Here is a 132,043-nt window from a genome sequence, read left to right as displayed (position 1 = left end):
ATAATACCCTCCAGTTCCATCCACATAGTTGCAAATGGCAAGATTTCATTCATTTTGCTTGCTGAGTAATACTCCATTGTATATATACCACATCTTTATCCATTCATCCATCGATGGACATTTGGGCTCTTTCCATACTTTGGCTATTGTCAATAGTGCTGCTATAAACATGGGGGTGCATGTGTCCCTTCGAAACAGCACACCTGTACCCCATGGATAAATGCCTAGTAGTGCAATTGCCAGGTCATAGGATAGTTCTATTTTTAGTTTTTTTGGGGAACCTCCATACTGTTTTCCAGAGTGGCTGCACTGGCTTGCATTCCCACCAACGATGCAAAAGAGATCCTGTTTCTCCGCATCCTCGTCAACATCTGTTGTTGCCTGAGTTGTTAATGTTAGCCATTCTGACAGGTGTGAGGTGGTATCTCATTGTGGGTTTGATTTGTATTTCCCGGGTGATGAGTGATGTTGAGCATTTTTTCATATGTCTGTTCGCCATCTGGATGTCTTCTTTGGAGAAGTGTCTATTCATGTCTTTTCCCCATTTCTTCACCGGATTATTTGTTTTTTGGGTGTTGAGCTAGGTAAGTTATAGATTTTGGATAGTAACCCTTTATCTGATAGGTCATTTGCAAATATCTTCTCCGATTCCCCATCAGGTGCCTTTTAGTTTTGCCGAGGGAGACACAGAATTTAAAGCAGACTCCAGGCTCTGAGCTGTCAGCACAGAGCCCGACGGAGGGCTCGAACTCTTGAACCGCGAGATCATGAGCTGAGCCGAAGTCAGACGTTTAACCAACTGAGCCACCAGGCGCCCCAATAACTTTTATTTTATTTTTCCCAGGCTTTTTCCTCTAGTCTTATTAATATAATTGACATACAACATTGTATTAGCTTAAGGTGTACAACATAATGATTTGATATATGTATAAATACATAACTTTTATAATCAGAAAAAATTAAGATATAATATACATATATCAAATGTATAATTAAAATGTATAATGTATATATACATTAAAAATTATTATACTTTAAATAAAACAAATAAAATTATTGTATCTTTTGGTTAGATAATGGAGTAAAGCTTTCTCATAGACTCTGTTTCTGCCAATACCTAAGAAAGTTAAAATTTCATCCACAGCAAAGGGCCACAACTCAGTATCTTAAATGCCAACAAGTGGCAGTCAAGGAAAGAAATAGAAAATTATGGTCTGGAGTATGCCAAGGCTTCCAACCCTGCCTCCATTCCATCAAAATTCATACTGTTAGGTTCTCAAAATCCTGAGAATTAATACATCCGTATGCACATATATTCCAAGAGAAAAGAGAACTACCTGGTTTCCTTATCTTTTATCTCTTCTCTCTGGAAAAGTGAAAATGGCCACTGGGGAGAAGGTGAAGTGAGGAGTGGAGAATGGGCTAGGTCTTTTAGGTGGCTGTGAAGAGTTCAAGAAAGCATAGTAAATTGGGGGAAGTTCCAAACATTGAGGCTCTTTCGTATAGGAATGGGATACAACAACCCCTATTAGAGTGAAGTCTGAAATAGACTCTTAAAACTTCAGAAGACCCTGAGGAATGCAGTATTCTAACAAAGGCTGCATACCTCCTCCCCTGAGTTCTGCCCTCCTCTCTTTCAGATAAGCTTATAAATCATAGAAAATGTGCATACAACACAAAATAACAGCCTTCAAGCTGCAGTTCATTAGGAAAAACAAATCAGTTTCAGATAAAGTGGGAAGGAATTTGGGAGGCAAGTAGAGAAATAGAAAAAATTCACCCCAAGTGATTCGAGCTCTAGAATAACCTAACAAGGAAATGAGCTCAGGGCCACCTGAGTTGCTCAGTCAGTTAAGCATCTGACTCTTGATTTGGGGTCAGGTCATGATCTTATGGTTCATGGGTTTGAACCCTGCATCGGGTTCTGTGCTGATGGCTTTGAGCCTGCTTTGAATTCTGTGTCTCCCTTTCTCCCTGCCCCTCTCCTGCTGTCTCTGTCTCTGTCTCTTTCTCTCAAAAATAAACGTTAAAAAAAAAAAAAAAAGGAGGGGGGTTGGTGCCTGGGTGGCTCAGTCGGTTAAGCGTCTGAGTTTGGCTCAGGTCATGATTTTGCAGTTCATGGTTTCGAGCCCCACATCAGGCTCTGTGCTGACAGCTTGGAGCCTGGAGCCTGCTTTAGATTCTGTCTCCCTCTCTCTCTGCCCCTCTCCCACTGTGCTCTGTCTCTGTTTCTCTCACTCAAAAATAAATAAAAACATTTTTAAAAAATTAAAAATAAAGAAAATGAGCTCAATAGTGTAAGAACTCAAAAATGAGACAATAAAACGACTGAAAGAGATGAATAGGGAAATTGCACATCTGATAACACAAAAACCAAAACAATATCATTATAGAGCTAATAAACACATCAAAATAGCATGGAGTAGAATAGACAAGGCTGGGAATGGAATTATTCATGTGGAAAGAAGACTTGAAATAATCACAATAAAGGCAAATGAAAACCACAAAGAGATTAAAACCATCATCACCCCCCCCCCAAAGCATTTTTTAATCAAATAGTTCAAACTATCCATGTGGAGAAGTACCAACAGAGTTCTCACTTCCTCTGGATTGGTTTTAAGAGGAACCATGTAGTAAAAGACAAGTAAAGTTCTTTCCATTTAAGTCAATTCCTGTGGGACCCAAGGAATTTAACAAAAATCCCCTACCCCTGGACAAGCAGAGCAAGACTAACTCCATTTTGTGCTACACCCACCATCTCATGTATAACCCCCACCCTAGTCAAGCCGGTGAGCACCCCCTTACTGGAAACCGACTCATAAAGGAATGCGGAACGCCTAACCGCCAAAGGATGTAAACCCCCGCCTTTTGCCCGCCAAACTCGCGCGCCAATTCTGACCAGAGTGATAGGCTATTTCAAACAGTTACTATAGGGTAACTCAATTGGCCACCTGCGTGTGGCCTGACACAACTATGCGACTTTCTGTGTGTGTTACAATCTCATTGGCCACTGGCCCCTATAAAACTGCTACGCCTCTTAACCTAGGGGTCCAAGTCCCTGCTCCGCGCTGTGTCGGGTATACTTGGGCCCAAGCTCGAGTTTGCAAATAAACCCTCGTGCGTTTGCATCGGTATCGGCTCCTTGGTGGTCTCTCGGATTCGAAATCGGGGACATTACAATTCCAGGTTGTTATTTTAATAAACAGCCTCTGAGACTTATTAATATTGTAACAGGAAGTGAGAACTTGTAAAGCCTCAATTTCAGTGGACTTAAAAGAGTACTGAAAGTTGGTACGATACATATCTATTCCCCAGAATAGACAAGGAACAGTGGGAACATAGAGTAGTATCTGAATGCTCATAGGTTTCAGTTGTGTGTGTGTGTGTGTGTGTGTGTGTGTTTGTTTGTTTATTTCACAAGAAACTGCTTTATATAAATTAAAATTTCTTAATTAAGTTGCTTGCTATTAAAAACACAGCATGCGTATTAATAATCAAGATCCAGATACCTACTGGCTTTTCAATAAAATGAACAGGGATTTTGACCACATATAGCAAATACTCTCAGAATGAGAAACAATCTATTTCCGTTATCTGAGCCATGAAAAGACCATGATACCATTAGCTGGTGGCAGCAGTAGATAAAGGTAATACCAAGATTTCTTGGTTTGGGGACACTTGGTGGCTCAGTCAATACAGCATGTGACTCTTGATCTTGGGGTTGTGAGTTCGAGCCCCACGTTTGCAGTAGATATTACTTAAAAATAAAATTTCAAAACAAATTTCTTGGTTTGTTAACTGTGGGAGCTACAAAAATTATTCACAAAAATGATAAAGTTGTATTAGACATGCCATCTACATTAAAAAACTTTTTGAGAAAATGCTTTATTCTTGCCCAACGGAAAAGATAATCTCTTTTTTTTTTTTGTAACATTGAGACAACTTGAAAATTTATTTATTTTTGAGAGGCAGGGGGAGGAGCAGAGAGAGAGAGAGAGAGAGAGAGAGAATCCTAAGCAGGCTCCATGCTTTCAGCTCAGAGCCCAATGTGGGACTGATACCACAAACTGTGAAATCATGACCTGAACCAAAATCGAGAGTTGGAACGCTTAACTGACTGAGCCACCCAGCGCCCCAAGTTTTTGACATTTTTAATCATATATAGACACGTACATACACACAATGTTTAAATTCTAAGGACATGAAAAAGAAATAAGGTCTCTCTTCTCATTTCTCACTAAGTCTCACTTCCTAGAGGCAATTCTGTTAACATTTTCCACTTTTCGTTTTCCTGATATTTATCATGATTTCTTCAATCAGTATAATTATTTATTAGTTTATTGATTTTAAACTGTATCTTTCCACAGCAAAAGATAAAGAAATTAACAAAATTTCCCTTCTTTCCAGCTTTATCCACCTCTAAATTAAAAAAAAAATTTTTTTAACGTTTATTTATTTTTGAGACAGAGAGAGACAGAGCATGAATGGGGGAGGGTCAGAGAGAGAGGGAGACACAGAATCTGAAACAGGCTCCAGGCTCTGAGCTGTCAGCACAGAGCCCAATGCAGGGCTCGAACTCCTCGACCACGAGATCATGGCCTGAGCCGAAGTCGGACGCTCAACTGACTGAGCCACCCAGGCGCCCCCCCACCTCTAAATTTTTAATTTTAAAAATTAATTTGTATACAGATTGACTAAAAATTAAAAACCAAAACCTAATACCTACCATATTATAATTCTACAAATATTAACTGTAGAATCAAGTAGTATGATTAGACCTTTAGCAATGAAAATATATTCCTATGTCAGGACACCTGGGTGGTTCAGTCTGTTAAGTGTCTGACTCTTAATTCCAGCTCAGATCTGCATCTCAAGGTCATGAGTTCAAGCCCTGTGTTGGGCTCCTGCCTACTTAAAAAGAAAAAGAAAAAGAAAGGGTGCCTGGGTGGCTCAGTCAGTTAAGCATCAGACTTCAGCTCAGGTCATGATCTTGCGGTTCATGGGATCGAGCCCCATGTTGGGCTCTGTGCTGACAACTCAGAGCCTGGAGCCTACTTTGGATTCTGTGTCTCCCTTGCTTTCTGCCCCTCCCCCACTCATGCTCTGTCTTTGTCTCTCTCTCAAAAATAAACATTAAAAAAAAACTAAAAAAAAAGAAAGACAGAAAATATAGTTCTATGTCATTAATATAGCAGGATTCTCACACAAAGAGTAGTGATACTGAGGCATTTTTTTTCCAGGAAGCAACTTTATTCATGCTGGCACTGCTCAGTTGGGTTTGCATGTGAAGAACTGAGCCCCGAACATCATGTGGCATACTTTTTTATACATTTTCTATTTCTCCGTCTCCCGTATATGGTAACACACAAACATGGAGTCTGATTAAGTGGTCTCATGTTACAAGGTTGTGAGGGATTTTGTCACATACTTATGTACTTACGCACATAGCCATGTTGCCTTGAGTTTTTTTGTTTTCTCTTTTTTCTCTCCTTAGAGAGGGGACCCTACCACATTAAAACTTTACAACTCAAAAGGGAGCCTTCCACATATCAGGGCCTCATAGATCTTTTAATTTTTCCCAAGCTTTTTTAACTTTGTCCGGTCTTATACCTCTATTACTTAAATCCCATATGGTCCTCTTTGTTAGATTCTATTTTCATTTCATTTCACTCTATTTCATTTCATTCATATCTATGAGTAATTTTTTCACATAGGATATGTGATATTAAACATTCTGAGTTCCCACACGTTTCTTGTTTTCTCTCATACTCAATTGGCAGTTTGGCTAGGTATAGAATTCTGTTTCTTTGTAGCAGGATTCTTGCACAGAGTTGTGACACTGAGGCCTTATTCTTCTTTTTTTTTTTTAACGTTTATTTATTTTTGAGACAGAGAGAGACAAGAGCATGAACGGGGGAGGGGCAGAGAAAGAGGGAGACACAGAATCGGAAGCTGACTGCAGGCTCTGAGCCATCAGCCCAGAGCCCGACGCAGGGCTTGAACTCACGGACCGCGAGATCATGACCTGAGCCGATGTCGGACACTTAACCAACTGAGCCACCCAGGTGCCCCATTCTTACCACATTCTTTACGGAGAGGACTCTACCACACTGTCCTTGACCGGACTTTAGGCAGACTCCTTTGAGCCCTGTTTTTGATTATGCCTCATTCTTGGGCTCTGTCCTCAGCCTGCCTAGTCCAGTTTCACCAAGAATCCTGCTAAGTTAGGGGCACCTGGGTGGCTCAGTTGGTTAAGTGTCCAACTCTCTCTCTGCCCCTCCCCAACTTCCACTCTGTCTCTCTCAAAAATAAATAAACATTAAAAAAATAAAAATAAATAAAGAGAATCCTGCTAAGTTAGTTTAGCAAGTATTCCATTGATACCTGATTACCATTGATATCTAATTAAGTTCCTCATTCCATACACTTGATGTCTAAATCCTTGGCCTAATTTTAGCAAGAATCTCATTAGACAAGTTCATCAGGAATCCCCCTACCCTTGAAGTCTCCTCTTAGTAATTTTCCATCCTCCAACCCCCTCACTCTGCTCCTTGCATATAAATGCCCAGCCATCTTTGCTGTATGTGGAGTTGAGCTCAGTTTTACCGAAGCCTCTCTGCCCTATTGCAATAGTACTGAATAAAATCTGTCTTTGATGTCTTTGACTAGTGTCTGGCTCTATTTCTGCTTAACAATTCTGGGTTCCAATAATTTTTCCCTCACAACTTTGAAGACATTCAGTGCTAATGATGACAAGTCTCATTCCTTTATAGAGAACTTGCTTTGTTTGCTTTTTTTTTTTCTTTTTGGGTGCCCCGTTGCCTATTCATATTCCTACAGAGTTAGCCCAAGTTTCCTCTGCATGTGTGTTTTTTCAATAGACCTATCCCTTAACTTGAATTCTATGTGAACAGAAGGTGTGTATCATATCAACAGGCAGGCTTATCTGTAGGGTGCGTGTAGGCAGGCAGTCCAGTGACCTCTATGACTGACTCCATTAAGAGGGTGGAGTACAGTCCATGAATCATCCCTGAATAAAGCAATCGTTCCCCCACTCACTCTACCTTTTAGGCAGATCTGATCTGTTTTTTGTCAGACTAAGTATTTTCCCCAGGAGCCTGCTCCAGGCAAATCCTCACTGTCTTCAGAAAGCATCTATGCTGTGATTAGCAGACAAACATTTAAAAGAAAGCAATTGGAAAGAAATCCCTTCTTTCGTGGATTGTCTTCCTTTGCTAGATGGTCTGTTGGAAATTCATCCCCTTCTATACTCCCCCATATCACAAGGACTGGAAATTTGGGAGCTACATTTTCCAAAACCCCTTACCGGTGGTGTTCAGGTTAGTGCCAGCTGATGAAAGGCATTCAGAAGAGATAGGGAGAGAAAATGAGAAGCAGAAGCCATGCATTATTATTCCTCAGGCAGCTGCAGGAAGATAAGAGGCTTTGCAGTGGCCTCTCAGTATTTTCCCACAGATTGCCCACATAAAAATTTTGATTCTGAAATTTAGTGGCAAGGCTGAGAGCAAAGGATAACTTTCCCTTAATTTCGATCCTCCAGCTATTCTGATGGTTTGGTAAAACAGCTACTTTCCTGAAATAAATTCCTCTCTGCTTGAAATATCTAGAGTAGTTTCTGTTTCCTTGACTGATCCCCAACTGACACAGTGACAAAGACAAGGAGAGCTGGGGAGAGAAACATGGGATGAAAAATGCCTGGAAAAAGTCTCATGTGAAGACAGGAGCTGGTAGCTCTGAGAAGAGAGAAGAGCTGAATCACTGGAGCTCACAAAAGAACAAAGGGCCAACAGCCCTTCAAGGAAGAGGTGACCGGGAGGGTGGGGGCTATTGGACTGTGAGGACACAATCTTCTTTGTTTGCTACTGTGTCCTTAGCACATGGCACATGCTTGACGCAAAACTGGTGTATGATAAACATGTTTAATAAGTGAATAACCCAGAAGAGCACCGTGCCTTTCTTTGTGCTTCAGTTGGGATGCTTTCCGGTTGCAAGTAATGGAAAATCCAACTTGAGCTAGCTTAAGCTAAAAGGGAATTTATTATTCCACGTATCTGAAAAATTTTTAGAGCTATGCTGAAACTTGATATTTGAACTTCAGGCAAGGTTATCTCCAACAGCTCAACAAGGATCTGATTTCATTTCACCCACTAGTCTCTGCCTTCTAAAATGTTGGCTTCATCAAAACTGACTGCTTTTGGAGGTGCCTGGCTGGCTAAGTCAGTAGAGCGTGCGACGCTTGATCTCATGAGTTCGAGCCCCTCATTGGGTATAGAGAATATTTAAAAAATAAAAAGTAAATATCTTAAAAAAAAAAAAAAACAAAACCTGGGGAGCCTGGCTGGCTCAGTTGGTGGAATGTGTGACTCTTGATCTCAAGGTTATGGGTTCAAGGTCTGTGCTGCGTGTACAGATTACTTAAAAATAAAATCTTTAAAAAAAAAAAACTTAAAAAAAAAAAAAACCAACCCTCACTTCTTTTGTTATCCCAAAAGTGATGCCCATACTTCCAGGGTTACACCCTTTCTCTTTCACATCGTATAGAAAACAGGGAGTCTGGTCTAGCATTCCCAAAAAGGATCTGATTGGATTGTATTAGATCACATGTCCACCCCTGGACCTATCCGTGTGGCCAAATACGTACTGATAATGCTCCACCCCTGAGTCAGTCAGCTTCCTTGGGCAAAATAAATGCTATGAGGGGGGACAAAAAAAGTTTTCTATTCTTAGTATCTCTTCTACTGTATTGACAACTCTTTGGGAGACCCTCATCTCTGTATCGCTGGGACTGGGCACAGGAACTACTCTGCACTGGGATTCACTGGATAAACGTAGACTCCACAACAAATGACTCCACTTAGTGGGAGAAAATCCTATCTGTCTCAACAACAAGCCCCAGCCATTTTCCAGGCAAAGATGTTCATTCTCTGGAACCAGTGTCAATAAGGAAGAGAGTATGCCTGTATCTAGGACCCAACCCACAAGAGGCAAGGCCTGCGGTCTTAAGAACTTACTATAGCTACTGAAATGAATGATCTAACATTCTAGATCCTACTTCTCCTATCTACTCCATGACTTAGCTCGTTAATTTATTCCTTCCCACTAGTCCATCATCAGAATGTCCCTCCCTACTTGATTGTTGCCCTGAGGTGTACAAATATGCTGTAATTTCTCCTATCTAAAAAATATACCTCGTTTGGGGAGCCTGGATGGCTTAGTTGGTTAAGCTTCCAAATCTTGATTTCGTCTCAGGTCATCGTCTCATTATCTGAACCATGATCTCATGGTTCAAGAGTTCAAGTCCTGTGTCCAACTCAAGGCTGACGGTGTGGAGCCTGCTTGGATTCTCTCTACCTCTTGCCCCTCCCCACCCCATAAATAAATAAATAAATAAATAAACATTTTAAAAATGTACCTCCTTTAAACTTTGCACCTTCCTCTGGTTATTATCTTGTTTTCCAGCTCCTCTTTACAGAAAAAAAAAAAAAAAAACTCTTGTAAAGTTGTATCTACTTGAAGTCTCTATTGCCTCTCCTCTCATTTTCTCCTGAATAGATTTTAATCAAGCTCCTATGCTTATAACTCCACTAAACTGTTCTCATAAAGGTCACTGATAATCATCACTTTGCTAAATCCAAGGGTTATTTTTCAGTCCGCATCTCTCTCGGCTTCTCAATAGCATTTGACACAATTGATCACACCCTCCTTCTTGAGACCCATTTTTCACTTGGCTTCCAAGACACCATGCTCCCCACGTTTCCTGCATCTTGCCTGCGGCTCCTTCTCAGTCCCCTTGGCTCATTCCTCCTAACCTCTAAATTTTTTTCAAAAAATTTTAATGTTTACTCATTTTTGAGAGAGAGAGTGCAAACAGGGGAGGGGCAGAGAGAGAGGGAGACACAGAAACCAAAGCAGGCTCCAGGCTCTGAGCTGTCAGCACAGAGCCCAGCGTGGGACTTGAACTCATGAACTGGGAGACATAACCTGAGCTGAGTCAGGCTCTTAACCAACTGAACCACCCCAGACGCCCCTCGAAAATTTTTTTTAATGTTTATTTCTGAGAGAGACAGAGAGAGAGAGAGACAGAGTGCAAGTGGGAGAGGGGCAGAGAGAGAGGGAGACACAGAATCTGAAGCAGGCTCCAGGCTCTGAGCTGTCAGCACAGAGCCTAACATGGAGCTCAAACTCACAACCTCCAAGATCATGACCTGAGCTGAAGTTGGACGCTCAACCGACTGAGCCACCCAGGCGCCCCTCATTCCTCCTAACCTCTAAAGGTGGAGGGTCATGAATCAGTCCTGAGACATTTTCTCTATTTATATACATTCCCTGGGTAATATCATTTGGCCCCATGACTCTATTTATTTTTTATTTCTATTTTTTAATTAATTATTTATTTTTTCACACAGTGAGGCATTTTTTTTAAAAAGTCTATTTATTTTGAGAGACACAGCATGAGACGGGGACCGGTAGAGAGGGAATGAGAGAGAGAATCCCAAGCAGGCTCCGCAATGTCAGTGCAGAACCAGATGCCGGGCTCAAACCCATGAACCATGAGATCACGACCTAAGCCAAAGCCAGAAGCTCAACCTACTGAGCCACCTAGGCACCCTGGCTCCATGACTTTAAGCACAGTCTATTGCATCCTGAAGTATTTACAGGGAGAACTTTAAATATCCAGAATTTGCTTCAAAATACTTCAGCCCAGAAAGGAATGAGGAGGAGACTAACAGAATATTCATCATTGAAAAAGCTAGGTGATAGGTACACAGATATTCATCATATTATTCTCTCTACTTTTGTATATGCTTAAAAATTTTTCCATAATAAAAATGAATGAATAAACACAATCTGTATACTGAACACTTCTATATTCATGCTTCCAGGCCTTTTCTCCTAAACTCCAAACATATATTTTCTACCACCCACTCAACATTTCTACTTGACTGCTCAACAATCATCACAGGGGCATCTGGGTGGCTCAGTTGGTTAAGCATCAGACTTTGGCTCGAGTCGTGATCTCGCGGTTCATGGGTTAGAGCCCTGTGTCGGGCTCTGTGCTGACAGCTCAGAGCCTGGAACCTGCTTCAGACTCTGTGTCTCCTTCTCTCTCTGTCCCTCCCTTACTTGCACTCTGTCTCTCTCTGTCTCAAAAATAAATAAACATAGAAAAAAAATGTGCATCAGAACATGTTTCGCCTTCTCCTCAATTTCCCGGCAAGGTCCCATCATACTTGGCATACCTTTTGGTGGCCTGCAACACTTTGTTATCTGTTCCCCAGCCTCCAGCCTCACATCCGGGGCTGCAGCTCTCCCAGCTCTCTCTATCTTCACTGGGATCCAGCACACTGGCCTCCTGCTATTCCATGAGTCCATGAAAAAGACTTCCACCTCCAGAGATCTGCCATTCCTTCTACCCAGAATGCTGCCCCCCCTCCCCCACCCCCCCACCCCCCCCACCCCCCGCCAAGCATTTGCCTGGCTTAAACTCTCACTTCATTCCAAACACCATTCAATCATTACCTAGGTAGAGCTTTCCCCAAATGACATGTGTAGAACAAAGGCTGCTTTCACTCTGTCTCCTTTCCTGCTTAATTTCCCACCTATTGTTTTATATATCCATTTGTTTGTTACCTGCTTTGTCAGCAACATGAGAACAAGCACTTTGTCTTGTTTGCTGCTATATCCCTAACACCCCAAACAATCCATAGCATAAATAGTATAGGTAGAGAGTATTTGGAGGGGAAATGAATGATTGGATGAATGGGTCTCAGAGAAGGGTAGAAGATAGCTCTTCATTTGAATGTTCCAGGATGAGGGGACGTGACTCTTTCCTTCCCCACTTCAAGCTTCTCTGGGGTTCACCTGAACTCTGTGCCTTTAGCATCCAAAAGATTTTTTTCCTAGGGTAGAACCAACTAAGTGGGTAGAACCTTCGATCTACTGTCCTTTTAGGCGGCAGGCAAGGAGGACCACTCTGCAGCCCTTGTGAAAGCACCAACTTGCCCAAGTGCATTAATCACCTGATCCAATAATGGGATTGTGAATGCTGCTAAGGAGTTCCTCATCTCCTCCTATTTTTCCCAGCAAGCCCAACTTTTCTGACACCACCTTCTGCTCATCTCTAAAACGGTTGTCAGCATCTACAATTCTGCTCTGCTCCAAGATCTCAGGTGCCTGGATACACAGCTCATAGCCTCAAAAACCTAGCAAAATGTCTAGGCTTCTCTGGAGACCTCAAGACCGGCCACCCTCTAAAGATGGGCAGAGGGTAAATGCAAGCGCTTCATCGTGACCTCGAAAGCCCTACAGATTCTGCGCCCACCTATCTCTTCAAACTCATCCTGAACCATTTTTCTTCTTGCTCATAAAGTTCTAGCCAAAATGATTTTTCTGTTTCTCAAATACTCCAAGCTCGTTCTCGCTTCATGGCATTTGCTCTTGCCTCTCCCTTCTCCCGGAACATTCTATCCCCAGATCTTTGCATGACTGGCTCCTTACTTTTATTAGTTTTCAGCTCAAATGTCAGCTCTTCAGAGATGCTTTCCCGAAGAACATCCATCTGTACGGCATCATTTTCTTTTATTTTCTTCAGAGTAATTTTTACTCTTGTCCATTTTTGTTTACTTGCTTATTGTCAGACTCCTCTCTCTAAAATAGTGCTGACCAATAGAACTTTCTGCAGTGAAGGAAATGGTCTTTTTTAATGTTTATTTGTTTATTTTTGAGAGAGTGCAAGCAGGGGAGGGGCAGAGAGAGAGGGAGACACAGAATCCCAAGCAGGCTCTGCACTGTCAGCACAGAGCCTAATGCAGGGCTCACACTCACAAACTGCAAGATCATGACCTGAGCCAAAATCAAGGGTTGGAAACTTAACTGACTGAGTCACCCAGGTGCCCCAGTGTAGGAAATGTTTTTATATCTGTGCTGTCTACTATAGTGGCCACTAGTTGCCATATGAGTCTTCAGCCGTTGAAATGTGGCTGGTGCAACCAAAAAAATAAATTTTAAATTTTATTGTGTTTTAACTAATTTAAATTTAAATAGCCTCATGTAGCCAGAGGCAATGAAGTTCTAGAATATAAACTCTTAGAGAATAGGGACTTTTGTTCATCTTATGTTTTGCCCTACCCCCAGAAATGAGAACAATTAAGTAGTCCTAACCAAGATATTCTCTAGAGGATGAATTCTTGCCAAGGCCTAAGGTTTGGGTTGGATATAGATAGCACTAAACCCTCAACTGATTTGACTTTCGTCTTAGGAACATTAAGGTGAAGGTCAGGATCCCCTTTCTTAATAACAAAATGTTGTTGAAAAGTCAGCACAACAACATTGAAAAAAATCTTAACCAAGTAATTTTATAATTCTCCCAGAAAACATTGCAACTATTTTCATTTTTGCATACCACCTTCCAGAGTCTGTCCACAGGCAGATGTCTTTTCAACCTCTCGCAAACATGGAAGACACCATCATAATTCTGTCCGTGGGGAACGACTCCAAGGCCAACGTCTGCAGCTCAGATGGAGGAGCCTGATTCTAGAGTCATTTGCCTATGGCTCCCCCCAGGCAGGAGGCTTGACTTCCCACAGGCACTGGGAAAGCCCTGTGAGTGGAGACATAGGGCTTGGCCCTGGGTATGCAGCAACTGATGATCGTTTGGGGCCAGAAATTGACTATGGCAGGGGTTCTGCTGGTTTATCCATTCATCCAGTAACCACCATACTCTGATATAGAATCTCGTAAATATTTTCTTTGATTCTACAGGCTCTACGTTTTTTCCTTTTTGTGGCTGGGTGGTAGACATACCACAATTTATTAAACCTATTATATATTCATTTTTGGACCTTACAGAATTCTGCAATTGACTTTTCCTACATGGAGCTTTTTACTTTCATTGTATCATTACCTTATAGTGTAGTAGTTAAGAGTGCAGGTTCTGGAAAGATTACCTTATAGTGTAGTAGTTAAGAGTGCAGGTTCTGGAAAGAGAATGTCTCTTTTTAAAAAAAAAATTTTTTTTAATGTTTATTCATTTTTGAGACAGAGAGAGACAGAGCATGAGCAGGGGAGGGGCAGAGAGAGAGGGAGACACAGAATCTGAAGCAGGCTCCGGGCTCTGAGCTGTCAGCACAGAGCCCGACGCGGGGCTCGAACTCACGGACCGCGAGATCATGACCTGAGCCAAAGTCGGACGCTAAATCTACTGAGCCACCCAGGAGCCCCTAAATACAGTTTCCTTTATTTGAGAAGGGTCAGATGGACTCCTAAATATGCTTTCTTTGGAATTTTTTTTTCCTGATTACTAGCAAGGAAGAATATTATTACATGTATTATTTACCACTTGTTCCTCTTCTTCAAACTCTTTGCCCACTTAATTACTGCAGTGGAATCCCTTTTTAACAATCTATCCCTTAATACATCTAATTCAGTTGCAGGAGTGGGTTGGTCTCTAACAGGGTGAGCTTCAAAAAGGCCCATTGCCTCTCTGCAGAGGACTCGTCAGTGTTCCACTAGATCCACTTTCCTCATTAACTAAGGATCTTCCCATTAACTAGAACTTTTCCCAGCATGGTCTTTCTGTCATGAAGTACCTGTGGCATTTTATCTGGGGCATGGACCCCAAAGACAGAACAAGAAAATTATTTGAATACAGGCTCCTTTCTTCTTGATCTTGGCAACTGCTGATTGGGGCTGGGAATTCTGCCAAGGCAAACACGTCCTGTATTTCAGACAAGTGCAAGGTTCTCAACGATCTTGGAGGGGCCTACTCAGATGACAATTCCACAGGATGGCTTTGGGTTGAGAAGACCCTCAGTTTAGAGACAATAAAACTCCAACTGGAGAAAAACCATCACTATCTTTTCCTAGAAGGGTACTGTTTATTAAAACGTATGGAATGTTGGGGGTGCCTGGAAGGTTCAGTTGGTTAAGTGTCCGACTTCGGCTCAGGTCATGATCTCTTTGTTCATGAGTTGGAGCCCCGCGTCGGGCTCTGTGCTGACAGCTCAGAGCCTGGAGCCTGCTTCAGATTCTGCGTCTCCCTCTCTCTCTGTCCCTCCCCCACTCACACTTTGTCTCACTCTCTCCGAAATAAATAAACATTAAAAAAAATAAAATATGTGGAATATTGTAATTGTTAATGGTTGCATCTAAATAAACTGAGGACAACGTGCAGAGAAGTTGGTAACATGCCCAAATAGAGGCCTCCTGGTCCAGAGTCTGAACTCTGTCAGTGTACCAAAGACCATCAGGATCAGAGAGTTGACTCACAATAACCAAGTTCACAAGAGTCTGAGTCTTCATCAAGGAATTCTGAAAGTTCGGTTTGTGATAGTCATGCCCTGAGAGGTGAGAAAGGGAGTACAGGTGTTTGTTTATGTGGGAAAGGGGGATGGTTCAGTGGCAGAGAAGACTGGAAACCCTCTGAGGGGACTGGGTGCTTTGGGGGTGGACTCTTGCTGGTGCGTCCTGCTTGTTCAGAGGATATCCAGAGACCATAGAGGACTCAGTGACTTTATTCTTCCTAAAAATTGCCCAGGAGGGGTGCCTGGGTGGCTCAGTCAGTTGAGCGTCCAACTCTTGATTTAGGACTCTTGATTTAGGCTCAGGTCATGATCTCACTCTCAGGTTTGTGAATTTCAGCCCCACATCAGTCTCCATGCTGACAGTGCACAGAGCCTGCTTGGGATTCTCTCTTCCCTCTCTCTCTCTCTCTGCCCCTCCCATGCCTGCTCTCTCTCTCTCTCTCTCTCAAAAATAAATAAATAAAGCAAGCCCAGGAATACCAGGAATAGTCTGTAGTTCAGGGGGGGCCACTGGCAATAGTCCTGGTCACCCCCATCTTGAGGGAGAACAATGTTGGAAGAAGCATGAGCAATCAGGCAGAATGAAGTTATTGCCTTTGTCTACTGGTACCCAATACATAAGGGCCCTTCCCCCTCTTATTAATAGCCTCATGTTAGATCCATTCAATTGTCTCTTGTGGGTGAATTAGAAAGAACTGGAAGTTCTTCTATCCTTTATTCTCCCGGCTCAGTCGGGAGTAATTTAGCACAATACAAATGCCAATTTATTAATAAATATTCTCTTTGATGAGACGCTCTTGTCGGCTGAGAAGCAAAATAAAAGGCTGGCCATTTAGCCCTGAAAAGCATTGGGATGCTTAAGGCTCTGTTTTATTGGAGATCAGCCAGAAACACGAGGTCATCAGAGTAAACAGAGCCTACTGAAGTGGATACAGTTCTTTTCTTAGAACAAATAAAAATCCTTATTTCTAAGTGAAATAGAAAACGCATGCAAGATTAACACCTCAGGCAACAACTGATGTTGGTGAGGATGTGGAGAAAGAGGAACGCTTTTGCACTGCTGGTGGGAACGCAAACTGGTGCAGCCACTCTGGAAAACGATATGGAGGTTCCTCAAAAAAATCAAAAATAGAACCACCCTGCGACCCAGCAATTGCACTTAGGCATTTATCCAAGGGATACAGGTGTGCTGTTTCGAAGGGGCACATGCACCCCCACATTTGTAGCAGCACTATCAACAATAGCGAAAGTATGGAAACAGCCCAAATGTCCATCGATGGATGAATGGATAAAGAAGATGTGGTATATATCTACAACGGAGTATTACTCGGCAATCAAAAAGAATGAAATCTTGCCATTTGCAACTAAGTGGATGGAACCAGAGGGTATCATGCTAAGTGAAATTAGCCAGTCAGAGAAAGGCAAATATCATATGACTTCACTCATAGGAGGAATTTAAGATACAAAACGGAAGGGAAGCAAAAATAATATAAAAACAGGGAGGGGGACAAAACATAAGAGACTCTCAAATACAAAGGACAAACTGAGGGTTGCTGGAGGGGTAGGGAGTGAGGGGATGGGCCAGAAGGACAAGGGGCAGTAAGGAAAACACTTGTTGGCACGAGCACTGGGTGTTATACCTAGGGGATGAATCACAGGAATCTCCTCCTGAGATCCTTATTGCACTCCATGCTAACCAACTAGGACGTAAATTAAAAATAAATAAATTAATTAAATAAATACATAAATAAGAAAATGCACACCAGATGATTTCACCATAAGAGAAGTTAATCCAAATCTGCAGACTACACAAGGTAATTAAACTCTGCAGAGGTCAGCAGCCCCCAATGGCTTGCTAGTTGCCCTCAGAGGCATCACAGTAGGAAACTTGGAGAATGTAGCTTGTCTCAAGTACACCTTTTATTTGGGACTCACTCTTTTTGAGGTCACCTTTGCCAGCCGATCGGAAGCTCAGCCTGCTAGGATTTTACCAGAGAACACAAGCTTCGACTCTGTGCTGCCAACACCCGTTACAAGTCTGCTATAATCAATCAGCGTAAAGCATAATTTTCAACCACAAAACTATGTTTGAAAATATTAAAGGCTAACGAAAAGGAGTTATACCTATGGATGATTGCATGAGGGGTATTCCGCTTCAAAACTTGGTTTTTGGATTCCTACCATATGCCAGGCACTATGCTGGGTCCTGGGGATACAGAGGTGAGCAAAAAGGTGTAGTAGGCCTTGTCCTCCTGGGACCTGCAATTTAGCAGGGAAGTAGATACAAATGGAGTAACTATGTAAAAAAAAATTAGAAAATTACACTTCTGGGGGCGCCTGGGTAGCTCAGTCAGTTAAGCATCCGACTCTTGATCGGCTCAGGTCATGATCTCACTGTTTGTGATTTCGAGCCCCTCATCAGGTTCTGCGCTGACAATGTGAAGCCTGCTTGGGATGCTCTCTCTCTCCCTCGCTCTCTGCCCTTCCCCCGCCCATGCTCGCTCTCAAAAATAAATAAATAAACGTTAAAAAAAAAAATCACACCTCTGGTCAGTTCTATAAAGAAAAGGTGTAAGGGGCGCCTGGGTGGCCCAGTCGGTTGAGCGTCCGACTTCAGCTCAGGTCATGATCTCGAGGTTTGTGAGTTTAAGCCCCGTGTCGGGCTCTGTGCTGACAGGTCAGGACCTGCAGCCTGCTTCGGATTCTGTGTCTCCCTCTCTCTCTGCTCCTCCCCTATTCATGTCCTCTCTGTCTCTCTCTCAAAAACAAATAAACATAAAAAAAGAAGAAAGAAAGAGAGAAAGAAGAAAGAGAAGAAAAAAAAAAGAAAAGAAAAGAAAAGAAAAGGAAAGGTGTAGGAAGGGGATTTGACCTAGACTGGGAGGTCAGTGAACATTGTTTTACGGAAGACACCTTTGGGCTGTGATCTGAAAAGTATATTTACTTTGCAAAACTTGAGCTGGAGATGAACAGGGCAGCATTTTAGGCAGAAGGAGGTCCTGTGGAAGGAGGAAGTATAGAATCTGCCCCTCATGCTGGTATTCTTTTTTTTTTTTTTATTTTTTTTTTTTGTAATGTTTATTTATTTTTGAGACAGAGAGAGACAGAGCATGAACGGGGGAGGGTCAGAGAGAGGGAGACACAGAGTCCGAAACAGGCTCCAGGCTCTGAGACGTCAGCACAGAGCCCGACGTGGGGCTCGAACTCATGGACCGTGAGATCATGACCTGAGCCGAAGTGGACCGCTTAACTGACTGAGCCACCCAGGCGCCCCGTCATGCTGGTATTCTTAACACCATCTATAGATCACGTCAAAGCCACCAGAAGGCTATATATATATTTTTTAAGTTTATTTATTTATTTTAGAGAGAGACATAGAGAGGGCACAAGTTGGGGAGAGGCAGAGAGAGAGAGGTAGACACAGGATCCAGGCTCTGAGCTGTCAGCACAGAGCCCTGCATGGGGCTTGAACCCAAGAACTATGAGATCATGACCTGAGTCAAAGTTGGACACTTAATTGTACCACCCAGGTGCCCCAGTTATATATTATTTATTCACAACCATACCCTTCCTGGAGACCCAGGGGGAAGACAGAGCCCAGCGATTATCATTAACATTTATTGAGCATTTACTGTAAGCCAGGAACTTTGTTAGACGTTGTAAACGAAAATCTACTTTTCTCTGTGTCTTTCTCCTTTACTCTCACACGACAACTACCACACTTCACTTCACTTCTGACAGCAGATGTGTGGGTTTTCCACATATTAAGCAACTGTCTGACACCAGCTGGGTGACCTACGATTTAACTCAATTCTGACCCGGTAGCATTAGATCCCACAAGTTAAGGGCTCAGTCCCACAAGACTGTCCCCCACTTTCAGATACTAATCACAAATTTCAGGTTGTCGCCTGTATGTCTGACCAACCGACTATAAATCTAGGTCCTTGCGACCCCCTCCTCGGGTTCAATAATTTGCTACAATGACTCACAGAACTCAGGGAAACACTTATGTTTAATGGTTGATTATAAAGGTTCATTATAAAGGTTATATAATAAAGAATGACCAGCCAGATAAAGAGACATAGGGTGAGGTACATGGTTTTGGGGTGCACCACTGTCCTGGCTTACAAACATGTTCACTAACCCAGAATCTCCCTGAACCCCGTACGTTTAGGATTTATACGTATGGAGGCTTCATTGCATAGACATGATTGATCATTAACTCAATCTCCAGCCCCTTTCCTCTTCCCAATGGAGAAGGGCGGGGCTGAAAGTTCCAAGTACCTAATCACGGCTTGGTTTTTCTGGTGACCAGCCCCATCCTGAAGCTATCCAGGAGTCCACCATAAGTTACTCAAAAGACATTCCTATTGCCAGGGGAAATTCTGAGAGATTTAGGAGCTCTGTGTAAGGAATCAGAATTGGAGATTATCTAATTTAAGCCAACAACAACCTTATGAAGTGAGCTCAATCGTCCCCGATTTGCAGATGAAGAAACTGAGGCATGAAGTTAAGGCCAAGGTGGGACAGCAAGCAAGAAATAGAATTTGAAGCCACCAGTTCTGACTCCAGAGTCCAAGTAACCAACCTCACTGCCACCTACGACTTGCAAGTTCTCATGAGACTTAAGGACTCACGGGGCACAGTGACATCCTGGAGTTACAGTTCTGAGGAATCAACTTTTACGAAGACTTTTGTATGATCTAGGTCTGCACGTGCTAAACCATTTCCTGCAGTCCGGCGCTCATCCTCCCTCACCATCAAGCCCTGTAAACCAGTAACATATAAACAGTGGTGGGTGGAGTTTTTTGACCAGAAGACATAGAAAGGAGAAGCTATATGACCCAGATAAAGAGATGTTTTCCTGGGGAGGTATTGGGTTCTTGGCTGCCTTGATCTTCTTGCGGCATCTTGGAATGTTGCAACATATAACACCTTCCCATAAGCGTTGGTAAATGTCTCACACGTAACCCCTGAGAATGCCTGATACCTTCCAAACAAGGCTATTCCTTCCCCAGTGTCTAGCAATACATCAAGAGAAGATAAACTCTGAGAACATTCCCTAACCTTTCTCCATAAGCCAAAGGAGATTGCAAAATGCACTATTGAAAGAGAAACAAAGAAACAAAAGAGAAACAAAAAAACAAAGAAAACAAAGGAAAAATCAGGTCAGGGAATCCAAGAGCTGCAGGTCCCTGCACCCAAAGCTCTGGGTGCTTGGTCTTCTCAGGGAATATGGTCTCCCTCTCACTTTCTAGTTTATTGCCTGTGTTCTTGCTGTGAGTTGCTTCAAACATTTTTATTTTTAAATTTTTTTTTAACGTTTATTTATTTTTGAGACTGACAGAGACAGAGCATGAATGGGGGAGGGTCAGAGAGAGGGAGACACAGAATCTGAAACAGGCTCCAGGCTCTGAGCTGTCAGCACAGAGCCTGACGCGGGGCTCGAACTCAGGGACCGCGAGATCATGACCTGAGCCAAAGTCGGACGCTTAACCGACTGAGCCACCCAGGCGCCCCCAAACATTTTTATTTTTTATGAGTTTGGACACAAATAATCTGTTCAATAAGCCGTTCGTTGTTGACACAGAAAGTTCTTTTTCAACAAAAGAGCAAGAGCGGGAGCCAGGTCATTCTAGAACATCTCTTACCAGAATGTTTCACTTATAAAACTGGGAGTGGGGAATGATGGACTAATCTCTCTTTTAATTGTTTCAACTGCAAGACTCTGTGCTTCGATGGTATCAGATTTATCAGGAAAACTTAATTTAATAGTTTCCTGTTTATTTTTTTAAGGCGTACCAATAAAGAGGAGAGCAAAAAAACCTAAAACATGGGGTGCTTGGGTGGCTCAGTCAGTTAAGTGTCTGACTTCTGCTCAGGTCAAGTCTCATGGTTTGTGAGTTCGAGCCCTGCATAAGGCTTTGTGCTGACAGCATGGAGCCTGCTTCAGATTCTCTGTCTCCCTCTCTCTCAGCCCTTCCCTGCTCTCTCTCTCTAAATAAATTAATTAACATTAAAAAAAAATAAAAACATCTCTAAGGATTCAAATAGAATTCTGTTTTAGGCAACATCTCCGTATTTAGAAACTGAAAGTAAGATACTCTTAAATATCCGTTCAAAACAATACAGACCTATGAAGCTAGGTTATTAACTATGAGCCATGTACTAAGCAAAACAGTAGAATAAAATAATCTTAAATATTTTAAAATACCCATGCTAGAGACCAATATTTAACACAGTTTTTACATTTTTTAACCCCTTTCAATGTAACCTATACACTTGTTAATTACCTGAGTAATCAACTCATCAACTTTGCACATATGATAACAAAGAGGTTTTAGTAATATGTTTAGTAAAACATATTTTATTTTAGGTAACCATATTTCTAAATATGTTATTACAAAGTTCATTTTTTTTATGTTTATTTATTTTTGAGAGAGAGAGAGAGAGCACACAAGCAGGGGAGGGGCAGAGAGAGAGGGAAACAGATGATCCGAAGGAAGTTCCTGTGCTGTCAGCAGAGGGCCCGATGTGGGGCTCGAACCCACGAACCGCGGGATCGTGACCTGGGCTGAAGTCAGACATTTAACTGCAGAGTTCTTTGTTTTTTTAAGTTTATTTATTTTGAGAGAAAGAAAGAGAGAGAGCAGTACTCGCTCATATCATCCAGGAAAAAGGCACGTGCTCAGTCATTTTTGTGCTTTAGATAACATTGTTGGTTTTTGTCTACTCAGACATGATTGTGGACCAGTCTTGTTTTGTCTGCCTCTGTCATAGTCAGATAAACATATCTGAAGTTTATGTTCTGCGAAATGTTGTTTCGCTCCCAGCTGTGCTAAGGCCCAGGCGTGAGTACCAGGCCAGCTCCAGATGAAAACGGCTGCTTTTCTCTTTCCCATGATATTAAGAATGTGTATGAGGGGCGCCTGGGTGGCTCAGTCGGTTAAGCGTCCGACTTCAGCTCAGGTCATGATCTCGCGGTCCTGAGTTCCAGCCCCGCATCGGGCTCTGGGCTGATGGCTCAGAGCCTGGAGCCTGCTTCCGATTCTGTGTCTCCCTCTCTCCCTGCCCCTCTCCCGTTCATGCTCTGTCTCTCTCTGTCTCAAAAATAAATAAACGTTAAAAAAAATTAAAAAAAAAAAAAAAAGAATGCGTATGATATGGGGGCGCCAGTCTGGCTCAGTCAGAAAAGCATGCCACTCTTGATCTGGGGGTCATGAGTTGAAGCCCCACATTGGATGTAGAGATTGCCTTAAAAAAAAAAGTTGGGGCACCTACATGGCTGTCAGTTAAGCATCCAACTCTTGATCTTGGCTCAGGTCATGATCTCGCGGTTTGCGAATTGAGACCTGACTCACACTGACAGCACAGAGCCTGCTTGGGATTCTCTCTCCCTTTCTCTGCTCCTCCCCCTGCTCACTCTCTCCCTGTCTCTCTCAAAATAAATAAATACATTTTTTTAAATTTTTTTTAACGCTTATTTATTTTTGAGACAGAGAGAGACAGAGCATGAACAGGGGAGGGTCAGAGAGAGAGGGAGACACAGAATCTGAAACAGGCTCCAGGCTCTGAGCTGTCAGCACAGAGCCCGACGCGGGGCTCGAACCCACGGACCGTGAGATCATGACCTGAGCCGAAGTCGGACGCTTAACCGACCGAGCCACCCAGGCGCCCCTAAATACATTTTTTAAAAAAAGGGACATAAAATTTTTAAAAAGAATGTATATGGTATGAATATATCATGTATAAAAGTTAAAAAGCTGATAATTCGGGGCGGGGGCTGTGTGGCTCAGTTGGTTGAGCGTCTGATTCTTGATTTGGGCTCAGGTCATGATCTCACAGTGAGTGAGATCCAGCCGCTCATCGGGCTCAGCCCTGATGGCATGGAACCTGCTTGGGATTCTCTCTCTCTCTCTCTCTCTCTCTCTGCCCCTCTCCTGCACTTTCTCCCTCTCAAAAATAATAATAAATATAACTTCCAAAAAGAAAAAGAAAAAAAGAAAAAGCTGACAATTCAGTTAAGTAATTCAATGAAAATTGAGAGAGGTATATTGAAAATTTTAAGTACCGTGGTAAAAATAGAGCAGGATAAGAGACAATGTTATAGAGGGAGAATTGTACTGTTAAATGATCCAAATTGTGTAGAATTTTAAGTTTTATTTAAATTATAATGTGTATTAGACTAAGATAACAATAATGAGGTGAGGGTGAAATTAAACTTGTCACTCTGAAAGGCTTCCATTCAGTCTGCAAAATGGTTAATGTTTCCTTTGTTTTGAGCTATTTGACACCCAATAGTCATGGAGCATAATAATACAAATGCAGCCTCAGGTCCTAAATCCTTCAAATTATCCTTCAAGAAAAGAAACCAGGGTTCTTGGAGGGCAGCCAGTGCCAAATCTCCAGGCAGAGAAACTCCCGGTACGTCTTGTTACTGACAGGAAATAGCAATTCTTTGGGGATTTCATGTATGGCGTTGGAGGAGGCAAACAGGCCAATTTGAGAAGAAAATGTTCACATTCAGGGACAGTTGTGCCACCACAAGCTGAATATTGAAATCAATGACTGTAATCAACTGGAACAAGTTTTTGTTGTTGTTTTTTTTCTTTTAAGTGGGTTCTACACCCAATGTGGGGCTTGAACTCACGCCACTGAAATCAAGAGTCGCTTGCTCCACTGACTGAGCCAGCCAGGCGCCCCCATGAAACAAGTTAAATCTATAAAAAATGCCTCGAATCCAGGATAATACGAAGAAAAGAGGTATTAACATGAAGTACGTTTAAAATATAATTTCAGTGTAGAGGTAAATGATCAATGTATATTTATAACATTCAGAAATATTATTTACTGATCAAGCCAAATCATGAGAAGTTCATCTTAAAGCTGTGGTCATGACTTGAGTAAATGATCACAAATCATTACCCAACAAGGCAGCACTGCCCAATAGAAATAAATTGTAAGCCCCATATGTAACTTTAAATTTTCTAGAAGCCACATTTATTTTTTTTTATTTTTTTTAACATTTATTTTTTGAGACAGGGAGAGACAGAGCATGAACGGGGGAGGGTCAGAGAGAGGGAGACACAGAATCCGAAACAGGCTCCAGGCTCTGAGCCGTCAGCACAGAGCCCGACGCGGGGCTCGAACTCACGGACCGTGGGATCATGACCCGAGCCGAAGTCGGACGCTTAACCGACTGAGCCACCCAGGCACCCCAACAAGCCACATTTAAAAAGTAAAAAGAAACAGGTGAAATTAATTGAAATAATATATTTATTTAATCCAATTATTCAAAATATTATAATTTACACATGTGATCGATGTAAAATTATTAACGAGACTTTTCTCATCCTTTTTTTCATACTAAGACTTTGAAATGTGGTGTGTATTTTATTTTTTAGATTTTTTAAAAGCTTTTTTTTCATGTTTATTTTTGAGAGAGAGAGAGAGAGAGTGGGGTAGGAGCAGAGAGAGAAGGGGACGAGGATCTGAAGCAGGCTCTGCACTGACAGCACAGAGCCCAATGTAGGGCTCAAACTCACGAACCATGAGATCAGGACCTGAGCCGAAGTCCTATGCTTAAACAACTGAGCGACCCAGGCACCCCAGATTTTTCTTTTTAAGTAGGCTCCACATCCAATGTGAGGCTTAAACTCACAACCCTAAGATCAAGAATCACACGCTCTACCCACTGAGCCAGCCAGGCACTCCTGGTGTGTATTTTATAATGAGAGTTTATCACAATCTGGACCAGCCACAGTTCAAGTGTTCAATAGCCATATATGTCCACAGGCTCCCATGTTAGACAACATAGCCAAAGGCCTCAGAAATGAATTGCTTGGCTGAAGGATAACTGTGAAAAAAACACAATGCTTTTACAGTAACAAATTCCTCATAGGTCCAAGTTGCAAAGAGAGGCAAGATGTACCTAATAAAGAGGTGGGCATCATAGGAAATCACAAAAACATCTGTTTATAATGATAATCAACATTTATTTAGCATTTTCCATGTACCAGACTCCGTACTAAGAGCTTCACAAGGGTTATTTCATTTACCTTAATCCTCACAACGCCTAATAAGGTAATAATAATGGCTGACATTGATGTAACATATTTCTAAATATTTGCATCTATTAATGCATTTGATCTTATCTAACCCCACGATGTGGTTTCTGTTAATATTCCATTTTAAAGATCTAAGACAAAGAGATTAAGAGCCTTACCTAGTAAGTGCAGAACTAGAAGCTGGGCAAGCCTATTTGTAAAATATACATTATTTATTATTTTCTTCGCAGAAAGAGAAGGGTCATGGTGAATGGTTTTGTTTCAAATGCATTGCTGGCAGAAATTAAGCTGAGATCATTTATTTTAAAGTTTATTTATTTTGAGAGAGAGAGAGAGAGAGAGAATGTGCTTGCTTGAGCAGGAGAGGGGAAGAGAGAGAGTGGGAGAGAAAGCATCCCAAACCGGTTCCATGCTGTCAGGGAGAGCCCACCCAACGTGGGGCTCCATCTCATGAACCCAGAGATCACGACTTGAGCCAAAGTCAAGAGTCAGATGCTTAACCGACTGAGCCACCCAGGTGTCCCAAATCCGAGATCCTTTTATTTTATTTATTTTTATTTTTTAAAGTTTATGTATTTATTTGAGAGAGAGAGAGAGCATGGGCAGGGAGGGGAAGAGAGAGAGGGAGAATCTCAAGAAGGCTCCACACTGTCAGCACTGAGCCTGATTTGGGGCTCAAACTCATGAACTGTGAGATCATGTCCTGAGCCAAAATCAAGAATTGGATGCTAAACCGACTGAGCCACCCAGGCGCCCCTCTGAGACCCTTTTATACTGCTAAGTGATACCAGGCCATAAAAGATGTGATTTTGTAGTATTTGTAAATTTTTTTCTTCAGAGGTAAGATTAAGCAATCCTATCAAGAACCACTAAATTCCTCATACCTCTGAAAAGGCCTTTGAAACAAACAAACCAATGAGAGATAAACTTTCTTTTCTGTTGTAATAACCTTGGGGAAATGTGCACCCAGGGTGTTACTGAGCCTACTTTCTTACTGGTAGAAACCAAGGAAAGGAGATCTCATAAAATGCTGTCCCAGGCTTTTCGACTATCTCCGTACAGGGATCCAGTACCATTAAGACAGGTCTCAAAAGGGTCCCTAATTTCACTACCATTTTTTTTAAGATTTTATTTTTAAGTAATCTCTATACCCAACGTGGGGCTCAAACCCTGAGATCAAGAGTCACATGCTCTACTGACCGAGACAGCCAGGCACCCCAGTTCATGACCATTTTAGGGAGGACTTCGAAGTATAAGAATGTGTACCATTTCCTTCTATTGAAAAATTTTTTTTAACTTATTTGGTTTTATAGAAAAATCCATCCTAAAACTCATATCAAATCTCAAGGGACCCCAAGTAGCCCAAACCATCTTAAAAAGAACTATATTGTTCTTGATTTCAAAACCTAATCCAAAACTACGGTAGTCAAAACAGTTTGGTACTAGCATAAATGCGGACATAGACCAAAGGAAAAGAATAGAGCGTCTGGGAAAAAACCCTCATATATACAATCCAATTACTTTTTTAACCTTTGTTTTAATTAAAGTATAATTGACACACAATTTTATATTGGCTTCAGGTATACAACATGATGAGTCCACATTTATATACATTACCAATAATAAGTATAGTTACCACTTGTCACCACACAAAGTTGTTACAATATTATTGACTATAGTCTCTGTGCTATACTCTCATCCCCATGACATACTTATTTTGTAACTGGAAGCTTGTACTTCTTAACCCCTTCACCTATTTTGCCCATCTCCCCAACCCCTTCCCCGCTGGCAACCACCCATCTGTCCTCTGTATTTCTGAGTCTATTTCTGTTTCTTTAATTTGTTCATTCGTTGTGTTTTTCAGATGCCCCATATATTTTTTAAATGTTTATTTATTTATTTTTATTTATTTATTTAAAAAAAATTTTTTTAACGTTTATTTATTTTTGAGACAGAAAGAGACAAAGCATGAACGGGGGAGGGTCAGAGAGAGGGAGACACAGAATCCGAAACAGGCTCCAGGCTCTGAGCTGTCAGCACAGAGCCCGACGCGGGGCTCGAACTCACGGACTGTGAGATCATGACCTGAGCCGAAGTCGGCCGCTTAACCGACTGAGCCACCCAGGCACCCCAATGTTTATTTATTTTTGAGAGAGAGAGAGAGAGCAGGGGAGGGGCAGAGAGAAAGGGAGAATCCGAAGCAGGCTCCAGGCTCTGAGCTGTCAGCACAGAACCTGATGTGGGGCTTGAACTCACAAACTGCGATATCATGACCTGAGCTGAAGTCAGATGCTTAAATGACTGAGCTACCCGGGTGCCCCTAGATGCCCCATATTCTTGCAGGCCCTTTCAGTAGGACTAGAAAATAGTATATCAGCTAGGAAATATACTTATGGATACACATCCACACACAAAAATAGATATCATGCACCTTCTAAGATGTTGGGCTGGAGTCAGTTCATACGGACTTGAAAAAGCTCAATGTTGAATATTCAGGAATTCTTTGAGCAGCTGTTAAACTGATGGTAGTTTGAAATCAACCATAGTGGGGCGCCTGGGTGGCTCAGTCGGTTAAGCATCCGACTTCAGCTCAGGTCACGATCTCGCGGTCCGTGAGTTCGAGCCCCGCGTCGGGCTCTGGGCTGATGGCTCAGAGCCTGGAGCCTGCTTCCGATTCTGTGTCTCCCTCTCTCTCTGCCCCTCCCCCATTCATGCTCTGTCTCTCTCTGTCTCAAAAATAAATAAATGTTAAAAAAAAAAAAAGAAATCAACCATAGTAGGAGTATTTATACCACAGAAGTCAGTAAATGCTACATATCAGTGTGGGCTTTTTAAATGTTTACCTATTATTTTTGAGAGAGAGAGCATGGGGGAGGGGCAGAGAGAAAGGGAGACAGAGGACCTGAAGTGGGCTCTCGGCTGAGAGCAGAGAGCCTGATGCAGAGCTCGAACTCATGTGAAATCATGACCTGAGCCGAAGTCAGATGCTCAACCAACTGAGCCACCCAGGTGCCCTATCAGTGTGTTTTGGTTTTATTTTAATTTTTTTTTTAACGTTTATTTATTTTTGAGACAGAGAGAGACAGAGCATGAACAGGGGAGGGTCAGAGAGAGGGAGACACAGAATCCGAAACAGGGTCCAGGCTCCAGGCTCCGAGCTGTCAGCACAGAGTCCGACGCGGGGCTCGAACTCACGGACCGCGAGATCATGACCTGAGCCGAAGTCGGCCGCTCAACCGACTGAGCCACCCAGGCGCCCCTCAGTGTGTTTTTTAAATCAGAAAGCCATTTACCAGTACAACCACATATATATCACACACATATATCTACTCTTCTCTATATATACGATAGTTAATACTATCTCTATCTCTTATACATACAGACATGCACATATATGCATCTATATACACCATGGGCTCACGCTTCTACCTTTAATTCTATTTCAACATGTTTGGTCTACTCTTTTCCATTTCCATATTTGTAGCTGTCTTCTCCAACAGTAACTCGGCTCCCATTATTCTCCATATATTCACTTATTTACTCAATCTCCTGACCACAGGAGCCATCTGCTTGGCCCCATCCCCATAGACTCTGCCGGAGAGCACAGCCTCCTCTGCCCTGAGGGCCTACCAATCCTGACCTTTCAAACCACACTTCAGCCCTAGCCCTGGCCGCCCAGACCACCGGAGTTGCCTTCTTGGCCTGGGCCCCATCAGCTCTAAACTCATCAGCCAAATCTTAACTTTAGTCTTCACATTTCCCATGAAACAAGCCTGTTACCCTATTGTTTATGAGCTCATGGTTTTGAGTGGCTAATTTAATTCATTCATATGGATTGCCAGATGAAATACAGGAAGCCGGTTCAGTTTGAACCCGGGAAAATACTTAGGCCAAAAAAGTATTTGTTATTTATCTGAATTAGAAATTGAACTAGATGTGCTGCATTTTAATTTGCCGAATCTGGCAATCCTAGTTAGAACTACAAACAAGCTTCCTTTAATCCTCAACAGTCCCTGGGTCATTTGAAACGTGGGCTGTAACTCCAGACTTCTGGCACACATTGGGCTCCTAGCTCTTCCTGCACTGAGTCCTATCCACCTCCTACCTCTGCTTGGAAGGCACAGGTAAGTGCCCCGCCCCAGTCTCACTTTCTATACATCTTTTCTCCGTCCTTGTTCTGCACACACAGCTTTTGCTCTCCACCAAACAACTATCAGAGTTATAGACAGTAGTACACAGTCTAGTATACAGCTAGAGATTTTGGTTTACTAATTAGTTTGTGTGTTTTTATCCTTGAATACTCATAAAGGAGAGGAGGCAGCCTCATCAATCCTCTGGGGAGCTTTACCTAGTTAGCCAGTCGTCCGTAGTATTTGCACAGAACCCACTGTATTCTTTTCATTCCTCCACCATGATTTTTACCTCCTTACATTGACAATGATCTGCGGCCCTCCCTGTCTGTCAGCCCGTGGACTTGTCAGGGAGCTGACGGCCAAACATCAGGGTCACATGGGGGCCAGACTGCGATGCACTCTGAGGGGAGGGGCCTCCTACTTGCACTTAACCTGATAGTTCTAGGTCCCCGGGGGCTGACATTTGTCTCCTGTTTGTGAAGCTCAGGGGTCTCGAGTCTGGGCTGCACCAGGCTAGGAGAAAAATTAAAGATTTGTTGTTTTTTTTTTATTAAAAAAAATTTTTTTTTGGTTTACATTTATTTTTGAGAAACAGAGTGAGACAAAGCGTGAACAGGGGAGAGGCAGAGAGAGAAGGAGACACAGAATCTGAAGCAGGCTCCAGGCTCTAAGCAAGCAGTAAGCACAGAGCCTGATGCGGGGCTCGAACCCACAAACTGTGAGATCATGACCTGAGCCGAAGTCGGATGCTTAACTGACTGACCCACCCAGGTGCCCCAAGGATTGGATTTTTCTAAAGAATTAGCTCTATTGGGGCGCCTGGGTGGCTCAGTCGGTTGAGCGTCCGACTTCGGCTCAGGTCATGATCTCGCAGTCTGTGGGTTCGAGCCCCGCGTTGGGCTCTGTGCTGACAGCTCAGAGCCCGGAGCCTGTTTCGGATTCTGTGTCTCCCTCTCTCTCTGACCCTCCCCCGTTCATGCTCGGTCTCTCTGTGTCTCAAAAATAAATAAATGTTAAAAAAAAAAAAGAATTAGCTCTATTGAGATGGAATTAGCATACAATAAAATACCCACATAAATGTACAATTCAGTGAACTTTGACAAATGTATATACACATGTAACAGGAACCACAATCAAGATATAGAACATTTCTCACCCCAAAAGTTTCTGTTTGCCCCTTCTCAATCAATTTCTATTCCCAACTCCTGGCCACTGACAACCACTTAATAATTATATTACACTTATTAATGGATCTTAATATATATTTAACTACACACACTTAAATAACAGAACGTCTGCGTTTTCTTATTAAACCAAAAAGCAAAAGACTGCCTACAAAAAAGTACATGGTTTGACCATGTTCTTGTTTTACCCATTTTTTTCCAATTCTCCCCTTTTTTAGAGAATAAATTTGTCATTTGGCAAAAGAAAGAAAAGTGGAAAGCCTGCCTAATTTTCAAGAACAATAGTGGCAGTTGCCATTTATTGAGTAGCTACTGTGTACCAGGCACCATATTCACACTTTACATGAATCCATTTTCTCATTTGATCCTCACAACATCCCTGAAAGGTGGGTATTTATTATTATCTTCATTTAATGTGTGACTCAGAAACACCCTGACCCCACCTAAGCATGGTTAACACAAATGTACCGAACAGTATCATTAACCCAAACTTCTGGAGTGCCTGGATGGCTCAGTCGGTTAAGCGTCCACTACTGATTTTGGCTCAGGTCAGGATCTCAGTGTGTGGGAGTGAGACCTGTGTTGGGCTCTCCCCTGACAGTGCAGAGCCTGCTTGGATTCTCTCTCCCTCCCTCTCTCTCTGTCCCTCTCCTGCTCACGCTCTCTCTCAAAATAAAATAAACATTAAAAAAATAAACCAAATTTCTAAACTTTAAGCAACCCACCAAGAGCTTAAGTGATAGCAAATCCAGTCTTTCAATCAGGTCCCCTCCCCAGTTCTCAAAAATAACTAGACTTACCATTGTTACTCTGCAGCTCAAGGATTGCTGCCCTCTTCCAGGCCACTGGACTTTCCATCTGTGGCACACCATCTATGCTGGGCCCAACTCCGGCAAAGCTGTGCTGGGGCCCCTCCTCTCTTTCCAGGGCGTCAGAGTAGCTGGCAAAGATCTTCAGACATTCCTGGGATTCTGAAAACACTATCCCAGAAACAAAGGCCCTCTAGGGGGCAGTGTAGATTAACACGTTGGCCCAACCTAACAACCTACCTCTGCCCACGTTAAAATTCTGTTAACACATGAAAGTGAAAGCTTGAGGCTCAGAGAAGTTAAATAATGTGGTCACGATTGCCCGCTAGTCAATTGCAAGAATGGGATTCAATTTCAGTCTGTCTGACTTCAGAACAGTAACCACTTTTCACTCTGTTGGGCTATCTTTCTTGACCATTCATTAGACTGAAGGGAAAAGGTCATAACAAAAAGCAAATAAATAAATATATGTGGAGCAATTACTCTGTGCCAGGCCCCAATTATGATGTGAACAAAAGAGGAAAGATAGCACTTGAGGGAAGAAGTGTTCTTTGGGGAGATTCATGTGTAAGTTAAAGCAGAGAAGAGTTTGAGAAGAGAGGTGGTTTTGCTAATAACAGAGCATGCATTATAACCCAGACGGTCACTCAGGCGTCCAACAAATATTCATGCTTATGATAGCCTCTGTGTGAGGCACTGAAATAGAGTGGGGAACTTATGATCTAGTGAGGTGTTAGTAGGAGATATCAAATGAATAAATGCATACTTAAATGTGTCATTACAGGTTGTGGTAAGTGCTATGAAAGAAACAAAGAACAGGCTGGGAGAAGAGAGAAAAGCAAGGGACCCACTTCAAGAGAAGAACTCTGAAGATTGAGAAGGAGCTGGAGATGTAAAGAACATTCCAGACAGAGAGCACAGCAAGTACAAAAAGCCCTTGAGGTAAGAAAAAGATTAGGGTTTGCGGGGCTGAAGGAAGGGCCAGTCTACCATGACAGGATGATACTGTATTTTCATACCGTTTAATATCAATGGCAAGGAGTTCCAAGAAAAGGTGACGAATTGAGCAAAGACACAAAAGTAGGAAAACTGTGTATAAGGGGGGTGGTGACATGTTTGGAGAGCTAGCAAACAACTCTGTGCTCTTAGGAATAGCAAGTAGTTAAGTGGTTGGATTTAAAACCCAGGCTGAGGATTTTGATTCTATTTGAAGCAAGATGGGGCTGAACATTTTTAAGCAGTGGAGGTGAATTTAGGAAGATGAATTTCAGAGAGCAAGTGGGATGGTCTAGAAGCAGGGATAACTGTTGGGACACTTTTGCAATAGTCCAAGCAAGAGAGAAGTAGGACATGTCTAATGGTGGTGGTACAGGGAAGGAATCAGTCCTTCCATAAATCCAACAAATGTAAAATCCCTGAAAAGGAAGAGCAAAGAATAGTTCTCCAGGGGGAATCTCTGGCAGGGAGGAAGACTGCAACAGCATCTGTGGGGGTTTTTGAGTTTCCATCTCCTTTGAGGGTTCTCTGCCTTGGGACCACCGACCCTTCATCAAAACACAGTAGCAAAGTCTCCCAGGAAGGAACACTAGACTCCTGGGATCCCAAGGACATAATGAGTCCAAGGGAGAGAGACTGGGAGGTTGTGGTGACAGTCATGGGGGCTAAGCATTCAAAGGAAGTTCTGGAATATAGACATTGGTCCCTCACCTTGCAGCTACTCTCACCCTCCCTGCTCTTCTGTGACCTTTAGAGGACATCATGCTGTGTTCTGTATATGTTCCCATTTGCTGGGCGAGGGTAAATGGAAATGGGTCAGAGGAAAGACAGACGGAAGAAGGTTTCCTGAGGACAAATGGATTGGATTTGGAATCTAACCTGATTAGATCTTGAGGAAAGGAAAGAGAAAAACAGAAAGTCATTATGAATAAGGCTGGGTATGGAAGGGGGTGATTTAAAATCTTCTATCTCCCTTTACACAGATCCTACCCTCCCTAAGCAACCTTCCGATGCTAATTTCGTTTCCAAAGTTGACTTTTCTATAGGGATGCCATTATATTTCTTAGGGTGAATTAGTAAGTTGGGCTCTTGTGACTTAATCACCACCTAGATGAAATGATAGAGTGAGTCAGTCCACAATGTTTTTTGAATCTGAATAGATGAATCTGCACAATGAAACTACCCTAAATCATCACTTATAAATGTGTCGCTGATGGTGTATTGAGAAATATCCAGCTTCATCAAGGAGAACCAGGAGTATCTGTAGAACTAGAGTATGACTAAGGAAAGTTGCAAATAAGTTAACTATATTATAATTTCTGGGAAAAAATACAAAAGTAGGGACATCTTTTATTTATGAGATATATATATATATTTATTAAAACATTTTTTCAGTTTATTTATTTTGAGAGAGAGAGTGCACAAGCAGGGGAGAGGCAGAAAAAGAGAGAGAGAGAGAGTCCCAGACAGGCTCCGAGCTGTCAGTGCAAAGCCTGATACACGGCTTCATCTCAAGAACCATGAGATCATGACCTGAGCTGAAATCAAGAGTTGGACGCTTAATTGACTGAGCCATTCCACGCCTGTATTTGTGACATATTTCTGGCCTTAGGACAGTACCTGAAACATAGCAGACCATCAATGAATATTTGTTAAACAAATGAAGAATGCCACTCAACACTGCCCTTCAATTTTCCTGCACACATTTAGTAAGTATTCTTTCCTGTCTCACTCTGAAACAATTCTTTTTTTTTTAATTTTTTAATTTTTTAAAATTTACATCCAAATTAGTTAGCATACAGTGCAACAATGATTTCAGGAATAGATTCCTTAGTGCCCCTTACCCATTTAGCCCATCCCGCCTCCCACAACCCCTCCTGTAACCCTCAGTTCGTTCTCCATATTTATGAGTCTCTTCTGTTTTGTCTCCCTCCTTGTTTTTATTTTTGTTTCCCTTCCCTTATGTTCATCTGTTTTGTCTCTTAAAGTCCTCGTATGAGTGAAGTCATATGATTTTTGTCTTTCTCTGACTGGCTAATTTCACTTAGCATAATACCCTCCAGTTCCATCCACATAGTTGCAAATGGCAAGATTTCATTCGTTTTGATTGCCGAGTAATACTCCATTGTAGATATATACCACGTCTTCTGTATCCATTCATCCATCGATGGACATTTGGGCTCTTTCCGTACTTTGGCTATTGTTGATAGTGCTGCTATAAACATTGGGATGCATGTGTCCCTTCAAAACAGCATACCTGTATCCCTTGGATAAAAACCTAAGTGCAGTTGCTGGGTCGTAGGGTAGTTCTATTTTTAGTTTTTTGAGGAACCTCTGTACTGTTTTCCAGAGTGGCTGTACCAGCTTGCATTCCCAGAGAGCACATTTTCAATCAAGAGCTTAGAATAGATATGGAATGTGAGAGAGAGAGAATGGAGATGAGCACGACTCCAAATCTTTGGCTTAAGCAGCCAAATGAACCCACTGTCATTTACTGACAAAGGAAAGGCTTTGGATAAGTTTTGTGTGAGCTGCCTGCTAGATATGTAGAGGAGACAGTTAGGAGGCAGAGTCTGGACATCAGTACAGTGTAATGGTTAGCAGGTTCACTCTTAGTATTTGCAGGGTCAGGACCAAGAGCACAAATGGTGGTCCATATACCACATGTCTAACTATATAAAGTTATAACTAACTTAACATCACACTGTTAGATAAAACATGTTCTGTCCTTCTGTCTTGATAAATATACCTTTACAACAATAAAACCTAAAAGGACACATAATGAAATTGTGGTTTTTGTGGCCAAATTTTGGCTAAATATCACAAAAAAACCTGAATTTAATTACTATCATGCCTGACTGTTCCATTGATGGATCAGGGATGTTTAGACAAATTATAAAATACGTGATAGGGGCGCCTGGGTGGCGCAGTCGGTTAAGCGTCCGACTTCAGCCAGGTCACGATCTCGCGGTCTGTGAGTTCGAGCCCCGCGTGGGGCTCTGGGCTGATGGCTCAGAGCCTGGAGCCTGTTTCCGATTCTGTGTCTCCCTCTCTCTGCCCCCCACCCCCCGTTCATGCTCTGTCTGTCTCTCTCTGTCCCAAAAATAAATAAAAAACGTTGAAAAAAAAATTTTAAAAAAAAATTAAAAAAAATACGTGATAAATGATTACATATTTATTCCATACAATTAACTTTTCTTGCCTTAGCAAAATCACTAATCATATTGTTATAATAAAATTTTTCACATAGTTTGTATCTGTGGGAATAATGAGCTAAAAAAGGATTGAGAATAAAAGATAATTGTATTCAAAATGTACAAAGTGTAAATATATTTTGATAAGTTTAAAATGAAACTGTTGGGGCGCCTCACTGGCACAGTCAGTAGAGCATCTGACTCTTTTTTTTTTTCTTAATTAAAAAAAATTTTTTTTAAATGTTTACTTATTTTTGAGACAGAGACAGAATGCGAATGGGTTGGGGCAGAGAGAGAGGGCGGCACAGAATCCGAAGCAGGTTCCAGGCTCCGAGCTGTCAGCACAGAGCCTGATGCGGGGCTCGAACCCACAAGCTGTGAGATCATGACCCGAGCTGAAGTCGGACGCTCAACCGACTAAGCCACCCAGGTGCCCCTTCTTAATTTTTTAAAATGTTTATTTATTTTTGAGAGAGAGAGTGACAGAGCACCAGCAGGGGAGGGACAAAGAGGGAGACACAGAATCCAAAGGAGGCTCCAGGCTCTGAGCTGTCAGCACAGATAGCTGGGATCAAACCCAGGAACCATGAGTTCGTGACCTGATTTGAAATCAGATGCTTAACTGACTGAACCACCCAGGCGCCCCTAGAGCATCTGACTCTTGATCTCAGGGTCGTGACTTCAAGCCCCACGTTGGGTGTGGAGCTTATTTTTAAAAATAAATAAATAAATGAAAAATAAAATCTTTAAAAAAAGGAAAAGAAGAAAATAGAAACTGTCAAAAATTGCTTTTTGTGTTTTAAATGTTATTTTTGCTTTAAAACATTCAGATTATTAAAATTCAAAATAACAAAGTACAAAAACATCAGAATTTTATTATATTAAAAAAAGGTTTTTTTAAACATTTATTTATTATTGAGAGACACAGAGAGACAGAGCATGAGCACGGGAGGGGCAGAGAGAGGAGTAGACACAGAATCTGAAGCAGGCTCCAGGCTCTGAGCTGTTAGCACAGAGCCCAACGCAGGTCTCGAACTCAGAAACCATGAGATCATGGCCTCAGCCAAAGTCAGACGGTTAACCGACTGAGCCACCCAGGCACTCCCCAAAATATCAGAATTTTAAATCAAAATTGTAGAAACAATGCAGGAAATACAAAGTTAGCCTTTAAAAACCAAATTGTCTTATTAAATATTTTTATACAAATAAAGTTATTCCCAATGCATTCCCAATTCATTGAGTATTGACAATGTAAAGAACCAGTTTTTCCATTCATTACACCTAGACAAATACACACATGATATAAAATTTCACGGTCAAAAGAATTGTTTAGCATTGCGGAATTTTTTTTCGGCCACTATGGGAAATTGTACTAAATCACCAATTGTTTCCACACCTTGAATCGGAACAGGTAAAGAGGCAATTAAAAAAAAAAAACCAAAAACATTCCTGCATGGTGCACCTGGGTGGCTCAGTTGGTTAAGTGTTTGACTCTTGATTTTGGCTCAGGTCAGGATCTCAGGGTTCATGCAGTTGGGCTCTGTGCGGACAGCACGGACCCTGCTTGGGATTCTCTCTCCCCTTCCCTCTGCCACTCCCTCTCCTTTTCTCTCCCGCTCAAAGTAAGTAAATAAACTTTAACAACAACAACAACAACAACAACAACAACAACAGTAAAAAGGAACATTCACTACTACTGGGAAATAATACTTGGTTATGCAAGAATATGTTGCACCTGTGCTAAAGAACTGAGCCACCCAGGTACCCCAAAACTCAGTAAGTATGTAATACTAACTCCCCGTTCTCCTTTGCCTCAACCCCTTGCAACAGCTCTTCTACTTTTTGTCTCTGATTTTAAATCCTTTAGGTACCTCAGATAGGTGGTATCACACAGTATTTATCTCTGTGATTTATGTATTTCAGTTAGTATAATGTCTTTGAGGCTTATCTATTGTGTAGCATGTGTCAGATTTTCCTTCCTTTTTAAGACTGAGCAATATTCCATTGTATGTATATGCCACATTTTGTTTGTCCATCCATCCTTCAATGAATGCTTGGGTTTTTCCCATCTCTTGGTGATTATGAATAATATTGCTGTGACTATGCGTATGCAAATATCTGCTCAAATCCTTGCTTTCAATTTTTTTGGTGCCTTTCCATTTGAGGACACAGAGCAAAAGATATGGAGTTTGAATAATGCTAGTTATAAAAGTAAATAGAGTTGTACTTAAAAATTTTTTTTAATGTTTTATTTTATTTTTGAGACAGAGAGAGACAAAGCATGAGCGGGGGAAGGTTAGAGAGAGAGGGAGACACAGAATCCGAAGCAGGCTCCAGGCTCTGAGCTGTCAGCACGGAGCCCGACGCGGGGCTCGAACTCGCAGACGGTAAGATCATGACCTGAGCCGAAGTCGGAAGCTCAACCGACTGAGCCACCCAGGCGCCCCAGGGTTGTACTTTTTTAAAGTTTATTTATTTATTCTATTTATTCTATTTAGAGAGAGAGAGCGAGCAAGCAGGGAAGGAGCAGAGAGAGAGGGAGAATCCCAAGCAGACTCCTCACCGTCAGCACAGAGCATGACAAGACACGAACCCACAAACTGCAAGATCATGACCTGAGCTGAAATCAAGAGTTGAATGCTCAATCAACTGAGCCACACAGGCACCCCTAGGGTTGTACTCTGTGATGAGGGCTGGATCTTGAAAGATAGAGAAATCTATGTGTTCTTTAATATATATATAGTGTGTGTGTGTGTGTGTGTGTGTGTGTGTGTGTGTGTGTAAAGAGAGAGAGAGAGAGAGAGAGAGAGAGAGATTTTCGCCAGGGCAGGACCCTTCTTGGATGGTTTTAATGGGCCTAAATATGTAAATGGTATTAGAACTGGGTGGGTACAGGGGCGCCTGGGTGGTTCAGTCCGTTGAACGTCTGACTTTGGCTCAGGTCATGATCTCACCGTCTGTGAGTTCGAGCCCTGTGTTGGGCTCTGTGCTGATAGCTCAGAGCCTGGAGCCTGCTTCTGATTCTGTGTCTCCCTCTTTCTCTGTCCCTCCCCTGCTCATGCTCTGTCTCTGTCTGTCAAAGATAAATAAACGTTAAAAAAAAAAAAGAACTGGATGGGTACAGCAATGAGTGTAGATAGAAAAGAGGTTGAAGGGCTGTGCCTGGGACAGCTAGAAATCGGAAAGAGAAGGGAGAGCAAGAAAAGAAACCACGAAGAAACACCAGGAAAGTATGGAGACTTGGAAGCCAAGTGAAATCCAATACCGGGGAATGATCAACAAGGCCAAATACTGCCAAGGGACTAAATAAAGGACTGAGAATTTGCCACTTGAGACAACAAAAGTAGAAATTACTGGTAACATTAAAAAAAAAAAAAGGCAGTTTCAGCGAGGACTGGGGATGAAAGCCTGGCTGTAAAGGGTTCAAGAGAGAATGAGAAGAAAGGGCAAATAGAGGATTTGGCCAGCTCTTTACAAGAGTTTTTCTACAAAAGAGAGCAGAGATGTGGGACGGAAACTAGGGGAGGATGTGGTGGAGTGAAAGAAGTCTTGTGGTTTTTGTCTGTTGTTGTCTTGTAACAGTGGCATGACCACTGATGGTTCTGCATCTCCAACCCTGCCCACAGACATATATCCAAGCGCATCCATTTGGATGTCTCATAGGGAAATTAAAATTAACCCGTCCCAAACAGAACTTTCGGTTCTCTCTCCCTCTTTTCCCAATCTGTTTCTTTCCTTAGTCTCCATCTTTCTCAGTAAGCATCTTTGCCAACCATTCAAACTGAAGGCCATTCCAGATTCCTCTCTTTCCCTCACTCCTCATAAACAAAGCATCGCCCTGTTGGTTCTGCTTCCAAAATGTATCCTTAATCTGTTCACCTTTACTACTGGGACTGCTGCAATAGCTTCTCTGTCTTCCTTCTTGCCTCCCACCACCTTTTCTCTACGTGGTGGCAGCAGGAGTGTAAATCAGATGATATCATATGACCACTTAACGCTTTTCGGTGGTTACCTGTCACACTTTAAATCCCCACTGTTTGCCTTGAGCTATAAAGTCCTATATTATCTGGCCCTTTTCTCCTTCTCCAACCTCATCTCCACCACCTGCCCTGCCTTGCACCACATTACAGAAACACTGACCTTCTTCCCACCCCACTGCATCCTGCCTTTTTTTTTAGGCCTAATTATTTTGTATGCCAAAGATACAAAAAAGTACAGAGAATTTTATAGAAAACCATGTGCCTATTACCTACATCTAACACATTAATGTTTAGCCACATCTGTCCATTAAAATATGTTGTTCTCTGAATCACTGTTAGCTGGGAAAGTGCCCAGCACATAATAGGTGCTAATCAATCAATGTTGATGTATGCAGCTTACTATGCTGATGTATGAAGTTTTAATTCATTCATTTACTGGCTGTATATTTTTTGTGTGTGAATATACCGTAATTTGTTTATCCATCTTTCTACTGTTGAACGTTTAGGCTGTTTCTGATATTTTATCATTATAATAGTGTTGCAATGAACATTGGCAACATAGTGTTTAAGAGGTCAGATTTGGTGGCTCGGGTGGGTTAAGCGTCTGACTTCAGCTCAGGTCTTGATCTCACCGTTTGTGAGTTCGAGCCTTGCGTCGGGCTCTGTGCTGACAGCTCAGAGCCTGGAGCCTGTTTCGGATTCTGTATCTCCCTCTCTCTCTCTGTTGCTCCCCTGCTTGTGCTCTGTCACTCAAAAATAAATAAACATTAACAAATTTTTTTAAGAGGTCAGATTCTATGGTAGTTTTTAAGTTTATTTATTTATTTTGAGAGAGAGCACTCAAGCTTGGGCGGGAGAGGGGCAGAGACAGAATCCCAAGCAGTCTCTATGCTGTCAGTGCAGAGCCCAATGCAGAATCCAACTCCTGGCAATCTCATGAACCATGAGATCATGACCTGAGCCAAAATCAAGAGCCAGTTGCTTAACCAGCTGAGCCACCCAGGCACCTCTAAGAGATCCGTTTCTGGAGCAGACTACTTGGGATTGAATTCCGGGCACCATAATTTCCAAGTTGTGTCACTTTGGTCAAGTTACTTAAAGTCTCCATGTCTGTTTCCTGAATTATAAAATGAGGGTAAAAATAGTAACTTTTCATGGTATTGTTAGTAGGATTAAATGGGTTAAAATATATAAAAAACCTTATCTCAATGAATATCAACTATTATTATTGTGAGGAATTGCTGAGTCACAGGACATGTGTATATTCAATTTTATTAAGTGATTACCAATTAATGCCTCCACCAGCAATATATAAGTTCCATATTTCTAAATCCTAAAACATGGTACTAATGGGTATAAAATTATGTGTGTGTATATATATATTATATATAGCATATATATTATATATGCATATATAATATATGTGCATATATGTGCAATATATAATATATATGCATATATGTGCATATATGCACATATAATATATATGCATATATAATATATATGCATATATAATATATATGTTATATGTAATATGTATATAATATATATATAAGTTTATTTAATCTCTACACCCAATATGGGGCTGGAACTCATGACCCTGAGATCAAAAGTCAAATGCTCTTCTGACTCATCCAGCCAGGTGCCCCATATATTGTTTTAACTTGTACCTTGCACAGTGAAGTTAAACATCTTTTCACGGGTTTATTGGCCATTCTTATTGATGTTTTGGTGAACTAGCTCTGTATATCCTTTATTTACTTTCCTACTGGATTGTTTGCTTTTTTTCCTTTTGATTTGGGTAACTTTTCGGATATTAATCTTTTGGCGGTTTTATATATTTGAATACCATCTAGTTTTTGGCTTGTCTTTTTGTTGCATCTTCTTAAACTTCTGTTGTTACAGAATTAACTAATTTTAATGCAGTCAAATCTAACAATATTTTCTCACACGGTTTGTGCTTTCTGAGTCTTATTTAAGAAATTCGTCCCTATTTTGATATCCTAAAGAAACATTTCCTGAAAAATATTTCGGGGCCTGTAATCCACCTGGGATTTATTTTTGGATATGGTTTAAAGTAGAAATCTAAATCTTTTTTCCTATTGAAAAAGTTGCCTCAGCCCCATTTCCTGTAGAGGTCATCCTTTCCCTACTGACTTGTAGTGCCCATTCTTATAAACCACCTTCCCACGGACCTGGTCTTCATAATCTTTGCTTATTTTCTTTCCACCGGGGGATCTTTATTCTCTCTTCCTTCCGATCGCAGCTTAAGCGTCAGGCCGCTCCTATCTAGGTTATGTCTACATGTATGTCCGGCTCGGTGACCCCGTGACTCCAGAGAGTCTGGAAAGGCTGAGAGAAGTAGGTGTTTGGCCAGCTGCCGCCAGGCTGTTGCCAGGGCGGCTGTCGGTGAGGCCGCCGAGAGGAGGAGCACCCAGAAACCCAGTGACGGAATCCGGCCCGCGCCCGCGTCGCCAAGGAGTGCGTCACCACGTGTGGTCGAACGGGGGCGGGGCCAGGGCTGAATCACGTGGCTTGGTTGCCTACGCGCTGCTGGGCCGTGGGAAGATGGCGGACGGAAAGGGAGAAGCCGCCGCCGCCGCCGGGGCCGGGGCTGAGGCTCCGGCAGGAGCCGGAGCCGGGGACGGAACCGAGACTGAGTCCATGGCTCGGGGTCATCGCCCTGCATCTCCGGCTCTGGGAGCCCCGGGACTGCGACCGTGTCTGTGGCAGCTGGAGACAGAGCTGAGGGAGCAGGAGGTGTCGGAGGTCTCATCTTTGAACTACTGCCGGAGCTTCTGCCAGGTGAGGGGCTGACTGGCTGGCTGAAGGCGGCGGGGTGGGGAGGCCAGGGGAAGAGGCCTCGGATCGGTTGCCGCAGCCGGGGCTGGACTGAGAGGCGCCACCTCCGTGTCTCGCCGCGCCCCCAGGCCGGGAAGGCCCAGCTCGGGAAGCTCGACCGCTGGCCCCCCTTCACCACTGCCCGACTTTGGTCACCGCCAGGGCGGGTTGCGCTGGGCCAGACTGAGAGCCCGGAGGGCGCCGGCGGCTCCCTGGAAGGGCCGTGCCCTGTCGCCGTTGCCTGTCCCCCTGCCGGGTGGTTGGTTGGAGCGCCATTGCCTCCGGAGAGATTGATTGCTCGTTCCTGCTGGGAGATCCTTTTTTGAGTGCAGATCTCCAAACTGGAAAACCTGAGTTTTCCTGAATAATCCGGAGATATGTGTTGGGGCCAGAGACTTCTCTTTGGAGTCAACGTCATCTGGGCCCCTAAAAGGTCTGACAGTTGGCTTTGAAAGGCGTCTTGGGCTTTCTCATTAGTGATTGCGGAGCCCATTGGTTGGTTGTGTTTTTTTTTTTTTTTTTTCTTATTTTTATTTATTTTTGAGAGGCGGGGTGGGGAGACTTTTAAGCTGTTCTTTCTCTTCTTCTGGATTCCTTTGAGGATTGTGCTATCAGCAGTGAGGCTAGTGAGCTAGTGGTGGCTATTTAGGGTCTTTGAGTGGAAGAGGATTGAGAAAGATGTGGAGTGTGGTGTCTTGGCAGTGGTATGACCATTTCTGTGCTATAGTGGGTCCTAACCTGTGGTTACGTACATATTTATTGGTATGTTTATAGTCTCCATGGTCACTTCCAGATTTTTGTCTATAAATTTAAAGATATGCCATTATTATTTCTACTTCTGCTATTCTATCGGGTTTCAGGACCAACCCTCTGCTCCTCACCTGGTGTATCTGAGAGAAGGCAAAATAATGGTAGTATGTTGGTACTTGGACTCTTGATGAGTAGTTGAGTGTGCCGAATACATTGCGCTGTTGCAAAGTTGTAATTGGGGGGAACAATTTGCTCTCTTAGTCCAGTGGAAAATAAAAAATTGGCTTGCTTTCTTGCTTTTCTCCTTCCTCTTTGCTGAGCAAGAGACACCTCATCTCTTTGAATGGAATTTTGTCCATGCTCATCTTTTCTATACATTGTATCAATTAGCAGTTTTTATGTCTACAACCTGCAGCATTTGTCTGCACTAGGAAGTGTCCTGGTGTAATTCTTCTTTGCTTCTATGCTAGTAATGAGCATTGGTGCTTAATACATTTATTCTGCGAACTTTTACTGACTGCATTGGATGATGCCAGGCACTTCCTCGAGTGCTGAGGAAACGTAAGACAGCACTTACCCTTGATGAGCTTACAGTTGGAAGGAGGTGGTAGACGTAACAGTATTTCCAGAACAGTTTTGGTAATGATGGAAAAGGAGGTGTTGTAGAGACAGTGGTAAGGGGATAGCCATCATGGCACATCCTAATGGAATGGAATGACAATTAACTAGTAAAAACAAATTGAAAGTTTGACTGTGGACCGTACTGTGTACTTAGAAGTAACTGGGAGAGGCCTCTTTAGATAGGGTGGTCCAGGAAGGCCCTAAGGCTGAAAGGTAAAAAATGAGTCTTGGGACTGTTGGGGGAGGGGAAGGGAGCATTTGAATGCCAAAGGTAGAGATGAGAAGGAAAATTGAAGCTTTGGGAGAATGGGAAGCTGATTGGACAGGAGTAGTGGGGAGGACGACAGGAGAAGAAATCTGGGTTTGGGGAAGTCTTCTAAGCTTGTGGTATTATCTTAGAAAGATAACAAGAATGGATGTAACTACTTAAGTTGAAGCTTGTCAGAGGATACCATGTATATATCTACATATCTATATATTTTGCTTTATGCCTAGTGCTTGCAGCCCTCATCTCATTTTAACTGAATGTTTTAATGTCTTGAGTCTTGGTGACACCTAGAAATGTAAGGGCACAGAGGAATTTAAAAAGCAAAGTACTTCTGTAATTTGTCTTTTCTGTGAAGATTTCCTTTGGCCTGAGGTTTTTCCCCAAACACTTTTTTGGACGAATAAATGTAATAAGATGTTCCTGTAATCATGATGTGTTATAATAGGAAGCACATTGGATTGGGAGCTAGTTGGGTCCCATTTGTGACTCTACCGCTTATTAGTTAATAACCTTGGACACACTGTGCCTATGGAATTTATTTTGTTTCCTGGCCTTTATCTCCTTATAATGCTTTATACAAACAGTAGAAGAGAAAGTTTATATACAACTCTTCACGATATTTGTCAGAATATTTTGGTCACATTTTTTCCCAGTAGTCCAGATAAAATCAACTCATGGTGCCCTTGTTCACCAAATACAGAAAAAAAATTCAACATTTTATGATGAAGGAGGAACAATTTCACCATTCAGATTTGGTTGGATAGCTCTTGGTTTCACATTTGAAAGGCAGAATAAGATTTATTCATCCACTCTTTGTGGTGTGCCTGACATTGCACTAAGTGCTGGATATAGGAACATGCCCTCTAGGAGCACTTAATGTGTAAAGATAGGTAGTAGCATCATAAAGGCTTGATTTGTGCTCTCCGGGATACTTAACTGCCACAAAAGTATTTTCATCAGGTATTTAGTTTAGAAATCTAGAGATTTAGATGTACCAAGCACATCCCTCCTGCAACAGGCTGGGACCATATTCTCTCCAGCTCTTGCAGTACTTAAAAGAAATGGGTCTATCTTTGGAATTGCACCAAATCAAGAAATAAACCAACATATGAAAGGATAGAGTAGCTTGTCTCATTCTGGGCATGTTTTCAATTTTCAGAAGTTTGTGAAGATGATAAAAATGAAACTTGAAAAGTAATAGTTACTAAGAAAATGATACTTAGATCAACTTGTGTTCAGTGAGCATTTGTATTCAATGACAATGGGATGTGGCTTTTCCCTCTTTTCCCTCAATTTCTTTTCTGAAAACACTGTCTGCCAAACAGTGTGGATGAGATTAACTCCAGAAAATAGTCTTTCTTTGTTTTGTTGAAAAATTGATGGCTATCCTCTCAAGTTTTTGCTATATTTGGGGAATCAAGATTCCTAAAGTTTTACAACTGGTAGTTCTATTTGTAATACAAATTTTGAAAGCTTTTTAAGTAACATTAACAGACTTGAAATTATTGGGTGAATGATTATACTTTGAGAATACCAGGCAAAGTAGTTTTATGAATAAATCTTGTTGATATGAAACTTTTAGGTTCTAGACTAATAGTGACTTTATAGATTTTTAAGTGTTAAAGTAAGTAAGTACTGCATATATTTCAGTTTCTCCTGGATTTGTGATTGAATGCAAAGGGTCTGCTGGCTTCACCATTTAAACTAGCTATGTGACCTTGGGTACGTTATTTTCTTTAACCCTTAGTTTTCTCATTGGTAAATGGAACAATAATAGTACTTACTATTATCTATGTAAACATATTGTTTATGGACTAAATAAGACAATCTAAAAAACAGTGTTCCCGGAATTGTCCTAGTTTTCCAGATTTCTTAGCCTTCGAATAGAAAGTCTTCACCCCCTTACCTCCAGTTTACTTTTCAGCTCTTACCTAGCCAATCCCATCACCATAATCCTACTCTTATTCAGAGGTATTTTACTTGGAGTCCTTGGACCAAAATTTCTCCAAGTGCATTATTTTGGGAAAGCTGACTTTAATTTTCATTTGATGCCTCAAGATCCAAGGTACATATTAGGCTTCGGTAAATATTTACCAATTGATTGATCTCCAAAAGGATACTTTAGCAAGATCTCAGGTCAGGTAGTCTGCCTTTGCCTTTCATTGTGCTGTTCTCTCCTTTTTTCTCTCATTTTCTTTATGGCGAATTTTCCTTGTTTAGGGCCCAGTGCAAACACCGTCTCCTCTGTGAAGCTTTCTCTAATTTCTCTAGACTTCCTCTTAGATGTTTGTCTTCTTTTGATGCTTTGTACATACTTTTAACTCTTGCTTTTCTTGCTGTCACTGGCTTAGTCCAGGTTTCATAAATAATGTCCTGTTGCAACAATCTCTTCACCAAGCTCCCTTGCTTTCTGACTGACTTTATCTACACTCCATTCTGGTATTCTTTCTAAATTGTAAATATAATCTCATTAGTCACTTTGTTCCCTGAAATTCTTCAATGGTTTCTTACCCCAAAGACAAGATAGAATTCAGACTTACCAGCCTCACCTGGCAGACAAAGCCTTTTAGAATTTGGACACTGCCCCCACTCCCCTTCCCCAGCTCCCACCTTTCCAACCTTTTTTCTTTTTTTTTTTAAATACCTTTACTACAGTATCCATCTCTAAGTCTGCCTGATTAACCTAGGGTCCTCCCTTCTCCATCTGCTTATTTATCCTTTAAGACCAGCTCAAACATTAAGTCTTTGAGAAGTGTTTTATGATTGCAGCAGACAGAATGAGGTGATTCTTCGTGTACTCCAGTAGCATCTTGTACATAATTGTGGTACCTGAATAGTTGTTTCCATGTTTGTCTCTTGTATTGGCTAGCAAACCAACAAGAGTAGAGGTCTTAGTCTTTTTTTGTATACTTGGCACCTAGCAGTTAATACAATGCCTGGCACACAAAGCTAATTTGTTGAATGAGTTATATTGTAGAACTTCATGATATACTGAAGAGGTTAGTACTTCAAAAGAAACACTTGATGTAAAATCTGATGTAAAAAGCAACTTTATCATAAGAAACAGGATAAAGGAACAGGATAGACACTCTTTGCTCATTTCTTGGAGGCGTACTTGTGAACTTAGCCTACATTCATACAATGTACACATTTATATGTGTGGAATGAGGAGTAGTGTTGTTGGAGGGAGAAAATTAGAGGCATTATAGCATTGAAGAAGAGTTAGCAGCCTAATAAGGCAACAGTTTGGAAATGTTGAGATGGGGAGGATCAGTTAATTCCTTGAGATTGGTGACCATGAAAACTCTTGAGATTTACTTCTTATTTTAAAGGATTTTTAATACATTACCTTTCTTTTTGTGCATTCTAAATAGAAACTAGATGACAGGTGGTTATAATGGCATAAACTAGCTTTGTACTGCATATGACCAAAACATAATTATAAATGTGACTATGAAGCAGTGGGAATTTTGGATGCTGTCATTTACTTGGTACCACCCAGTCTCTTTCATACTAGTGATTTTTGTGTCTACCTGTGCTTCATGCTCTTCTGAACAATTTTAATAAAAAATCTAAGTAGAAAGCACCACTTATTTCAAGCCTGCAAAGGCATTGGTCAACTAAAGTGTGCTTTGTTTTCACTTAGTTCTAGACACCTGTCACCTCTCCCAGAGGCCTTCCTTGACTGACTTGTCTAAAACAACACTTCCCCATCATCTTCAACTCCTGAACACTGCTTTATATTTCTCTAAATCACCGACTGCTATCTGATGTCTATGACAAATATGTCTATTTATCTGTCTCTGCACCTGGAATGTAAGCATCAAGAGGGTGTTGACTGTTTTGTTTACCCAGTGCCTAGAATTGTCCCTGGCGCTTAATGGGTACTCAGTCAATATTTGTTGATCTTTTATCTCCTTCCTTCCTTAAATCTCTGACTAGACTTCTTAAGAGTAACAAGTCTTACCTTTCTTTATTAAGAAATAGGGACATGTTTTGGTCAGCCAGTTTATGCTGCTTCCGAACAGGGATCAGGTCTTACTGTTCTTTGTATCCTAATTACTAAAGAGTAGAACTAACTTTTATTTATGGTTTCTTTTTTTTTTTTTAATGTTTATTTTTGAGAGGGGGAGGGGCAGAGAGAGAAGGAGACAGAGAATCTGAAACAGGCTCCAGGCTCTGAGCTGTCAGCACAGAGCCTGACATGGGGCACGAATTATGGACAGGACATTATGCCCTGAGCTGAAGTCGGAGCTTACTGAGCCACCCAGGTGCCCCTTATTTATGTTTTCTAAGAATTTCCCATGGTTGCTTGTATTCCACAAATATTTAAAGAGATTTTCAACAGGGTTTGCTTAGCCAGGTTGAAACATTTATTTTGGATATGGTTGATATCATACTGGGAAATTTGAACGTAGATAAGGGATTGAGCAAGATTGTATACAAAAAAATAGATTCCTAAAACTTTTGTTGATCCCTAAAGCCAACATATAAACCATTACATGAAAAATTAGAGGGGTTATTTATTTATCTGTCAATCTTTCTATCTATCTATCAACTAATCAATCATCTTTTATGTGCCAAGCACTCAGGTAGATGGTGTTGTTTTTTATTTTCATTTTACAGATAGAAAACTGAGGCTCAGGGAAATAAACTTTCCCGGGGTCACACAGCGAGTAAGCTGTGACAGAGTCTTCAGATTCCAAAGTCCATGCTCTTTTTCCTATATCAGCATTTCCTAAACTGTTTTGTTCCATGAGTTATATGTATTAGTAAGTACTTACTGAATTAAGGATTCTGTGTTCATGTAAGTTAGGATAATGTTGGGATAAATATTTTTTTATGTGTCATATATGTTAAGATGCATTGTGAACCTCCTAGAGAGACATCGTTATACAGCATTTGCCAAACTTAGCAGGTCTGGGACATTTAATATTTTGCTGTGTTCTAAACCTGATATCATCCCCAAATTACATGTTTTTCTTTCATTATAGTAAAGCAAAACACTATGTGGAAGAGTGGATTGCTTTATGTTTCTATATACCACTGAATTTTGATTCCCTACTTTCAGCCTAAAACATGACTGTGAGCTTTTTATGAAAAAAATTTCCCTCCAAGTTTTTGCAGGTTTTGAATTATACTTATTGTCACATATGAAAAGTATTTCAATGTATTATAACTTTTGTAAATTGGAAATGAATACTATTTAGACATATCTTGAGGTCAAGGTTATTCATCTGGGTTTACCTTTATCTCTGCAGCATAGCTAGCTTGGGAACTAATGTATTTGTCTATTTCTTCTCGCTTTTGTGCTATGTCTGAATTCTTTAATTTTTTTTTTTTAAATGCCTTTCTTGTCCTTTTTGGGAGGGATCTATTAGTTCAGCATGCTGACATTTGATTTCATAGTATTTTTACTCCGAAGGAAATAGTCGGAGTGTGTCACATTAGCCAGCACAATAATGCTTTATTAATATGGACACGTGTTAAGAATTATTACTGGGTATATTGGAATGAATGGCCTAGCTTGGGAATTGCATTTTTGTGATACATGGTTATATAAAATAGGTGTATTTTTATTCATAATTTCATTTACTTTAATTTGCTTTTTTAACATATATGCTTAGAATACATAAAGTATCTTAAAATAATAAAACTGAATATATATATGTATATATAGATAGATATATATTTAAAGTTTTGTGACTCCTGCCTAGTATGTGCTCATTCTAAAAGCTTAAGACAAGATGTCTAAGTGCAGAAAGTGAAACCGCCATGTAATCTCACTGTGAATAGCTTGATGTATTGTTCTGATTTTTGGGAAAATATGTATATAGTATACGTGTATATATAAGGATTAAACCTAAAAAAACTATTTGAGTATAGTTGACACACAGTGTTACATTAGTTTCAGATGTACAACATAGTAATTCAGCTTCTCTATATGTTATGCTATGCTTACTCCAAGTGTAGCTACCATCTGTCACCATACAATGCTATTATAGTGTCACTGAGTATATTCCCTTTACTGTGCCTTTTATTCTCATGACTTATTCATTCTATAACTGGAAGTCTGTATCTCCCATCCCCTCACCCTTTTTTTCCTTTGCCCTACCTCCCTTCCCCCTGGCAACCATCTATTTGTTCTTTGTATTTATAGGTCCAGTTCTGCTTTTTGTTTGTTCATTTGTTTTGTTTTTTAGAATCCACATATGAGTGAAATCATAAGTTAGTTTTCTTTCTCAATCTGCCCTATTTTAATTAACATAATACCCTCTAGGTCTGTCCATGTTGCACATAGCAAGGTCTTATCCTTTTTTATGGCTGTGTAGTATTCCATTGTATGTATATGCATTTGTCTGTTAATGGCCACTTAAGTTGCTTCTATATCTTTTTTTTTAAATATTTATTTTTGAGAGAGAGACAGAGCATGAACAGGGGAGGGGCAGAGAGAGAGGGAGACACAAAATGTGAAGCAAGCTCTAGGCTCTGAGCTGTCAGCACAGGGCCTGATGTGGGGCTCAGACCCACGAACTGTGAGATCAAGACCTGAGCCCAAGTCGGTTGCTAAATCGACTGAGCTACCCAGGCATCCCTGTGTCTTGGTTATTGTAAATAATGCTGCAGTAAACTTAGGAGTGTCTATCTTTTTGAGTTAATGTTTTTTCCTTAGGTAAATACCCAGAAGTGGAATTATTGGATCAAATGGTATGTCATTTTTTTTAAGATTTTTTTTTTTAAGTTTATTTATCTTTGCGGCGGGGGGGGGGGGGTTGAGGGAAAGAGAGGGAATTCCATGAGAGATCATGAGCTGAGCTGAAATCAAGAGTCAGATGCTTAACCAACTGAGCCACCCAGGTGCCCACTGCATCAAATGGTACTTCTAATTTTAGTTTTTGAGGAGCCTCCATACTGTTTTCCACAGCGGCTCTACCAATTTACATTCCCATGGTGTACAAGGGTTCCTTTTTCTCCAGCATTTATTATATCTTGTCTTTTTGGTTCTAGCCAATCTGACAGATGTAAGGTGATATCTCATTGTGGTTTTGATTAGCATTTCCCTGATGATTAGAGATGTTGAGCAATTTTTCATGTGTCTGTTGACCATCTGTAGGTTTTCTTTGGAGAAATGTCTGTTCGGGTCCTCTACCCATTTTTTATTTGGATTTGTTTGTTTTTTGGTGTTGAATTGTATAAGTTGTTTATATATTTGAGATATTAACCCCTTATCAGATATGTCATTTGCAAATATCTTCTCCCATTCAGTAGGTTGCCTCTTTGTTTTGTTGACTTATTCCTTCGAAATGCAAAAGGATGTAGTCCCAGGAGTTTACTTTTGCTTTTGTTTCCCTTGCCTTAGGAGATATATCTAGAAAAATGTTGGTGGGGCTGACGTTAGAGAAATTAATGTCTGTATTCTTTTCTAGGATTCTAGGATATTTAGGTCCTTAATCCATTTTGAGTTTATTTTTGTGTATGTTAGAGAGTGGTCCAGTTTCATTCTTTTGCATGTAGTTGTCCAGTTTTCCCAGCACCATTTACTGAAGAGACTGTCTTTTCTCCGTTGCATATTCTTGCCTCCTTTGTTATAGATTAATTGACCATATAAGCGTGCATGTATTTCTGGACTCTTTATATTGTTCCGTTGATCTGTGTGTCTGTATTTATGCCAGTATCATACTGTTTTGATCACTTCAGCTTTGTAGTATATGTTGAAATCTGGAATTATGATACCTCCACCTTTGTTTTTCTTTCTCAAGATTGCTTAAATATTGGATTTTTTAATTGTCCAAGAAATGCATGTAAAAAAAATTAGAATAATGTAAAAGAAGAGAGTAAAGGATGAAAACTGTCACATACACCCTAATACTTCAGTACTACATTTTTCTAGGTTAATAGTTTTCTTAGGTTAACAGTTTGGGAATATATACTTAGAGAATTTTTCTATATATGTATATATTTTTAGAAAAATAATGTTGAGCTTATATATTAAAACTTAATATATTGATATTGTAGATAATCTGTCTTGTGGAATACACACGTTTGTTACTTTAAAAAATTGTATAATATTTTACTGTAAACTGCCTTGATTTTAAATATTTTTAAAAATGTTTTTCATGTTTATTTTTAAGAGAGAGAGACAGTGTGAGTAGGGAAGGGTCAGGGAGAGGGAGACACAGAATCTGAAGCAGGCTCCAGGCTCTGAGCCAACAGCACAGAGTCTGACGCGGGGTTCGAATTCTCGGACCGCGAGATCATGACCTGAGCCGAAGTTGGACGCTTAACTGACTGAGCCACTCAGGTGCCCCGAAAACTGCCTTGATTTTAAATTCTGCAGGTAGCAAAACCTTCAACACTCTTAATTGAAAAAAAATTTTTTTTTACCTAGAAAAATACATATTGCTACAGAAAGGAAAAAATAAAAGCCCTTTTCTGCCTTCAGTCCCTCCAGTCACTCCCCAAAAGAGTTAAGTCTCTTGTGTATTCTTAAAATCTCAAATACTCTTCTGTGATTTATATTTTAATTTAATGAGAACAATTTTCTATATTGACACACATTGAGCATGTACCATAATTAAACCATTGTGTTCTTTTTTATTGTTATCATAAGTAAGGTTGCAGTGAATATCCTTAAACATCAAACACTAGTTATTTATACCTATAGCATAAATTCTTGGAATTGAAATTACTGTATTAAAGAGAATGTTTATTTTAAATTTTGGTGGATACTAGCCTACAAAAAGTTGAGTAGCATTTGTATGTTTTTCATGTGTATTAGATATTTGAATTTTTTTTTCTGTGAGGTTTGTCTTTACTATTTTTTACATAACTGTATTTTAAAGTATTCCCGGCTAAAAGTCATTAAAATTTGATTGTGTTTAATCATTGAGTATGATCCTGTAATCTTAAGATCCCATGCTGCTTTGAGGTTCTCAAGAATCTGAAGCCATTGGAATGTATGATACAAATTAGTGATTGTTGCTGTGAGAAATTTGTCGGTCTACTCATTTCCAACAGACATTTATTGATGTTTATATATCAATGCTATTAAACTCTAGGAAGACTTAAGTCATAGCTGAATAACTGGAAAGGCCCTAGTGCTTTCCATTAGCTAAATTTTTCTTATATTGTTATTTTTATGTTACCAAATAAGGTGTCACTGAATGTATGTATGACCTTGGGCCAAATCAGTTTGTTTTGGGGACTTCAGATTGCTGCTCAAATCAGATGATCTTTAAGGTTTGATTCTCCTTAGAAATTATATAATTCGTTTGAAAAATGTTTGCTAAGGATTATTTTCTAAGTCATCTCCGACTTTGGTCTTATGTATCCTTATTGAAATAAATGAATAATGTTTTATTTATGCAGTACCTATATGTTATAAGCAACCACAGAAAAACATAAAAGTGGTAAGATTTTTGAAAGTCATTTAAATAAGTGTTAGTATTATGTTTCTGCCCCCAATGGGTTATTACTTCTCTCTGTAGGGTAAATGCCTATCCCAGTGGAAACCACTCTACTGATTTGAACTGAAGTTATTTGTTTACATTAGTTATGTTTACTATCCTTATTTGGCTTCTTTCTTCAAAGTGAAATCTTGATTATAGTCTTTAAGGGTCTTGGAAAATGAAAATGTTAAATCTAGAACAAATGATCCCATAAAGTTCTAACAGTAAGTGTGGATACGACATCAAATTTGGGCAGTCTTAATGTTTTACTATCTTATGACATGAAGAACATATCTAATAGAAAGTAGATTTGAAGTTAGGAGATTTCATTCTAACAATCTTGTGACTTTAAACTTTGCCTTGGAGCTCTATTCTTGTCTCTAAAATTGGGGGTAATAGAAAGCTCCCTGATAGGTGGTTGTGAATATCAGGTGGGACAGTATAACACTGCTCTTAGCATAACTTTTGGTAGCAGATAGGTACCTAGTGTATCAATTTCTTTATATCCATTTCATCACGAATAATGTTTTAAAGAAATATTTCATGTAGAGCAGCTTTCCACCATTTTCCTGTCAATGTACAGCCCATTGGGGAAAAAAAAAAGGTTTCCTAGATGTTTATAGAGCATTTGCTAATATAGTTTTAGAGAGCCTATGATGAGCTTTGTAGATTGGAAGTGTAATTTACAGTAAATTTCTTTTATGTTGAAACAATATGGATGTCCTTTGGGATCCACATATAGTGGATATAATGGATTTGACCTGTTGTAACTAACAAATCATTCTATATAAAAATTTCTTTGATTCATTTGACTACTGGTTTTAACTTGGCTTATTATTTGCCATTTAAATTATGTATTTCATTTTATTGAAATCTGTGCATATCAAAAGTGATTTGAGGGGTGCCTGGGTAGCTCCTCAGTTGGTTAAGCATCCAGCTCTTGATTTGGGCTCAGGTTGTGATCTCATGATTCTTGAGATAGAGCCCCAGGTCAGGCTCTGCACTGGCAGCACGGAACGTGCTTGGAATTCTCTCTCTCCCTCTGCCCCCTGCCCCCACTCGCAATCCCTCTGTGTCTGTCTGTCTGTTTCTCTCTTTCAAAATAAATAATTAAACTTTTTTAAAAAGTGATTTGAATTTATAACACGTTGGATTTGAGTCCCTGAAAAAAGGTGGCCATGTTTTTATAAACATGTTTGAGGGAAGAATAGAAGTTATTTAGTTCAGTCCCCTTTCAGCTTAAAACTTTTAAGGGGGAAACTCCCTCTCAGTGTAGGATGTTAGCTGGGGATAAGAATAGGTGATAATATCAATAAAATTCTGAATGTTGACATATCTATTTACCACCAAACAAAATTCATGACTAGTGTGTCATTAATCTGATGTGAACACCCTTGTAAAAAATAAGGTTTAAGCATTTTCTTTTATTTATTTATTTATTTATTTATTTATTTATTTATTTATAAGCATTTTCTTTTAAAAACTCCCAGAAGTGCAGTTTGGTCAACATTATGCTGCTCTCCTCCTTTACAAGGATTTGAATGAAGCAGTAAGAATTTGGAACCAAATCTACTTAGTTGAATCTGTTTTGTTTTGTTTTGTTTTTTTAATTTTTTTTTAATGTTTATTTTTGAGAGAGAGAGAGAGACAGAGCATGAGCAGGAGAGGGAAAGAGAAAGAGGGAGACACAGAATCCGAAGCAGGCTCCAGGCTCTGAGCTGTCAGCACAGAGCCAGACGCAGGGCTTGAACTCATGAACTATGAGATCATAACCTGAGCAGAAGTTGGACACTCAACCAACTGAGCCACCCAGGTACCCCAAATCTGTTTTAATGTACAATTGTTTCACTCTCTTCAAAGATATGTATCTGAGAAACTATCTTAATCAAACTTCAAAAATAATTTAGCATATCCTTTAATAATAGTGCGAAGCCTCAAAAGCAAGTAATTATAAGAATACTTGCTATATACTACTCAGTATGCTGGATTCTGATCTGCACTGATGACAAAACAGATGTGGTTCTTGCCCTCTGGGTTTATTATCTAGTGGAGAAGATAAACGTTAAACAATTTTTGTATTATGTTTGCTTATTGATACAGTAGAGCAGTAGTCAGTGTTTGATCATATATATTTATCCACCTTCCAATTAGTTTGTCCTTAGGTAAGAGGAACATAAGTGAAACAGGAACTGTTATTATTGCATAATAATTTTGAGGTCTAATATAAGTGGTTTTAAATATTTGAACATTGAATATTTGAATATTGAACATGATTTCTCTTTTCCAATTAGTATAGATTATAAAGAAACAATTTTTCATGCCACTTTTCTATAATCAGTTTCATTGATCTTGGTTGCCAAATTGAAAATTTGAAGCAAGTATATTTTTAAGAAGGGAAGACCTGGGGCGCCTGGGTGGCTCAGTTGGTTGAGCGTCTGACTTCGGCTCAGGTCATGATCTCACAGTTCGTGGGTTCGAGCCCCGCATCAGGCTCTGTGCTGACCGCTTGCTCAGAGCCTGAAGCTTGCTTCAGATTCTGTGTCTCCTACTCTCCCTGCCCCTCCCCCGTTCACGCTTTGTCTCACTCTGTTTCTCAAAAATAAATGTAAAAAAAAAAAATTAAAAAAAGAAGGGAAGACCTTACTAATTTAAGGGGGAATAGAATGCCAGAAATCTTTTTTATTTTAGGTTTGGAAATGCCAAAAAATAAATACCCTTTGAACGTCCCAAAACCATAAGACATCTGAGCCCAGGAGATTATTATAAAGAATTAGAAAGCTTTTGTTTATGTTTATAAAGCATTTGTACCAAATTATTTATAGGGGTTATTTGGATGTGGGGAATGGGAGTAAAATTAGATGGAATACAGTTGTGATTTTTCACTTCTTTATTGCGTACAAAATTTTAATGTGGTGGGATTGTAGGTGAATTCTACCTTTTTGCTGTATTTCAGTATTTTTTCAAATAAAATTTAAACAGATGATAAGGTAGTGCTATATGTATTGATAGGAAAGGATACCCAAGATGTTCTTTTTTTAAAGAAAAGAAAATTATCTCGTTATATAAAGCAGTGGTATATAGAAAAAGTTTTGAATTACTAAAATGTTATGTGTTGCATTTCAGTCAAGATTTAGTGGAACATCCATTTTTCTTGTGTTTTTATACAGTTTTTACTTAACCTGTTACCCTTTTATATCATTTTCAAAATATTTTTTAAATGTGTATTTATTCTGAGAGAGAGAGAGCACGAGCACATGAGCAGGGTAGGGACCGAGAGAGAGGGAGAGAGAATTCCAAGCCACTTCCATGCTGTCAGCATAGACCCCAGTGCGGGGCACAATCCCACAATCCTGGGATCATGGACTGAGCTGAAACCAAGAGTTGGGTGCTTAACCAACTGAGCTGCCCAGGTGCCCCTCTAAAATATTTTAATTTTAAGCAATTTTTACATCCAACTTGGGACCCAAACTTAACCTGGAGATCAGCTCACCAACTGAGCCAGCCAGGTGCCCCTATCTGTTACCCTTTCAAATTAATTTTCATTTTATCCTCTGTTGTTGTTGTTGTTGTTGTTGTTTGTTGTTGTTTTTGTTTTGTGTGTGTGTGTGTGTGTGTGTGTGTGTGTGTGTGTGTGTGTTTTAAGTATTTGTCTTTGTTTCTCTCCCTTCTGTTTCCTAGCCCTTGTGTCTTTTTCTTGTTTTACTCGCTTGCTTTGGATCTGAAGGAATACCACCCTCTGGTAGCTTTCTGAGATCTCTCCTATCTCTTGTTTGTGTTAGACTGGGTGTAGGAATCTAGGTTGAAAATCAGTTTTGCTCAGAATTTTGCAGCATATGTTAAAAACAAAATATCTCCAACATACAAAGTAGTAAAGAGTATATTAAAATGAACATGACCTAAGAAATAAAATGATAGAGACTACCTATGTACCCTTTCATAGATTCATTTGCCTCCTACCACCATCCTGATTTTGGTATTTAATCATTGTCCTGAATCTCTTTACTTAGTATTTGTGCATCTTAACACATTTATGTGTTTTCTGCTTTACTTAAATGGTGTACTATATTCTGAAGCTTTTCTTTCTTTCTTTTTTTCTTTCTTTCTTTCTTTCTTTCTTTCCTTCTTTCCTTCTTTCGAGAGAGAAAGAAAAAGAGAGAGGGCACAAGTGAGTGAGGGCAGAAAGAGAGAAGTGGGGCTCACCCAAAGTGGGGCTCTAGTTCACCTGAAGCAGGACTCAAACTCATGAACCGTGAGACCCAGGCCGAAGTCAGGTGCTTAACCAACTAAGCCACCCAGGTACCCTCTTCTGAAGCTTTTTAAATTCAACATAATGGAAAAATAAAATACATGTAAGAGAATGTTTCTAAGATATATCTGTATTGGCATGGATAGCTTTGGTACCTTCATTTTTCAGTGATGTATAGTATTTTATTATATAAATATAACTCATTTGTCCATTCTTTTATTAATGGACTTAGAGGCATTTGTTTTTATTTATTTATTTTTATTTTTTAATGCCTTTTTTTTTTTTGAGAGAGAGAGAGAGCGAGCGAGCAAGCATGATTGGGGGAGGGGCAGAGAGAGAGGGAGACACAGAATCCAAGGCAGGCTCCAGGCTCTGAGCTGTCAGCACAGAGCTCAGCATAGTGCTGGAACTCAACAAACTGTGAGATCATGACCTGAGCCAAAGTTGGACACTTAACCAACTGAGCCACCCAGGCACCCTGAGGCATTTGTTTACATTGACTGTTGGGGTTGACATTTTCCCAATGTATCTTGATACATTGGTACAAGAATTTCTTTAGGGTATATGCTTAAAGTAGAGTTGCTGAGTTCATATATAGACCTGCCTTCAACTATAATACTGCCAAGTTATTCTCTAAAGTATTTGTAGCAATTTATGCCAGTTATTCATGTATGAAAGTTAACATTGCCCCACATTCTTGCCAGTAATTGGTGTAGTTCGTTTAATTTTAGCCATTCTGGTGGGTGGACTGTGGTATCTCATTGTGGTTTTAATTTGTTTCTTTTTTCTGTTTACTTGTAAGGAGTTACCTGTTTAGTTATATTTATTGCTATTCATATTTCCTCTTCTGTGAATTGCCTTTTCTTGTTTTTTGCTCATTTTTTAGTTGCGTTATTTGCCTTAAAAATTTTTTTTAATGTTTATTTTTGACAGAGACAGAGACAGAGACAGAGCCTGAGTAGGGGAGGGGCAGAGAGTGAGGGAGACACAGAATCTGAAGCATGCTCCAGGCTCCAAACTGACAGCACATAGCCGGAGGCGGGGCTCAAACCCACGAACAAGGGAGACCACGACCTGAGCCAAAAAATTTTTTTAAGATTTTATATTTAAGTAATCTCCACACCCAATATGGGGCTCAAACTCACAACCCCAAGATCAAGAGTCACATGCTCTACCGACTGAGCTGACTGTCTTTTACTTTATAGTTTTTATGAAATTTTGTATTATGAAATATGAATCTTTTGCTGGCCATATACCTTGGAATTATCTTCTCTCCAATTTATCTTTTCATTTTTTTTATATTTATGCACAGAGGTTTTACATTTTTTACAGTAAAAATTATAAATCTGACAACTGAAACGTAAAATTTATTTAAATTATTTTTATGATTTTGTGTACTTCTTGGCCCATGTCTTTTTTTTAAATTTATTTTATTTTTGGGGTGCCTAGGTGGCTCAGTTGGTTAAGCATCCAGCTCTTTTTTTTAATGTTTAGTGCGCATGCTAAACACACACACACACACACACACACACACACACACACACACAGTGGGAGAGGGGCAGAGAGAGAGGGAGACACAGAATCTGAAGCAGGCTCCAGGCTCTAGGCTCCAAGCTCCTGAGTTGTCAGCACAGAGCCTGATGTTGGGCTTGAACCCACAAACTGTGAGATCATGATCTAAGCTGAAGTGTTGATGCTTAACTGACAGAGCCGCCCAGGTGCCCTAGCATCCAGCTCTTGAGTTTGGCTCAGGTTATGAGCTCACAGTTGTGAGATCAAGCCCCATGTTGGGCTCTGCACTGAGTGTGGAGCCTGCTTAAGATTCTCTCTCTCCCTCTGCCCTTCTCCCCTGCTTGCACTGTCTCTCTCAAAGAAATAAAAATAAGTTTTAAAAAAGATTTTTAAGTACTCTCTACACCCAACATGGGACTTGAACTCACAAACCTGAGATCAAGAGTTACATGCTCCACCGATTGAGCCAGCCAGATGCCTCCTGGGCCATATGTCTTTTTAAAAACAACTTTATTGAGGGGCACCTGGATGGCTCAGTTGGGTAAGCATCTGACTTTTTTTTTTTTTAATGTTTTTATTTATTTTTGAGACAGAGAGAGACAGAGCATGAGCAGGAGAGGGGCAGAGAAAGAGGGAGACACAGAATCTGAAGCAGGCTCCAGGCTCTGTGCTGTCAGCACAGAGCCCGATGTGGGGCTTGAACTCACGGACCATGAGATCATGACCTGAGCTGAAGTTGGACGCCCAACCAACTGAGCCACCCAGGCGCCCGCATCTGACTCTTAATTTGGGGTCAGGTCATGATCTCATAGTTTGTGGGTTCGAGCCTCATGTTGGTCTCCATGCTATTAACGCAGAGCACACTTGGGATTCTTTTCTCCCTGTCTCTCTGCCCATTCCCTACTCACGCTCTTTCTCTCCCTCTCAAAAATAAATAAACTTAAGAAAAACTACAATCTTTATTGAGATATAATTGATATACAGTAAATTGCTTGTTTTTAAAATGTGCAGTTTTATAAGCTTTGCCATATCTAATGACAAAACACTGGTGAAACCATTACTGTAATCAAGATAATATATCCATCACCCCTAGAAGTTCCTTCCCACCCCGTTGCATTTGTCTGTCTTTTCCTACTATCTTTCATCTTCACCCAACGATTGATCTGCCTTCTCTAGAGATTAGATTCCATTTTTAAGAATTTTATATCATTATTTTATAAACTATGCTGTGCCTTTGGCTTCTTTTACACAATAATTATTTTGAAATTCATGTTGTATGGAATTAATATATTGTATTGCTGGGTATTCATTGTATGGTTCTATTATGCTTTGCTCATTCACCTGTTGATAGACATTTAGCATGTTTCTACTTTTTGGCTGTTACAAATAAAGTTGCTGTGAACATTTGTATTTATAAGTCTTTGTGTGGACAAATGCTTTCTCTTTCGACTCTTAAAAAATGAGAACAAACTGAGGGCTGATGGGGGATGGGAGGGAGGGGAGGGTGGGTGATGGGTATTGAAGAGGGCATCTTTTGGGATGAGCACTGGGTGTTGTATGGAAACCAATTTGACAATAAATTTCATATATTTAAAAAAAACAAACGCTTTCTCTTTTCTCTTAGGTAAATATGTAGGTGGAATGGTTGTATCACATGACAAGTTTTTCAGAGTAGTTGTATCATTTTACATTCCCACCAACAATGTATGAGAGTTCTAGCTTTCTATCTCCTGATCAACATTTGGTGTGATCAGTCTTTTTAATTTTAGCCATTCTAAAATTAGTGGTGCTCTCTGTGGTTCTAATTTACATTTCCCTAATGACTTATTATGTTGAGTATCTTTTCATGTGCTTATTTGCCATTCTTATATCTTTCTTGGTGAAATAGTTTTTCAAATCTTTTGCCCATTAAAAAAAGTGGATTGTTTTTTATTGTTGAGTTTTGAGAAGGGTGTGTGTGTGTGTGTGTGTGTGTGTGTGTCTGTCTGTCTGTCTTTTTTCTGGACATAAACCCTTCATGAAATTATTTTTCTTCTTTTTTTAAATGTTTATTTTTGAGAGAGAGAGTGGGGAGGGGCATAGAGGGGGGACAGAGGATCCAAAGTGTAGACTGTGCTGAGAGCAGAGAGCCCAATGTGGGGCTCGAACTTAACAACTGCGAGATCATGACCTGTACTGAAGTCAGACACTTAACCGACCGAGCCCCTCAGGCACCCCTATTCTTTATTTTAATGTTGAAGCTTAGATGGCAGAGAGTGGGCAGAATGGGAGTGGTGATTTTCACTTCCAAGGTATACACATTCAGACCCTGGATCACTTGGGACTCTCTGGAGGGAACATCCTTGGCCATGACACAGATTCCATTGTGGTAATGTGGCCATGGGGAAAGCCTAAGGTACTGTCTACCTGCTTATAGGGAGCAAATCACAAGGATGAACTAAGGCAGAACAGCATCGTGGATGTCACACATTCTGGAATAACTGTTGAACTCATGTGAGATACCATCAAGAATTACTAGGATACTGGGTAAGACAGGAATGAGAAGTCCTACATAACTAATGGTGGGCACACAAGCCAGCCAAGCCATGGTTAATTTCTATTAAGTTGAACCCTTCTATAAACACACAGGCTTTTTTTCTTAGGCTTTTCCTTTTATTCTCTTACCAGTATCTCTTGAAGAACACACATTCTTAATTTTGATAAAGTTCAGTTTGTTAACTTTCTCTTTTATCTTTTAACATGCTTTTCATGTTACATACAAAGATTTTCCCTATGTTGTCTTCTGTAAGTTTATTTTAGGTTTTACATTTAGATCTATGATCCATTTGTAGCTTATTTTTATATATCCTATGATGGGTGGATGGAAGTTTTTTGTGTTTTTAAATGAATATCTGAATGTTCCGTATTGTTAGTTGAAAAGACTGCTTTCTCTGGGGTGCCTGGGTGGCTCACTTGGTTAAGTGTCTAACTTTGGCTTAGGTTATGATCTCATGTTTTATGAGTTCAAGCCCCATATCAGCCTCTGCACTCACAGCATGGAACCTGCTTGGGATTCTCTGTCTCCTCTCTCTGCCCCTCCCCTGCTTGCAAGCGTGCATACATGCTCTCCTTCTCTCTGAAAAAAATTTTTTTTTTTTTTTGGGGGACCCAGAGAGACAGAGCATGAACGGGGGAGGGGCAGAGAGAGAGGGAGACACAGAATCGGAAACAGGCTCCAGGCTCTGAGCCATCGGCCCAGAGCCTGACGCGGGGCTCGAACTCACGGACCGCGAGATCGTGACCTGGCTGAAGTCGGACGCTCAACCGACTGCGCCACCCAGGCGCCCCTGAAAATTTAATATATAAACTTCAGAAAAAGAAAAGACTCCTTTCTCATTGAATTAAAAAATTGCCTTTGCACCTTGTTGAAAATCATTTAGCCATATGTATATAGGTGTATTTCTGGACTGTGTTCTGTTCATTGATCTATTTGTCTACCCTAATGCCATTATTATTATTATCTTGTGTTGCTTTTTCAAACAGAAAATAGAATATGAAAGCAATATTGCACATAGAGACAGGAAGTAGGTGGTTGTCAGGGGGCTGAAGGGAGGTAGTAATAATGGGGAGTTATTTAATGGGTTCAGTTTCAGTTTTGCAATGTGAAAAGTGTTCGATGCATGGATGTTGGTGATGGTTGCACAATACCATAAATATACTTAATGCCACAGAACTGTATTTTTTTAAATGGCTGAGATGATAAATTTTTTTTATCATCTAATGGCTAAGATTTTTTTTTTTTTTTTTTTTTTTGGCCATGATTTATTACAAGCTATATTGCACAGTGTCTGGGGCAGAATGAATACTCAGTTTCAGTTGACTGATTTAAAAAAAAAAAAAAAAAAAAAAAAGACCCAAAGAGGTTAGCTAGCAAATGTTGAGGGTAAGAAGTTTGAATCCACAGCCAAAAGACATATTATTTCATTCTATTACATAGCTACATCTGAATTGTAATACTTTTCCCCAACATGATAAAGCTTGGATTTTAAAATCTCCAGACTTAACTAGGTATTCTAGGTCAATGCTTGTATCAGTAATGACTCACTAAAGTAGAAATGGAGGATATGTGAGTTTATCCTCTTCTTTCTCCCTGTCTTCCTGTTGCATTTATGTTTCTTGAAAGTTGCTAATCTAAAATCTCAAGACATAAAGTTGGCTCTCTTTTTTGGTATTTTTTAAATTGTAGTGAAGTATGCATCATATAAAATTTACCATTTTAACCATTTTTAAGTATGCATTCAGTGGCATTAAGTATATTCCATTGATCTAAAACCATCACCATGATTTGTCTTCAGAATATTTTCATCTTCCCAAACCAAAACTCTGAACCCTTTAGACACTAACTCCCCATTTCTCCCTCTCCCTAGCCTCTAACCACCACCCTTCTATTTTCTGTCTCTAAGAATTTGACTATGGTACCATGTATGAGTGGAAACATACATTATTTTCTCTTTGTGATTTGCTTATTTCACTTAGCATAATGGCTTCAAAATTTATCCATGTTGTGGCATGTGTCAAATTCCCTTACTTTTTAAGGCTGAATAATCTTCCACTATGTGTTCATACTACAATTTGTTTATTCATTCATCACTTGATGGGTTTGGCTTTTATAAATATGCTGTTATGAACATGGGCACAAATACCTTGTCAAGTCCTTGCTTTTGACTCCTTTGGGTATATATCTAGAAGTGGAACACTGGGTCATATGATAGTTGTTTATTTTTAAAATAATTATTTATTTTGGGGAGCCTGGGTGGCTTACTTGGTTAAGTGTCCGACTTTGGCTCATGTCATGATCTCATGGTTCGTAAGTTCAAGCCCTGCGTCGAGGTCTGTGCTGACAGCTCAGAGCCTGGAGCCTGCTTCAGATTCTATGTCTCCTGCTCTCTGTGCCCTTCTCCAACTCACACTCTCTCTCTCTTTTGAAAATAAACAGACATTTTAAAAAGTTAAAAATAAAATAATTATTTTGAGAGAAAGAAAGAGTGAGAGTGAGAGCCTGCATGTGGGTGCAGTAGGGAGGAGGGGCACAGAGAGAAAGGAGAGAGAATTCCAAGTAGGCTCTGCACTGTCAGCACAGAGCCTGATGTCAGGGACTTGATCCCACAAATCATGAGATCATGATCTGAGCCGAAATCAGGAGTCACATGCTTAACCGCCTGAACCACTCAAGTGCCCCAGGTAGCTGTTTAATTTTTGAGGGACCACCATGCCATTTTCCACAGTGGCTGCACCATTTACATTCCCAGCAGCAACGCACAGGGGGTCCAAATTCTCCATATCCTTGTCAACACTTGGTATTTTCTGGTTTGGTTTGGTTTGGTAATAGCCATCCTAATGGGAATGAAGTGGTTATGTCATTGTGATTTTGATTTACATTTCTTAATTAGTGATGTTAAGCATCTTTTAATGTGCTTTTTGGCCATCTGTGTATCTTTGGAGAAATGCCTGTTCAAGTCCTTTGCCCATTTTTAATTAGGTTGTTTGGGTTTCGTTGTTGAATTAAAAAAAATTTTTTTTTAATGTTTATTCATTTTTGAGAGAGACAAAGTGTGAGTGGGGGAGGGGCAGAGAGAGAGGGAGACACAGGATCTAAAGCAGGCTTCAGGCTCTGAGCTGTCAGCACAGAGCCCAGTGTGGGGCTTGAACCCACCAACTGTGAGATCATGACCTGAGCCAAAGTTGGACACTTAACCTACTGAGCCACCTAGGTGCCCTTTGTTGTTGAATTTTAAGGCTTCTTTATATATTCTGTATATCAGTCTTAACAGATATATGATGTGCAAATATTTTCTCCTGTTCTGTGAGTTGCCTTTTTACCATACTGGTAGTGTCTTTTGGTGTACAAAAGTTTTAAATTTTGATATACTCCAATTTGTCTGTTTTTACTTTTGTTACCTGTGCTTTTGGTATCATATTCAAGAAATCATCTTAGATCTGTATTGAGTTCATTTTTGGATATGGTATAGGGTGAGTCTAATTCTTTTGTATATGGTTACCTAATTTTCCCAACACTGTTAAGAAGACTGCCCTTTCCCCCATTGAATGGTCTTGGCACCCTTGTGGAAACTCATTGACCGGATATGTATAGTGTTTATTTCTGGGCTTTCTGTCTCATTGGTCTGTATATCTTGTTTTCATGCCAATATACACTGCTTTGATTACTGTAACTTTGTAGTAAATTTTGAAATCAGGAAATGTGAGATTTGCAACTTTATTCTTTTCAAGATTGTTTTGGCAATTCTTGGTCCCTTGAGATTCCATAATTTTAGTATGGATTCTTCTATTTCTGGGAAAAAAAAGTAATTGGGATTTTGATAGGGATTGCATAGAATCTGTAGATTGCTTTGGGTAGTATTGATATCTTAACAATAGTAAGTCATCCAATTTATGAACGTTTCCATGTTATGTCTTTCCATTTATTTGTGTCTTCTGTCATTTCTTTCAGCAGAGTTTTATAATTTTCAGTGTGCTTGTCTTTCCCTTCCTTGGTTAAGTTTATTCCTATTTCTTTGATGTTATTGTAAATGGACTAGTTAACTTCTTTTTCAGATATGTCATTGTTAGTGTATAAAATCAACTGATTTTTGTGTGTTGATTTTGTATCCTGCAAGTTTGCTCAATTTGATTATTCAAATTTATTATTATTTTTTTAATGTGGAATCTTTAGCACTTTCTACATGTACAATCATGTTGTTTACGAAACATTGAAACTTTTACTTTCTCTCCAATTTGGTTGCTTTTTGTTTCTTTTTCTTGCCTAATTGCTCTTACTAGGACTTCCAGTACTATGTTGAATAGAAGTGGTGACAATAGGCATCTTTTTTTCCTGATCTTAAAGGAAACGCTTTCAGTCTTTCACCATTGAGTATAATGTTAGCTGTGGGTTTTCTTTTTTTTTTTTTTTAATTTTTTTTAACGTTTATTTATTTTTGAGACAGAGAGAGACACAGCATGAACGGGGGAGGGGCAGAGAGAGAGGGAGACACAGAATCGGAAGCAAGCTCCAGGCTCTGAGCCATCAGCCCAGAGCCCGACGGGGGCTCGAACTCGCGGACCGCGAGATCGTGACCTGAGCTGAAGTCGGACGCTTAACCGACTGAGCCACCCAGGCGCCCCAATGTGGGTTTTCATCTATTATTGGTGTATATTATGTTGAGATAGTTTTTTCTTTTTTATTCAAACATTTTTTTAATGTTTACTTATTTTTGAGAGAGAGACAGAGTGTGAATGGGGGAGGAGCAGAGAGAGGGGGAGATACAGAATTCAAAGCAGGCTCCAGGCTCCAAGCTTTCAGCCCAGAGACCAATGCGGGGCTTGAATTCATGAACCTTGAGTTCATGACCTGAGCTGAAGTCAGATGTTCAACTGACTGAGCCAGCCAGGCGCACCGAGATAGTTTTCTTCTGTTCCTTGTTGATTATTTTTTATCATGAAAAGTTCTTGAATTTTTCAAACACCTTTCTGCATTAGTTGAAATGATCTTGTGAAGTTTTTTCCCCTTTATTCTATTAATGTAGTTTTTACATTGATTGATTTTCATATGCTGAACCATCCTTGCATTCCAGGAATAAATCCCATTTGGTCATGGTATCTAATCCATTTTAATATGCCATTGAATTTATATTGGTAGTATTTCGCTGATTTTTTTTTTTTTTTTTTTTTTTTTTTTTTTATAATTTAAGAGAGAGCCTGCACGCAAGGGTAGGAGAGGGGCAGAGAGATAGAATCCCAAGCAGGATCCACACAGTCAGCTCAGAGCCTGACATGGGGTTCAATCTCATGACCCTGGGTTCATGACAAGAGTCGGACACTTAACCAACTGAGCCACCCTGGTGCCCCAATGAATTTTTTATCAGTGCTTATAAGGGATATTGATCTGTAGTTTTCCTACTTGTAGTCTTTCTTTGGCTTTGGTATCAGAATAGTGCTGGCCATATAGAATGAGTTAGAAGTATTTTGTCCTCTTTGATTTTTTGAAAGATTGAAGTTAACTGTTGGAGCTATTCCCATCCAAGCTCACTTCCTTACTGTTATTGATAATTCAGATGAAGATACCTTATAAGATGCTGTAGTAACTTAAGATTACCTCATAAAAGAAACATATGAAAATTTTATTCAACTTCACCAGTAATGAAAGGATTGTTAAATTGAATAAACAAAATAATTGTATTTCCCCTATCCAGTTGACCCTCAAAAAATCATATTTAGATTGTAATATACAATAATTGTGACAGCTCCCAATCTGTCACTGTCTAACACTAATAATAGGAATGTAAATTGGAACAAATTTTCTGGAGCAGAATTTGGCACAATGTAAAGCTTTAAAAATTATGTGTCTTTTGACCTAGCAATTCCATTTATAGGATATTATCCTAAGAAAATTGTCATGAAGAATACATGCAAGAAGTTAGAGGAATGCCTTCAACATTATGTGTAACAATACAAAGTTAAAAACTATAATGTCCAGAAAAAGAGAATTGGGTAATAAATTGTGATACATACACAAGCCTGTGCAACTATAACATACTGATGTTGGAGAAAATGTCACAAAATAATGTATAGTATGATTCCATTAAAATGTTTCTATTTAGGCATTAAAACCCCCTCAGATTTAATATTACTTGTTAACAGTGGTCTGTTTCTGGGTGGTGGTAGTGTGGATTCTTGATATTATTTCTACTTCTCCATCTCTCTATTTTTTAAACAGTAAATGATACTAGTTTTAGGACAACACAGGAAAAGGTATTCTGTTACAATTGAAAATGGTGCTTGCCTCAGCAGCACATACACACTACAATTGAAAATGAAATGAAGCAAGAAACCATAGTTAAATCTTATGACAGAATCGGTATCTAAAAATAATCTGGGTAGGCTGGGATGATGGACTGAATCCAATGAAATTTAATCAGCATGGATGAATTAGGTAGATAAGATAGAGTAATAAGTAAGTCATATTTCTGGGTTTAAAAAACCAACTATACTCAATATGGAAAGTGTGAAGTGGAGCCTGATAGCAACGTACGTAAAAGACTTAAAGGTTTTAGTTGACTCTGCCCACTTTTTCTGTGTGAGCAGCCAGCCATTTTCCTCCCCTTCCATTTCATCTCACACCCAGCTTAGTCTCTTCGTGGGAAACCTCCAGTGTTTCCTCACCAAGTGACGTTAAGTCTTGTCACCATTTGCCCCCATCTGTTCTAGTCATCTTTTCTGACTGTTCAAGTTGCTGTCTATTTGGAGTCCTCCTGTTCCTCTCCCTTTTGCTTTTTCAAACTTGAGCCATACTTCAGAAATCAGACTTAGTCTTGTTGGAAGCCTGTCTGTCATAGTGCGATCACATTTTACTCAAATTTATTTTAATTCTGGGAATTTCATATATTGAGAAATTAAAATCAATAAGGTTTCTCGCTTTATATGCAAAATTTGAAATAATGCAAATCTCTTCTGTTAAAAGTGACATAATTTCCTTTTGCCTTGGGACATGCAGCCTTAACAGTAAATACCTTTTTTCATTTCTTTGTGAGCCACCAGCATTCTAAAGTGTGGGGCATTAATTAGCATCACTGCCTCAAAACCTTCCCAGAAGCAGTCACTTTAATGATACTACAAAATATTAAAGACAGTGCTTAGGGGAAAAAAGGAATTTAAAAGCAACTTAAAGGGGCACCTGGGTGGCTCAGTTGGCTAATAAGCATTTGACTCTTGGTTTGGGCTCAGTTTATGATCTCACGGTTCATGAGTTTGAGCTCCAGATCATGCTCTGTGCCCACAGCACATAACCTGCTTGGGATTCCCTCCCTCTCTCCCTCCCTGTCTTTCTCAAAAATAAATAAACTTAAAAAAATAAAAGCACACTTAAAATAGTTGTAGAATTGTGCATTCTGAGAAGACGTGCAGCAAAGTGATGAAGTGTGGGCTCTGGAGCCAGGTACCTCTGAATTCAAATTTAAATTCTGAATCCTGCACTTAGCTAGTGGGTGACTTTGGGCAAACAACTTAATCTGTGTCTCTGCTTTCTTATGTGTGTATGTACATACGTTTATTTATTCGTTTTGAGAGAGAGAGACTGAGCGAGCAGAGGAGGAACAGGCAGAAAGAGGGAATGAGAGAATCCCAAGCAGGCTCCACACTGTCAGCGCAGAGCCTGATGCGGGGCTCAGACCCATAAACAAGATCATGACCTGAGCCGAAATCAAGAGTCAGATGCTTAACTGACTGAGCCACCCAGGTGCCCCTCTTTGTTTCCTCACTTTAAAAAAAAAAAAAAAAAAAAAAAAAAAAGGAAAAGATTTTATTTTTAAGTAATCTCTATACCCATTGTGGGGCTCAGACTTAACAGCCCTGAGATCAGGACTTGCATGCTCTATCAACTGAGTCAACAAGGCACCCTTTTGTTTCTTCAGTTTTAAAATGGGCTGGGGACACCTGGGTGGCTCAGTTGGTTAAGCATCTGACTTTGGCTCAGGTCATGATCTTGCAGTTCATGAGTTTGAGCCCCACATCAGGCTCTCTGCTGTCAGCACAGATCCTCTGTCCCCCACTCTCTCTACCCCAACCCCATGTGCACACGCTGTCAATAAATAAATAAAAATAAAAATAAAATAAAGCTTAAAAAAGAATAAATAAAATGGGCTGATGATAGGGGCACCTGGGGGACTAAGTCGTTTAAGTGTCTGACTTTGGCTCAGGTCATGATCTCATGGTTCATGAGTTTGAGCCCCGCATCAAGTTCTGCACTGGTGGTGCAGAGCCTGCTTGCAGTTCTCTCTCCTCCCTCTCTCTCTCTCTCTCTGCCTCTTCCCCACTTGCATGTGTGCTGTCTCTCTCCTCTCTCTCTCTCTCTCTCTCTCTCTCAAAAGGAATAAACTTAAAAAAAAAAAAAAAAGGGCTGTTGTAAATTGTGTTAGTAGCATGGAAAGCTCCTAGGAGAATACATAACTAATACTGTGTGCTCAAAAATACTATGAGAATTCCATTGGGAATATTTCTATTAAAGAAAATAGTCTTAAACCACTTGAGTTTTAAATTGCAGTACATCCCTGCATAAAATATGACCATTTTGTAAGAAATGCTCCCTCTTTGGGGCATCTGACTGGCTTAATTGCAAGAGCATGTGACTCTTGATCTCGGGGTCGTGGATTTGAGCATGTTGGGCGTAGAGATTACTTTAAATAAATAAACTTGAGAAAATGCTCCCTTTTAGATAGTTTCTCGGAAAATAGGATGTGCCAGTCTCTTTGAAACCATGTAGTGAGGAATGTAGATAGAATTCAGATGAAGGGAGATTTCTTCCCCCTTCACTGTAAGCATAATAATTGTTCACTAAAGAAAATTTGAGCGTGGCTGGGTGACTCGGTTGAGCATCCAACTCTTGATTTCACCTTAGGTCATGATCCCAGAGTCATGGGATCAAGCCCCAGTCAGGCTTTGTGCTGAGCATGGAGCCTTCTTGAGATTCTCCTTTTCTCTGTCTTCCCTCTCCCCTGCTTGTGTCTGCACTCTTTCCAAAATAAAAATTAAAAAAAAGTTAAAAAAAAAAGAAACTTGGGGGTGCCTGTGTGGTTCAGTTGGTTAAGCATCCCACTCTTGGTTTTGACTCAGGTCATGATCTCCCAGCTTTGTGGGTTTGAGCCCCTCATCCCTCGTAGAATTCTCTCTCTCCCTCTTTCTCTGCCCACCCCCAATTTGTACTGTGTCTCTCAAAATAAATAAATAAACTTTAAAAATAAAATAAAATAATTTTAAAAAGAAATTTGGGAAGTTCAGAAAAATATGAAAACAAAAAAATTGTTCATAATGCTACTACTGTCCCAGTGCTAACCATATTAGCATTTTAGTTAAGTTCCTTCTAAGTTTTCCCCTGTGCGTTATTATTTTTTTTTAATATACATATATGTTGTGATTATAGCATACAGAACTGGAGGGTATTTAGCCTGGAGAAGTAAACTATTGTAGAAGTCCAGATGAGTCCATAGTAAACTATGTTGGGGGCCTGGTTAGGGTCACTAGCTATAGAAGTAAAGCATAGGGGTAGGAAACAAAAGTATTTCTGAGGTTGAATCAACAAACTGTGGGGTGGTGATTTAGTTTTTTAGCTGTGGCTCCTGAAAAGAGGCAGATGGAACATAGGAGGAAGAGCATATCTGCTGGGGAAGATGTTTGTTTTGGACATGTTGAGTTTGAGATTTGAGTAGGACATTCAGATGGAAATGTCTAATAGGCAGTTGAGGTTTTTAACAGACTTGAGAGGTAATCTGCCTGGGATATGCATGAGAGCACCCCAGTAGGAGTGTTTAAAATCATCAAAGATGGCGCCTATAGAGATGCACTTGTATCTGACCTCTCAGTATACCTTTCTATTTAAGGGCAGGAGTAGAATTTCCATCCTTACTACTCAGCACAGTATTACCACATAGTAGGTGTTTGTGGAATAAATGAGTTTATTGAAACAGAGAGGGGACATTAATTTGGTCTCTGTAGAATCCTAATGAGCTTGAGGAAGTGATATTTATTATTTATCTTCCCTTTCTCTTTCAGTTTTCTTGGTGTCTAAAATTTAAATTTCTAAGGAGAAATGAGACCTATTTTTCTTTACTGCTTCTGATGGAATTTTGTTTACATGAGATACTTAAATATTATTTGGATGGCTGTAATTCAGCTTAATCTTGAATTTTTTTTAAAAGGTGATTGTGAGAAAGATTGTTTCAGTGAATCTTCAAATGCTTGGAGTATGTCATAGTGCATATGTTAAGAAGATCTATTTAATTGGACTAACACATAAGGATGAAAAGATTTAGGAATATAAAAATATATAGATCAGTATAGGGCAAGCTATAAACATAAATATCCATGGGGTATTGAATCTTTGAAATTGTGTAGCTTGTGGAAGTCTTCATGAAATGTGTCAGAAGATACTAGATTGGTGGCAGGAGCATTCTTAGTGGGAAGGTGGACTGGAAAGACCCACCTCATCTGTATGCATTCAACCTTTCCCTTTGTATACTTTAGGCAGCAGTTGGTTAATTTGCATGTGTGGTTTCAACTGTCACACTGTTGACTCATTCTGAAAGCTCCATGAGGATAGGCCCCCATGTCTTTTTCCCCCAGTACCTAACAGTGTAGGTTAGAGTAAGCTATCAGTAAATATTTGTCCAGTGAATAAAATGATGAATGGATTAGCAAACATTTAGTGAGACTTGAGAATGTTCTATGGGGGTGGGAGTGGGTGGAGAATTGTTAGTCCTGTAAAGATTGAAAACACATAATATCTGACCTCAGGGAGCATAAAATCTGGTATTGAGTATAAATTTATCAAGCTCTCTGGTTTAACCAACGCAGACAATTAAGTAATTTGCTGACCTGAAACAGTTTATAACATAGATTTTAATAAATTTCTTAAGAGAGATTATGGGAATTTTTATTTATATAACAGATAATCACATAATCTCCATTCCTTTTGTGTACTCATTTAGCTGCAAAAAGGGTTGTTGTGGGCTCAGTTTTATGAACCTTTGATATTATGAAGTTTTTATTTTATTAAAATTTGGGATTTCTTTTAAATATATATTTTTAATGTTTATTTATTTTTGAGAGACAGAGAGTAAACAGGGGAGAGGTGGAGAGAGAGGGAGACACCGAATCCGAAGCAGGCTCCAGGCTCCAGGCTCCGGGCTGTCACCACACAGCCTGATGCAGGGCTCGAACCCATGAACTGTGAGATCATGACCTGAGCTGAAGTTGGACGCTCAGGTGACTGACCCACCCAGGCGCCCCTAAAATTTGGGATTTGATTAAATGAGGACATAATGCTCCTCTGAAAATACAGAAGGAGCTCATATCTAAACTGTGATAAAGAAGCAAGATACCTAATTGAATTGGTATACTAAAACAACTGGCTTGATCACTCAAGTATGCAAAGACCAGATAATCCAATGTGTTAGCTAAGAGTTTTACTATATATGGTATAATTGTTTATGATGTATTTCCTTGTAAGTTTTTTTTTTTTTTTAAGCAATCAAGACTAGTCAGTTCTTGGGGCGCCTGGGTGGCTCAGTCGGTTAAGCGTCCGACTTCGGCTCAGGTCACGATCTCACGGTCTGTGAGTTCGAGCCCCGCGTCGGGCTCTGTGCTGATGGCTCAGAGCCTGGAGCCTGTTTCGGATTCTGTGTCTCCCTCTCTCTCTGACCCTCCCCTGTTCATACTCTGTCTCTCTCTGTCTCAAAAATAAATAAACATTAAAAAAAAAAAAAAAGACTAGTCAGTTCTTAATTATCAGAACTGATATAAGGCCTTTTTGGAAACTAAAACTGCAAAAAATCCAGTGGAATCCTGTAGTGCTACTATAACTATTTGTGGTTCTTCACACAGAAAAATTAAAGTGAAGACAAGAAGTTAGGACTTTTTGAAGAAATTATACTGGGGGTAATGAATTCAAATCATATGTAATTCACTCAAGATAAAGCTACCCTTTGAAAATAAGACACTGGTCCAGTCAGAATGTGTATTCTGAGGGAAAAAACTTGTATGCTGCCTATGCATAATTCAAGTGGTAACCTAACTAGATATATCAGTTGAGCATAAGCAAAACCTAAGCAGTTGTTGGAAGGAAGATATATATTAATAGAAGAGAGCACAACCCTGTGGAACTTAGAGTCCCCAAGCAAGAATTTTGCAGTGATTTTCTAGCATTGTCCAGAGAGAACATAAGCCAGCTTTCCACCATCATTTTAACAAATTCTTAGTGTTGGACACATGTAATTTATTAGGCTTGATTGTAGTTCCATTTTCCTTTGTTTTAGATTTCATACTCACCAGATACACCCTCTTAGGTAACCACGCTATGGGTAAGGTATTACTCTGGGTGGTAATATGACTGTCTCCTATTATAAACAAATAAATCGGCATTTGGCCTATATGTGAATTTTTAAAAAATAAACTTCATTGAAAATAAAAATATAACATCATTCTTTCATAAATTGGTTGGTGTAAATTAAGCCTAATCAGTTCTATGTGTGCAGAGAAAAATGGATTTTATAGAGCTATAGAGCTGAGGGCCATACTCAGGAATAAAATGTCTTCTTGTAGAAGGCAGGAACCATAGTCCTATTCTCATATACCCAGTGCTTACTACTGGCTGGTGCTCAATTTAATCTATTAATGAAACTCATTATTGAATCTCAGAGATCATAACTCCAGACTTCTAGTGAGAACAACTATAGAGATTTTATGGCTCTACCTTTAGATTTATTCTCATGTCAAAAGAGCAGTTCTGGCTTTTCTTTAATTCAGCAAAAACAATTCATTAAATGATGAAAATAGAGTCTTCTCGGGGTGCCTGGGTGGCTCAGTCAGTTGAACATCCAACTCTTGATTTTAGCTCAGGTCATGACCTCACAGTTCATGGGATCGAGCCCTGCATCATGCACTTTGTTGACAGTGCGGAGCCTGTTTGGGATTCTCTTTCTCCCTTTCTGTCTGCCCCTTCCTTGCTCATGCTCTGTTTCTCTCAGAGTAAGTAAGCAAACATTAAAAAAAAAGAGAGAGAATAGAATCCTGTAAACAAATGAGAGGCTAAAAAGGCAAATAAAAGGTGTGTGCATTTGTTAGAAAAAAGGGGAGTGACAGTATTTGAGAACAAAGACAGTCTCTTTGTTTCATTGTTTTTATTTCTTAAATAATTAATACTCTAATTTTATTTTTTAGACCTTATTGCAGTACGCAAGCAACAAGAATGCCTCAGAACATATGGTGTATCTTCTGGAGGTATATCGACTTGCCATCCAAAGCTTTGCCAGTGCACGCCCATATTTAACTACTGAATGTGAAGATGTCCTGTTAGTGCTTGGCAGATTAGTACTGTAAGTTTAAGTACTTGAGTCACTGTTAAATTGAGTACTTCTGGTTGTAATGTTTGCTTGACTTTTCTTTACTATGAAATCACATTATTCAGAGCACCATTAAAGCCATACCTTTGAATGAAATTTCCTTTGCTCTGAGCCTTCATACTCTGGTTCCCAGGAAATAAAGTGCAAGCAAAGCTCCAGCCAAACAACGTAATCTTTAAATGCCTCCAGAGTCTCTTCTACTCAGGCTTAGCATCCAAGAATAATACATTTTCTCTCTGTTCTTAGGTATAGATCAATTTAAGTGACAGTATCTGGAAACTGTAGTGGTCTTTGAGGATCACTTTGTGGAGAAATACTCTGAAATTCTACAATTCAATTACATTATTTGAACTAAGAATAATTTTATTAGCAGACAATATCAGGATATAGTATAAGATTACTACCCTGAGTCCATGATAATTTAGCTGTTGTTTTAATATTTGGCTGTTGTAGTAACAGATAAAATTACACCTTTAATGTAATTTTCATCTGCAAATTGAAAAGGTACAACTATTCAGTTTTTAGATTGGTTTAGCTTACAGATTGTTTGGGAGGATTCTAGTCTGGGTAGTCTTGATTTGTTAAAGACAAAGAATTGGCCTTGTCAATATTTCTGCTTCCTCTGCAAGTGACAAGAATCTATATAGATGACAGTTACAATATTTATCTCTTTATCAGCTGCATTGGCAATATTTTGCTCCTATTTTTGTCTTCAGGAATCAGAATGGTTCCTATTTGTGTGCCCTCCCCACACCCTAGTAAAACTAAATAAAACTGTTTGCAATATGGTTTCTAAAAGGAATATATTATTAGCGACTTCTAAAGCCACAATGTAATTATAAAGATGCCTGGTTTTTATTCTCTTTTTTAAAGTTGAAAAGCCAATATAACAGTGTTGAAGAAAATTTTGAAGAGTAAGAAACAAATTTCAAATAATCTAAACAAATGTAAAATGTATATTCAGTATCACTGTTGTACTGTATTTGATTATGCTTATAACTACTATAACCACCTTTGTATATTGACTTCATTATTTTATATTATAGGAGTTGTTTTGAATTATTGCTTTCAGTGTCTGAAAGTGAACTGCCATGTGAAGTCTGGGTACTCTTCCTTGAGTCTCTACAGGTGAGTTGATTTGGGCTCAAAAAAGTTCTCTGTTTAGATATCCAAGACACTTAGTTAATTCCTCCCAGCAAATAAAATTGAAAACTTGGAAGAAAAACAAGCATACTGTATATTAATTTCATTAAATTTTGAGAAAGATGCCTTCCAAATGAAGGGGGTGTGTTAAAAATTGTTTTATTCTTTCATTTGGTTTTGTTAGCCATTATATAGCTTAGGAATCAACATAGAAGTTTTCATTATTCAAAAACAAAGTTTTAGACAGAAAAAAAGCTATTAAAAATGTAAAGTTGTATATGGTTGGTTATAAGGTAGCAGTATTTGGATAATTCTTCGTACACTTATCTAGTAATTTCCCTCTAACATTAGGGATTATGTCTAGCAGTATAAGTCTCTCAAACAGCCAAAATAGTCATCATAGATTCTATTCATGCATTTTGTTTGCAGAAGAGCTCCATTGGCTCTCATATTGGCTTGATTATCCACTTTCGTAAAAGGTGAGCACATCAGAAAGTAACGAGTTGTGGAGGAGGTAATAGGATAGGAGGAAAAGCAAGTAAAATGCCAGTAACAGGAGGCAAATTTGCCTGTTACTGACAGAGACAGAAAAACTATTTAAAAAAAAATAGTTTGTTATCACTATGTACTAAATACTGCTCTACATTGTTTTGTGTGTTTTGTGTCTTTTAATGTGTTTTGTGTCTTTTAATCAAATTACAAGCCTATAATGTAATGATCATTTGAATCCCCATTTACAAATAGGAAGACTAGGCATGGAGAGTGTTGATTAGCTTACCCAAAGTTACACCCAGATTTATATCCAGAGCTTGTTTTGCTAACTGCTTCCTCGAGGACATAACTCTGTAGTAGCCCAGACCTGTTTCATGTAGGCACAAGTAAATATTTAGATGTTAACAGACACACTTCTTTATCTGGCAGTTTCTTTCTTCTGGGGTGTGTAACTCAAAATGAAATGATGACAGTGTTAATCTTTTTCTTTTTGGGGAAAAGAGGATTTTTTTTTCTCATGTCTTTGGCCTGTTTTAATCCCTATAACATGGTCCTAATTCCTCAAATATTCATATGGGTGCTAAAATCATCTCTCATACATAACACACTGATTTTGTTATGCTGTGTTTTGAGGCTTGCCAGTAGTTTTGTCCTGGCATACGACAGTCTAGAAGGGCAACTCTCCCTATTCTTGTTAAGGCTATTACTATTATTTACATTAGTATCCTTTGCAGAGAGAATACTGTCCTGTTTCTTCATTCTTTTCTTAGATTGTATGCCTGCACAAAATATTTGCCTTTCCCCTACACCTGTGTAACTTTTTCCAGTATTTATCATACAGGATATATTTTTGAATATGTGTTCAATAAAATAAATGTAGTAGATGTACAGATAAATGTAAGACGTGGTCCCTGTTGAACACTAAAAGGTAAAACCCTGAAGTTTTCTTATTTTAGTGATAACTGAACAAGGCAGTAGATGGTTTTGAGGAAACTTTTGGTAAGAGAACAGTTGTTATCAGAGCAGGCCACAAATAGAACATGCTCATTCCCTATTTTCAGCTTGTGTAACCCTTCCACGTCTTTTGCCTATGAATATGAAAATACATCCTAAAATGAATTTTCTAATAAAACCGCAATCCTGTTTTTTGCAACTTTTTTTTTTTTTAAGTTTATTTATTTTGAGGGAGAGAATGAGCAGGGGAGGGGCAGAGATGAAGGGAGACAATGAATAAGAGCAAACACATTAAAATTTCAGAATATGGGAACAACCAATAATCCTCACTAGTAATAGTGGACATTGGAGACATATACTTAATCATTTATGTCAAGTTAAATTTCTGACTCCTTTCTCCTGACCCTTTGTGTACATAAATATTTTAAAGAACAAACTATTGGCAATTATATTTTGTTTTCCGAGGAGATAGAATGATAGCTGATAACCTAGACTTTCCATGACATTTTATATAGAGCCACTTTTCATTTAAAAAGTCTTTTGATAGGGGCGCCTGGGTGGCTCAGTCGGTTAAGCGTCCGACTTCGGCTCAGGTCATGATCTCACAGTCCATGGGTTCGAGCCCCACTTCGGGCTCTGTGCTGACAGCTCAGAGCCTGGAGCCTGCTTCAGATTCTGTCTCTCTGCCCCTCCCCCATTCATGCTCTGTCTCTCTCTGTCTCAAAAATAAATAAACATTAAAAATAATAATAATAAATAAAGTCTTTTGATAGAAGAATTTAAACAATGAAAAAAATTTATCAGCATCATTAAATTAATATTTCTATTAGAAGGAATACATTGCCTTTTGAATACCATGGAATCCTTTGTTTATTAAAGTTTTTTTTAATGTTTACTTTTGAGAGAGAGAGTGTGCAAGGCAGGGCAGGGGCAGGAAGAGAGGGAGATAGAGGATCTGAAGCAGGCTGTTTGCTGACAGAAGAGAATCCGATTGTGGGGCTCGAATTCACAAACCACGAGATCATGACCTGAGCTGAAGTCTGACGCTTAACCAACTGAGCCATCAAAGTGCCTTGTGAATACTGTGGAATCCTTTAAAAGAAAGCTATATAAATAGCCTTAAAATAATTTAGTAATTGGACAATTGGGTGGCTCAGTCTGTTAAGCCTCCAACTTCAGGTCATGATCTCATGGTTCATGAGTCTCATAGTTTGTGAGTTCAAGCCCTGCATCAGGCTCTGTGCTGAAAGCTCAGCCTGCTTCAGATTCTGTGTCTCCCTCTCTCTTTGCCCCTTCCTGGCTCCCGCTTGTCTGTCTCTCTCTCAAAAATAAATAAACATTAAAAAAAAAAATTTAAATAAAATTATTAATGTGAGGTTGTAAATTGAATTATGGTCATAATTTTACCTAAGGAGAATTTAGGAAAACATTTTATTTTATTTTATTTTTAAGTTTATTTTGAGAGAGAGAGTGTATGTGAACATGGGAGGGAAAGAGAAGGAGAGAGAATCTCAAGCAGGCTCTGTGCTGTCAGCACAGAGCCCGCCACGGGGCTTGAACCCATAAACCATGAGATCATGACCTGAGCTGAAACGAAGAGTCAGACACTTAACCAACCAAGCCACCCAGGCGCCCGTAGGAAAACATTTTAAAGGTGCTCTTTAACTTAGTGAAAATACCCTAGTTTTTTTTTTTTTTTTTTTTTTTTAAGTTTATTTTGAGAGAGAGAGAAGGTGGGGGCAGAGAGAGGGAGGGAGAGAGAGAGAATTCCAAGCAGGCTCTGTACTGTCAGCAAGGAACCTGACACAGGGCTCGAATTCACCAACTGTGAGATTATGATCTGAGCTGAAACCAAGAGCCAGACTTCAACTGACTGAGCCACCCAGGCGCCCCTCTAGTTTCACTTTTAAAAATAAACAGAGCTTTGGGGCGCCTGGGTGGCGCAGTCGGTTAAGCGTCCGACTTCAGCCAGGTCACGATCTCGTGGTCCGTGAGTTCGAGCCCCGCGTCAGGCTCTGGGCTGATGGCTCGGAGCCTGGAGCCTGTTTCCGATTCTGTGTCTCCCTCTCTCTCTGCCCCTCCCCCGTTCATGCTCTGTCTCTCTCTGTCCCAAAAATAAATAAAAAACATTGAAAAAAAAAAAAATTAAAAAAAAAAAATAAATAAATAAACAGAGCTTTGAGGATGGTTTTTTTTCCTGCTTATTTCTCTTTTGGAAATCTAAGTTCCTTTCATAGACATTCAGATACACTGAAAAGGCAAAAAATACATTTTATATTGCTTATTAGTCTGTTTTCTGGATATGTGTTTTTGTTTTAGGAGTCACATGATGCATTATTGGAATTTGGGAATAATAACCTACAAATATTGGTTCATGTTACCAAGGAAGGAGTGTGGAAAAACCCAGTTCTTCTTAAAATTCTGTCTCAACAGCCAGTAGAAACAGAAGAAGGTAAGCCATAAAACTTTACTGACTATATTGAAGGAAGACTTAGATCTAAGAGAATTAGAATTCATTTATGGCTTAAAATTTTGTGAATATCACCTGTGTATCCCTACCCAGTCTGTTCTCCTTTGAATAGTAAAAACTAACCATTAGCATTTAACGTCTTCCTAGTCTTTAGTATATGGTAGAGCTTTGCTCGTGTTTTGTTCTCTGGTTACTACAACTAAGGACCATGGAAAAGTTGCTTTTTTATTTTAAACTTATGAAATAATTGGAATTTAGCATTTTGTAGAGAAATGCAAAGAATGAAAATTTTATTTACAAAATTGGCAGTTTAAGACCAGAAGATTTATGGAATTGAGTTGATATTTGCATTTTAGACACAAAAAGTTATTTCATTTGGTACCACGACCAATTGTGATTTCATTTGCTTTAAGTTAGTAGAAAATTAAAAGGATCACATTCTGTTAAGTATGTTTCAGGAATAAAAATGAGCTTCAGAAGAGTTTTTATTTATACTTTTGGTATATCTTTAACTTAGGTCTTGAACAGACCATTTGAATGCTGATGCCTTAAAATATCCTAGTTAGCTTATTCATTCACCAAGTTTGACAGCCTACTGTAGACATGCTGTTTGGGTTTTCCGTATAGTGAGAAGATTGGCAAGGAGGGTACTTAGAGTTTTCTCTTGTTCCCTTTCCTCTGCTAATTCTCCTGCTTATTAGCCACATCGACAAAAGAGGAAAAGAATAAAGGAAAGAGCTGTTAAATAGAAAAGAGGTTGGTTTTATTGTTTTCTGTTCAGGTTCCCAGTATATGTCATCCCATTTGTGGATATAGGCAGATGGAGGCTAAAATATCACCTTTCTTATTAATATAAATTGCTTAGAGGATAGAGCCAAATAGTTTCAGAAGAATCCCAGAATTAGGCAGATCCCAGTCCAGATAAAGTCTGACTAGGGCAGAGAAGAGCACTTATTCTGTTACTCTCTAGAGGCAGGCCTAAGCTCAACAGGAAGAAGGCTAGAGTAGCATTAAATGTCCCCACTTTATTTTCCCTTGATGTGTGAGTCAAATACATCACCCCACCTCAGGAGTTAACAGTACTTAATTTCTTTTCACATAGAAAAAAATCAAGAAATGGAGAGAAGCACTGTTCACCTAACATCTTGTGGTATCCTATCTATTCAGTAAAGATGAAGTGCCCACTATCTGTAAGACTGTGCACAGAACAGCGACATGTCTAAGGAATTATTCTGTGAACTAGCATGTAAATGGTGGGCAGCCTATATAGTCTGCCTGCTTTCTCAGTTGGCCCTGACTCTAATTTCAGGTCAGAAGATTAGAAAGCTTCCTTTAGGGGAGCCTGGGTGGCTCAGTCAGTTAAGCAGACGACTCTTAGTTTTGGTTAAGGTCATGCTCTCACGGTTTGTGAGTTTGAGCCCCACATCGGCCTCTGCGCTGACAGTGTGGATGGAGCCTGCTGGATCCTCTATCTCCCTCTCTCTGCCCCTCCCCTGCTCATGTGCACACGTGCATGTGCTCAAAAATAAACATTACAGAAATTAAAGAAAGCTTCTTTTATAGCCCCACTGCCCTTTGTAGCCCAGGTATTAACATATATTTGAAATTAGAAAGCAGTGATTATCCTCTCGTTGATTGTCTTCTGTTCAATGATGTAATCATCAGAAGCATAAAAGTACACATTTTAAGCCTCCAGGGAACTCAATAAATGCTTTTCAGTTTATTTTTGTGGATTTACAAAAATATCTGTCAGGGTTTTATTTTTCCTGCCTTGAATTCTTGAATTTTGTGACCTCTCCCCCCCCCCCCCCCCCCCCCAAAGTTTATTACTGAAGTATGTAATGAGTATCAGTTGTTGGCACTTCTGCCTGGCATAATCAGCAGGGAAATAGCAGGTTCTCCCACCCAGATTCCAGCCCAGGTACTGAAGGCCTTTCCACCCCAGGCTACCCCAGCAGCCTGCCACAGATGATGGGGATGGCAAGACCAAGCCCAGCTAAGGTCTCACTAGTAGTTTCCATCCTGAGCTCAAGGAGTCACAAAACTACCCCTCCTCACAGTGGCAATGGCAGCAGCCACCTGGATCCAGGTAACCTACAGACTAGGAGACCTCAGCTACCATCAGTGGGGAGCCCCCACTACCATAATGGAGAGATTCCAACTACAACTCAAAGGACACCCAGAGCCACCATCTGGTATCTGCCAGTTTTGCCAATTGACCTGTACCCTACCCACCTACCCAGCCTCCCACCCCCACCCTTTCCCATAACTTATGCCAGTAGGAGACTCAGGAGGGCCAAAGCCACAGTCTTTTCCTTTTTTTCTGTCTCCCCTCCCAAAGGTTGAAGGAAGGGACACATCCTTGTTCAGAGTCACCAACTCCTTTCCCAAATCAGGCTGATAAGGAACCAGCTCTTATACCTCCTCCTGGTTGTTTTTCTTTCCCACCCCAGTTTATTTTTTGTGCCCCTTCTGCCCCCTACCTCGGAAGCCATTTTATGAATTGTCAGGTGCCACTTGAGCCTTCCAGTAAAAATAAAAACAGGCTTTCCTGTTAAAAAAGAAAAAAACAGCTGTTTTTAATTGGACCTTAAATGTTAAACATTTTTTACGTGATGAAGTATCGTGATGTTTGCAGTTTACTTTTAAATGGTTCAGGAAAAGAAAAGCGAAGTAAAGAAATGACAAAACGGTTCATTTGTTGAATCTAGATGGAAGAAAAGATATATGATTAAAAATTATTTTATACTAAAATGACCAAAAAAATACAGAAAGAGTCCCAATTAGGAAGGGGATTTCTATACTTTATTATATCATTTTTAAATATTGAATGTATGGATGGATTTCGTTTTAAAAAACAAAGTTAAGATACATAACTTGAAATGAATTTATCTATAAAGCTTATTTATTTATAAAGTTTATCCATCCTGAGAGAGAGAGCACAACTGAGGGAGGAACAGAGAGAGAGAATCCCAAGTAGGCTCTGTGCTGTGAGTGCAGAGCCGGATGCAGGGCCTGAATTCCTGAACCATGAGATCATGACCTGAGCCAAAGTCAGCCGCTTAACCACCTGAGCCACCCAGGCGCCCCTGTTTTTTTTTTATTTTTTAAATGTTTATTTTTTGAGAACATGCAAGTGCCTGAGCAGGGGAGGGGCAGAGAGGGAGAGAGAAATCCCAAGCAGGCCCTGAGTTGTCAGCGTAGAGCCTGACGCAGTGCTTGAACTCATGAACTGTGAGATTATGATCTGAGGCAAAACCAAGAGTCTGGATGCTTAACTGACTGCACCACCTGGGCACGCCTGAAATGAATTTTAAAATGCAAGATTGGTCTGTATGTTCAAAGTCGATATGGTGGTTTAACTATGGTACATTGAGTAAATTAGTTTTACCTCTATAATTTAGAGTGTGTGTTATGTGATAAGTATCATATTAGTGCTTTCCATATTTCATTTAGTCCATAAACCAGGTGAGACATTACACATGCCTAAGGCCACGTGGTTAAAATTGGGAGGCAGAATTTGAACACAGGTGAGGAGATATTGAAAGTTTTTGATTGAAGCATGATAACCACTCAGTTGCTAAATATATGGTTTTGTAAAACCTCTCTAATATGTAAGGCATTGTGTTTAGTGCTGCAGGGAATACAGAAGTTAACAAGACACGGTATTCACAAATTGCTGATGGTGTAGTAAGGGAGAAGACAGAAACAGATAATAGCAACTAGTATTGAGCATTTAGTCTGTGCCTGGCCCTGTGCCAAGTGTCTTATCTGTGTTACGGTATTTCATCTATGATTCATTCAGCTCTGTGAGGTGGATATTACTAATTTTTTTTAACAGATGAAGAAACTTGAGGCTCAGAGATGTCAGTTAATTGTCCAGGGGTCTCACAGCTAGTATGTGTCAGAGTCCTGATTCAGCCTCACATTGGTGATTCCAAAACATGAGGTAGTAATCTCTGGACACTGTAATCCTTTATTCCTGTAGTTAAAGAGAAAAGTTAAGTACAGTGAAGGAAGTAAAATACTGTGGGAATTGTTTTTTTTAATGCTGTAAGAATTTAGAAGAGGGTGGGTTGTATAGCTCTTCAGGGTGAGATTTGTGAAAATGCTTATAGCCTTATAGGGCAGATACACAGAGCAGAATCTGATGATAGGCAGAATAGGATATTGGGGTGACAGATGTGGCAGGGAATAATATGAAAGAATTAGATTGGGAGGTTTTTTTAAATGCTTATTTATTTTAATTTTTTTGAATGTTTATTATTTTTGAGACAAAGAGACAAAGCATGAGCGGGGAAGGGGCAGAGAGAGAGAGGGAGACACAGAATCTGAAGCAAGCTCCAGGCTCTGAGCTGTCAGCAAAGAGCCTGACGCGGGGCCATGAACTGTGAACTCATGAACCGTGAGATCATGACCTGAGCTGAAGTCAGACGCGTAACTGACTGAGCCACCCAGGTGCCCCTAATATATTTATATGAGATATATATATATATATATAGGTATATATATATATATATATGAGAGAGAGAGAGAGATACAGATATCTATCAGTTACTGTTTTGGGGGGAAGAAGGCGGAAGGACTGGAGTTAGGGCAGAAAGGAGATAACTTTATAAACATTATTTTGTGTTTTTGAATTTTATGTCATGTGCATATATGGTATTACTTAACTTTTTAAAAGAATTTAAGAAACTGTACAGATATCTATATCTATATAGATACATAGATATAGATCTATTTATTTATTTATTTACACACAAGAGAACATGAGTGGGGGAGGGGCAGAGAGAGAGGGAGAGAGAATCCCAAGCAGTCCAGAGCCCAATGTGGGGCTCAGTCCCATGAACTGGGAGATCATGACCTGAGCCAAAATCAAGAGTCAGATCCTCAACTGACCAAGACACCCAGGTGTCCCTGATTGGGGAGTTTTAAAAAGAATTGCTAGCATACAATAAGGATATAATAATAATTGAGGGATGGAATTGGCAAGGAGGGATAATGCTAAACTTTCTGTATGATTGAGAGAATACCATTACTGAAAATAGAAGTAAGGAATGAGGAGCTATTTGAGAGGGAGATGTGATTATGAGTTCGTTTTGTGGAATTTAGTGCCTATGGGACTAAAATGGAAAAATCCAAGTGAAAGTGATCTGTTTTCCAGCCATACTTTTTGACCTTGACTACATTATTAGAGTATCTGTGGAATTTAAAACCAACACACACAGACACACATTCTCTATCCCCCTCTCTTCCTCCCCAGGCTTCACCTGCTAAATCAGAATCTGCAGTTAGAGCTCTAGAATCTAGACCTTTTTGAGCTACCACAGGAAATAGGCACCTTCCACCTATATAGAATGACCTATATGATATATTTAGTGGGAAAAGAAATAGGTCCTCTGTACTCAGAATATTTCTGGAAGAAATTGGAAACAGATATTGTTTTGGGGGGAAGGAGACTGGGGGACTGGAGTTAGGGCAGAAAGGAGACAACTTTATAAACTTTTGTGTTTTTGAATTTTATGTCATGTGCATATATGGTATTACTTGTTTTTTAAAAGAATTTCAGAAACTGTACAGTTGGTTCAGATGTAAAGACTGGGCCAGTAGTTTATCCCTGTCCCCACAGTGGTTTATCATTAATACAGTGATTTCCACTCCATAGATCTCATGCTTGTAGACATAGCAGCATGGGTATCATCTGAGAAGCTTGTTGGAAAAACAAAATCTCAGGTCCCATCCCAGACCCACTGAATTAGAATCTGCATTTTACTAAGATACCCCAGGTGATTCAGAAGGCACTTTCAAGTTTGAGATGGAACATCTAAAGCAGTTTGTTTACTCATGACTTGTCTTGACCTACGATATCCTCACCTCTATTCTTTAAATAATAGTAACGATGCCACACACTTGTTGAGTGTATGCTGTTCGTAAGTTGTGGGATTGTCTAGAACACTGTAAAAATCAGTGCTCAGATGCCTAATATTTAGTACTGCCCAGAGCAGCATTTTCCAAAGTGTGTACTGAACCAGGAACATATATTTTACATTATGCTAATAATATGTGTAAAAGGGTTCTCTGGTCAAATCAGTTTGGGAGACATTGGGTTAAATAAAAGTGAACAGTTTTCTTTATTGCAGGACTGTTCAGAGATTTGACCAAGGAATCCTTTTTTTTTCTAGGACTATCTCTCAGGTCTTTTGGTCGGTGGAACACACTTTGAGAAATTCCTGGTTTAGAGGAAAGAACACCACTGGCTTTGGAATCCTTGGCAAGTTACCTAATTTCTCTGAATATTAATTTTCCTAACCTTAAACTGGGGATAATAATACTTGCCTTGGTGGTGGTGTGAAGAATAAGTGAGAGGTATATAGAAACACTCAGCCTAAAGCTTGGTACCTCATAAAAGTGTTCGAGTGGTAGTTGTTAATATTACATAGGCTACTTCTTTTTCTTGCATTTATGCTTGTTGTTCATATCCATATTCCTTAATATCCTTATTAGAAAGTGAGGGAGGAGAAAGTCAAATAATTAATTTTAATAAAGTGTTAGTAGTTTTATTAAGAGGTTTGGTGTTTAGAATAAAACTACAAATAATGTGGGAATCATTAGCAAAATTAATTTATCTTGCTATCTGCTCTATTAGATGAGTATCGAGATCAGAATATACTTCCCAAGTTATATCAACCGAATTTTTATTCACTAAAAACAAACCAACAACAAAAGATATCAAACTGTCGTCTTAACCTTGACATGTTATGAGGTATGTTATCAGACTTTTATTTTTCCTTTCTCCTAGTCAATAAATTGATTGCACAAGAAGGACCTTCCTTTCTGCAAATGCGAATAAAACATTTGTTGAAATCTAACTGCATCCCTCAGGCCACTGCTTTATCAAAACTGTGTGCAGAATCTAAGGAAATTTCAAATGTGTCATCTTTTCAGCAAGCCTATATCACATGCTTATGTTCCATTCTCCCGAATGAAGATGCTATTAAGGAGGTGAGTAAAGCAAATAAGTGCTGTTGTCACTCACGCTTACTATGAATTTAATAGATTTTGATAAATGTTGCATGGCAGGATGAAAACTAAGAATTATTTTTTTCTGGCTACTGAAAATGAAAAGTGCCATATTAATTGTATATAACTGTTCAACAGAGTGAATATAAAGTTATGTCTTATAGGTGGATTTGAAAGTAGATAATTAAAGAATATGCAGGTGGGTATTTATGTGTTAGGGCATTGGTTTGTTTTGAAATTTTCAAATGTAAAAGGTGTTTTTCTTTTTTTTAAAGTAATGATTTCTATATGTTTGGGAAATACAGAAATTATTAATACTAACATCAAGGGATAAACTAAAGTAGGAATGTCACTTAGCTTTCATTTAAGGTACTTTACACATGTAACTGTAAGCAGAGAAATATGGGACTTTAGAACCTGTGAATATGTTTTGAACTATAATTAAATGCACAAGCTGGGTACCGTGGAAAATAATAAAATAATTGAATCTTTTTTTTTTTTTAATTTTTTTTTTTTTTCCAACGTTTATTTTATTTTTGGGGACAGAGGGAGACAGAGCATGAACGGGGGAGGGACAGAGAGAGAGGGAGACACAGAATCGGAAACAGGCTCCAGGCTCTGAGCCATCAGCCCAGAGCCTGACGCGGGGCTCGAACTCACGGACCGTGAGATCGTGACCTGGCTGAAGCCCGACGCTTAACCGACTGCGCCACCCAGGCGCCCCAATAATTGAATCTTTTTTAAAAATTATTTTATCAGTCACATTGCATTTTTTAACCCGAACCCTTTTCTTTAAAATGTTGGAATTCGTTTTCTCTAATAGTTTTTGATAAATTACATAGGAAAAGATGAATAATTTCTAGCTGTATTCTGTCATCTACCTATAATTCTCCTAGATCTGGTACATGGATTCTCATTTTACTTCTCTGTTAAACCTTTCCTATTAAAGGTAATAATCCCAAGGATCTGATTTTATGCTGTAGTAATTCTTAAACTTTAATGATAGTTTCAACTTACAGTTTTATTTATAATATCCTACTCCAAATGCAATTTTCTCTTTCCAGCTCACTCACTCCAGGACCAAAAGTCTATTTATCCCGCTTGCCTTCATCCTTTCCCTCCTTAAACTCTGCTTTTCCATAGTCAATCAATATTATCACTCCCTAAGTTTCTCGACTGGTCTCTCCCTTAATTGTACTTATTTGACTAACCACCATCTTGATTATTTCTAAATCTTGACCTACTCTCTATCTTTACCTGCACCAGTGGGGTCAAACGGGTGGAAAAAACCAGCCTACTGATTTTACCAGTAATCAGTCACACTATATTTTTTTAGGCTATTTGCTCTCCCACTTTCATAAAGTACTATTTCATACTGTGTCCTTTCTTTTCAAATGTATACTGTAATGCCTTTTGCCCCATCACACTTTGCGTTGATGAACTTTCTCCCTGTTTCTCTGAGGAAATTGAGGCAGTTGGAAGGGGGTTTCTGTAAGCTGCTTCCATGACATCTATTCACCTACCTGTATCTGTGCGTGCGCACCTTCTCTTCCATTACTAAAGATAACTGTATCTGTTCTCCTGCCTAAGGCCAGTCCCCCCCTGACTTCAATATCATATCCCACCTGCTGTCGCCCCCTCAAGGATAATGCTTCCAGGACTTTATTCTCTACTGTATCATCAGTTCCTCCTCTACTGCAACCATCCTGTCAGCATTTATGCTATTACTTCTTTCATCTTTAAAAAAGAAATCTTTAGATTCCACTTCCCCATCCAACGACCACCCCATTCTTCTCCTGGCCTTTCAGCATAATTTCTTGAATGAATTGTGTGAATTTACTGTTCTAACATCATTCTCCTCGAACACATTATAATATGGCATTCACCCCTGCCAGTCTATCACATCACTAAATCCAATGATGATTTCTCAGCTTTCATCTTATTCAATCTGACTTCTTAACTTTGTCTTTTAAACATTTTTTTAGGTTTATTTATTTATTTATTTTGAGAGAGAGCACAAGGAGGGAAGGGATAGAGAGAGAAGGGGAGAGAGAAGAATCCCAAGCAGGCTCCAAGCTGTCAGTGCAGAGCCTGACACGGGGCTCAGTCTCCCGAACCCATGAGATCCTGACCTGAGCCAAAGTCAAGAGTCGGCTGCTTAACTGACTGAGCCACCCAGGCACTTGCATTCTAGGGTATTGCGTTCTCCTGGTTTTCTATGCACCTAACTGATGAGTCAGTCTTTCTTAGTTCTAACCTGCTCTTCCTCCTCATCTCTCTGTTGAGTAAATGTTACAGTACTCTAGGACTCTGTCCTTGTGTGTCCTCTCTTTTCTACCTACAAGCATGCCCTTGGTGACTTCTTTTAGATTCCTGTTTTTAAATACCAACTGTTGTCTGAATCTCAAATGTTTTATCTCCAGCCCAGTCCTCTCCTCTGAACTCCAGACTCACATATCCAGCTACCTAAATCACTGTCTCTACTGGTATGGCTAATAGCATCTCAGACTTCATATGTCCATAACTAAGCTCCTGATCTACCTGATATTCGGGCTTTGTTTTTATGCGCTTTCTTCCAAATGAAGTCAGTTGCTGTCCAGTCTCAGTGTTGCAGGTGAAGGGGGGAAGGTAGTGAATAACCAGCTACCATTTTTTTTTGAGTCCTTACTGTATGTTAAATGCTATGCTGAATGCTTTATATATATTTTGTCACATTTAATTCTCACAACTCTTAACTCTATTTTTATTGGTGAGGAAAATGAGGCTCAGATCAAGTAATATGTTCATGCTTACAAAGCTTAAAGTGGTTAAGGTGAGATGCAAACCTGAGTTTGGTATACTACTACTAGTATTAAAAATGCAGGATAATATATATCATCCTAGGTGATAAATACCGAAGGGTTTATATGCCGAATGCTGTGTTAGGCATTGTGTTACAAAAATTAATTCAGAAACTTCTGAACTGACCTACTTGCTTTTTACTCTCATTCTCTACATTTTATTCTTACCAAAATTAACTAGAATAATATCTTTAAAACTTAAAGTGGGGTCATGTCACTCCCTGACCAACAGCTTTCCATCTTCTTCATAATAAATCCAGAAGGCTTTATTCTATGTGTCATGGCTCCTGGAGACTTCTCTAAACATCTCTGACAGTATCTTCTACCATGTAATGCTCATTGCTCCGTAGCAATTTGCTGTTGTTTGAACAAACCAAACACATTCCTGCCTTAGATCTTTGTGGTTGCCATTTCTTTTGCCTAGAATGCCCGTCCACAAGATACTTGGGATGGCTCGTTCACTTAACAGCATTCACATCTCACTGCAAGATTGCCTTATCAGAGACCTTCTTCACTGTCCCATCTAAAATAGTGTCCTATCAGGGTGCCTGGGTGACTCAGTGGGTTAAGCATCCGGTTCTTGATTTCATCTTAGGTCATGATCTCACCATCGTGAGATCGAGCTCTGGGTTGTGCTCCATGCTGCTGTGGAGCCCGCTTGGGATTCTTTCTCTCCCTCTGCTCCTCCCCTGCTTGTGTGCATGCACACTGTCTCGAGTAAGTAAAAGAAAAGAAAATTTATACTATCCCCCTTCTCTGCCCTTTTTTTCTTAATACCTGTTACCATTATTATAAATATATAGACGTCCATCTAAAATGGCCTCTGTCACTCTCTGTCCCCTTACTTACCTGTTTCTTCTTTATGTTTATATTACTACTTCTGCTAGACATCATATTTGCTTCTTTTCTGTTTCCTCCCACTAGGTTGAAAACATTGTAAGGATGAAGACATTGGTTTATTCACCACTATATCTCTACATTCTGGAAGAATAGTTAGCAGCATAATAGGCATTTATTCATAAGCGACTAACTATAAGCCCATATGCTAATTTTTTTATTTGCAGTGTTGGGAAGGATAAGGAGATGGGAGACTGCTTATCTCTAATAACAGTTGTAGTATTTTGTGTTTGGGAAACCTAATCAGAGTTAAGTTGTAGTAATGGTTACATTCAGCACCTGATACATGCCAGAAAATTTCAGAAGAAGCAAAAATGCTAGATCATGGACTTGATTCCTCTTCATTCTATAATAATAACAACTTTTCCTTTAATGTCTCAGCCTTTGTTTATTTAAAACTTTTGTTTGTAGCATTGTATGAGGTACTGGCAAAAACAGAAGGGTGTGTATGGCTTACTTTGGTTGCCAGAAACAGATACAGGAAGATAAGTACTAAGCCGTATGATACTGCCCCTGAATTCAATAGAAGTGGGGAGAATCTTTGTTGACTGGCATATAAGGCTTTATAAAAATTGATCCTTGATTTGGACCTTGAAATAATGTTAGGGTTTGGATGGGTAGAAAGAATGGTTTGGGGATAGCTGACTTTGGTAGTGAAGGCGGAGAAATGAATGTGTATGTTGCTGAGGCCCACTGGAGAACACCTTGCCATGGCAGAGTGGGTGTTGAGGTCTTGTGAGAAATAAGACCTGTTGGGTGGGGAGAAGGGGGAGCCTTGGAAACTCTAGTGAGTTAAAACTGATTTGATGCAGTAGAAATTAGAAAGGTTTTGAAGGTGGGGATTGAAATGACAAACAATATTTTTGGAAGCTTAGAAAGAAGATATATTAGGCTTAGAAGAGATTGATTGGAGTTAGCAAGAGGACTTAATGTCAAGAGACTCGTGAGGCCTGGGAGACTGGAAGAATGACAGTGTTCCGCTAACTGATCAGAATGGCAAAGAAGAAAGATATGGACAACAAGGAGGGCTTGGGAGAATAATCAGCTTTGTTTTGTCCATGACTTTCCTGGTTTATTAATAACAAGACAACAAAACAGGATTTCTTCCTGAAGTTACATAATTAATTCCTTTCAACAAATTTGTTGAGTTTGTAAGGAACGAAGTTAGAGGAAATGTGATTTGATTCTCTACAACAGAGGTTGGCAAACTATGGCATGTGGGCCAGATCCACCCAACTACCTTTTTTTGTAAATAAAGTTTTTCCGGAACACAGTCATGCCCATTTGTTTATTGTTTATGGCTGTGTTTACAGTGGTAGAGTTGAGTAGCTGTAACAGACTACCTGGCCCACGAAGCTGAAAATATTTTTTACCTGGCACTTTATAAAAAATGTTTGCTAGTCCTTGCTCTACAAGAATCAGATTTTCCAGTGTATAGTAAACATTGACTATCATTTAGTCTACTCCTGCATGGTTTACCAGTGATGAAACTGAAGCCAAGATGATAATGTTTCCAAGGCCCTACCTGCATTAAGCTAATTAGAGAGTCCAAGCCCAGGCTAGAACACAGATCTCCTTGCTTTCTGGCCAGCCTTTTTTTCCACTGTACAACTTATTTCCAGTTGGTAAATACAACGAGCCATGTTATAATAGGAAACATCTTAGTGGTATGTCATCTATTCATATTTATACATTTATGTATAGGTGTGATTTAAAGCATTTTATAATGATTGAGATTAATTACTTAAATATATCAATGCAAAAACATTTAGCACACATCATAAAATTTTAAAAGGAACACTGATACCATCATAATTAGTCTCACCCAGTTGTGCTTTCTTTTGCAACTGACAATAGAATTAAAGAGAATCTTTAAAATTTGCTTTGGAAAAGTATAATGAATCACTAGACTTCATTAATCGGGTTTAAAATCAGCATGTGTTCTAAAGTAGCAGAGTTCTATACACATTTGCCATCTACTTCAACTGAGTTCAGAAGAGTCAAATTAACTTGAGCAACAGCTGGGAATAAGAGTATTTGTATGTTGGCTCCTGTGGGTATCACCATAATGGGTGTGTGTAATAGGAAACCTCTGCTGGGGAAGATTTAGCCAGACACATACAATTAAGATTACTTGAGGGGATCACCTTGAAAGCCAAAATTCACAACCCCAAACTCAGAACCTCAGTGGAATCCTCAAGTTTCAGTTTCATTTAGAATTGAATGATACGATATTACTATTAGTTCTGCACATGAAAGATTTTTAATGAAAGTTACAGACTTGATCATGGCCTAGTGTCCCAAGTGGATGTTTCCTGTATGTTTTTCATTACTGAAGGAGGAAATCTTTGCAAAGATCAAGTTTTCCACATATAATATGAAGGATAATGAGATTGTAAACATGAAGCCCTTCTATTATTACGAAGAGCCAAGGAATGTCAGTAGAACTCTTGGCACAGTTAAGGCAGGAGTCCATTTCTGTTTTAATCCCTGAATGAACTATTTCTTCAGTGTCTAATGTTAATAGACACAACAGGAGAAGCTTCTTTTCTTTTCTTGATGTGGGAAGAAAAAGACAAACAGTACCTAATTTACTCACTAGTCTAGCACTGTTGGGAATTGACATAATCACTAGGTATAGATGATAAACAGCAAATACATTTAAGCAGGATCCATTGGGAATTCAGTTTGGGAGTAGAAGAAAAAGTAAACAGGAGCATAGAAATTTCAGGTGTAGCTTAAATAAGAATCAAGATTAAGATCGATCCTGAACAAGGAATAATAACAAAGTGTATAATTACATTTAAAATTGAAGTGTAAATAATTTTACTTTATTGTATGGGGGATGAAACGTACTCTCAAAAAATACATTAAAGGGATGCCTGGGTGGCTCAGTTGGTTAAACTTCTGACTCACTCTTGATCTCGGCTCAGGTCATGGTCTCACAATTTGTGAGACTGAGCCCCATGTTGAGCTGTGTGCTGACAGCATGGAGCCTGCTTGGGATTCCCTTTCCCTCTCTCTCTCTGTTCCTCCCCTGCTTGTGCTCATTCTCTTTCTCTCTCTCTTTCTTTTTCTCTCTCTCTCTCTTGCTTGCTCTCAAAATAAACTTAAATACATTAAAGGTAGAAAGGCTGTATGAGGAAGTTGAGGATTTGAGTATTTAAATATTTTCTCTCCTAATGCAGAGGTCTTTCAAATAGCTTTGAAGAGACATCTTCCCAGGGCAGTTTACATCTGGATCTTGCATCTAGTCTTGCTTTCATGGGTTATGTGTGGGTATTTTGGTTGATGTAAGATTATACTAGTGAGTCATGGAGAGTTAGATGTATAATTTTCAAGAATTTAGTAGGACATTTCAGGCTTACATACACACAGCGATAGGGTTTAATTAGAAGCATCAATGAGGGGCGCCTGGGTGGCGCAGTCGGTTAAGCGTCCGACTTCAGCCAGGTCACGGTCTCGAGGTCCGTGAGTTCGAGCCCTGCGTCAGGCTCTGGGCTGATGGCTCGGAGCCTGGAGCCTGTTTCTGATTCTGTGTCTCCCTCTCTGTCTGCCCCTCCCCCGTTCATGCTCTGTCTCTCTCTGTCCCAAAAATAAATAAAAAACGTTGAAAAAAAAAAAAAAAAAAAAAGAAGCATCAATGACCATTACATGCAAGTAACCACTGGTGTTAACCTAGTGCTGGTCTGTGGTATTATTGCAGTTTAAAAGAAGTCTGATTTTTAGAAGCATGGCCTTTTTTCCATGTTGTGTCTCTGAACCTAACAGGGATGATTCTCCCAAAGGTAGACCCAGGTTTATGTGAAATGTAGACTTGCTAACTGTAACTCCTACCTTTTTCCTGTTGGAGGATACACGTGACAAGAGTCTTATTATCTGGATAACCTGAAATCCACTTTGATTACCTTTTGAAAAACATCAGCTTCAGTTTAAAGAGTCTATTATGAGGAACAAATGATTTGCATTGTGCCTCAGAACTGATCAGGGGGAAAAAAAGGAAAAAGATCAGGAAAATACTAAATTCAAAACCAGTAATCTAGAGAAAGATAAATGATAAAATATTCCAGTAATGGCACTGGCCAGAATACTGGTTTACCTTGGTAGCCTAATAGTGAAAATAAGAAGGCAGATATGCTGCCTCTACTCCCCTTCTCTTATGCCAGTTGGCTACCTGTTAGACCATTGGTATTTAATTGCCAGATTATTATGAAAGTCTTCTAATTGCATTCTTGTCCCTACAGTTCACTTTCTACAATACCCAAGATGATCTTTTTTCTTTCCTTTTTAAAATAAAAGTATATATTTTGTTTATTTATTTTTGAGAGAGAGCGCATACACATGTATGAGCGAGGAAGGGGCAGAGAGAGAGGGAGATGGGATCTGAAGCAGTCTCCTCACTGTCCTCACAGAGCCCCACGTGGGGCTCAAACTCACAAACTGAGATCATGATCTGAACCAAAGTCGGACACTTAACTGACTGAGCCACTCAAGCGCCCCTTGAGATAATTTTAGATTCACATATTATCGTAAGAAACAATATAGACATACTTTCCAGTCATTTAACATATATTCATTGGAGGACTCTGTTAGGCAGTGGGGATACAAGGATGAACAAGACACGAGGGAGAGGAACAGCAAACAGTATTCATACACTGTGAGACTGAGGGGAGAGTTCTGAGTTGGAAATGAGGCATGCAAGTCATCAGCATTTGAAACCACAGGGCAAATAAGATTAACTATTTCAGAACCCTGGAAATTAACTAAAGGCTTACTACAATCCAAAGAGGTTTTATTCAAGGAAAACAGATGAATCTCCCTAAGAACAACTTGATGCCATTTTAACTTGTCCTACTTCCTGTCTCTTCCCCAGCTTCACAGTAACCTTGAAAACAAACAGCCTCAAAGCTACAGTAGTAGTAGCCTATGAAAACCAGCAGCCTAGCAACCAGCTGAGGAAGCAGAATGAGCTTTGGAACTCTGCAAAAGCCCATACCTAGCATTGTCACTATTTGATCTTTGTGGCAACTTCTGAAAAGTTCCATTCTCAAGACTTGTCTTTATTTGACTCAGAGCTCACAATGACAAAAGCTGTGTCCTCAGTATGTATTTGTCAGAAACAATCAGTGGTAATTGTTCAATGTGACAGTGGTCAGAGGAGGCATTACGAGTCAGGCTAACAAGAGACTGCCCAAAAAGATTAAAAAAGAAAAACTGGGATATGGGACATCATACGGGACTTTGAAAACTTTTGATGTATTGCTAGGATTCTGGAAGGTAACAGGGCTCTGTGTCTGGTGAGGAATGACCTAAAATGGCCCTAATCTCGAGGCTCTGCACAGGTAGGAAATGAAAGGCAAGGCAGAGTTTTAAACTGCCTACTGAAATATTGAAAGTATGCCCCAATACACAAAGCTGCTTGGCAAAAGCAGAGGCTTATTCAGGCATTTAAGTAAATGTCTTCAATACATTGAACATATAGCTGACCATTAAGCGAACCAAGCAGAGGCTATAGTGGCCACACATGACAAAGAATGTAGACTTTACAGAATTAATTCTAGGAAAGTCACTAAACCATCAGGCAAAAAGATCGATGGACTAGAATCCAGAATCTAGAAATAAGCCCTTCACACTTAACCACCAGTTGATTATCTATGTGAATTCCAAGACAGTTCAATGGGGAAAAGAATAATCTTTTCAATGAACGGGTCTTTAACAACTGGATATCAGTTGCAAAAGAATGAAGCTTAATCCTTAATACTGTATGCAAAAAAATAACTCCAAATGGATTGTAGATATAAATATATAAATATAATACAAATATATATTATAAATACATAATTTATATAAAAATATATTATCTATAAAATGTATAATAGATATAATCCATATTAAAATATAAACATATAATATGTAAATATTATGCTATAATATATAAATGTTAAATATAAAGTATGACATCTTAAAATACAGGAATAATTATTTAAGGCTTTGGATTTGGCAGTTGTTTCATATTTGACACCAAAAGCACAAGTGACAAAAGAAGAATAAGACTTCATCCAACTTTGTGAAAGGACATCAAGGAACAGCAAAGTTAATCCACAAAATGAGAGAAAATATTTGCAAACCATATATCTTATAAAGGATTTGAATCTAGAATTAATGAAGAACTCTTACAAGTCACCAGTAAAAAGACAAATAATCTAATATTAAAAATGGTTAAAGGTTTTTTTGTTAAATTAATAGACTTTTTAAAAAAATTAATACATTTTTAAAAGCAGAAACAGTTTACAGAAAGTTTGAGTGGCAAGTACACAAAGCCCTTACCCCACATTTTACCTATTAACATCTTGCCATGAGTGTGTTACATTTGTTAGAATTGTTGAACTAGTATATTATTAATTAAAATCTATAGTTTACATTAAGGCTCACTATCAGTGTTACACATTCTGTGAGTTGTGACAAACATATAATTGTGTGTATTTGTCATCACAGTAACATGCAGAATAGTTCCACTCTTCTGAAAATGTCCTGTACTCTGTTTATTTATCCTTCCCTCTTTTTCCCCAGGCCCCTGGCATCCACTGATCTTTTTACTGCCCCCACAGTTTTGCCTTTTCCAGAATGTCATATAGTTGGAATTATGTAGTATGTAGCCTTTTCAGATTGGCTTCTTTCACTGAGCAGCTTGCGTTTAAGGTTCACCATATCATTTTATGACTTCATGCTTCCTTCTTTCCTCCCTCCTTTTCTTCCTTCCTTCCTTCACCAAACTCATATTCCTCTCTGCCTTTCTTTTTTCTTTTTCTTTTCTTTTCTTTTTTTAAAACAAACCAAAGTCCATCGTTAGGGTTCAGTCTTTGTGGTGTACATTCTGTTATCTGAAGTTCTTGGGAGTCTAGTCCTGCTGCTTATTATGTATACTGCATTTCTGGAATGGCTGGTTTAGTTGTACTTTTTATAGTTTGGGATTGTGAGCTCAGTTTTGATGGAAGTGGGTGGAAGCAAGGAGTGCTTTATTTCTGAGAATTCTAATAAGGCTTAGTTAGCATATGTCTCTATAAATCAGTTTCAGTTTTCCTTCTGCCAGGTGATTCAGAGATGTTACCAGCCAGAACCTTCTTTTTATTTTATATCATTTTTCTCAGTTTGGCGTTATTGGACAACGGAGTAGTGTTAGGGCAAATTCCAAGTTTGAAGGACAGGTTATAAATTCTCAAGTATTTTTTTTTATCCCACCAGAACCCAGGTTGAGATTGCTATGGAAGTTTTCCTGCTGTGTGCCTTATTTTGGTCCACCCGTTCTCTGAGTTTGTAGCTCTATTGGGGTTCCAATTGTATGCAGAAGTCTCACTGCCAACTTCCTGTCTCCAGGTCCAAGCTTTATCATCTATCCATGAGTTGTAAAACACAAGCCTCTTAGTGAGATTAGCAGTGATCCAGCAAGTTAGGGCGGTTGTCCAGTCACACTTGAACACTTTTTTCCCCCTTCATGATTTCTTTTACTTCTTTAATGTTCAGCTGTATGTTCTATAAAAGACATTTCTGTTTTACCCAGGATTTCTAAGTGCTTTGCCACAGGAGAATTTTCAGGCATTACTCTTGTTCAGGACTGGCAGGAAGGTATGTAACCATTATATATTAAATTCACAGGGTAAGGTGGTATGTTTCATCTTTGCCACCAGAATTTCCAGCATTAGCCACTTTTTGCCTTATGCTGTAAGTTGTGATACTTTGTAAATACACACAGCATTGATAGTGCTTATGCATGATTTATAATTTTGTATTAAGTGTATCAGACTTTGTTATGAAGTAGATTTTAGTAAGGAAAGATCTGGAGGAACTAGTTAGGATTTTGAAGAGGTTGAAGGTGAGAACATGGTATGGAATGAATGTTCCTGACTAATCTTTCAGGTCCTTTTAAGTTCCTAGCTGGTTCTGCTCACTGTCCTTCCATTCCAGTTCAATAAATGTTTATTCACAGCCCTTAGAAACAAAACGATCAACGTGTCCTCCAGTCTCCTGCTATCATTAGCCTATATCCTTTATGGAAATTGGCAAAAAGGACCATGTTCCACTATGTCCTCCTTCATACGATTGCTTCCAAAGGTCTCCCTTCTGTGAGGAAGAGCCTTATGCCAAAACTTAGGGCTTGGCAAGCTGGCTGAATTTCAGCCTCCATTAATATATTAGCTGGTTACCTCTGTGTAGTATGAAACTGTACCCTGATATCCCCCCAAGAGCTATTTTCTTTGAAGCCTTCTTTGCTTACTCTAGTCTGCATTATTCTTATCTCCAGTCGGTCCCATTTATATATTCTGTGGCCACTATGTTATTTATCTTGTGGTTCTCTTTTATTCCAACAAATATTTATTGATGTTCCCCCAAGTGCCTGGTACCATTGTAGGCACTAAAGATACAGTGGTGAATAAAAACAAAGTTTTGCCCAAATGGAACTTATATTCTCATAGGCAACATGGATAGTAAACAAAAAAGTATTGGGGCACCTGGCTGGCTCAGTCGGTAGAGCTTCTGACTCTTGATCTTGGGGTTGTGAGTTTAAGCCCCACATTGGGTGTAGAGATGTTTAAATAAATTAAGGGGAAAAAAACTTTAAAACAATTTTTAAAAAAGAACTAAAAAATTATTTCAGTACCTATCCAGGAATTTCCTAGACACTCACTGAAATTCTCAGAAGTTTGTCAGTGACCTCATTTTAATTTACTGTAGCTGAAAAGTATTTTGTGGCATATATTTGGTTTTTAATGTGGTCTTAAGCTATTCTATTAGAAAAGGTTGGGGACCATACTGTGTCTTATTAGTGAAGTGTTAAAAAATATGTCATTTTGGGGCGCCTGGGTGGCGCAGTCGGTTAAGCGTCCGACTTCAGCTCAGGTCACGATCTCGCAGTCCGTGAGTTCGAGCCCCGCGTCAGGCTCTGGGCTGATGGCTCGGAGCCTGGAGCCTGTTTCCGATTCTGTGTCTCCCTCTCTCTCTGCCCCTCCCCCGTTCATGCTCTGTCTCTCTCTGTCCCAAAAATAAATAAAAAACGTTGAAAAAAAAAATTAAAAAAAAAAATATGTCATTTTAATTTACCTGGATTTTTCTATTTTTAAAATTTTTTATTTACTTTTGTTACTTTATCATAACTCTTTCTCCTCTGTATTCAAGAAAATACAGGTATTTGGGGCAAAATACTGATATCCTCTTCAATTAAAAATATTATCTGAGTGCTTACTTATTTGTCACGTAAAGATCCTAAAGCAGGCACTAAGTAGGTTAAAAGCATGAGATAAGATACCAGCTTTCAAAGGACTTAGAATCAGGCAGAGTAAGTAACAGACCGAAGGAACTCTGGCTTCAGTTTCTTCACTTGGAAGAATGATGAAGAATGATGAGTTTTTTTTCATTATTAATGAAATCATTAAATGAGAGTGTAAAAAAAAAAAAAAGTCTAGATGGATGCCCCTGTGTTATTAGCATAGATGAGTATGTGTGAGGCAAATGAGTTCTTGAATTGGAAAGTTGTACAGAAACCCCACTGTAAACTAGTCCTATTTTGTCAGTAGAAACCTTGATGGAAGTAAAACAATGAAGGTAATGGATAATAAAAAAAATACATGTAAGTTACCATTCTTATTAGGTGTTACGGACCTCTTAGAAACTTCTTTGTCAGGCATATGTTCTAAAATGTCAGGTAAACAACAATATTAAGCATGAACTAAAAGCATGCTAGTACTTAAAATTTACTAGGAAATGGGTAACATTTGGAGAAAGTTGAGGTTAAGTTTGAGAAGTTGGTAGAGGTTAGATTGGTACAGGAGCAGGCAAGGTTACCAGCAATCTTTGTGGTAGTCTCAGAAAAGGCACTAAGATACTGGAAGAGCAGAAGGCGTCTACTCTTAGGGAACCACTAGAGTTGATACTCCAACACTATTGCTAAATTGCCATTAGCTGAATAGAAATAATTTATTTCTGTTTCTCCAGTTCCTTGTTCATTCTTACCTGTTGGCCCTTGCGATGTGTTTTTCTTCCTCTTTGGAACAGTTTTCTTATTTCACTCTACCCTTTCCCATGGCTTATCTCTACTCATTCTTTAATTCTCATTTTAAATGTGACTTCATCCAGGAAGTTGTTTTTGATCCCCCAAATTTGGGTTAGATCTCTTTTTATCAAAGGTAGGAAAAATACTCTGTACATCCCCATTGTAACAGTTAATATACACTGTAATTCTTAGCAGTTGCTGCTGCCTCATTTGTTATCTGTGGCTGGACTGTGACTTCCATGAAGGCAAAAATCAGGTTGGCTTGTATCCCTAGTACTTAGCACAGCACAGGTACTTAGTAATACACAGCACGGCTTTGAAAGACATGTGCATTTTAATTTTAACATGTTTTTTTCCTGTGGCATTTTGTGAACAGAGGATTTTGGATATCATATAAGACCGTCTTTAGAAATTCATAGTCTAGTTAGAAAGCCAAAGTTCAAAGCACATGTAAAAAAAGTAAAATAATAAAAGGTAAAGGCCACTGTGAGTCACTAGTTCAGAATTTGGCCCAAAATGGAATAAAAAATAGCCCAATTAAAAATGTTGATAAGATGCTGTGAATTCAGAGTAAGGCAAGAGATCATTGGATGCTAGAGTAGTCTATGAAGGAAGTTTCAGCTGAATGTTGAAGGATGGGGAGGATCGGTTCATGAGGCAAGAAGAGGAGGGCTGTTTGTTTAGGCTTATACACTAACTGGTAGTGTTCATCTTTGTAATAAATCATTTTTGTAATAAATGTTTCGTGTTTGTAATAAATAGAAATAATAGAACTACGTATACCTTCTAAACAACTAGTCTGGAGTTTTCATATCATTTCCTCCTTTCCCGTCATTTTAGGTTAATGATTTTTGACTTGAAATCTACATTTCTAATTTATTTCAGTTTTGTCCCTTTTTCTTAATACTTTGGTTCCAAGGTGAAAGCTCATATCTCTCTGAAGTATACCCTTTTAAAATGAGCTTCCCTGTAGGAATAAAATGATGCGAGATTAGTTTTTCATTTTATATACTGTTACTTTTTATTATTAGCCACAGTTGACTAGAGACAAGAAACAGTCTCTTCTCAGGCTCATCTTTTACTTGTGAAGTAGAAATAATAATTGCCTGCATTGCTAACCTTACAGATTTATCATGCTGATAAAGTGAGATGATATCTCATTCAAGGTATTTGAAAAGGATAAAAAATGTTCTAGAAATGCAAGTTGTATATTATTTCCATTCTAATTTATATGTCTGGCTTAGAGAGTTTCTCATGCTATTTCTCAGCTTGGAAATGTTATATATTGCTGTTACATTGCAAAATCAAATTTTAGAATTCTGGGTTTTTGACAGGAGCTTTAACATGGCGTGGATAGTAGGTGGTTGCCCTGGAATAAATAGCTGTTTTCATTTGCTGAGGAATTTTCATTTCAGTCCTTCGGTCACTTCAGTTCTGAATACCCTGTGGTGGGCCTTTTGTCTCTGGATGACCCTTCTAATTCATTCAGCTATGGATGAGGACATGGTTGTTGAGGGCATCATTAAAATTCCATCCTCATTAAGGCTGATACGGTCTTTTTTTTTTTTTTAACCTGAAAACTGAATTTAAATTATGTTCTAGGCTTTACCAACGTAACTTTGCCTCCCAGTGCTCTTTAGATATAAATTTAAATCAGGTGTGATCTTGCATCTGAGCGTGATCTTTTGAAATGCTTTCTACTATTCTTAAGGTTGATTTTCTTTTTTTCTTTTTCTTATTTTTAAAATTTATATATTTCATGAAAAATTCTTAAGAGCTCTTCTGATGTGCTCCCTATTTGTCAATCCCTGTTAGAATATATATTTTTTAAACCTTAACTGTAACTTTAATAGGCACACATACCACATTTTTAATTGATGCATAATTGACGTATTATTTTAGGTATACAACATAATATTCAATATTTATATAGGTTGTGAAATGATATCCAGATAAGTCTAGTTGATGTCTGTCACTATACAGAGTCACAAAAGTTTTTTTTCTTATGATGAGAACATTTAAGATCTATTCTAATAACTTTCCAATATGCAATACAGTATTAATTATAGTCACCATGATGTACTAAAACATATTAAATTCTTAAAATAACTCCATGAGGGAGGTTCTGTTATTTCCATTTTACACATGAGGAAACTGAGACACTAAGTCACTGAGAAGTTACATGACTTACCCAGAGTCACACAGCTAGTAGCTATAGAGCTGGGAAAAGAATATACACAATCTGGTTTTAGAATAATTGCTTTTGGGGCACCTGGGTGGCTCAGTGGGTTAAGCAACCGACTCTTGGTTTGGCTCAGGTCATGATCTCACAGTTCTTGAGTTTGTCAAGCCCTGCGTCAGGCTCTGTGCTGACACTGCAGAGCCTGCTTGGAATTCTCTCTCCTTCTCTCTCTGCCCCTCCCCTGCTCGCTCGCTCTCTCTTTCTCTCTCTCTCTCTCTCTCTCTCCCACACACACACACACACTAAATAAACTTAATAAATAAAAATATCTAAAAGGAAAAAAAAGAATAATTGCTTTTAACCACTATATCATACTGCTTATTGTGTCATCGCATTGTCTTTAAAAGACTAGAAAACAGACTTGTATGAGGTTCACTTTGTAAATGTGAACATTTTACCCTCATTAAACTTGATTTGTTTATCCCACTCATCACCTTAGTTTACTGTGTTTTTTTTTTAATGTGTTCCAGACAATGCTATGTGCTGAGTTTTGAACAAGATATACAAAGTCCCTGACCTCATTAATTTTACATTCTAGCAGAGAAGACAGATACTAAGTTCTTTGCCTAATGATTGAATTGTAGTTGTGATAGATGTTACAAAGGAGGAATTAAGAGTAGAGTTTTTGTATGTGGGGGTGTTTTTTAATTGAAGTACAGTTGACTTTTGGAGGAGTTGTTTTTTGTTTTCAATGGATGAGAATCGAGTTTTTGTTGGAGATTCTGACCTAGTCTTAGAAGTGAAAGGATTGTATGAGAAAATAGCATGTGAGCTAAGCTTTGAAAAAAGTCTTTCTGTGCCTACTTGAGGGTATGACTAAAATTAGATGTTTCGACCACCTGTTGGAACTGAATAGCACTTTGGAAAAGATGAACTAAACTCTTTTGTACCTCATTCACCCTGATATTCACTTCATTTATCCTGAAATTTATCACTGTTTTGTACATTTGGTGTCTGGTATAATTCACATTTATAAGGCTGACATATGAGAAAGAGATTAATCATATTCTTTGTTAAGACAGGGAAGTGATAGAGTTGAGAAAGGATCTCTTTAGAGGTCTTAATCTCTTGTTTCATTAGTATGTAAAAAGAGCCCCAGAAAATTCTGATTTGCCCGGAGGTGGTTTTAAGATTTCTATAATTAGTGTCAATGAGGGGCACCTGGCTGGCTCATTTGGTACTGCATGTGACTCTTGACCTTGGGGTTGAGGGTTTGAGCCTCACATTCGGTGTAGAGATTGCTTTAAAAAAATTGAATCCTTAAAAAAAATAGTGTTAATGAAAAAGATGTATTTCTGAGTGTTTTAGTTGCTTGAACGCACTTATACCAAGTATTATTTTTTCTCCTTAACTCTGAGAAAGTGATACAAGTTTCTCAACTGGCCTCGTTTAGCCCTACTGGCTGTGAGGATAAGCCTTGTGTTTTCCTATCCGTAACTAGGGTGACTTGAATAAAACTGTCAAGGAAATAAAGAAAGAAAAAACAAAAAAAATTATACTTCAAGTGAAAATAATCTGAAGTTATTATGCATAATTTGATTTATTTATATGGTAGCAAAGTTCATGACTAATTTAACTGTACAAAAATGCTTTTGTCTGTGTTGGGACTGCAGTGGAACTTCAGTCTATTCACTTCTCTTTAATATTTTCTAATATGATATAGTCCAGGAGATTCAGTCATAAGTTAATAGAAGGAAATTGTGTCCCTCTAATTGCCTCATGAATTGTCAAAGATAGAAAACCTTAAAAGAGGCTTCTTGTTACATAACAAAATATACAGGAAAGTCACCATTTTTATTTTGACTCCATCTTCTCATTTTTGATAGATTGCAAAGGTCGACTGTAAGGAAATACTAGACATCATATGTAATCTGGAATCCGAGGGTCAGGATAACACGGCATTTGTTCTTTGTACGACTTACCTCACTCAGCAGCTCCAAACTGCAAGTGTATATTGTTCTTGGTAAGTATATTTACTTTTTTTCACTTTATTTGTTTAGTACATAGTATGGCATTTAGAGTTTATGTAAAACATTGGCTTCTTTCAAATTTAAAGCCTAAGCAAATTAATTGATGACATGTGAATTACATCTTGCTTAGAAGCTAAACCACTTAATAAAAAATGTTACTGGTTTAATCTTTTCCAGAAGAGTCCAGAAATAAAGAGAGGGTAAAGAATTTGAGCTCCTCTTGATCATCTTATATAGAGGGTTGTCTGTTAACTTTAATATAGGTCTTCTTTGGAAATAAAATTATGGCAACATGAGACAAATTGGTGTTAGGTCATTTTCCTTTACACTTACTGTATCTTTTGGTAGTCGTTTTCCCCTCTTATTTGGAAACCCATTAATTATCTAGGTTTCTAGGTCAGTCTTGCACTAGAGAAGGAAATCCATTTGAATAGGTAATCTCTTTTGAAACTTTGGTACTATATAGCAGAATTATATTAATTTGGTTTTAATTCAGTTTATATCTTGTTTGCCTACAGAGTACTTAGTTGCTAAAAAGAAAACAGTAAGTGTAACCTACGGTTCTTTCATTCCAACTGTGCAGAATCTGTTTAGGCCAAAAGGACAGACTTGATACACAGGAGAATTCTAAAATGTAAGACTGCCAGTAAGTATCAGATTAGTGATAGGGATAATGCCATAGGATATTAGTGGAAGGTGCTCACTGTTTAAGAAAGGTGTCAAGGGAGAGGTAATATCAGAGCTTTAATTCAAAGAATGGATTGGATTTGCATGATCTTGATTAGAGGAACATGGAGAGATTTAGAACCTAAGGATGGCTTGAAGTTGGAAACGAACATTTTGATTGTAGGAAAACCCAGTAAAGCCCTTCGTGTGCTTTAGCCTTCATTGATCTCCTTTTGGAGCATCTATGTGTATTTGTAGTTTTATTATTAACATTGTATGCTACTATATTTCTTCCTGTTTACTATTTTAGATAGAAATATTATTTGCGTGCTATAAATTATCTCATAATAATCCTCATAATTATCTTTGTGCAGATGAGGCAGTGGATGACCAGAGGAATCAGAGAAGTCTTGTGATTGCCCAGGGTCTTAAGGCTAAAGTGATAGAGCTGAGATTCACATCCAGGGTTTTTGACTCCTAATCCAGTGCTTTTCTTCTCCTGTGGTGGTTTTCTTGGTGCAGGGCCAGAATGCAGATGGCAGTCTTCTACCACTGAGTCCACTATGCCAGAGTTATATCTCCTGTGAGAAGGGAGATAGTGGAACAGGGAGTTAAATATATTTTGTAATAATCACTATGGGCATTTTGTTAGGAAACCAAAAAAGCGGTGCTAAAAATGAAAAGAATTAAGTAGCAGTGAGGGTTTTGATCATTAAATTAAGTAGAAGAGGTTCCCCCCCCCCCCATGCATTAGAGATTAGAGATTTTAGCCTCAGTAAAACAGATGTATTTACTTGAGGAACAAACCCCAATTTATCTTGTTACAGTTAATTTCTTTGCCTACAATGAAAAAAATATCTGCTAGTGATAGCTAGATTTTCAGGGCAAAGAAATACACTAAATCACATATGAGATTTGTTATACATTACAGAGGGTTATGGGGGTTTTTTTGGATTTTTTTTAAGTTTTAGATGTACAGTATAATGATGCAACAATTCTATACATTATTCAGTGTTCATCACAATAAGTGTACTCTTAATCCCCTTCACCTATTTCATCCATCTCCCCTCTGGTGACAACCAGTTTGTCCTTATATAATGAGTATATTTTCATTTGTCTCTTTTTTCTTTGTTCATTTATTTTGTTTCTTAAATTCTGCATATGTTTTAAATCATATGGTATTTGTCTTTCTCTGACTATTTCACTTAGCATTGTACCCTCTAGATGCATCCATGTCATTGCAAATAGCAAGATCTTTTTTATGGCAGAGTAAATTCCATTGTATATATATACCACATCATCTTTAACCATTCATCGGGCTGCCTCTGTATCTTGGCTATTGTAAATAATGCTACAGTAAATGTAGGGGTGCATATATCTTTTCGAATTAGTGTTTTTGTGTTTTTTGGGTAAATACCCAGTAGTGGAACTACTGGATCATATGGTAATTCTATTTTTAATTTTTTTTTTTTAACGTTTATTTATTTTTGAGACAGAGAGAGACAGAGCATGAACGGGGGAGGGTCAGAGAGAGGGAGACACAGAATCTGAAACAGGCTCCAGGCTCTGAGCTGTCAGCACAGAGCCCGACGCAGGGCCCGAACTCACGGACCGCGAGATCACGACCTGGGCCGAAGTCGGCCGCCCAACCGACTGAGCCACCCAGGCGCCCCTCTATTTTTAATTTTTTGAGGAACCTCCATACTGTTGTCCACAGTGGTTGCACCAGCCTGCATTCCCACCAGTGGTGCATGAGGATTCCTTTTTCTCTAAATCCTGGCCAATACTTTTTATTTCTTGTGTTTTTTGTTTTGGCCATTCTGACAGGTGTGCCGTGATATCTTATTGTGGTTTTGATTTGCATTTCCCTGGTGATTAGTGATGTTGAACATCTTTTCATGTGTTTGTTTGGTTATCTGTGTGTCATCTTTGGAAAAATGCCTGTGTCCTCTGCCCGTTTTTAAATTGGATTATTTGGGGGCCCCTGGGTGGCTCAGTTGGTTAAGCCGCTGACTTCGGCTCAGGTCATGATCTCACGGTCTGAGTTCGAGCCCCGCGTCGGGCTCTGTGCTGACAGCTCAGAGCCTGGAGCCTGTTTCGGATTCTGTGTCTCCCTCTCTCTGGCCCTCGCCCATTCATGCTCTGTCTCTCTCTGTCTCAAAAATAAATAAACGTTAAAAAAATAAAATAAAATAAAAAATAAAAAAAAATAAATTGGATTATTTGCTTTTGGGTGTGTTCCATTGTGTAATTTCTTTGTATATTTTTGGATATTAACCCCTTTTCAGATATATCATTTACCAATATCTTCTTTCATTCAGTAGTTTGTCTTTTTGTTTTGTTGATGGTTTCCTTTGCTGTGTGAAAGCTTTGTATTTTGGTGTAGTCTCAGTAGTTTAATTTTGCTTTTGTTTCCCTTGCCAAAAGAGACCTATCTAGAAAAATGTTTCCATGGCTGATATTGAAGTGATTACTGCCTGTGTTTACTTCTAGGAATTTTATGGCTTCACGTCTCACATTTTGGTCTTTCTCAATTTTGAATTTATTTTTGTGTATGGTCTAAGAAAGTGGTCTAACTTCATTCTTTTGCATGTAGCTGCCTTGTTTTCCCAACAGCATTTGTTGAAAAGCTTGTCTTTTTCCTGTTGTATATTCTTGTATATTCCTTTGTCATATAATGACCATAAAAGTGTGGGTTTATTTCCAGCTTCTTTATTCTGTTCCATTGATCTGTGTGTCGGTTTTTGTGCCAGTACCATACTGTTTTGATTACTGTAGTTTTGTAGTATATCTTGAAATCTGGGGTTGTGATACCTCCAGCTTTGTTCTTCTTTGTCAAGATTGCTATTTTGAGGTCTTTTTTTTTTTTTTTTTTTTTTTTTAATGTTTGTTTGTTTGTTTATTAGAGTGAGAGAGCAGGCGAACACAAGCAGGGGAGAGGCAGAGAGAGAGGGAGACACAGAATCCAAAGCAGGCTCCAGAGCCCTGTGTGGGGCTCAAACTCCGGAACCTTGAGATCATGACCTGAGCTGAAGTCAGATGCTTAGCCGACTGAGCCACCCAGGCGTCCGTGGCTATTTGAGGTCTCTTTTCATTCCATGTAAATTTTAGGATTATTGTTCTAGTTCTGTGAAAAGCTGTTGGTATTTTAATAGGGATTGCATTGAATGTGTAGATTGCTTTGGGTAGTGTGGACAATTTAATAATAATTGGTTTTCCCAATCCATGAGCATGGAATCTTTCCATTGTGTCCTCTTCAGTTTCTTTTACCCGTGTTTTACAGCTTTCAGAGTACAAGTCTTTCACTTCCTGGTTTAGTTTATTCCTAGGAATTTTATTCTTTTCGGTGTAATTGTAAATGGGACTATTTTCTTAATTTTTATTTTGCTACTTTATTAGCATATAGAAATGCAACAGGGGGTGCCTGGCTCAGTCGGTTAAGCTTCGGATTCTTGATTTTGGCTCAGGTCATGAACTCATGTTGGCGTGAGATCAAGCCTTGCTTTGAGCTCTGTGCTGACAGTCAGGAGCCTGCTTGGAATTTTCTCCCTCTCCCCCCCTCCCCCCCCCCCCCCCCCCACTTGTGCGTGCATGCATGCGTGCACTTACTCACTCTCTCTCTCTCTAAATTAGTAAACATTTAAAAAAAATAGAAATGCAACAGATTTCTGTATATTAATTTTGTATCCTGTGACTTTATTGAATTCATGTATCAGTTCTAGTAGTTTTTTGGTAGAGTCTTCAGGGTTTCTGTATATAGTATCAGGTCATCTATAAATAGTGAAAATTTTACTTCTTCCGTACCAATTTGGATGCTGTTATTTCTTTTTGTTATCTGACTGCTGTGACTAGGATGTCCAAACTATGCTGAATGAAAATGGTAAGAGTGGACATCCCTGTCTTCTTCCTGAACTTAGAGGAAAAGCTCTGATTTTCACCGTTGAGTATGATGTTTGCTGTAGGTTTGTCATATATGGCCTTAATTAATGTTGAGGTGTGTTCCTGCTAAACCTACTTCGTTGAAAAGTTTTTATCATGAGTGGATGTAGTACTTTGTCAGATGCTTTTTCTGCTTCTGTTGAGATGATTACATGGTTTTTATCCTTCTCTTGTTAATGTGACCTATCATATTGATTGATTTGTGAATAGTGAATCACGTTGCATCCTTGGAATAAATCACACTTGATCATGGTGACTAATTTTTGTAAGTATTGTTGGATTTGGTTTGCTAATATTTTGTTGAGGATATTTGCATCTATGTTCATCAGATATTCGCTTATAGTTTTCTTTTTGTGTAGTGTCTACCTGGTTTTGGAAGCAGGGTAATGCTGACCTTGTAGAATGGATTTGTAATCTTTCCTTCCTCTTTTTTTTTTTTTTTGAAATAGTTTGAGAAGAATAGGTGTTAACTCTTCTTTAAATGTTTGACAGAATTCACCTGTGAAGCCATTTAGTCCTGGACTTTTGTTTGTTGGGAATTTTTTGATTTCTGATTCAGCTTCACTGCTAGTAGTTGGTCTGTTCAAATGCTCTTATTTCTTTCTGATTCAGTTTAGAAGGTTATATGTTTCTAGGAATTTATCCATTTCTTCCAGGTTATCAAGTTTGTTGACATACAATTTTTCATAATCTTGTATAATCCTTTGTATTTCTGTGGTGTAGGTTGTTATTTTTCCTCTTTTATTTCTGATTTATTTGCATCCTCCTTTTTTTTCTAATGATTCTGGCTAAAGGTTTATCTATTTTGTTGCATTTTTTAAAGAACCACCTCCTGGTTTCTTTAGTTTTATTTCACTTATTTCTCCTCTAATCTTTTTCATTTCCTTCCTTCTGTTGGCTTTGGGCTTTTTTCTTTTTCTAGCTCCTCGAGGAGTAAGTTTAGGTCATTTGAGATTTTTCTTGATTATAAAGTAATTTTAAAACTATAATCACACGGTTCTTTTAATATTCCTAATAGAGCTTCCCTTCTAGAGTGACCTATAGCTTTATTCTTCCTTTCTTTACTCTGCCACATTAGCCCTTCCAAGGATGTTAGCAGCTGTAGGATTAATGCTGCTCCACGCAGCAGGAAGGGATTAACAAGGATTTCCCTCTTGTTGGCCTCCTGAGGAGCTAGAATGAGTAAAGGAAAGAAAATATTTAGTCACTTCACACTTGGGTAAAACTAAGCTTCTTCCAAGCAGTTTAAAGAGAAATAGAATCTAAAATTTTGAAATTTGGAATCTTTTTTTTTTTTAACCCCTTCTGCTGTTTTCATAGGTGTGTGTTTGTTTTGCTAATGGGATATTGGAGTGGGATATTTGAAACTTAGGAATTCTGTAAAACATGTGACAAAGTTGAAATCTGATAAAAGCAGTCACTTATTTTTAAACACATATACTAGAATTTATTTATCAGAAGTATCATTCTTGAATGTGGTCATCACAGAAGATAGTATTTGAAGTGTTAACTATGTAACTATTACCCAAAACAGTTTTTTTTTTTTAATTTTCTTAGAAATTTCCTTTAGAGATACTTACAAACCACAATAAAATATATCCTATTACTTTAAATCAGCCACCGTATATATGCTTGATCTCAAAAGGTATATTACTCAGCTTATTAATTAACCATGGCCCCAAAAGAATTTTGGCTCTGCAAAAATCAAAGATGTGCTGGAGGAATGAGTTTCCTATAGATGTCTGCAGTGATAATACCATTAGAGTAGCCAAGCAAATAAGAAAGATAACCATTTTTGAATGGGACAGTGTACGTATAGATGTGTAATTACTACTGCTGCTTTTAAAATAAAGTTCAGGGTGCCTGGAGAGCTCAGTTGGATAAGCGTCCGACTTTGGCTCAGGTCATGATCTCATGGTACGTGGGTTCGAGCCCCTCGTCGAGCTCTACCGACAGCTCAGAGTCTGGATCCTGCTTCCGATTCTGTGTCTCCCCCTCTGTCTCTCTCGCTCTCTGTCCCTCTCCTTCTTGTAGTCTCTCTCTCTCTCTTCTCTCTCTCTCAAAAATAAACATTAAAAACATTAAAATAAAATTCATGGGGCACCTGGGTAGCTCAGTCAGTTAAACGTTTGACTTAGGCTCAGGTCATGATCTCAAGGTTTGTGAGTTCGAGCCCTGCGTTGGGCTCTGTGCTGACAGCTTGGAGACTGGAGCCTGCTTCGGATTTTGTTTCTCCCTCTCTCTCTCTCTGCCCCTCCCTCGTTAATGCTGTGTCTCAAAAATAAATATAAAAAAAATTAAAGGTCATACAGGGGTGCCTCTCTCTCTCAAAAGTAAATAAACATTTAAACAAATAAAGTTCATACAGGTGAGCCTTAAACCTCCACACAAAGCTTTCAGCAAGTATTTGATAGGTTGACCTTTGCTTTCTTAGATCTGAGTTTAATGTATGTTGGGGCACCTGGGTGGCTCAGTCAGTTGTACATCTGACTTCAGCTCAAGTCATGATCTCATGGTTCGTGAGTTTGAGCCCCACCTGCTCGCTGCTGTCAGGAAGAGCCCTCTTCCAATCCTCTGTCCCTCTCTCTCTGCCCCTCCCCACTGCACTCGCTTACATGCTCTCTCTCTCAAAATATATGTATAAAAAAATCTTGTACATTTGTGTTTCTTTGATGTAATCTCATGCCTGTTCTCTCCCAGGCTAGACTGTGATATGCCAGGGTCAATGTGTGTGTTGTCCTTAGTACCTGACGAAGACCACATATCCATATATGTTTTATTTAACCGAATTTTGTTGAAAGTAAAAAGTGGTCATGAGAATCACATACTGTATCTGCAGGAGCCACCTTTAAAGATGGTCATCCCTTAATGCCACAAAGTTTTCTTTGACTCATTTCCACAATGCCTGAATTCTAGATAACCGTGTGACATACTGACTGGACTTTGGGCTTCCTGATATGCAGAAACCCAGTGTAGTTTAAAGTTCTTGCATGGTAGGTAGATCTCTGCTGAAGTATGTGTCCTACCATTAATAGAACTAAATTTCCTTGCCAGTTTTTATGAATTTGTATATAATTTGTTGACTTGAGGTAGGCAGTGTGCTAATTGGAAGCATCTATACAGTGGAATCATTTTCAGTATATTCTTTAATGGTTGTCCATTTAAAAAAATCGTACCATTATAGTAACTGATATTCGTCCCAGTGCACGTATGATCCAACAGGTTCTGAGTTACTATTTTTTTGGTGGTTTCCGTTTTCCAGTGTACAGATTTGAATGGATGACATGGTAGCATTTTCATGAGCTGGTTGTTTTGCTTTCAGGCAAATTTGTATATTTGGTTGGGTAATGAGTGGTAGTTTTAAATTGTTGGATCATAATTGTGTAAGTATGTTTAAAAACAAAATACCCTTTTTTGATCATGGTTATTTGGAATTAAAATAACTATAGCTTGAAATATTTAATTTGGAGTAAATCGGGCCATAGACATTCTGATACATATTTTAAAAGTTATTTGAGGGGCTCCTGAGTGGCTCACCGGTTAAGTGGCCAACTTTTGGTTTCAGCTCAGGTCATGATCTCACGGTTCGTGAGTTCAAGCCCTGCATTGGGCTTTGTGCTGGTAGTACAGAGCCTGCTTGGGATTCTCTCTCTGCCCCTCCTGCACTCCTTCTCTTTCTCTCTCTCTCTCTCTCTCTCTCCCTCAAAATAAATAGATAAACTTAAAAAAATATATATTTAAGAGGCTTTAATACTCAACTTGCCTCTTACCACTTTATCAGATTTGCCTAACTTTAAACTAATAGCTAGTTGACGTATTTTAGATAGTAGATATTCCTGATGCAGGGCTCAAACTCAGGAACCATGAGATCATATATGACCTGAGCCGAAACCAAGAGTCGGATACTTAACTGACTGAGCCATCCAGGTGCCCAGCAATCTTGTGAGTTAAGAAAATGAACAGTCACCCCAATTACTTGCCTAACCAGTAGCTATTTTCAAAGCTGACCTGTCTCAATTTTTTACTTTTCCTGGTTAGGAAAGCAACACTAGTCACCAAAGACAAACACTTAAAGACATTTTAAGTTAATTTTATTTATCATAGCTCAAATTTGTCATCATTAAATATTAAAAGCTTTAATCATGTATCTTTTAAGGAGTATATTCATTTAGATCTTTGAGGCAAGTTTTGTATATATATAAGAATTTCACCATATGAGAATCCTAGTTACTTCTTTAAAAATACAATAGGGGTGCCTGGGTGGATCAGTTGGTTGAACAACTAACTCTTGATTTCAGTTGAGGTCATGATATCAGGGTCATGGGATCAAGCCCTGCATTGGGCTTTGTGCTGAACACAGAGCCTGCTTGAGATTATCTGTCTTCCTCTGCCCCTCTCCTGCTCACACACATGCTCTCTAAATTAATTAATTAATTAAATTAAATAAAGTATAATAAAATAAGTTCTGTTAAATATGTTTATTTTCAATCTGTTGGGGTATGATCATTTGTTAAGCTTTGTATTTGTACCCAGCTACCTAGAATAGTCTGTTAATAGCAGTAAGATATTAGTGTTCTAAAACTGGCTTGTGAAAATAATACTTTTTTATGAAAATTGTTTAAGAAATAATTACAGTATGTATTGCAGTGTACAGAAAAGAGTCACTTTTTTAAAGTGGTAACATTCTCTTTAGTTTTACTAAGTAACTTCCCTTGCATTCATATTAGTATTTTTATCCTGGACATTTTTGAGTTACTAGTGCTTTTCCTTGAGAATTTTCTCTTGGGGCTCCTGGGTGGCTCAATCGGTTCAGCGTCAGACTCTTGATTTCGGCTCAGGTCATGATCTCACACGGTTGGTGAGTTCAAGCCTCATGCTGGGCTCTGTGCTGACAGCGTGAAACCTACTTGGGATTGTCTCTGCCACTCCCTGCTCGTGCATTCTGTCTTTTCCTCTCAAAATAAATAAACTTTAAAAAAAAAAGTTTTTTCTCTTAACCCATTCAGTGCCTTTAATTAACTTGTTCTTTTCAAGCTTTCTTTGTTTCCATAATGAATATTTGTAAGATTCTTGTATTTTAGCTGTTTCTAAAAGTGCCATTTTGCTAATTGTATTAGTAATATTTAAACATTCCAAAATGCATGCCTAAGTAGCTTCATGACGTTTTAGAGCTAGAAAGGGCCAGGTAAGTGGAGAAGTGTACTGTTAGAATATTTATTAGTTGTATACATTTTGTTAGCAGTGTCGGGATGTCTCATGATCTCTGCCCACTAGGTTAGAGTTTAACGATTTTACCAGTTTGAGAGGACCCAATAGGGAATGTAGACAGTTTTTTTTTTTTTTCTTCTAGTTTCTGTTTACTATCAATTTATCTTTACAAACCAAAGTGGGGTGGGGAGGTGGAAAGCAAATACCAGTTGCTTTAAATGTTTTACCTTAATCTTTCTTTTTATAGGGAATTGACTCTCTTTTGGAGTAAACTGCAGAGAAGAATTGACCCATCTTTAGACACTTTTTTGGAGCGCTGTCGTCAGTTTGGTGTCATAGCTAAAACACAGCAGCATTTGTTTTGCCTGATTAGAGTTATACAAACAGAAGTGAGTAATTTTGCTTTTTATGATGATTGTCCTAGAACTGAAGAAATGAGTGGGGAGATTACTTCTCAGACAACTCCTTTTAGATGAGGAGATTATGGAATTGGACGTACCTAGGTGTTTCTGCAGATTGACCTTTTAGAATCCACAGTTTTCTTAATGGAAGATAGTGATTTAAAGTGACTGGAGGAAGGGAAGATTATATTTCTGGGCTATATCTACTACCCTGTATCTACTTTTCCTAGGACAGTTTTCTATATTTTATGCAAGCATGTTTGTTTGCATATTAATGTAATTATTAAAAATGAAGAAAATATAACTATATTTTCCTTAAGAATAGAGTAATACATTTTCTAGGGTTTGGAATAATAGAACAGTTCCAGAATTAGCTATACAAAAATTATAATCTGTGCACAACAGGAAACAAGTTAGATATTTTTAGGAAGTAAATATTTCCTAAAATGAAATGAAGTGCTATATATAAAGCCTTGTTTTTTGAGTTGAGCCCTATAGATATAGAAGACTATTAGCTTAGAGATTCAGCACAAATCTTATACTGTTCCCTGTTTTTGTTTTGTTTTTAGTATCTGCTCATGACTGAGCTCTCCATATACCCATATCTGTAATGGCTCATGGGTATGTTTCATGGGTTACTTCTTTGACAACATCCAAGGATTGTTTATACTAAAGCCAAGGCACAGTTGTATCTTTGATACATCCTTTCTCCTTTAATGTAAACATCTATGTCCTATACTTTATTTGAAATATGTTGGTCTGGTCTTCTCCAGTGAAGATAGGAAAAGGTAAAACAGTTATTAAAAAGTAAATTCACGGTCAGATATGTTAGGTGATAATTATTTCTAATCACTGTGAATGAAGTTGTATCTCCTGTCACAGAAAGAACATGTTCAAGTAATTACCGAACTTGTGTTATTTTTAAAAATTAGTTTTAGGGGCATCTGGGTGGCTCAGTCGGTTAAGCATCTGACGGGCTCAGGTAATGATCTCGTGGTCTGTGGGTTCGCACCCCACATCGGGCTCTGTGCTGACAGCTCAGAGCCTGGAGCCTACTCCGGATTCTGTGTCTCCCTCTCTGCCCCTCCCTGACTCACACTCTGTCTCTGTCTCTCAAAAATGAATAAACGTGCCGGGCGCCTAGGTGGGTCAGTTGGTTAAGCATCCGACTTCAGCTCAGGTCATGATACCGCATTCCGTGAGTTCGAGCCCCACATCGGGCTGTGTGCTGACAGCTCAGAGCCTGGAGCCTGCTTCGGATTTTGTGTCTCAGTCTCTCTCTTCCCCTCCCCCACTCGCACTCTGTCTCTCTGTCTCTGTCTCTCTCTCTCTCTCTCTCTCAAAAATAAACATTATGGAAAGAGCCTAAATGTCCATCAATTGATGAATGGATAAAGAAGTTGTGGTTTATACATACAATGGAATACTACTTGGCAATGAGAAAGAATGAAATCTGGCCTTTTGTAGCAACATGGATGGAACTGGAGAGTGTTATGCTAAGTGAAATAAGTCATACAGAGACCGACAGATACCATATGTTTTCACTCTTATTTGGATCCTGAGAAACTTAACAGAAGACCATGGGGGGGGGGGGAGTTACAGAGAGGGAAGGAGGCAAACCATAAGAGACTCTTAAAAACTGAGAATAAACTGAGGGTTGATGGGGGTGGGGGGGAGGGGAAAGTAGGTGATGGGCATTGAGGAGGGCACCTGTTGGGGTGAACACTGGGTGTTGTATGGAAACCAATTTGACAATAAATTTCATATTTAAAAAAAATAAACATTAAAACATTTTTTCATTAGTTTTAGAATTGGCCTTTAAAAAGTTTTATTTTGGGGGCACCTGGGTGGCTCAGTCGGTTGAGTGTCTGACTTCGGCTCAGATCATGATCTCACGGTCCGTGAGTTCGAGCCCTGCATCGGGCTCCGTGCTGACAGCTCAGAGCCTGGAGCCTGCTTCAGATTCTGTGTCTCCCTCTCTCTCTGACCCTCCCCTGTTCATGCTCTGTCTCTCCCTGTCTCAAAAATAAATAAACACTAAAAAAAAATTTTTTTTTTAAGTTTTATTTTGTAAGTTTTAAGGAGAGTATTAGTTTTCTATTGCTGCATAACAAATTACCACAAACCTAGCACTTAAAACAACACCCAATTGTTAGCTCAGTTTTGTAGGACACAATGTAGCACAGTGTGGCCAAGTTTGTTGCTCAGAGTATCAAGAAGGTGGAATCAAGGTTTTTGCCAGCTTGTGTTCTTACCTGGAAGCTCTGTGGAAAATCCACTTCTAAGCTCATTCTTGTTGACAGAATTCTCTTCCTTTCAGTTGTAAGACTAAAGCCCTCATTTTTTGCTGGCTGCCAGCTGCAGCCTGTTTTCAGCTACTAGAAGCCATCTTCATTCCATACCTGCATTTTTAAGCCAGGAGACATTTAAGAAATTCTCCTAATTTGAATCTGACCTTCTCTAAATCTGATTTCCAGACACCTAGATGTAGAGGGTTTGAATGATTAGGTCAGGCCCACCTAGGTAATCCACCTGTTTTAAGATCAACTGATTTGGGGCCTTTATTATATATTATATATTACACCCACAAAGTCCTTTTTCCCATATGACATAATCATAGGAATTATATTTACAGGATCCACTTACCCTTGAATGGAGGAGATTATACAAAAGTGAGGGTCATTTTGGAATTCTGCTTACCTCAAGGAACCACAGAAAATGGGAAAGCTGCTAGAGGACTAGGGAAAGTGGGTTTCTGAGGCCCTTGGCTGGCTCACTTGGTGGAGCATGTGACTTGTTCTTGGAGTTGTGAGTTCAAGTAAATAGAGATTACTTTAAAAAAAAAAAAAGTGGGTTTCTGACACAGACCAAGGAATTTGCTGTCCACCTACATAACCAGACCCATTCCTCTTTAATCCTCATTTCAGGTACTTTCCACTATAATCATTCATGATAACTGGCCTAAAGGCTAGAAAAGATGTGGACTGGTAGGTGGAAGGCAGTGAGTGGAGAATTCCCTTCAAATTGAGAGACTCACCTCTGGGTTTTTAAAGAGGGATGGATCAAACCTGTATCAGTTAGGATCTAGTTCTGCCACGAGTAGTAGATATCCCACAATAGTAGTGCTCTAAAGAAAGTGGAAATTTTTCCTTTTCTCATGTAGGTAGATAATCCAGGCAGACAGGCCAAGGTTGCTGTTAGTGGTTCCACGTATCAGAAACCCAGGTTCCTTTTTGTCTGCCATCAACACATAGTTTCCGTCTCATGTTCTAAAAGCTAACTATTCCAATCATAGCTATCATGTCCATTCCCGATAGCAGGGCACTGGGGGTGGGGAGGCAAACCACACCATGATAACACCTTTTCCTCATCCCCTCTAATACACACAGCCCCATCTAGCTACAAGGGAGACAGGAGATATATTTATTATTTCAGGTTATTCTGTAACCAGATAGAAACCAGGCATTCTGTTTTTGTAGCAGAAGAGGCAAAGGATATTGGGAGACAGCTTATAACCAATGACTTAGTCCTTGGGCTGGAACAGGTTAATGATGCTAAAAAGCTTGTGTGGGCATTAGGTCTTTTGCAGAAGGCAACAGTGTATAATGGAGAGGGTCTTGTGATAGTACCTCTTTATTTTCTGGGCTTCCATTTTCTATAAATGAAGAGCTTAAACCAGATCATTTAAAGGTGCTTCGGGGCATCTGGGTGGCTCAGTTGGTTGTGTCTGATCTTGATTTCAGCTCCGGTCATGATCCCAGGGTCATGAGATTGAGCCCCACATCGGGGTCTGTGCTGTACGTGGAGCCTGCTTGGGATTCTCTCTCTCTCCCTCTCTCCTCTCCCCCACTCCTTTACGTGCATGCTGTCTCTCTAATTAATTACTTAATTGATTAAAAAAATAAAGGTGCTTAGAGTTGTTAGACTTTAAAAATAGTATGAATGAAGGTAGATGAGGTTATATTTTGAAGTGCAAGTTAAAGAAGAGGGCAACATTCAAGAAACTTGAATCCGGTTTATTTGGCCATATGGCCCTTTTTGGTGGAACATCTAGTGCTTACTGTTTTGCAAAACATGACTTTGTCTATTTTAATTCCTTCTCTTTAGTAATAGAGAAGCTGAAAATTAGAGGTGTATGACTTGTAAAGATTGTAAACCTAGTTGCAGCAGAGTCAGGACTGGACCATGGGTATCTTGACAAATTGCGTAATGTGATACGATTATCATTTGTAAATCAGAGCACAGAGGTCTTGGAGGGTCAGGTAAGTTTTAAAATAATTCATAGGTTCTCAACAAGTTATTATTCTTTTTGGAAGAGTGAGATAAACTGCAAAGAATATTCTTTTTTTTTTTTATGTTTATTTTGAGAGAAAGTGCATTAGCAGGGGAGGGAGGGAGACAGAGAGACAGAGAGGGAATCTTAATCAGGCTCCACCCTCAGCGTGGAGCCAGACGCAGGACTTGATCCCACAAACCGTGAGATCATGACCTGAGCTGAAATCAAGAGTCGGATGCTTAACCAACTGAGCTACCCAGGCTCCGTCCATTCCTTCTTAAATAGCCCAATCTGGATGAAATGGTAAAATCTACAAAATCACTAAGAGCACTTTTCAAAAAAACAGACTTTATACCATTATGCATTCTAAACAGATATACCAAGAAGTTACTTGTTAAAAGAGTAGTGAATAAATTATAGGATATGAAATGTGGAACTGAATTTTGAAGATAAGACTAAATTGATTTTAAACCAGGTAGCTGGAACAAAGAGTGGCAGACATAGTGTATGAAGAGCACATAGGATATAGCCATGTCAAGCTTTGGAATTCCTAAAGGTTGTAAACTGGTTAAGAACTCAGGTTATGCACAAAGATAGCTTTAAGTTTAAATCCTTGTTCCTTTGCTCACTAGCTGGTGACATTGGGCAGTTAACCTTCCGAGCCTTGGTTTCTTATCTATAAAATGAGGATAATGTGGGAAAATAGTATTTGGAGTAGTGCCTAGACTGTAGTAAGGTTTCAGGGGTGCCTGGGTGGCTCAGTCAGTTAAGCATCTGACTTCTGCTCAGGTCATGATCTTGTGGTTCATGGGTTTGAGCCCCATGTCGGGCTCTGTGCTGACAGCTCAGAGCTTGGAGCCTGCTTTGGATTCTGTCTCCCTGTCTCTCTGCCCCTCCCCCCCTCAAAAATAAACAAACATTAAAAAACATTTTTTTAATAAAAAAAAAATGTAGTAAGGGTAGGGTTCTGTAAATTGATGATAGTTGTTTCTCTGTGTTCCTAGAACTTAGAATGTATGATGCTCAACACAGTATAATTGCTTAACAAATTGATTATCAATTTGAAGAGTAGAGTTTATCCTGTTATTTTACATGGTATTCTGTTGAATACTAACTATGTGCCAGCAATGTAGTAATCACGTTATATTGCTTATTTCATTTTTATAACAATGTTAGGAAAATCTAATGTTACCACTACTGTTTCCATTTTATAGATGAGGCAGCTACAGCTTAGGAATTAAGAACTTGTCACTGCAGTGAAGCTGGGTTCAAAAGCAGTAAAAGTCTGACTCAAAAATCTATGCCATTGGGGCACCTGGCTGGCTCAGTCTATAGAGCATACAATTCTTGATCTCGGGGTCATCAGTTTGAGCCCCATTTTAGGCATAGAAATTACTTTTAAAAAACTTTTATGTTTTGCATTTTAAGCCACTCTGCCATACAATCCTACTTTTCTTTGCTCATAGTATTTTCATATTCCATTTCAGCCTCTCACGTAAGTCATCTTGTATGCCTTGTATCATATATGACCAGATCTTTTTCCTGATTTTTTTTTTTTTAATGTTTACTTATTTTTGAGAGAGAGCTCAAGCCAGGGAGGGGCAGGTGGAGGGGGAGGAGGCAGAGGATCTGAAGCAAGCTCTGCTCTGACAGTGAGCCCATCGTAGGGCTCGAATTCACAAACTGTGAGATCATCACCTGAGCCAGAGTCAGACACCCAACCGAGTGCCCAGGCACTATAGAAAGAATTTTAAGTTTTTGTTGTTTTTCCCATGGGAAGCTTGAGATTGAGTATACCTATAGCTATAAAGTACTAATTCTTTTAGGAGAAAAGAGGGAGAATCATTTCAGCCTTGAGATTTTGAAAACACTCAGCTGTTCATGACAGTTGAATTTCTTAAATCGAATTCAGTCTTAGACTCACTTTTATACAGCTGTTTCCTTTTTCACCCATTTATTTAAGCCCTGTCCTTCTTAACCAGCTTAAGACAATTCTTTTTTTGAATCCTTCAGTGACCTTATTTATCCTGATTTCCTTTGAATTCATGTACCTGTATTATTTATACATTTGGCATATAAATAAATTCCTTGAGGGTTAGACAGTGCTTTAATAGGCAGTGTCTTGTAAAGTTGGACACTATAAATGTACATTGTAACATCTAATCCAGTCCTTTCTTTGCTTGTTGAGGCAAAAAGAATTGGAGCACCTGAGTGGCTCAGTCGGTTAAGTGTTCATCTTCGACTCAGATCATCATCTCAAGGCTCGTGGGTCTAAGCCCCAGGTTGGGCTTTTAAGCTGACTGCTCAGAGCCTGGAGCCTGCTTTGGATTCTGTGTCTTCCTCTGTCTCTGCCTGCCCCTCCCCCACTCATGCTCGCTCTCACTCTTTCTCAAAAATAAATCATTTTAAAAATTAAAAAGGAGAAGGATCTAAATGTAACTTGGAGGAAGAAAGTTTAAAGGTAAATTTAAGAACACTAAAAGGTTCGAGAAGTATGTATCTTACCAGTGAAAGTTAGGTAATACTTCATAATGAAAAAGTAATAACTCCCCCCCCCCCCCCCCCGTTTGTCTTACAGGCACAAGACGCTGGTCTCGGAGTGTCAATTTTACTATGTGTCAGAGCTCTTCAACTCAGATCAAGCGAGGATGAGGAAATGAAGGCATCAGTTTGCAAAACAATTGCTTGTCTTTTACCAGAAGATTTAGAGGTCAGACGAGCCTGTCAGCTTACAGAATTCTTAATTGAACCTAGTTTGGATGGATTTAATATGTTGGAAGAACTGTATCTGCAGCCAGATCAAAAATTTGATGAAGAAAATGCACCAGTTCCAAATTCTCTCCGATGTGAGCTCTTACTAGCTTTAAAGGCCCACTGGCCTTTTGATCCTGAATTTTGGGACTGGAAAACTTTAAAACGACACTGCCACCAACTGCTAGGACAAGAGGCCTCAGATTCTGATGATGATCTAAGTGGCTATGAAATGTCTATTAATGACACAGACGTTTTAGAGTCATTTCTCAGTGACTATGAGGAAGGTAAAGAAGATAAACAATATAGAAGAAGAGATTTGACAGATCAGCATAAGGAGAAAAGAGACAAAAAACCCATTGGTTCTTCTGAAAGATACCAGAGGTGGCTTCAGTATAAATTTTTCTGTTTGTTATGTAAGCGGGAATGTATAGAGGCCAGGATTCTTCATCATTCTAAGATGCATATGGAAGATGGGGTTTACACCTGTCCAGTTTGTATTAAAAAATTCAAGAGAAAAGAAATTTTTGTTCCTCATGTGATGGAGCATGTTAAAATGCCACCAAGCAGAAGGGACCGTTCTAGAAAGAAATTACTGTTGAAAGGCTCTCAGAAGGGAATTTGTCCCAAGAGCCCCTCTGCAACCCTGGAGCAAAACCAATCATTGGATGAACAAGCCAAAGGAGAGTCTCATGAATACGTCACATTCAGCAAATTAGAAGATTGCCACCTGCAAGACAGAGATTTGTACCCATGTCCTGGCACAGACTGTTCCCGAGTATTTAAGCAGTTTAAATACTTAAGTGTGCATCTTAAAGCTGAACACCAAAATAATGATGAAAATGCCAAGCACTACTTGGATATGAAAAATAGAAGAGAGAAGTGTACTTATTGTCGACGACATTTCATGTCTGCTTTTCACCTGCGGGAGCATGAACAAGTGCATTGTGGTCCTCAACCTTATATGTGTGTATCTATAGATTGCTATGCAAGGTTCGGATCAGTGAATGAACTACTTAACCATAAACAAAAACATGATGATCTGCGTTATAAATGTGAATTAAATGGCTGTAACATTGTTTTCAGTGACTTGGGACAGCTTTACCACCATGAAGCACAACACTTTAGGGATGCATCTTACACATGCAACTTTGTTGGCTGTAAAAAATTCTATTATTCTAAAATTGAATACCAGGATCACCTCTCAATGCATAATGTTGAAAGTTCAAATGGAGATGTGAAGAAATCGGTGAAACTTGAGGAGGCTGCACCGGGTGAAAAGCAAGATTGTATTGATCAGCCCCATCTACTTGACCAAACTGATAAATCACATTTACCCGAGGATCTTCTTTTCTGTGCCGGATCAGCTAGTTCTCAAATAGAAACTGCAGAAAATCTGAAAGAAAACAGTGACAGTAATTCTAGTGATCAGTTAAGTCATAGCTCTTCAGCTTCCATGAATGAAGAGTTAATTGATACACTGGATCACTCGGAAATGCAGGATATATTATTATCTCATGAGAAAGTCTTTGTGCCCTCCAATTTAAAAGAGAAATGTTCCAATGTGGCAGTTTGCTTTGATGGGACTAAGTTCACCTGTGGTTTTGATGGCTGTGGTTCCACGTACAAAAATGCAAGAGGGATGCAAAAGCATCTCCGCAAGGTCCATCCGTACCACTTCAAACCCAAAAAGATAAAGACAAAAGATCTCTTTCCCTGTGGGGGTAATGAACACAATCAAGCAACTGAAAAGTTTGATGCAGAACCTAAACCCAGTTCAGATACAAACAGTGACTCCCCAGATGAAGGTCTAGACCACAATATTCATACTAAGTGCAAACGAGAATATCAAGGTTATTCCTCAGAAGCTTCTATCTGTGCTTCTAAGAGGCCGTGTACAGAGGATACCATGTTGGAACTTCTGTTACGCTTGAAACATTTAAGCTTGAAAAACTCAATAACGCATGGATCATTCTCAGGGTCATTGCAGGGGTACCCATCCAGTGGTGCTAAGTCTCTTCAGTCGGTTTCACCTACTATCTCCGACCTTAATTTTCAGAATCAAGACGAGAATATGCCAAGTCAGTACCTTGCACAGTTGGCAGCTAAGCCTTTTTTCTGTGAGCTTCAAGGATGCAAATATGAATTTGTGACCAGAGAGGCTTTGTTAATGCATTATCTTAAAAAACACAATTACTCAAAAGAAAAAGTCCTTCAGTTAACCATGTTTCAACATCGGTATTCCCCATTCCAGTGTCATATTTGCCAAAGGTCATTTACAAGAAAAACACACCTTAGGATTCATTATAAAAATAAACATCAAATTGGCAGTGACAGAGTCACTCACAAACTACTAGATAATGAAAAATGTGATCATGAAGGCCCATGCTCAGTAGACAGATTGAAAGGTGATTGCTCTACAGAACTTGGTGGTGACCCCAGCAGTAACTCTGAGAAGCCACACTGTCACTCTAAAAAGGATGAATGCAGTTCAGAAACAGATTTGGAGTCGTCTTGTGAAGAAACAGAAAGTAAAACATCTGATATTTCATCACCCATGGGTAGCCATAGAGAAGAACGAGAAGGACGAGAGGGAAGAGGTAGCAGGAGGACTGTTGCTAAAGGAAACCTCTGCTATATTTTGAATAAGTACCACAAACCATTCCATTGTATCCATAAAACTTGCAACTCCTCCTTCACTAATCTAAAAGGCTTGATTCGTCATTACAGAACTGTACATCAGTACAACAAAGAACAATTATGTTTAGAAAAAGACAAAGCAAGAACCAAAAGGGAACTTGTCAAATGTAAAAAGATATTTGCTTGCAAATACAAGGAATGTAACAAACGCTTCCTGTGTTCCAAAGCTCTTGCTAAGCACTGTAGTGACTCTCATAACCTAGATCATATTGAAGAGCCTAAAGTGCTTTCTGAAGCTGAATCTGCAGCAAGGTTTTCCTGTAACCAGCCTCAGTGCCCTGCTGTTTTTTATACATTCAGCAAGTTGAAGCACCACTTGATGGAACAGCATAATATTGAAGGAGAAATACATTCAGAATATGAAATTCATTGTGATCTTAATGGCTGTGGCCAGATTTTCACCCATCGCAGTAATTATTCTCAACATGTATATTACCGACATAAGGACTATTACGATGATCTATTTAGAAGTCAGAAAGTGGCAAATGAAAGGCTACTGAGGAGTGAAAAGGTGTGTCCGACAGCTCTCACTCAGGAGCATGAACATCAGACTACCAGGAGATCATTTAATGCTAAGGCTAAAAAATGTAGTTTAATCAAAGAAAAGAAGGCTCCGATTAGTTTTAAAACAAGAGCTGAAGCCCTCCATATGTGTGTGGAACAGTCTGAGCACACACAGTACCCCTGCATGGTTCAAGGATGCTTATCTGTGGTGAAGTTGGAAAGCAGCATAGTGAGGCATTATAAACGCACCCATCAGATGAGTAGTGCCTACTTAGAGCAACAGATGGAAAACCTGGTCGTTTGTGTGAAGTATGGTACCAAAATTAAGGAGGAGCCCCCTTCTGAAGCAGAGCCCTATATAAAGAAAGAAGAAAATAGCTGTGAATCAGAGCACACAAAGCACGGCCATTCCCCAGGTGACAGCGTGCCTGTCCAGAGCACAGATTCCCTTCATCCAGGCGAAAGGGATGGAGGTCAGAAAGGATGTACAGAAAGCAAACCAGTTTTTGATGCAGATACTCTCCTCTACAGAGGAACTTTGAAATGTAACCATAGTTCAGAAACCACTTCTTTGGAACAATGTAATATAGTTCAGCCTCCTCCTTGTAAAATAGAAAATTCCATACCTAATCCTAGTGGGACTGAAAGTGGGACTTACTTCACGAGTTTCCAGCTGCCTTTACCAAGGATCAAAGACTCAGAAACTGGGCAGCCAAGTTCAGGGCAAGAAAACACTGTAAAAAATTCAACCCCTGTTCCAAAAGAGAATTTTAGGAAACATCCACAGCCCAGGTCATTTGATTTGAAGACTTATAAACCTATGGGATTTGAATCTTCATTTCTGAAATTTATTCAGGAAAGTGAAGAGAAAGAAGACGATTTTGATGATTGGGAACCTTCGGAGCACTTAACATTAAATAATTCTTCACAGCCCAGTAATGACTTAACAGGGAGTGTTATGGCAAATAATATGGTGAATGACAATGACCCTGAAGTTGACATACCTCATTCTTCCAGTGACTCTGCAATTCATGAGAACCTGACTGCAATCCCACCTTTGATAGTAGCTGAGACAACAACAGTTCCTTCCTTGGAAAACCTGAGGGTTGTATTGGACAAAGCATTAACAGACTGTGGAGAGCTTGCCTTAAAACAGCTTCATTATCTTCGGCCAGTGGTTGTCCTTGAAAGATCTAAGTTTTCCACACCAATTTTAGACTTGTTTCCAACAAAAAAGACAGATGAGCTTTGTGTAGGAAGTTCCTAAATAGCAATTTTGTTTTAGAAACAGACTGGCTCCAACACTGCAACATGGGGACAATTGCCAATTTGAACAAAGGCTGCGAACCAGCCACACCATTGTTTAGGGTAGAATAGGCTGTGTATTTACATGAATGTATAATATCTATGTCAGCAGTATTGGCTGAGTCCATTAGCTCTCCAGTTGGTTTATTGATTGGGGTTTTTTGTTTTTGTTTTTGTTTATTAAAAAAAGAAATGGAACTGTACTCTTGTTTGGTGCTAATTAATACATCAAAATATATTGGGGCTTCCTTTTTCAAATTAAGTGTGCATGATTGTATATGGAACAAATACTAAGATCCCAGGGTGGGAGGGCTAGGGAAAGGGATATGGAGTTCTTACTTGACTTGAATGTGCACCTGAGGGTGCTTTGTGTAATATATTGTACACTACAGCATCTTATATTTTTTGAGTTGAGTTTCAATAAATTACAATTTTTCACCCATTTCTTGTTTACTCATAATGAGTTTTCATACCATACACTAACTGAAACTGCACTGGGCATTTTCTGGAATGTGCACTTATATTTTACCCCAGTAGTTTCTCGTTTCTTATTAACCAAACCATTCAGATCAAGTTTCTTTCTAAATGTTGTCATAAAGTTTTTGTGTAGAGAAAATTCTGAAATTGAGTAATTAGCTCTGAGGGTCAAGATAGCTCCCAAAAGAGGATGCCCGGCAGCTGTCCAGATAGAAAGAATACCAAGGAGAACATGAAGGGCATAGATGGATGCAGTCATGTTTCCAGGGACCTACAAAGAATGTGGTAGGCTGCAATGAAAGGGAAGCACTGGGATGAGAGGACTGTAGAGATCGATGGGCAAGGACCCAACCATGAATGCTATTGAGTTTGGACTCGAGTCCTTAGGCAGCTGAGAGGCTTTAAAGGATTTGAACAAAATAACATGACGTTAATTGCAATGTTAAATTAATAACAATTTGTAGATGTCTTGAAATGATTGTGATTTGAGAGGCTGAGAATGGAAACAGTAGATATTAAGACTGTTGAAGTAACTGAGGCAAACCTGATGAGAGTTTATAGTATCAGTTGGAGCACAAGGAAGAGGAGATGAAATTTAAAGAGAGGGTTGAATGGTGAAAAAAACGTTTTGAGCAAAACCGATTTAGTAGTGATGCATCCAGTTGAGGTTGGAATACAAAAGGAAGAAATGAATTTTGGGGAAGAGGATGGAAAGCCAAGGTGAGCTTGGTCTTTGGATGTGTTGAACCTCAGTGGACTATGAGCCCTGTATGTCTAATGACAAAGCAGTGTGTTCTTATAAATACAGCAGCTTTATTCTCTGTTCTTGTGAAGTTCTCAGTGAGTTTCATCAGCTAGCAATGAAGTGACTCAGACACTCCTAATATCCCTTTCTTATGTCTGTCGTTAGGATTTTAAGACCTTTTCTCTGACCCCTAAAACCCACGCACACAAACATGGACACACAATGCCTAAGTGCTTTCTTGGTTCAGATCCTAGTAGGTAACCATAGGGTTCTCAAATAAGCATCTGTTGAAAGAAAAAATAGCAGAAACAGTGGACAGTGGAACATCTCAGAGGCTGAGGCTACTACTGACTCCTTGGGACCTTTAGCTAATTTCTGTGGGCTTCAGTTTCCTCACCTATAAAGTGAAGAGGTATGGGATATTTTGACAGGTCACTTTCTGTGATCTGAGCATGAGAAATAGCTGGCAGCTTCATTTTTAGCCCAGAACAAGAGAAGATTGCTAATTTGCTTAAGACTGAACTACATCCATTCGACCACTCCTAACTTCTACCCCCAGAAAGGGCCAAGTAGGTCCGTTTGTAGTGGAACCAAACCCTAGTTGAACGCTATTGAAAGTTTGCTTCAAGTACAAGCCTAAATGGTTCATCCTAAGATTATTTTCTATTCCAGTTGGAGCATCTTTATTTGACTTTTTAATAAGACCACGTTTTATGTCAAACCCAGCATGTGTAGTTCTATGATAATACAGAAGGTCGGACAGTTATTTTTCTAGCTTTCCATACTGTCATTTTTACTTGATGTGTTTTTGGGATTTGTCCCAATGCTAGCACAAACCTGGAAGCATTGACTTTGTTTTCAAAGCCCTTTTAAAGTCAAGAATGCCCCCTAAATAATGGGTAGAAGTTCAGAGTACCAGACACTTTCATTCTGTCCTTTTACCCAGAATTCTCTTACTTCAGTGTTTCCCCATGTTGATGAACACGTGTGAGAGAGTGGGGTGGGAAATGAAGGAAAAGAAAGTTTTTGATTAGTATTCACAGTGTTCCAACCCAAACCTATCGTCTCTTAGTCCCAGGTTGCCTATTTCTGCCCTGCACTGCCAAGGACATAGTCATAGTTATTAACCAAATATTTAAGTGCACACATATTTAGTGATGGTTTCAGATGCTTTAAAAGATAAAAATGTAAAGTAAATTTATCAAGGTATCTGGCGGTGTGGAGCTTTCGTGTGAGGGCTGGGGTAGCTTTAAACGTTGTAAAGTGTGGTAAGTGGACCAGCAGCGTGGGCATCACCTGGAGCTTGTTAGAAATGGAGAATGTCAGGTCCCACTCCAGAGCTTCTGGACCCAAATCGCATTTTAGTAAGATCGATCTCCAGATGATTCATAGGCACAGAAAAATTTGAGAAGCAATGGCCTAGAATACAAAGTGGAAAGCACTGTGAGAATTCAGGGTAATTGCACGTTTTTAAAGCACTTTACATAAAATTATCTTGTTGAATTTTCATAAGTTCATGAAGTAGGTACAGTTACCCTTATTTGGCAGCTAAAAAGATAGAAATTAAGTGTTTTGCCTAGCTGATAAAAGCTAGGAATAGGTGGAGCCTAGTTTCCAATCTCATCTGACGGAAGGTATCAGGGAGGGGAAGTTAATGTGAAGGAAGAATATTAGAAGATTGCAGGTGGTATTTAAAGTCCCAAAAACACCCTAGCTCTGTAATTAAACTAAGTATATGGTTTGTAAAAGTGAATAATGGAGAATAAAGTTTGAAATGTAAGTAAAAGCCAGGTCACGCGAATCCAATGCCAATCATACATCTATTGTTGACATTTTCTCATTTGAGGAAAAAGGAAAACTGGTTCATATGGTTTCTGTGACTAATTTATAAACTGTTAAAAAGTCCATGTTTCTCTCAGAAACTTCTAAAAGTCTGAAAGGTTGCCCAATCCCTTCTCCCCACCTGCCACCCCACAATAGACTGTGATACCCCTGGTTTTATATGCTGACTCAGAGGCAAAGCCTCCTATTATGTAGAGCTGAGTCTGGAAAGAGGGGCCTGCCTTAGTCTGACTTGCTTGGTCTATACCTGCAGGAATAGATTCTGTGACAGACTGCTTTTGGAGGTCTGAACCACTTTGAGGAAGGGAAGCAGGATAGGAGATTTAAAAACCTGTTCACCTGTATTCGACAGGTTTAGCCTGGAAAAGAGAAGACTGGAGGTACAGGAAAGCTATAGCCAAGTATTCACTAAGCACATACTATCTGCTAGCTCCTGAGCGATGAACATGAGGCAGTGAGTTTCCTGCATCATGGTGATTAGAGTCTAGTAAAGAAGAGACAATAAACAAAACACTACATAAAGTGCTACAAAAGAATCTGGGGGCGGGATGACCCCCCCCCCCCCCCCCCCGCCAAAAACCAAAAAGGCCAGGAAGAGCTTCCTTGAGGAAGCCATGTTTGAACTGAAACCTGAAGAATCAATAGGAATTATCCAGAGAGGATAATCCTGTTGTGTGGAAAGGCTTTGTGGTGTGTTCATGACCTTGACAAGTCTGGTATAGCTCATGCTGAGAGAAAAAATGGGAAAGGGAAAGGAGAGAAGGTTGGATAGATAGGTAAGCAGCAACCATATTTTAGTGCCAAGTAACTAGCTTCTAGATTTCAGATTTTGTTTGAAAGTCAATGAAGAACCTTTTGAAGGTTTAAAAGTAGGCACTGCGTGATTCATAAATTGCAGCATGTAAGTCAAAAAGTCTTAATACAGTCTGATGTGGAAGTGACTGATGGCTGGCCCAGTAGATAGATGGACGGATGACACTATCTAAAGGTGGGCTGAGGGGTGACTGGTGGATCAGTCGGTTGAGTGTCTGACTTCAGCTCAGGTCATGATCTCACAGCTGGTGACTTCAAGCCCCGCGTCGGACTTTGTGCTGACAGCTCAGCTGGCATGCTCTGTCCCTCTGTCTCTCAAAAGTAAATAAACATTTAAAATTAAGAAATTAAATGTGGGGGGCGCCTGGGTGGCTCAGTCGGTTAAGCGGCCGACTTCGGCTCAGGTCATGATCTCTCGGTCCGTGAGTTCGAGCCCCGCGTCGGGCTCTGTGCTGACAGCTCAGAGCCTGGAGCCTGTTTCAGATTCTGTGTCTCCCTCTCTCTGACCCTCCCCCGTTCATGCTCTGTCTCTCTCTGTCTCAAAAATAAATAAACATTTAAAAAATTAAAAAAATAAATAAATAAAAAATGTGGGCTGAGATGTCTTGCATAGTGATAATTCATCTTTGGATATGTTCAGGTGTCTAAGAAGGAAGTCAAACTATAAATGGGTTTTTGGACTAGGTTCTTTTTAATTTTTTTTTAACATTTATTATTCATTTTTGAGAAACAGAGACAGAGCATGAGCGGGGAAGGGGCAGAGAGAGAAGGAGACACTGAATCCGAAGCAGGCTCCAGGCTCCGAGCTGTCAGCACAGAGCCCGACGCGGGGCTTGAACTCACGAACTGCAAGATCATGACCTGAACCGGAGTCGGACGCTCAACCGACTGAGCCACCCAGGTGCCCCTGGACTAAGTTCTTTTAAGGTATGTTATAGTATGGAGATTTACAATACCTTGCATTTGTTTGTAAATGTCACTACAAATAATAGTTGCACTTACCTCTATGGGTAGCTTATTCTTTTACACAAATTTTCAACTTCTCAC

General features: G+C 39.3%; 1 protein-coding gene across 1 annotated transcript; it reads left to right on the top strand.

The window, feature by feature from the left end:
* Positions 1-42,216: 42,216 nt before the first annotated feature.
* RLF (RLF zinc finger) lies at positions 42,217-127,561 on the top strand. Its single transcript, XM_049618684.1, has 8 exons — positions 42,217-42,491; positions 75,115-75,269; positions 76,343-76,424; positions 80,205-80,337; positions 87,155-87,357; positions 105,226-105,362; positions 115,430-115,571; positions 122,438-127,561. The coding sequence occupies exons 1-8, from the start codon at positions 42,255-42,257 to the stop codon at positions 127,079-127,081; spliced, it is 5,733 nt and encodes a 1,910-aa protein (XP_049474641.1). The 5' UTR covers positions 42,217-42,254; the 3' UTR covers positions 127,082-127,561.
* Positions 127,562-132,043: the final 4,482 nt, after the last annotated feature.

The sequence above is a fragment of the Panthera uncia genome, assembly GCF_023721935.1.
Source record: "Panthera uncia isolate 11264 chromosome C1 unlocalized genomic scaffold, Puncia_PCG_1.0 HiC_scaffold_4, whole genome shotgun sequence".
NCBI classification, from domain to species: Eukaryota; Metazoa; Chordata; class Mammalia; order Carnivora; family Felidae; genus Panthera; species Panthera uncia.
Note: the sequence above shows the minus strand (reverse complement) of the source record. Positions and strands in the feature narration are given on the sequence as shown.

Excerpts from the sequence above, each read along its gene's own strand:
- RLF (XM_049618684.1), top strand. The coding sequence starts at position 42,255 with ATGGCGGACGGAAAGGGAGAAGCCGCCGCCGCCGCCGGGGCCGGGGCT. Across the intron at positions 75,270-76,342 it reads GTGCTTGGCAGATTAGTACT|GAGTTGTTTTGAATTATTGC; the intron begins GTAAGTTTAAGT and ends TTTATATTATAG. Across the intron at positions 105,363-115,429 it reads GCAAGTGTATATTGTTCTTG|GGAATTGACTCTCTTTTGGA; the intron begins GTAAGTATATTT and ends TTCTTTTTATAG.